Raw genomic sequence first — 121,896 nt, 5'->3', positions numbered from 1 at the left:
AACGTTGTCAGAGAGCCATTGTAGAATATTATAGTTAGACAACTTATACTCTATTTAGTTAACTTTAACCTCGATTATATATCCCGTGTAAAACTATTGTTTATATTTGCTGTAATTTAAGTTAATGGGTGCATTTACAAACGATCCAATCAACGCGAGGGGTACCTATAAGTACCCGCCTTTTGGGTCAAAATGTTACTTAACTATCTTGTTTTTATTACGACGATAGCGACATCTGTTGAAGAAAGAGCTACTTGACGTCGAGCTGACACTTGCTTTAAAGACCATACCTAAATCCGCCCAACAGCAAACTGAGAATAATTATAAAAAGACCAACTTAGTAGGGGGAAATTGAACTAAATTTAACGCGGTACTTCTTTGGCTCAATTTGACATACTTGTGCCTTGGTAGTAAATTTGCAACATATGATTTTAAAAACGTTTATTGAAGTAATACAATTACATAGAAAAGGGACATATAAGAAAGGAAATATTAAATTACAATTCAATATGTACAGTAAACGTTTCAACATTTAAATATATTTAAGAGAAAGTTAAAATGGAAGAAAGGAAATTTTTGGTAATATCTTTTAAACGTGGCCTATGTTTTCGGGGACTCCTCCGTCGAAACTGGAGAGTCGCCTCATGAGGCGTTTGATATCCACTTGTGACGTGTACAAATCGTCGCCCAATGGCATGCCACTTCTCCTCCTTCCGGTTAAAGGAATCGCCTCAAAAGGCTCCTCCCCCAATTTCGGCCCTGTGTACTTCGCATCCTCGTCAACCTGGTGTAAAATTATTTCAAATATAATTTTGAAATAATGTGTTGGTTATTTGAAATAGAGTCAATGTAGTACAATTGCCATACATTTCACGTGCCCCTGAATTGCATACTTTATATTATTTTTGCAAGAAATGTATAGGGATTTTTGTGTATACAACGCAAGCTGGTAGAGCATTTTACTATATGTATTTACGTCAATTGTAGTGTATTAACCGATTGCAGAGTATTACATTAACTACCGTATTTAATCTTATCAACTAGGGTGCTTCACCTTAGTCATAGTCTGAAAATATACAGGATGTCCACTACAAAACGATCCAGAGCGAATAATCGAAAAGCTATTTTCCCTAGGAATTCGATATTTTCAAATCGCATAGCACGCACAGAGGGTCAATAGATGATACGAAACTCAATAACCTTAAACCATGTCCTCAAGGTCATCCAAAATTAAATCGCGAACCATTGGACTTAAAGACTCGGTTCCAATTAGAAAGGTTTGCGCCATCACATTTTATGTCCAAATGACTCTGAACCGATGTTAATTGGACAATAGGAAGCTATCAAAAACAAGACGTTCATAAATAAAAATGTCCACGAGATCATGCTATCTTATTCTTAATAGTTTAGAAAGTACTTGTGCAACGGCATCGACATTTTCAGGACAAATTCGGGTACAATATCTTAGGCTATTAAGATTCGGTTGACCTTGAACCATGTTTACAAGCAGGGCCGGTCTTAGGGCGAGGCGACTGCCTAGGGCCCCGCGCTTTCCGGGGGCCCCACTTTCAATGTAAAACTATTTTTGGGCCCCTATTTCATATCTTGCTGCCTAGGGTCTGCTTACAAGGTCATTCAAATGTATCTCAAAAACCGTTAGGTTTGGAAGGTGGGTACAAATTCGAAAAGGGTGCGCCATCACTTTTTAGATCCCAATTGATTTCCACCGACCTAATTTGAGCTTAATTTAAATACATTTTTATGTCGATAATTAGTCTTTGAACATTTGTATTTATCACCTTCTTGTTTTTGGTGTTTACATTCTTGGCTTACTATTGGCCAATTTACATCGGCTTAGAGCCACTTTGACATAAAATGCGATGGTGTATATCTTTCTAATTGGAACCGACGATTCCCTAAGCCTAACGGTTCACGAGATAGATTATGAATGGCCTTGAAGATATGGTTCAATGTCATTGAGTTTTGTGCTAAACGATCCGAAAATATCAAATTCCTGGGAAAAATAGCATTTCAATTATTAGCTCTGGATCGTTTTTTTGTGGACACCCTGTATATGTATACACTTAGAATGTCTAAGGAACAATCTGTAGTATTCTTTCTGTTCATGGTTATCAACCTACAACAGGCAGGACTTTTCATTTTTAAGCCATGTCTTCCACGTTGACACATTGTTAGTACTGACCAGGAGACATCCCGAAGTGTAACCCACCGATTTTGTTCAAACTCGGGGGATTGGTAGATGTTCATATATCATGAAAAATCCTAAAGGGAATTTATTCAATGGGCAATGGTTTTGCCATGGCACCTAAAAATGTTTTTGACAATACAAAATATTAAATTTTCCCATTGAAAATAACATGGGATTTTGACCTCAAATTGATTAAAAGTTGATCAATTTTGATGTTTTTATTGTCAATTTTCATTATTTTTTTTATTTTTTTGGCATTTTCAAAATTTTGAAATTTGTTCAAATTTTCCTAGGAATCGGTCAGAATCCCATGTGATGTCTCCTTGTGAGTTCCTCTATAGATTTCTTAATTCATGCTATAATGAATCAAATATCTCCATCTATCGATCGAAAATGGAATAATCACAAGTAACAAATTAAAGGTCATGACTGGCAGACTCAGTTTTGTGTTCGATAAAAGCTTTTCTCCCTTTTGCTACTACGATTTTACTTGTAGTAGCATTTTAGCTAGATAAATGGGGTAGACCCCGACTCTGCCGATGTAGGCGCTGCCGACGCCGATCGTTAAAGCAGATTACTTCGTTGAGAAAGCAGAAAAAGGAAATTCTTTAAATAAGAAACCGAACTCAGCGTTTACTCGTGACAACGGGGAATCCGTTGGGCTTAACTGAACGCACACAAGGACGCACTAAATTTACCGGCTAATAGGCAGTACCATATGTAACATAATTACTCATAAGTATATGCTTCTAGCTCAATTTCTTCACTAACGGTTTGTTTCACAGATATTGCGTCATCCGTACCCTACGTAATATTAGACGTCATCGAATCTCAAATGCCGATTATATGCCGTCGCACAATTAGCTCTACGTCTGATAGACCGACGGCCATTATTTTAGTAAACAAACCGGCTTGAACAACCAAGGCTTAGGAGACTCACGTTCTAAAATAAATTTGCATTGTCAAATAAAAGAAGCAGGTTTATTGGAAAAAATAGTTCAAATTCAGGTTGAGCTTTTCTGGCGCATCTACAAGATTGGAGTCTTTGCAGATTCTTTTGAGCCTAGGCGTAACTCTTCTAGGCTTGATATGGGTTTTAATATCGCTCGTGGAATATCCGGGAATATCCCACTTCAACGACTTGTTCCATTTTCGGAAAGCGATCACTTATTGGTTATTTTCCCCAACCTTTTATTTTTCTAAATTACTCATTATTTAACTTTATCCGCACAAACCGAGCGAGTTAATGAATAAACATTAGGCTGACTAAAATTCCGACACAAAAAATTATTTCTCAATTTAGAGGTTTTCCATTGGCTTAAATACATATGTTAATAGCCAATAGTGTGACTCCCAAAATTTCTAGGATGAATAAAAAGGTTATAATCTAACGTAGTCCACTTTTTTACTGGTTCGTGATGAAACAAACCGTTAGTGAATATTTTTGAATGGAATAAAGGTACAGTGACATACTTATTAGCAAGAACCCATAGACGTACTTAGAACACGTAATCATAGCTTTAGCCCGTCGTGAAGCCTTCTAATCTATATTTTCAAAATAAGCCCCCCTTTTTATATTTTCCACCAGTAGTAACTTAAGTAACCCAAAAAATAAGCGGTCTAAGGACTACTTAAACTAACTAAAAACCTACTTAAAACCAATTCTAATTTCGCTTAATGGAGGACACTTAAAGCCAACTTGAAAGCAACTTAAAAATAAAATGTAATTTTCTGTATAAGAAAGGGTTCGCGCCTTCTTCTTAGAAGTAACAATAGTGGAAGAAGACTCAATAGCTCCGCCTCTTTAAAAAAAAACGATTAGGAGGCGATCCAGCAAAATTTACTTTCCTCTGTCCTTGGTACGTCTATGGGTTCTTGTTATTAGTAATTATGTTACATATGGCAGTACTCTAAATCGAGAAATAGTCTGCTAACACGCTCTTCCTGCTTGACTCTCTCCTCCATCAGAGGCCGTTCATGAGCTGCCTGCTGCAGCTGCTGGCAGAAATAAATCTTGGAAATTTAAACAGTTGTTTTGGCGGTGAGCCTCCATTCGATTCTATTCTATTTTGGCGTGCATTCAAATCATCGGTATTATTATTTTCATTCTTTTGGGAGGTGTGTCTCATTTAACTCGAAAGTGACGTTAAGGTCTTACCAGTTTGCCAAAAGCGAAGAGACACCGGGTGACCTTGGGCAGGTGTCTCATGAACAAAAGGTCATCGGGCTCGAACAGCAGTTTTTGGGGAACGCCGTACTCCTGGCACGCTTTCAGGAACACTAGGATGTTGTTCTTCTTGTGCTTCATGTCCGTCCCAGCGCTAATTTCTCCCGGAATCGTGCCAGGTTTCACGAAGTTCATCAACCTACATTTATCACACATATCGAATTACGCGTGGTTCGTATGAAATGTTAATAGGCCGATACACATTTGTCAAGATATAATATTCATTGACGAGGGTAACACCATTAGCATAGTGGTAAATACCGACATAAATGGCCACTTGTGCCCAATAGTTTTAAAAAGAAAATAAAAAAAATTACGATTTCAGATTTAGCCTATTTTAGGCAATCGAGTATCAATTTTTTTTCGGTGAGTATTCGAGTCGAGTAATATTGAATTCAAGTCGAGTAATCGAGTACTTGATTAAGGGGAAACTTTATCTTATTCGAGTCGAGTAACTAAAAAAGAAACCCCGAGTAATATTTTTAACGAGTCGGGTTCAGTGCCGTATTTCCTCCTAGGCCAACCTAGGCCGTAGCCTAATGGCCCTCCAGTGACCGTAATTACTGTATTCGAAGTCATAAATCTATAATATCAATCGTAATTTATATTGGATAAATTCTTAGGTAGAAGATTTTGTTTTAAAATTACCAAAATTTCTGCCTGGCAGTTTACGGACGCAGCCTTAAATCGCAATGTTACATAATTATCGCATATTTAGTCGACGATTGTTAAGAGCTTTTATTTAGTAATATAACGGTAGAGCTCAGACTTCTACCATGGACTAATTAACACAGGGACACCCCGTTCCCGAATATTTTTTCTTCGGGCGATTGTTAAATGTGCGCTCTGGCGGTATAGTTAAGAACTAACGGAAAACTAGGATGCCATGTTGTGGCGCGTACCGTTTCGTTTTTCGGATTTAAAATTTTAAATTAGCTTGAATTGCCCTTCTTAATTTGAACTAAATAGAACATGAATTTTACGATGTTCATTTATCCACCTAAAAAAAGGGACAAAAATAATTGGATGTCAATTTTATTTCTGGTTAGTGTTTACCAAGGCTTAATAAACAGCCTTTTTATCGCTATCAATTTCCGAATCTCTATTGTAATATTGGTTTTATTTTGTAGATGATGTTGATTTAGGGTTTAGGGAATGTTATTAAACATACTCCACTCATATGCTGTATCTTGAACCACGATTTACATACAGAGTTTTTCATTTTTCCCAATAAAAATATAATCTAATGCTAAAAAACTAGTTCCAGGGATAAGAGTAAATAATGAGTAAATGCAGCGCGTGAAAAGGGGGCCCAGACTCCTTATCTGCCTACGGGACCAGGATCTCTAAGTCCGGCCCTGGTCGGGTTATAGAGTACGTACTTGATAAGGAGCTGGTTTTTTTCAAGAAATTATGAAATTAAATTTGAAAGCAGTATAAAGTAACTTTCAATGCTGAAAAATATTCATTTAATTTAAATGAACCACAGTTTCCACAACTTTGTAGGTACCGTTTATTGGCCTTGAAAAAGTTGTAAAAACCCCTCTTTGAAGTTCGAAGCAACGAGGATAGAAAAACAAATACTCGACGAGTTTAGAGAGTAACTTATTCAGGTACCCGAATTTGCAACTTTTTGGTACTCGGTAATCGACGAGTATTCTCAAATTACTTATTCGAGGTCGAGTACTCGCACAGCCCGAACACTGCTGATTAGAGGCGATTTTTAAATACGCGAAATCTTACCAGATGGCGCCAACAATGTAAAACGTTGAAATTTTTAATTATCTAAAAACCGTTCAAAATATTAATTTTTCTTTATTCCTTTTTATGAAGAATTTTTTCCGAGTTAAAATTTTCCAATTTTTGAGTAGTTTTTACGTTAATGTTAGAAGTTTTTTTTTTTTAAATAAATAATTACTTTCCCGCTAAAACGTTTAAATATGCGCCATCTAGTATAACCAAAAATTTTAAAATCGAACCTCTAATGGCTTCTTTCTAATTGATGTTTCATTGTAAGTCATTTGTGGATCGGTGTATTACCTGCAAAGTACTGTGCCGTCCCGCAGAAAGTGTTCGTAGTCGACCGTGCTGACTTCCTCCAATGAGTTCCAAATCCATATCAGTATTTGGCTTTCTTTGGCCGGGTCTCTCTGTAGGTTAGAAACAGCCAACTTAATAGTTAATTAATCGTAATTTTATGTACACGGCAGCGGCGGCGATCGTCAAAAATTCCTATTTATCCAAAAATTCATATACTTAAAACTTAAGGCATTTTATAGATAAAGTATGTTAAAATATTTTTTTTATTTTATAAATTTTTTTTATAAAAATATTAAAACATAATTAAATTATAAAATTCCTTTCCACCCCTTGCATCGATTGCATTGTAACCCTGATGTTGGCCTAAATAAGTGAAAACTATAGTCGATGTTTTAACTGATTTTAATATTGTGCACAATAAATACTGTTGGTTTTTAATCTATTATCTCTAATAGTTTTAGAGAACCACTATTATCTCGAATTTCGTCCATAACTTTTCTTTAAGAATGTTTTTAAAACATCAGCAGAATATGGAGATGGAAACTTATTGAGGTTAATGGTAATAGTTAGTGTAGGTAGCTGTTGACTCGCGTCGCATGAAGGGCTTGCATTGTAACCCGGCCACATGAATTAATGACTTTAAAAGTCGCTTGATGACTTAGGCCTAAGGTGGTGCCTTGGGTATTAGCCTAGCTGATTATTAGTATTATTATTATTATTATAGTCTGCTAGAGGTAGATTTAAAGAGAAATCGGGCCAAAAGTGGACGTCATGCAAGATTTCAATAAAAACTTAGGCAAACACAATTTTGAACTATTACGATCACCTTTGACTCTGCTGATCACATTTATCATGTTCAAAAAAAGATTGTTTTATTGAGGTTTCTTATTCTGTGTTATTTATTTAAAGGTGTAAGTTTGGTTTGGTTAAGAACAATGTATTTATTACCGCGCAGGTAAACATTATTACTATACCAAACTTTCATGTGCACTTTAAATACAATAATACAGTTCTTACATTAAACATTGAAAAATATTTTGAAAAACTTCAACGTCAATAGTTTTAAATTATGAATTGACATTGGTTCTAACGCTTAACGGCTAAACAATATTAATGTTCTATATATTAAAGGTTATTTTATCACTAAAATTTCGAAACTACGTTTTTTAGTTTTTAAGAAATGATTTGATCAAATAAACAATTTTTACATGGTGGCTGGTTTTGATTAGTTTGCAAAACAATATTGGAAGCGGTTCTTTCAACAATGCGTGGTTAAGTGTATATTAATTAAGGTTTACCAAAAGTATTTTAGATTAATTAAACATTAATCTGATAAACTTACGTGATGAGGTTCTAATTCCGGTTCGAGTGGGGTTTGAGACATGCTGTAATGAAAACTTTGATAATAATGACGTTTTGCGCAACCTGGTAGTTCCGCTCTGCAGTCTGGAATAAAGACTTTTCTTGGTACTTGATGGATTTGGATTTAAGGTTGATCTTTTCCCTCTGAAGAAACTTTGTTGACGACGGAGCGTTTCTTGGGTTTGGGCGCTAAATTTGGCGCTCATAAATAACGATTCCTTGGGTTCCAGCCAAAAAACCCCAGTTCTTATTCATTTTTTTCGTCAAGTGCTCAACTTTCTCTCCTCCTGTTTTAGTCGATTCTCAAGTGTGATTGCACTCTGTCTTCTGAGCCCTTGCCAATGAAGTTTACATCATCAAAATTGATTCTTGATGCTCATATTTTGCATTTATTTTTTCTGAGTGTTTAAGCCTTGCTTATAAACTTACTAATATTATAAGTCGCATATTTACCTATAAGTACGTCAGGGGAAGGGTTTGACATTTGCTAATGTTGTATGCGGGAAATTCAATCTAAATATGATTTAGGAAATCCGAAAATCCGAAAATTATTATTACTCGGATTATTAGGTTTTAAAGCATAATTTTCGAGGTTTTTTTGTCGATTTTTGAGATGTTAGGGTCAAATTTTCTAGCAGATTTTTGAGATGATAGGGTCAAATTTTCTAGCAGATTTTTGAGATGTTAGTTTTAGATTTTCTAGCAGCTTTTTGAGATGTTAGTTTTAGATTTTCTAGCAGATTTTTGAGATGTTAGTTTCAAATTTTCTAGCAGCTTTTTGAGATGTTAGTTTTAGATTTTCTAGCAGATTTTTGAGATGTTAGTTTCAAATTTTCTAGCAGCTTTTTGAGATGTTAGTTTTAGATTTTCTAGCAGCTTTTTGAGATGTTAGTTTTAGATTTTCTAGCAGATTTTTGAGATGTTAGTTTCAAATTTTCTAGCAGCTTTTTGAGATGTTAGTTTTAGATTTTCTAGCAGATTTTTGAGATGTTAGTTTCAGATTTTATAGCAGATTTTTGAGATGCTATGGTCAGATTTTCTAGCAGATTTTTGAGATGTTATAGTCAGATTTTCTAGCAGATTTTTGAGATGTTATAGTCAGATTTTCTAGCAGATTTTTGAGATGTTATAGTCAGATTTTCTAGCAGATTTTTGAGATGTTATAGTCAGATTTTCTAGCAGATTTTTGAGATGTTATAGTCAGATTTTCTAGCAGATTTTTGAGATGTTATAGTCAGATTTTCTAGCAGATTTTTGAGATGTTATAGTCAGATTTTCTAGCAGATTTTTGAGATGTTATAGTCAGATTTTCTAGCAGATTTTTGAGATGTTATAGTCAGATTTTCTAGCAGATTTTTGAGATGTTATAGTCAGATTTTCTAGCAGATTTTTGAGATGTTAGAGTCAGATTTTCAAGCAGAGTTTTGAGATCTTAGGAGACCTAGGGTCAGATTTTATAGCAGATTTTTGAGATGTTATGGTCAGATTTTTGGCGATTTTCGACGTGATTTCAAGATTACAGAAATCATTTTCTATAAAGTCTACGGGAATTTGACAAATGTCCAACCCATCGATGGCACATTTATAGTTGGAATTGAAATCTGTAATCAACTTTAATATAAAACTAAATTGTTGGTAACTTTAGTAGAATAAAATTAACTACTGAACACCAACAAATATATATAAGAATTAGCAAACGATAACTTCGAAATTTACAAGTTTGAAATTTGAAAACTAAAGCTCAGATACGTAAACACAATGGAAAACTATGTTTATTTAAATTTTCAACATTGTGATTTTTTTTCTACGATGTGATGGTTGTAACTGCAGGAGTGGTCGAGGCTTTCTCCAAGACTTCCTGAAATTAAAGTTTTACTTTTACACAATACGCCCTTTGGTAAACCGATGACGTCACTTCCGTGCGTATTACTTACGTCATCGAATTGTTTCATTTTTTCTATGAGCTCCATTTGGAACAGCGGTTTTAATCGTCCGAATACGCATTGGCTACTTTCCTCATTCTGTAAATTAATTAATCGGTAATTATAGGTAATTTAACGTGACGTCATCATTTATATAATAAAAGCATATGTAACATAATTACTCATAAGCATGCCACTAGCTCTATTTCTTCACTAACTGTTTGTTTCACAGATATTGCGTCATCCGTACCCTACGTAATATTTGACGTCATCGAATCTCAAATACCGATAATGCCGTCGCACAATTAGCTCTACGTATGATAGACCGACGGCCATTATTTTAGAAAAAACAAACCTGTTTGAACAACCAAGGCTTAGGAGCTAAAATGAAGTTAATGAACTACAATATAGTGTCAATTGTTGTTAATGATGTTTTCGAAGACTCAGGTTCTAAAATAAATTTGCATTGTCAAATAAAAGAAGCAGGTTTATTGGAAAAAATAGTTCAAATTCAGGTTGAGCTTTTCTGGCGCAGATTCTTTTGAGCCTAGGCGTAACTCTTCTAGGCTTGATATGGGTTTTAATATGGCTGGTGGAATATCCCACTTCGACGACTTGTTCCATTTTCGGAAAGCGATCACTTATTGGTCATTTTCCCAACCTTTTCTTTTTCTAAACTACTCATTATTTAACTTCATCCGCACAAACCGAGCGATTTTATAAATATCAATAAAGCTACATTAGGCTGACTAAAATTCCGACACAAAAAAATCTTTCACAATTTAGAGGTTTTCCATTGGCTTAAATAAATATGACAGTAGCCAATAGTGTGACTCCCAAAATTACTAGGATAAATAAAAAGGTTAGAATCTAACGTAGTCCGTAGCGGGTTTAGTGTGTTCGAGGCCCTGGGCAAAATTGAAAGCGCGAGGCCCCTTTTCATTGTTTAAATTCAAGCAATTTAAGTTGCTGCGATGGACAGACAAGAAAAACTAGTTGCGTAAATAAGCATTTGCAGAATTTTATAGATTATATTTGGTTTGATTATAAAGCAGAGTACACGACGAGGGTATTCTTTTTTAAACTAAAACAGAAATGTTTGCGCACATTCTCGCGAACTGAATCTTTGCAAGGTCGATATAACTTTTAAGCGAGAAGCCCATAGAATGATAGCTGAGCGAGGCCCCTAGAGCCGCGAGGCCCTGTGCATTTGCACCGGTTGCACCTGCCTAGAACCGCCACTGATTACGTAGTCCAGCTTTTTACTGGTTCGTGGTGAAACAAACTGTTAGTGAATTTTTTTTAAATGGAATGAAGGTACAGTGGCATACTTTTGAGTAATTATGTTACATATGATAAAACGTATTGACATTCTGCCCTTTGATTCATGTTGTACAAATTGGTATCGTTACCTTGTTGGCTAGTTTGCAATAGTCAATCTTGGGAACACTTCCAGCACAAAAGTTGTACGCGTAGATTAGAGCCTAAAATTTATGTTCTATAATTTGTTTACGAATATCAAGAATGTATTTAATTTTAATTTCGGGAGAATGACTATGTGACGACACAGACAACCTACCCCAAGAAGGACTTGCATCAACCTCGAAAAAAGTTGTCTCCAAAATGATGCGGCCTTTTTTACAGCAAATTAGAAATTAGCACGTGAAAATTCTTTATTTTACGAAATTAAAACAAAAACGTCGTGCGCGAGCTAGCTTCTACAATACATTTTTTATTATTATCGCGCGTGCTCGTCTTTGTACGTTTAAAGCTGCCTCTACTTGCCGTGAGATGGCGCGCTCATAAAAAAGTCGCATCATATTCGAGACAAATAGGCGAAATTATAAAATCCAAGGGGGCTGAAAACATGGTAGTCACGTGACTTGGTGGAGAATTGCAGCGCCATCTATCTTAAGAAATACCGACTATTTTTAATTTTATTTTGCTAATGGCGGTTCATCTAAATGATCTAATTATTATTATTATTATTTAAAATATCTTGTAATAGAAAGGTGTAAGATTAATTAGCTGTCTGCAGTATCTGGAAGGAATAATTTTTTTATTTAACTATGAACACGAGTTACCGAATCGAAGTTGGCTGTGATACGGTAGTCACGTGATTTTGTTTTCCCATTTTAACAAGTTGGTTAAAACCAAATTTACTTTATCATGGTCTTGTTTTCTACTCGGCACGAGGGGGGAAGGGTGGATTTGTTTTAGTGAGAAGGAGGGGGATTGCTAACTAAAAATCGCCTCAACCTAGTCATTCTCCCAAAGTTTAAATAAATTCTTGGTTATGTATAATTTAGAAATGAAGATTTTTACCACATGATAAGTCGAAGTGGCGTGCTCCGATCGCAAAAAGTCATAGTTGTCGTGCTTATTTGAAGCTAAACAAGAACGTTTTTAGGATTATTGAGAACTTTCGAGGCAGCCCTTTTTCGGGATAAGAAGCAATTTATATTTTATTTTTTACCTCTCCGAGGGGACTTTGTACCCTAGGAGGGGTTATACAACCACCGTGTCTGTCTGTCTGTCTGTGGGTGGGTGGGTGGGTGGGTGGGTCTGTCTGTCTGTCAGGCCTGCGAACGCGTTCGCATTTTCGGGGCAAAGCGTAATCACTGCGTACGCAGTTTCTTAGAATCAGGGAAAAGGTTTTTTCCAAAATCGCCCTCTTTTTGTCATTGGTTATAGTATAATATTTTAATCGGCCGGGATTCGAACCCGAGCCCTCTTGAACGACAGGTGAGCGTTCTACCGCAGAAACACGGATACAGTTACGCTTCACTGAAAATTAAAAACTCTTCCGAGGAGAGCGAGAGGTATATTTTGGCTTGCCATCTTGTTTAAATTATAATTTAAATCGTTAAATTCCTAATTGAAATTCGTGCAATCTGAATTTGAAGTAAAATCCAACTTTTCCGTGTCTAAGTATGGAAATATATAAGAAACTGGTTCGTAAGATGGATACAAGATGGCGTTAAAAATATTTTGTAGGAGGATCTTTGTTAGGCGATCATGTGATAGATGGAGTTGAAAGTTTACAGCTAATGCGAAATGATTTCATATATTTGTGAGAGGAGCTTAGGTAGGGTATCATGGATTTCATTATTACTCGAATCCTGCGTTAGTATATTAAGGATAGTTAATTTAAAAAAATAATGTTCGTTTGTGGGAGGGGCTTAGGTAGGTGATCATGTTTCTAGCTTGATAGGTGGCGTCGAAAGTTCTAAGCTAACGCAAAACTATTTAATTACAAATTAGGTTCCACGTGCTTATATTAATGGTAGATGAATTAAGGTTATAGTCCTGGCTTCTGGGAGGAGCTTAGGTAGGGCATCATGTTACTGGTTAGAAGGTGGACTCGAAAGTTCACAGCTCGCACGAAATGATTCCTTTATTACTTTGAATCTGCGTCCGTATATTAACGATAGTGGAATTAAGGATACCGGTTTGTGGGAGGAGCTTAGGTAGGGCATCATGTTTCTTTTCTTAGAAGGTGGACTCGAAAGCTCTAAACTAACACGAATTAATTTCATTACTGCTTGCATAAATTAAAAGTAATTACACACCGATTTTGTTCAAACTCGGGGCATTGGTAGACCTTCATGTAACTTGAAAAATCCTAAAGGGATTTTATTCAATGGGCAACGGTTTTGCCATGGCAACGAAAAATGTTTTTGACAACTTAAAATGGAAATTTTCCCATTGAAAATAACATGGGATTTTGACCGATTCATAGGGTCCCCCTGTGAGACATTTTACAAAATTGAAAAATAATTAAAATACCAAAAAATTGGTAAAAATTGACGAAAAAAAATCAAAATTGGTCGCATTTTTATCAATTTTTTAAATTTTTTTCACAGGGAAATAGGTCAAAATCCCATGTTATTTTATGTTGTCAAAAACAATTTTCGTTGCCATGGCAAAACCGTTGCCCATTGAATAAAATCGCTTTAGGATTTGTCAAGTTACATGAAGGTCTACCAATCCCCCGAGTTTGAACCAAATCGGTGTGTAACACCTCGGGTAGTCTCCTTGTAAGTAGCTACATGTAGACCTACCTTCGCATTCTTTATCGAGTAGTTTCTTGAAATCGGCTAGGAATTTCAAATCATGGAATCCCTTTTGTGAGCCATCCTTCGTGGGAAACGCGTTTATTTGACTAAAAATGACGATGGCCAGACCAAATGTAGTTAAAATGAACTTATGCATTTTCACACGTCTGACGTGGAAGCAAAACGACTTTGATTCTATGGCGTAGGTAGAATTAATTTACGCACGTCGTTAGCTGTAGAGCAGCTGTTTTGTCGTGTTTTGGCAAGACGTCATAAACAGTACAATATATGGAGAAATATTGTGCAAGGCAGATGGAAATTTATAATAGTGTTCATTATTTGTCCGCTAATAATAAATACGTCGTCAATGCAATCAAAAGTAAATAGACATAAATATAAGTCTTGGATTCGAGTCGTTTCGTACCTTTTTTTTTATTCAAAGAAGAAAGGGCTGATTTGAGTCTGAGAAGACCGCGAGCCCGGCGAAGACACCATCTGATTAATCAGGGCGAGATATGTGTAACGGCCACGCCAACGGGGGGATACGTGGGGACAGGGGTGGGGACACCCGTGGCGGAAGTATGCCGACCACCCGTTGGGGGATTGGTGGTCGTCCTCAGACGGCCATCCACAAACTCTGCCTCCCGGACGCCTGGGATTACAGGAGTGAGCCACTACTCCCGGCCGTTTCGTACCTTCCCCAATGGATTCCATCTAATCTGAGATGCACACACCTAGTTTCCGCCACCCCAAAAGAGCCATCCATCAAAACGGTTAAAACATTTCGAAATTTTCGGCGGGAATTTGTGAAATTAGCCCCTCCGATACTAGCGCTCCTGGCGGGACAAAGTGTAACCTCTTCAGGTTGTCTGCTTTTTTTGTTCTATTTTGATTCTACGTAAGACTAGGATTCGCGATGCCGCGTAAAAAAACTGCAGCTCATCCGCTATTAATGCCTAAAAACCAAGCAAATCAGTGTAATTTTTACATTAAGGAATTGTTTACCGTCGGAGTACAAACCGAGTTTGTTAATAGTAATGAGAAACATAATGATATTATAAAACAAAGCGAACCTTTAGGCTTAGGCCTTGGCTTAGAGACGGTATCAAAGACGGTACTAGATTAATAAATCCAATTGTGATAGCATATCTTGAATATATTCCTCCATACTTCCATTGTCTTTCATGTATTGCATGGCCTCTTTTCTTTTTCCAAGTTGATCAAGTTGAACTTTCCATGTTGGCGCAAACTTTCTTTCTATCGCGGAAAACGACGTTTCTGAAACCGGCTTTCGCATGTACCTCGCGCAATGCCCAAATTTGTAGTGATACGCGAGGGGGGTCGGCACCGCCAAGAAGGGATAAAGTAGTTTCTCAGTTTAGATGGCGCTGGCCTCATGGCCGGACTTAGAGATCCTGGCTGGGCCCCCTTTTCACGCGCTGCATATACTCTTGTCCCTGGAACTAGGCTGTGCCTGAATTTCCCTGATTCAGCGTAGAAGTCTGAGCTCTACGGTTATATTACTAAATAAAAGCTCTTAACAATCATCGACTAAATATGCGATAATTATGCAACATTGCGATTTAAGGCTGCGTCCGTAAACTGCCAGGCAGAAATTTTGGTAATTTTAAAACAAAATCTTCTACCTAGGAAATTCTCCAATATAAATTACGATTGATATTATAGATTTATGACTTCGAATACAGTAATTACGGTCACTGGAGGGCCCCTTCCAAGGATGGGCCCCTAGGCCACGGCCTAGGTTGGCCTAGGCGGAAATACGGCACTAGCTGGCCTTGGTGAGAATCGAAGACTTTCTGTTTATGTCTATTTACTTTTGATGTAATGTTCAAGTTCAAGTTTGTTTATTTTTAATCATGTGCTTTTACATTGTTAAGGGTTGCAAGGGCCAAGTCAGCAGTGACTTATGTAGTTTCTGGGTCTTTTGGGCGAAGTGCTATCTTAACTGAATATATTTTATGTAAGTGTGTCCAGTTCCCCCTATCGTCTGCGTTTTAAATGTTTACGTTTCCAGAATTACCTCACATTTGGTCAAGAAAAAAATATTTAATAAGCAATTTCGTGGTTGCCAATAAATTAAATTATTCTACGCTATGGTATAATAATAATTATTAATACGGTGGTACCAGGTTAAATTATTCTACGCTATGGTATAATAATTATTATTACGGTGGTGCCATGTTAAATTATTCTACGCTATATGGTATAATAATTATTACGGTGGTACCATGTTAAATTATTCTACGCTATGGTATAATAATTATTAATACGGTGGTACCATGTTAAATTATTCTAAGCTATGGTAAAATTATTATTATTATGGTGATACCATGTTAAATTATTCTACGCTATGGAAATTATTATTATGGTGGTATCAGTTTAAATAATTCTACGCTATGCTATAATAATTATTATTACGGTGGTACCATGTTCAATTATTCTACGCTATTTTATAATAATTATTATGATGGTGGTACCATGTTAAATTATTCTACGCTATGGTAATTTTTATTATGGTGGTACCATGTTAAATTATTCTACGCTATGGTAATTTTTATTATGGTGGTACCATGTTAAATTATTCTACGATATGGTGTAATAATTATTATTATGTTGGTACCATGTTAAATTATTCTATGCTATGGTTATTATTATTATGGTGGTACCAGTTTAATGTTTTCTACCCTATGGTATAGTAATTATCATTACGGTGGTACCATATGTTAAATTATTCTATGCTATGGTGTAATAATAATTATTACGGTGGTCCCATGTTAAATTATTCTACCCTATGGTATAATAATTATTATTACGGTAGTACCATGTGAAATTATTCTACGCTATGGTATAATAATTATTATGGTGGTACCATGTTAAATTATTCTACCCTATGGTAACATAATTATTATTTTGGCGGTACCAGTAGGCTGAAATAGTTGACCATAATATTTCGTAAAAAACTTAAATACATTTGATTCTATTTGAAGTAAATTTATTTGAAATTTAGCTGGTTTATTTTTTAGTAGGTGCAGGCGGGGCTGAGGTTTATGCTGCCGGGCCTGAGGTTCCTACTTCCGGGCCTGAGGTTCCAACTGCTGGGGCTGAGGTTCCTACTGTCGGGGATGCCGGGGCTGACGTGGTTTGTTGTAAAACATTCTGCAATGAAATCTATTTTACTCCAGCACAATACGCACATAAAATAATGACGTCACGTGCGTACGTATAACTTACGTCATCAAACTTTTGAATCTTTTCCAGAAGCGCCATTTGGAAATGCGATTTTAATCGGTCGAAGATGCATTGGCTAGTTTCGTCCTGGAAATTTATTCATTTATGACGAAAATCGAGATTAAAAGCAGCTTTCTTTAGGTCACAAATCCTCTCGCAAAACAGTAATTTCCTAAGGGGGGGGGGGGTGGCGCGTGGAGGGCTTGCTACCACTCAGGAGCAACAAACACAAGGTGAACGCAGCTACCCTTTAAACACGCTAAGGCAGTTTTGTGTACAAATTTCATTGGACGAGCCTTTACGCTGAACGTTTGGCAAGACAATTTCCGAATTTTCCCATTCCGACGGCAGCAGGCGCTAAAGCGTCTAACCAATGAAAATTATACGCAAGAAAATGCACGACTTTTGACGGGTTGCGTTCTCCTTGTGTGGGGCTGTGGGCAGTGCTGTGTTTGTTGCTCCTTGCTACCACCTCACTACGCATTGTAAACGTGCCACTTGATTTAAGGCATTGAATATCGATAGCTGACTGGGGCTGATTATTATTTAAGCAAAATACCTTAGTATTTAGGTAGTGACGTAACCTAAACTTTAAATTAAAACAGCAAGAAAAACTAGGTCTAGCAATTGACCGATTTCAATATTTCTATTGTGCACGTGACACTAACTTTACAGGATTATATATCTACTTTTATAGATTGATTTGCAATTTTTAAGTCGCAAAGACAACTTTAAAGGGATAATATTCATCCGAGGTAACGTGGTGATGGCGTTATTTGTTAGTAGATGGCGCTTTGATAGTAGCATGACGTCATAATTTTGATTTTCAACGATTGGTTGAAAGTTTTCAGTTTTTAGTGGAGAATGGTTTTGTCGAGATTTAAAATACTAAATTATCTTCCCTGATTGCGTAGTTTAAAATCGTATTATAGTGCCATCTATGGCGGAGAGTGTTAACTTCTGTTAAAATTAATTGTTAATATAAAAAACAAAAATCATATATTTTTAATAAGAATTTAAAGTACTATAATTTAGTAATAAATTAATAACTTTTTAAAAAGTTTATTTTTCATAAACTTTATAGCGTCGCCATCTACCTTAAACATTATTAAATAGGAAGGTACCTCGGGTGTATTTCGCCCCTTTTTGCATATTTCCCTGTAGGCAATATGTGAATGCGTCTATACCCTAAGATGGCGGCGTATTTCCACCCGCTAAATATCAGAATTTCATAGACTCCGAAAAAGAAACCCGATGACGTAATCCCCAGCCAATGAAATTCGGGAACCGTTGCTACGATCAGTCGCTTCTAAACCTTTAAGTTGTGGCCGCCATCTTGGTGGTTTTAACGTGCCATAAAGACTTACCTTTCGGGCCAATTCGCAATAATCAATCTGTCCATCTCTTCCAGTATTTGCGCAAGCGGTGTAGGCGTAGATTAGAACCTACAGTAAACTACCTTGATTAGAAACTTATATCATAAGTATATAATATATCCCTCCTAAGATATAAGTATCCATATACCAATACCAAAAGTAAATGAACCGAAGTTATCAGACTGCTATACTCCCCATGTTGGAGGCGTTTTCCTTATGAAGTTACATTTTGACGTCGAATTGGAAATTTTGCGCGCTCCTAGGCCGAAAAAAAACGTGTTTGTTTTTATGAAACCATTTGTTATACTTAGAAATAGCTATACCCACAATTCCCAAGCGCCGCGTCAAAAGACGGGGATGGAAATTAGCTTTTATTTGACTCGATTTTCTCATCATTTTCATACGGAAAACGCCTTCCGATTCTGAGAGCTAGTTCGATAACTTCGGTTTATTTACTTAAGATATTCGATTATTCCTTCCGTTGATTTTCTAATATAAGTCTGATATCAGTGGCGTAGTAACGAGGCACAAAATTGTTCTAGAAAAGCCTGTTGACGAGGGGGCGCCAAATTTATCAACCATTTGGTACCGAGTACCAAAAACTTGCATATTCGGGTACCCGATGACTCGAATAAGCTGCGCTTTCAACGCGTCGAGTATTTGTTTTTTCTATCCTCGTTTCTTCAAAGTTCGAGAGGGGGTTTTTACAACTTTTTGGGGGCCAATAAACGTTACCTACAAAGTGGAAACTGTTTTTCATTTAAATTAAAGGAATATGTTTCAGCATTGAAAGTTACTTTTTACTCCTTTTAAATTTAATTTCGTAATTTCTTGAATAAAAACAGCTCTTAATCAAGTACTCGATAACCCGACTCGTTAAAAATATTACTCGAGGTTTTTTTTAGTTACTCGACTCGAATAAGAGAAAGTTTCCCCTTAATCAAGTACCCGATTACTCCACTCGACTTCAATATTACTCGACTCGAATACTCAATGAAAAAAATTGATACTCGATATCCGATTCGATTGCCTAAAACCAATACCCTACTATATATATATATATATATATATATATAACAATATTACCAGTTGATCGGTCGAAATTGCAGTTTTCAATCTCAAACTGTCGTAGTTGTCTTCGTGTTTTGACGCTATCGTGTAAAGTATTAATAAAAGTAAATGAACATAAGTGCTTTTTTCCTTCAATGTTGGTGTCGTTTCCCATCATGCTCTTCGTGACTGGGTTATTATATGTTACCTTCACATTCTTTCTGCAGCAGTTTCTTGAACGTTATTTGAAATTGCAGATCTTGGTAATCCATTTTAGAAAATTGATTGCCACAAAGCACGCTTATCGGGCTCCAAACCAGCACCAGGAAATTGAAAAGAATTAAACTACTCATTTTCGTGTTTAACGAGAAACTAAATCTGACGCGTCGACAATCGTTTAATTGTTCCAGATTGTCGCCTAGTTCGAAATAATTTATTCCGTCGGGAATTTGTAGCCATTGTATTATGTTTTGTTAGTCGTCGTAAACATTGAGTTTTTATACATATACAGGGTGTTTTGAAAAGGTTATGCAAAAGGTTTAAGGAGTTGTAGGGGGTGAGTTGATAAGTATGCCTGTTTTTTTTCCCATTTTCCTACGATGAGTTAAAAGATAGCCAGAGAGCTTCAAAGTGTGGCCTATTAGCCCCTGGAAGTAGGCTGCAACCAGCGCAAAAACAAGCAGCAGGGACTTTAAATACTGTTTAAAGGGAATATAACCTCTGGTATTTCTGTCGCCCTCCCAGGGTTCCAATATTGTCCGCTGCCTCCCATGGCTTGTCACACCTGCGGCGCTGATAATCGCTGATTGTGAAGGGAATAAAGGAAATTGATGGGGTCTTCCATAAAGAACGCGTTGGAGGTTCTATTCCCTTTAAGTTACTTTTTACGCTGGTTACCTCGATTTGTTTACAAATTACTTTTTTACCTATCACACCAACCCAAACCTGAATGTTCGCGTTTCCCTGCTGCTTGGTTTTGCCCTTGATGCAGGCCACACTTTGAAGTTCTCTGGCGCTCTTTTCACTCGCCGTAGGAAAATGGGGAAAAACAGGCATACTTTTCAACTCACCCCCTACAACTCCTTCAAATTTTTCCATAACCTTTTCAAAAACACCCTGTATACATTTAAGAATGAATTTAGCAAACAAGTATAAATACTTGTTTGCTAAAAACAAAGAACACGCTAAATTTGTTTAAGTGTTGAGAAATATTTGACAAGGTAGTTGAAAGTTATTTTTTGTCGTAAATCATATATTTGCCTGCTAATATCAAAGGTCGTGTTGAAGCCATTTTTTTCTAGTTTTTACGACAAAGACTTCATTGGTTTATTTTATGATCAAAGTGTAGTTTACGTTTAGCCTTATAAGCAGCTTGACTAAAATCGAAGTGTAGTTTCTATTATCCTAATAGGCCGTTTGATCTAGGTCAAAGTGTAGTGTAATTTACTCAGGGTATCCGCAAAATCTAAATGTAGCAACTTCTCCGTTATTTGGCTAAAATCAAAGCGTAGTACGCTACCTGAGAGCAAAAGTCAAGTAACTCGAGATACGTGACTATTGAAAGAAATAAGAATCCTTGGGTGTTTTAAATTAAGGTGATTCAGTACAAAATTTTCAATATATATTTTCACTCTATTTTTTATTAATTTTCATTATTAGATTATTATTGTTATTATGCTAGATTTCGAACCTAAAACTGTTTTTTCCTCAAACAGGGGTTTTCAGACTTGCTTGACTCTTGCTCTATGGTAGCGCGTATCCACCCGTACACTAACATAAATAAGTAAAGAACGTTTTAACATTAATCGAATATACATTTTATTTTATTAATCGGTTAATCGTTATTATATGTACATTCAGTTTCTTTTTTAAACCATCGAATCTACTTAAGTCTAACTTTAATTTTTAACGGTATAATACTCGCTGATGTAACATTAACGCGGAACTAAACTACCGAATGAAGTAAATTTTGGGAAAATACAAGATGGCTGCGAGCTAACTTGTTTTGTAATTATTTCTTGCGATAAAACATGGATTCCTCATCGGGCAAGTCCTGGTCGTCTTCGGGGAGTTCCATCCAGTCCAGGACCGGCGTCTGCGGTTCCTGGTGGACTTTGTTGTTCCTCCATTTCTTGGGGAAAGCTCCGGTGGAGGCCATCTGTTGGTTTTTGAGGTCGACCATCTTTTTGAGGACGCTCTTGTTCTGGCTGTCCAGGGTGCCGTCGAAGTACATGTGGTCGATGTAGTTTAGCAGGCGGTCCACTTTCTCCGGGAACTCGTCGATCTGTTCGCCGATGCTGGGTTTTTTTAGGTCGAAGGCGATGTCGGTGTTGCCTCCCATGCCGACCATTCCCTTCATTTTGTTCACCATGAAGTCCACCACCTCAAAGTCGTTGTTTTGAAGATCCACGTCGCCTGGCAAGTTAGGAATGGAATTGAGATTTATATTCGGGTCAAGTGAGAGGTAATTAAATAAAACTCTTTACTGCCCTCTCTATGTAGCCTAAGTGGAATGACTGAACCAAATATTTTCGGTTGGTCGATTACAAACTCAAGCCCAACAGGTAGGGCTGTGCCAGTACTCGGACTTTTTTGAGGTCAAGTACTCGAATAAGTAATTGGAGAATACTCGTCAATTGCCGATTACTAAAAAATAGCATATTCGGGTACCCGATTACTCGAATAAGCTGCTCTCTAAACTCGTCGAGTATTTGTTTTTTTCTATCCTCGTTGCTTCAAAGTTCAAAGAGGGGTTATTACAACTTTTTGGGTGGCAATAAACGGGCCCTACAAAGTTGTGGAAAATGTGGTTTATTTAAATTAAAGGCCTAGGTTTTCTTCTGCCTGCTTTTCTTCCCGCCGCGCAAATATCCTGGTGGTAGGCCAACCGCATAACACGTTGGCCTACCACCAGGATATTTGCGCGGCGGGAAGTAAACTTAAAGGAAAACAGGCAGAAGAAATCCTAGGCCTTTAAAGAAATATTTTTTAGCATTGAAAGTTACTTTATACTCCTTTTAAATTTAATTTCATAATTTCTTGAATAAAACCAGCTCCTAACCTAATCAAGTACTCGATAAACCCAACTCGTTAAAAATATTACTCGAGGTTTTATTTAGTTACTCGACTCGAATAAGATGAAGTTTCCTCTTAATCAAGTACTCGACTTCAATACTATTCGACTCGAATACTCGATGAAATTTTTTTTATCATACTCGATAACCGACTCGATTGCCTAAAACCTCTAATTGCACAGCCCTACAAACAGGGACAAGTTAACGCCGAGAACCCCGTAACTTCTCGAGGGTAATAGTTCAAACCGTAACATGGCACGATTACGTGTTAGGTCTTGAGGGGCTGCGAGTCAACTATAGGTTCGACATTCATTTTATAGACGTATTTAGTTTCCTTAAAACTCGGTTTTTTTTTCAAAGGGACAAAAATCTGCTTTAGGCCTAACAAATGTTTTTGCGTCGACGGTCGCAGTCGCGTGGTTTTTACTTTTTTGAAAACCAACTTTTATTTCTGGTACGCTTAAGCCCAAGCGGCAAGGACCATATAAAGAGTAGCTTGCAAGTCCAGGTTCGACAGGGGCGTGCCAACCACGTGGGCAGCTACTTTTTCCCAGGGCAGACTTTGGGCAGTGGTGTAGTTCACTCTGGATTCTTACTTTCCAACCTGACAGTCCGACTAAACACGCGACACCCTTTTGGTGAATTTTCTATCTCTCGTCACTTTTTTCGGACGCAGCCTATTTAACAAGGTATGTGCTTATAATATTATTTTTGCCATCGCTCTCGTGAAAACGTTGGCCCGCCCCCGATCCTGGTTCGATGTATTAATACTTTCTAGCGAATCGGTTTTATTGAAGGTAGGACATGGTTACCTTTTACGCTCTCAAAAGCGCTGATGATGAGGGTGATAAAGATATTAAGTAGGACGACGGTCATGATGAAGGCGAAGACGAAGAAGAGTAAGGGACCCAGGACGGGTGCAGCCATGATCAGCGCCTCGAAGTCGAACTTGCCCTGAGTCATCGAAAAGCAAGACTGCGTGGAACGGACAAACGAGGCGAAGTCCAAGAGACTGGTGTTGAATAGGACATAGAAGCACTGGACGAAGGCGAAGAAAACCAACCAGAAGACCACGAAGAACGACTTCAAATCCTACGGAAACACGAGAAAGACAATGACACGTTTTTAATTGCGTCAAATCAAGCGTTGCAGTTACCTGTGAGCATTTGGATAAGGTGCTGTACAAGACGCCCATTCGTTTGTTGAAACGTAACAGCTTGATGAACTTAAGAATGGCCAAGAAGATCAGGAACGAGACCAAATAGCCAAAGGCCTCGTCGACGGCAGCCACAAACTGGAGTTTGACGTATCCGTTGCCGTGCGTTTTATCGAATATCTTGAGTATCCGATTGGTGACGATCATGCGGTAGATGTAGACCACGATGGCGCCGTAGGACAGTCCCAGGACGGTCAGCTCGGCGTAGCTCCAGTAGCTCTCGAAGTACTCTCCACGGTCGCGACGCATCAAGCGCACTTCGCGGACCGTAAAGTAGATGGCGTAAATGACGTACACCAACTCGCATATCATGACAAAGAGGCCGAAGCCTTGGTGGTATCTCATCAAGCGTATGGCGTCGATGCGGTGGTAAGGAATGGCGCCACCGCCCGGAGGAAATTCCACCACCAGCGTGCAGATGCCGAAGAGGTTTACTTGCGCGTTGTAAACGGAAAACTCGATAAAGATGGCTCTGGTTCCTCCGTCGATCCAATCCGAGACTTCAACTCGGTGCAAATCTTCTATGATCTCCTCCCTTTTGCCTCTAATGGGTATGATATAGCCTCCTCCTCCATACACATCCAATTGGGCCCAGAAGGGAAGGCCATCCAGTTCTTTGGCCGTGTGGTACCGATACTCGTCGTGTATCGTGTCATCCGTCGAGATGTTCTTCCAACCCGGCTTGTAACTCTGCTTGTCCTCGTTAATGATGTTACCGAACGCTCGACATTCTTTTACCACTTTCTGCATATCTTTGGGTACCTTACAAGAATCTACGAGTAGCGATGTCTTAGTAAAATGTTCACTCTCTGGAATGGTATTATTAAAGACTACTCACTGGGTTTGACTCTAATTTGTCTCAGGACCGTGTATCCCATCAACCTGTTGTTTCTGTCGTCCAAGAAGCCCCTGAGACCGAAAGGTTGTTCCCCGTTGTACCATTTACCCACTTGGACGTTGGGGACCACTACGTGTCGAGTCCAGTTCCAGAAACTGGCTATTGTGTTGATCTAAAAGAGATCAAGAAAGTGACGGTGGGTTATTAAGAAATACGGTGTCCATTGTGAAAGACACTGACCTGGCTGAAGTCGTCGGTGGCCGCTCCTTTGTTGATGAAATGATTGGCCAGGTTATTTTGAAGGTAGTAGGCGGCGGGGTCCCTGTTTCCGTAGCTGAGGATGGTAAGGATCCAGAGGAAGAACATGTACGAGACTATCTCTTTGATGATGGCGTTCATTCTCATTTCTTTGTCTCGTTCTTCTTTGGCCCTTTGCATCGCCTCCACGTTGACAGGTTTCACCTTCATTCGACGTCTTTCGTATTTGCCGCCCGGTTCTGAAAAGCAAAGCCGAATATCATTGACCATTTTTACATAGATAGACCCACTTTAAATACCACAATTTCTCACCATTATGTAGCCATTCTTCATCATGGGCTAATTCGGGTTCTTCTTCGTCGTATTCGGAGTCGTCCTTATCATTGTCCACGGATTTGAACAAGCTTGAAAAGATCATGGCCATAAGGAAGACCTGATAACCATAAAGATAACCACAGTTAAAAACCAATTCACATACCACCAATACATTAACAAATAGTATAAAGTAAAATCTTGGAGATATTCAGTAACAGACAGGTGAAGAATTTGGTTATTGCGTGGCTACCATGAGGTTGGAGCCCAGCTCTCCAAGTGAGGTTCATTTTTGCCAAGCGCCATCTGCATTCATAAAATGACTATTCCCCTATTTGTTCTTAGTTCTCTTTCCCGTCAACAAATGTCACAAGGCCACAATGAACCCCACTTCGAAGCAACCGCATATTTAGCTAAAATCCACACCGTTCCACTACTCCTTTTTGCACGGTGAGTACCTTGAGCGGTTGGGTGACCAAAATGGAGGAGAAGAATGAAATTAAGAGGGAGGTGACCCATTTCTTGGTCTTCTCGTCTCCGAAGGTGACTCCGTAGGCCCAGAGGAAGAACACGGAGATGAGCATGGCGGCGATGCAGAGGAGCCAGCCGATGATCCTGCCCCACCAGGGGAACATGAACGGGGGCTTCTTCTTCTTCTTCTTCTTGCCGTTCTTCTTGGCGTGCGGGTCGTGTTGCACGATGGTCCTGGTCTGTCTACCGTCCATCTCGCAATCGTCGCCGAGCTCTCTCAGGGTAGCTGTCGAGCGGGTGGTGGATCTCGAGGCTGATCTGATGTCGTCGTAGCCATTGCTTCGGGCTTCTGAACCAAAGATAAATGAAGAGCTGTCACAATAGATTTACCATCTGCCTATCCTGCTAATGGTATTCGCTTGAAATGTGCTCCTTCGTAGGCTCTTTCTGATAAAACTAGTTGATAAAACTATTAAATCTGCGAAAAATTATTTTGTACATAAGAAAATATCCCTACAACTGGAATCCATACCTCTACTTGGAATGCTTATCCTGCCGTATCGTGTATGGTAAGATCACTCTGACGGCTTTGGCCCCGCCTACGAGAGAGAAAATCTCCTTTGCGCGCGCTCCCCTCTCACGTTGTTTTTGGTTAAGTTAACATAGTGACGTCAAAAAAATCGTCAGCCACCTCGAGACGGAAATCTGCCGCGATAAACATTCAAAGTAAAAGTATGAATTCCTGCTACGTGGTTCAAGCTTGACATTTCATATCGTTATGTGGAGTATTTGAGCGGTGATACGATGTACGCCTTACCGATTTAAAGGGAGATTGGTTCTCATTGAAAAGGGTTTTGAGTCTGTGAAGCTAAGTTACATTTTAATGTCCTAGACACTTTGCTCTTATATTTATGGTGGAAAATAATTATCAATCGGACTTTACTTTGTTTCCTGAGAGCTTCGGTGATTCGGTTGGGTCTCAATTTTCTCAGTCGTGATTTCCGGAAAAGGGTGATGATCAGAAAACTGGGCGGAAAAACGATCAAGTTGGCCATGACACCGACGCCAATTTGCTCTGGACTCAAAGACAGAGGGCCCAAGCTGATGGCCGATTCTCCCGGCTTGGGCGGAACAACGCCGTACCACATGGCGTTGACCAACATGGACAGATATAGCAGCGCCCAACAACAGGACACCCGTTGACAGCGGGTGAAGCGACTCTTAGGAGGACGCATGAAGATGGAGAACCACAAGTGACCGTCAGCCAGATTCTTTTGGGTAGTCAGGTTGAACAAATGACTGAATTCCGTGGCTTCACCCTTGCCCGCTACTGGGAGCAATCGGTCGATCTGCAATATATGTCGATCATTTTGAAATTGCACATATTAACTTGGTGCTGAATTGGGACTACACTTCGCTAAAACTTAATACAAGCTTGCGCAATCTAAGCACTTTGAACTATAGGTAACTGCTTTAAACTATAGGGAACTGCCTTTAACAATAGGGAATTTCTTGAGGGTATTGGCAAATATAATGAAGACCTCGTACCCTATAGATTCGAATTTAGGGAGCTTTCCGTTTGTAACTAAGGGATTACCCACTTCCGGAACTTGACCTATGAAAGGTCGGGCTCCACCAAATGCTGTAGTATCTATATTTGGTTACCATGGTAATTATGGAGATAATGTTTTCGGACTTTCAGCAGGAAGTGGGTAAGCGCTATCGAATTCGCGAGGCAGTAATTTCGAATCTATAGGGTACGAGATTATGTTATCGTTGACTTAGGCAACTTCTTGGGACTCAATGGAATTGCTTGGAACTATAATAGAGCAGCCTGTAGATCTATTGAACCGCTTGGAGCTTTAGATAACTACTTTGAACTGACCTGTCCATCGTCCTTTTCGACTGCCAACCATTTGTTGCAGATGAACTCAAACTTCTGGTTCGTCTGGATATCTCTGACAATGATAAAACTCAAGAACCACGATTTGAATTTGCCCTTGCCCGAATTGTCGTGCCAGATCCGGATGTACGTCATACGGCCTAGAGCTCTGCCCAACAAAATACCGTAGTATTAAAACTACTATCATGATAGTGGTTAAAATTCTATATTATCACATGTACGTACCGAGGTACTGCCATAACGAACGAATCCATTTCTCCTCGACGGAAGATCTTGCGTTTCGCGTCTTCGAAAGTTCTGACATCGGTTTCGTCATCTTCTCCCGATAGTATGAATTGTACCTGTTTGGTAAAATGTTAGTAGCAATTCTTCTATATCGCGAAAATATGGATTTTTAATTGCTGTAGCTTACCTTGGAATCAGTTCCTGCCCCTTCTTTACTTCCGGTGTATACCATGATCTCGTACAAGTACTTATCAGTGTTATCGTTGTCTGGTAGGGGAGTTGCTCCTAACTGTAGTAGTAAATAAATAATCAGATAACTTAAAGGTAAAATGTATGTTATTTTTCTTATCCAGACCATCGTATAGTAATTGTACTTAAGGTTATTGCTAATCGCAATTGGAACCATATATCACTTATCTCGTTTGATTTCAACCACATTTGAAGTAAAAAATTTCGGTGACGTCATCCACAGCGCCATTTTTTAAAAAGGCGCTGTTAACCCGAAACTGTATTTACCAATATCTCGGCCAATAATGCAGATGGTTGAATACTTCAAATTGCAAACATGCACTATTTTCGGAGCTCTATCCACTGGACACCTTACTTTTTCATGATCTTTCTTGTCTTGTCGACGGGCCCATATCATTATTATTATGTAGAGAGACATAGTCACTATTATAGTCATGTATATCGTTATGTTGTCCGCGAAACCGGCATTGGCGAAAACGTACGAGAAATCGATTGCGTTGGGCATCACGAAAAAGCCACCACCGAATGATGTCAGATGATTACATTTGCAAACTGTCACCGCCGCGTTGGAGTTTTCCACCTGAAAATAGTAGTTATCATACTGTACAAAGAGTTCCATCAGTTTAACATGGTCCCAAAATAAGTCCTTATAACAAGGGAGCATTTTAAGAATGTTATCTTGTATTTCGTCAATAGGCGAAACTATAAAGTTCAGGCTTGGAACAGGGAAGTATTCTGGAGTGGAAAATTCCATAGCGGTAATAAGAACGTCCTTTCCCGCCTATTGCTGTTAGAATTACCCAGACTACCCCGGTTAAACCGGTTTTTGGTCGGACGTCAGCTTTATCAGCCATCATTCTGGCTTGATGACGTCCGACCAAAAAGAGCATGCTGGGAATTTTACAAAGCCACAGGTGGCGCCCGACTTTTCCTCTCCAGAATACTTATCTCCTCCAAAGTTCAGGGGGGCTGAAATGATGGTAATCACGTGACTTTGTGGAGAACTGCAGCGCCATCTATCCTAAGAAATGCGAACTATTATTCATTTTATACTAAATTTACAAAATTATTGCACGACGGATACTTCATGGTTCAATATTTTATTAAAATTAAAGGTTTACGCTAGCTTTCGGGTCGAAACCCCTCTTCAGGCGTTCGACCCGAAAGCTAGCGTAAACCTTTAATTTTAATAAAATATTGAACCATGAAGTATCCGTCGTGCAATAATTTTGTAAATTTAGTATAGAACTTCCACCATGGTTATAAAATTAAATATTTATGATTATTCATTTTATTTTGCTAATGGTGGTTTAAATCTTGATCTATTTATTATTATTATTTAAAACATTTTGTAATAGAAAAGTGGAAGTTAATTAGCTGTCTGCAGTATCTGGAAGGAATATTTTTTTCTTTAACGTCGCACGGCCAACTATTTACACGAGTTACTGAATCGAAGTTGGCTGTGAAAAGGTAGTCACGTGATTTTGTTTTCCCATTTTAACAATTTGGTTAAGAACTTAAGACCAAATTTACTTTATAGTTTCTCCTATTATGATAATTTACAGGAATCCATACCTCTACTTGGAATGCTTATCCTGCCGTATCGCGTATGGTATGACCACACTGACGGCTTTGGCCCCGCCTACGAGAGAACAAATCCCCTCTGCGCCAGGGTTGGCAAGTTTTAAACAAAATGTTTAAAACAAGTGTTTAAAACACGTTTAAAACAAATATTGTAAACAAACACCAATTTGTTTTAAACGTTTTAAACTATCTGTTTCAAACATGTTTTTTATAAGGTAAATTAAATGTTCATTGTTTTTTTGTAAGATTTTGGTTATTCAATATGAGGGAAAAGGTAGAAAAAACCATTCCAAGGCTCAAAGAAAGGTAAATTGTATTGATAACCGGTAGTTTGATTTTAAGATTCTCTGAAAAGAGCGAATGAAAAGGCTCGATGTGATTTCATAAATTTCCTACCAGTGCAAAAATCCTACGAACGCATTGAATTTTGTCTTTTTGTTTAAATAGAATGTATATAGCTGCCAATATACATCTATTTGGGACACTACCTATGCACGAGATAAAAGTAGGTTTGCTGTTTAGTCGGGTTGTGCCGGGTTTTAAGTAACCAGAAACACGGACAGATCGGGTTAAAACCGACTATTCGGCACTCCTAGATAAAAATCTAGGGATTTCGGTTCCCTTTCTCGATTTTTTTGAAATTGTATGACGTGATGGAAGTTTTAAGATTATAGAGGTATCTAAGTACTTATTTTTTATACTTTTTTGTGATGATTTATGACTCCAGACGTGCACATTTCAATAAACCAAAACTAAAAACAATGTGCTATATTAAAAACCATACTACAGGTTAGGTAGTATTTGCATGGGGCATCGAAAACCCTAAGGCCGTCAATGGTTGGTCAACAACGCTTAGCGAAATTCTTGGCTCGTTTAAATAAGCGTGTACTCTTTGGTTCTTCGCCTTGTGAGTTTATTTATAATACCATAAGTGACATAATTCCCCTAAGTGTGCCAATAGGAGCCTTTCCCACAGAAAATCGACAATTTGAGCTTGTTCTAAACAGACCAAAGAAAAGTAGGACTCGCGAATTCCGTTCAAGTACCCTAATATTTTTAGTGCTCGCGCCGCAGCCGCCGCTTCGCAAACACATTACGTAAATTTCGTCACTGGAAAAAATGACGTCATTTACGTCACTTTCGTTAAACAAGGTATCATTGAAAAATTCATCTTATTGACACACTTAGGGTAATTATGCCACTTATGATAATACGTTTAATGATACGTAATATTTCTTTAAATGAGTTTACTCGTGAGTCTGATTCATAAGTATAATGAATGGTTTAAAACGTGATTTAAACATAGATTTTTATTGTTTATTATGTGTTTTTTATTGTTTGATTTAAAAACAGTTAAAAACAATGAATCTTGTTTAAAACAATAAAAAACATTGTTTTTGTTCTTTTTGAAAAAAACAAGGATTTTGCCAACCCTGCTCTGCGCGCGCTCCCCTCTCACGCGGTTGTTTGTTAAGTTAACATAGTGACGTCAAAAAAACCGTCAGCCACATCGAGACGAAAATCTGCCGCGATAAGCATTCCACGTAGAGGTATGGATTCCTGTAATTTATTAGTGTAATCGGAAGTTTACTCCGAGGGGTAAGAAACTCTGCGAACTCGGTGTACACTGCCGTACCTTTAACAGTGTGAATTCACGAACTCGGTGTACAGATTATATGAGACTGTCTTACCCCTCGGTTTACTCGAACAACTTTCTGCTTAACAATAAGTTGGTTTTATATCAGAAGTATCATAATAATATACATCCAAGGTGCCCTAAAAACTTACTTTCTGTAATTTTGGTAATTCATAAGACTAAAATGCGTTTTTATGCTTAGGGCCTAAACTACAATATCTGGAGCCCCAAGCAAAATAAAAGTAAAGGTCCCCTCCTCCCCCTTGCGGGCCCCCTTCGCAAACGCCTAGGAAAATTTCGGATTAAGGGGGGTACGGCTAAATTTGGCGCCCCCCTCATCGGCAGGCTTTTTGAGCCCCTTCTAAAACAATTTCGCGCCCTTTTCAAACCAATTTGGCACTCTTTCCAAATTTTAAGGGAGGTACATTGTACTATACAGGGTGTTTCAAAAGGTTATGAAAAAATGTTAAGGAGTTGTAGGGGGTGAGTTGAGAAGTATGCCTGTTTTTTCCCATTTCCCTACGATGAGTGAAAAGAACGCCAGAGAGCTTCGAAGTGTGGTCTACTAGCCCCTGGAAGTAGGCTGCAACAAGCGCCAAACCAAGCAGCAGGGACTTTAAATACTGTTAAAGTTTCCTTTTTTACGTTGGTTAATTACCTCGATTTGTTTACAAAGTCCTTTTTTGCCTATCACACGAACCCAAACCAATGTTCGCATTTCGCTGCTGCTTGGTTTTGCGCTTGTTGCAGCCTACTTCCAGGGGCTAGAAGACCCCACTTTTAAGCTCTCTGGCGCTCTTTTCACTCAAGGTAGGAAAATGGGGAAAAACAGGCATACTTCTCAACCCACCCCCTACAACTCCTTAAAATTTTTCCATAACCTTTTGATACACCCTGTATGGCCTAAACAAAATATAATTAACACACCTTTTATTTTCACCTGTTTCCCAAAAATTGCCCTTCAATAGTTCCCTAACATATCCCGAAACGTTTCCAGCAACTTACATTGCATCCATCCCCGGACCAAATCTTCCACTCGGGGTTGAAGAAGTAGCAGCCGGATGTGAAAATGCGCACCGAGTAATTAGTGGAGAACTGGCGGACGACTTCGCCGTCGGTCAAGTTGACTTCGTCGCCCCAGTTGAGGTCAGCGGTGTAGCTGTCGTTGAGTTCCACGACGCCCAGGTAGAAAAAGCCGGTACGGTTCTTCACCACTTCACTGGAGAGGAAAATGTCGAAGGTCTTGGAAGTGCCGTTGGCCTTCCTGACGTCCTGCAAAGGGATCAGCAACTCGTACTCGTTGAGCTGGGGCTTCTCCCGGTAGTTGAAGTAGATCATAAACTTCGCGTCTTCGTACTCGGGCGTGATCTCCATATTGATGACCGAGTCTGCCTTGTCCACGATAAACTGATGGTAGATCATCTCTTCGTTCCATCTGATTTGTGGGTACACGTACGTTGGATCCGGCAGGGGCTACAATATTTTGAAACTTTAGTGGAACTGCACTGAACTGTTGTACGGGGATTCTTATTATATTTTTTCAATGTTTTTGGAACTGGACTGAACTGGTGTATGGGGATTATTATTCGAATATTTAAATATTTTTGGAACTGGACTGAATTGGTGTACGGGGATTACGATTTGATTATTTAAATATTTTTGGAACTGGACTGAATTGGTGTATGGGGATTATTATTCGATTTAAACATTTTGTGGAACTGGACTGAATTGGTGTATGGGGTTTATTATTTGATTATTTAAATATTTGTGGAACTGGACTGAATTGGTGTATGGGGATTATTATTCGATTTAAACATTTTGTGGAACTGGACTGAATTGGTGTATGGGGTTTATTATTTGATTATTTAAATATTTTTGGAACTGAACTGAATTGGTGTATGGGGATTATTATTCGATTTAAACAATTTGTGGAACTGGACTGAATTGGTGTATTGGGTTTATTATTTGATTATTTAAATATTTTTGGAACTGGACTGAATTGGTGTATGGGGCATTCTTAAGCTATTTTTTAAACTGAACTTAATGAATCTAAACTATATCGAAAGAATTATATAAAAAAATGGGTGAAATCTTGTGATAGCAGAATGATATTCAGGCATATTTCCAGCCCTATTTTCGAGCTAGCGCGGGGAAATAGTTAAATTCAAACTTTAATGTTTACCGTTACTTTGGTTTGGCGTTTATAGTCACGATTTCGAACAACTTAACTTTCCAATTTCTAACGAATTTAAGCAGTTTATGATTTTATAATTGCTAGCCTTAAGGTATCTCTAACCATTTGAAATAGCCAAAATATTATCGTAGGTATTACAAGGTATTATTTAAATGTCTTACCTGGGCACCTTTGGACGCCCTTGGGACTGTGATGCCGAATGTATCCGTACAATTACTGATGTCCAGTATGTTCATGTCCTTGTCGAGAAGAAGTAATTGCAAAGTGGCCGTGTCGTTGGACAGTACGTCCACGCTGTCACCGTACGATTGTAAAATTGACGGCCATGATACTGCCTGTGTGTTTTAAAGATGTTTAATAATTTTAAGGGGTGAGAGTTTGGTGATGGTTTGAAATGGGTGGTGTACCATGATGCCAATGGTTTCATTTCCCGAGCAGCCTTGATTGGCTAAGATGTCGCATACATCGGGGAAGTGGTACTTGGCGTCGCCGTGTTGAATTGTCCTGTTACTTAAGGTTCCGTCTTTGTACCTATTGAAATTTGTTATATCGAAATTAACTTTCAAAATTTGGAATGTTAATGAGCTGTTTGGATAGGATTAGTTAAGATTTTGCATTATAGCAGAATGTTTGTCTGTCTAAGGACGGCGTTAAATACATCTCAATTTCGAAATAATCTTTATCTACGGACATAGGTTTCTGGGAAGCTGTCTACGGAATACATATAAACGTTTTGAGTTTTAGGTGTTTATCTACTGGCAATTGTATTTTCATTTTAGGGGATTGTTTGATGATTAACGTATGTACGACATAGGGATGCATACCGATGGACACTGACAAATTATTCGGTTGTCTAAGGACAAATGTGTTTGTGTTTTAGGGGGTTGTCTAAGGACACACGTATCTGCGTTTTAGTGGATTGTCTAAGTACATATGAGTTTGTCTTTTAGGGGGTTGTCTAAGGACAAATGTGTTTGTGTTTTAGGGGGTTGTCTAAGGACAAACGTCTTCGTACACTTGGGTTTTCCTAAGGATAAACGCATTTGCGTTTTAGACGACGGTCTAAAGACAAAAGTATCTGAGTTATAAGGGGTTGTCTGAAGGCAATAGTGGTTGCGTATAGAAGAACACATGCAGATTTAGAGTTGTGTACGGTCTACGGTCTTTGCTTCATCGGTGTTAGTATTTCGGATACCAGATAGAATAAGCTTTGTATGCTTACATAGAGATAGTTAGTCCAAGTCCACTGGGAGCCATGAACTCCATAGGACTTTCACCCACAATAATATTCCTCAGAATGGTCAAAACGAGTTTAATAGTCAAGTCCACCATCTCTTTGATTTGCCCTTCAGCCTGCGTCGCGTCAAACCAGCATTTTACAATAACATAACTTCTACCAATTGCATTTTAAACTTACGGCTTCTCGTTCCTTCATAAGTACCGCCTTGGTCAGGGCCACCTCCACCGGTATGGTACCATCGAACAAGTACTCTGAGAGAAAAAACACAATTAAACCACGGTGACATCCAAGCGAGCATGCGTCACATTACCTGGTTCTTCTTCACCGTACATGGGAACCTCCACGTTGTATTCGATGTCCATTCCTTTGGCCCTGTCCGTTGGCATCACCACACCATCGACCAATTGTTGGCTCATTCTCTGCAACCAGAAATTAGTTAATTTCTTACTACAAATACCATAAGTCTATAACTATGTTCAGGAATCCATACCTCTACTTGGAATGCTTATCGCGGCAGATTTTCTTGTCGATGTGGCTGACGGTTTTTTTGACGACACTATGTTAACTTAACAAACAACAACGTGAGAAGGGAGCGCGCTCAAATATGATTTTTTCTCTCGTAGGCGGGGCCAAAGCCGTCAGAGTGATCTTACCATACGCGATACGCCAGGATCGATAAGCATTCCAAGTAGAGGGATGGATTCCTGCTATGTTCCATAATTGAGTTAGCTTTCAATAATTATGTGTGGAATGACGTAGAAGTAACGTCATACCCTAAAAGCTAAGCACATCTAGCGACCAAAATTAGAAACTTAAAAACAAATGATCACGAGCTGGTTCAAGCTTTCTGCACGCTATGTCCTTGGAGAAGAGAAGGGGTTTCTGCAGGGGTAAAACTAGTGCTGCCATCATTTAGAGGAATTTGAAACTAGCAATGTTATTTTTATCTTATTTAACCTTGAACACTAGATGTCTTTAAGATCGTACGTCGGACTAATACGACTACTCCCCCAGGAGCTTTGCACTCTCACTTATACACTCCTCAGAGGCGTACCGACCCGGGTTAAGGGGATTAATATTTAACCGGGCGCCAAGCTGGCTATCATGTAGGGGGTGCCAAAACACTCCTATCTTTGATGTCCAATTGTTCCTTCAACCAGTGATAATTCTGATTCCTCGTTCAATAAAACTTTAATTTTACAGTTTTTCAGATTTATATCTAAAACAATTACTAGTTTTTCCAGAATTTATCACAATATCTCATATTTATGATATATACAGAATGAAACCGAACTTAAGAAGGACGGACTAACGTTGTGGCTGGTAAATTAATCGGTAAATTAAGGTAGACCGTACCAACGACAATACCAAAATAACGGTGAATGGTAGTAAGTCTAGACTAACATCACGGTCTTTAATAAAAAAAATACAAAGCGTTTTTAATTTTTTTGGTAAATAAGGGGCCCTATTTTGAAACTTTTAACCGGGCACCATATACCATCGGTACGCGTGAAAGGCTGGTCTCACTAGGGCAAAAAACGCCACGTCAACGAGCATTGACGCAAAAATTCCCAGTTAGGCCTAATACATAGAGATAGAAAAAAAATAGAGGCACTATTGTATCTGGTGAAGTTGACCGCGAGTGCCGACCCCCTTTTCGCCGATGTAGGAAGCCATGAGATGGGCAGATTACGTGGCGCCATCGATGCGCGGTGAAATGAAATACATTATTCCTTTTGGAAAATCAACTGTCTCTTGTTGTAAACAATGGAAGGATAGATGGCGTTGCAAATTCTGCCCATCTCCGCTTTCATACATGCGCGGGGTGCCTTAACGCGGTAATCTTCCCTCTATTTCTTTTCTATCTCTATGGCCTAATACAATTTATTTGCCTCGTTGCGTCGTTTTTTCTCAAGTGAAAGCCCGCCTTAAAAGGTAATTATAAAGCTCTGCCAATACTTCAAAGTGGTCAAATGTAAAATGGCAGTACTTACAGCGACAACTCCGCCCATAGTACCCACTGAGTACATACAGAAGTCCACCAGTTGTTGAGGCGCTTCCACTTTGATCTCTGAGGCTAATTTGACCGTTTTCCGAAGTAGCAATATGATGGAATTTTTGCCGTCGTTGTCCAGCCCGCCACCTTTGCCGGCTATCGTCGTGAGGGCGCTGCCCAGCTGCTCCAGGTCACTCAGGGTGTCCGTGTTCATGACATTTCCCACTGACTCGATCATTTTGACTCTTGTCTATTTACGGATTTGTATTAGAAATGTTTGCGTTAAAGCGGTCATTAATCTTTTGTCACTAACCAGGGCTTGTTCTTCCATCATTTTATCGTAAGCGTTGGTAGCTAATGGGATGTTAAGATAGTTAGTCCATTGTAGTTAATAAAGGATTCTCTTTTCGATAGAGACCTGCAGCGGCATTTTTCTCCAATAAGTATGACAATTTGATAAGTTATTGCGCAGCCCCCTAGTATCTAAATATGCAACAAGGCGAAATAGACTACTGCCAAGGACGATAACATACAACTTAGTTTGGTTGCAAGTCCGAGTCGGAGCGGAGTGAGAGCGTCAGTGTCGAAATAAGGTTTGGTCAGAAAATGAGTGTCAAAGCAAGTGGGGGCTCCTATCTAGTAGCTTTCGCTCGCACTAGATGTCGTTAGTGTAATAATAAAAACCAGTTGAGTAAGCATCAAAATCTAGCCTAAAAAGTGTGGCAAATTGGGAGCTTCTCGCGTTGATTGGATTTTCGTAATCACGTGATTATTAACTTATTTAACATGTGCTGCTTTCGGAAAGCCAATAGATGGCAGACAACTCGCCTTTCATTTTAAGTCTCGGAAGGTGCTGCCACCTACAAGCGTTTTTAGAAGCATTTTTGTAAAGTTTTTTAAACTTTTTTTTTGATAGAGCCGCCCCTTGCTGTAAAGCAACTGTCGGCTCTATCATTGCCACCTGTATTATGAAAAGGCCCCTATTATTATTGAGGAGGCCACGAATCTATCCGACTCTAGTGGAGAGCGTGGTGCCATCTATTTATGGCAAGGGAAGATAAAATTGAAAGTAGCGAAATTATAATGTCGTCAGAAAACCATTGTAGAGTATACTCTATTTAGTGGACTTTAACCTAAAATATATATCCCATGTAAAAATATTGTTATTGACCAATTTACAAACGAGCCAATCAACGCAAGGGGTACCTATATGTACCCGCCTTTTGGGTCCAAATGTTGCTTGGCTATCTAGTTTTGATATCGACGATAGTGACATCTGTTGAAAAAAGAGCTACTTCCCGTCAAGCCGACATTTGCTTTAAAAGTCATTCTTCCAAAGATGAAATAAATTAATTCTTGATTTCCAGAAGAATCTCTAAGCAGCCGACATTTACTAGCCAATCGCCTTAGAGAGAAACAGCCACTGGAGGTCTTTGTCTCGTTGAGAAATGTCAATTGTTGGTTATTAGCAAAGTTACCGTTGGTTTCTTCTTCTTCTTCAAAATCATAGTCGTAGACGGTGGTATTGTCATTTACTAGTTCGATGCCCATCAGAGAACTGAGGGCTTGGGACACTTGGTTCATGCGACCCGTGTCGCCAGACGCGTTGGCGTTTTCCAGCTTCTTGTCCTTCATGAACATTTTGTATTCTTGTCTGGTCGGGGCTTCCGTCTAGTTTCATAAATAAACTTGTTCAAATCAATTCTAAGTCTGGGAGCCCTTGTAGTGTATTGAAAATTTGATCTATAAAACTATAAGCCTATCATAAGTTCCCCATAAGTAAACGTCTACCATAGGGGCCCATGGTAACGGCGTTGTCCCATAGAGAAGAAAATTAACGTACGACGATAGGGCAGTAGCGACATCTTCTTTTTTCAAAATTTCTACATCTAAAATATTATCTTACTTGGTAGAGGCTTAGAGCAGCCACACTCGGGTTTATAAGTTTAAGAACGTTCGCGCACGGCTTGTGCGCATTCATAATGCATTACGTAGCCACTAGGCGGTGCCGATTTTGAATTCCTACCGTCAAAAATTTCACCTAGTCCTTATGAAAGGTTAATGATATAACATATGTACATATGGTTTTCTCTAGCCATCATCTACCGTATTTTAGCGAATAAAACCCGCACCATTTTGTATGAAATTTCCGATTTTAGTGAGGGTTATAAGAAAAAAAAATACAGAAAACCGGAATAAGGTCCGGAATGCTTAAGACATATATTATGTATATTCAACATATGTTGCTCTCCGTTGTTTTCCAGCCGGTTTGAATGTGTGTCTACCATTTGCCATCCATTTTTCTCATTCCGCACGAATATATGTTTTGAAAGGATGGTTAACTGCTATGTCTAGTTGATGTTAAACATGTACCGTTAATGCCTACTTAATAGACGTACGAAGTTTAATTTAATGGTAATCAGGTAACCCGCGGGGTATATACTGTTGCGGGTTATCAAAGATTATATTCGCTAAAATACGGTAAATTTACTTATAAGAAAAGTCAACCACTCTAAAATGTTTGTGGATATTTGTAGATGAATAACCGGGCATACATACTATCATAAGTCTATAATATTATTCCATAAGTTTGTCATTTTAGATAATATTTTACTAAGAGCTAGTAATGAAGTAACGTCATCACAAGAAGAAAATCTTCCCCTAGCGAGGCGCTGTCAAAGGCTACGTGTGACGGTGTGACGCGAAAGCAAGCGGACGCAAAACGGCGATAAGGCCCATAATGCAGTCTGTCTTGTGAATAGCTCTCTGTAAAATTTTTGCATGTGAAGAATAGGAAGTGTCACACTTACGTTACCAATAATACTACCACTTCTCGGTCCAAGTAAAATATAAGTAAAGGCCCACATGGGGGTCCGCTTCGGGGCCCCTTTTGGCAGGGCCGAAGCCTTGCTTGAGTTGGTGGTTCCTAGTTATGGCCCTGATTCAGGTACCTAAGTATGTATACTGCACCCTAATATTAGCTTCTAGTACCACCCTCACACATTTCTTAGCAAAAATTCGTCTGCTCTTCAATTGCAAAACGTGAACATAGATGGCGATCGTCTATACGAAAGAGTGCCTTGAAAAATCGAAATCAGACGAATTTTCTCTACAAAGTACGCGAGGGTTGGGCTTAGAATATCTGCTGTGCAGTTCAATTTTCTTTGGTATCTAATACTATCGTGAATACATGACATGTATTTGCAGTCTTTTTATACTTTGTTCCATTTTTAAAAGGTCTATAAATCGTAGCTAGCTTTGAAAGTCTGAATTTCAACATGAAGTTCCGAATAGCAGCTTTAAAACTTGGTTATAGTTCCTACTACTTACCGTAATAATGGTGATGTTAGTTCTGGTTAGGGATCCTTCTTTGTCCTTGATGTCTACACCCAGCTGGAAAGTCCCGTATGGCAAGACTATCCTAGTTTTGGCGTCGGGTCCCACACTCAAGAAGAGCATGACTCCCGTGTCCACGTTCATGGCTACAAACGTAACACTCATTACCATACATGAAGAATTGTATCAAACTTCGAAGACATCGTGGCGAAACTCACTCCAGAATCCGTAGTGTTCGATGGCTCCCCCCTCGGGATCCACCCATTCCTTGCAATGTATGGTAAAGAGGTCCAAGAGGGCCTTGCCGTCATCCGGGGTGATGGTGCAGTTGCCGTCGACTGGCGGTTGGTTGATATGCAGGAAGATGTCCGATGCGCCCTTGTAACCTTCTTCGTTAGTGACTGCCAGCTTAGCGATGAAATCCCCGTACAAGGGGTAATATTGCTTGAAGAAGTCTTCGGCCAAGGCCATGACCATTTCGTTGGCACCTAAGAAGCCGAGAGGGATTAGTGTGTCATTTTGGATTTTTATTTTTCCCAAGTTTTAGCAAGGGCTTTTCATTAAGAGGTCAGCGCATGCGAGGTTTTTATCTGCAACTCGTTCGTCAGTTTAACTCTAGGAAAAATCCGAGCGGAAAAATCTCACTGTTGATTTTCGCCATCTATTCTGGTAGCCCAATTTAAACTACATATAACGAAAAGTATAGCAATTTATTCATTTTGTCTTGTCAATATTATTTGGTCTTTTTAAAGAGAATATAACCTGCAAAGCAATCTTTATGTAAGACCCCTTTAATTTTTTTTCAAATCACCCTGTACAGTGGCGCCAAACATTTCTAAAGCCAAAGGCAAGAGGGGCCAGAGCTGCAAACGTTGGTGTTCCACACCAAATACCTAATAAAATCCAAATATTTAAACAGCTGTTCTATAATATATTGAAATGTTGAGAAAATGTTAAACATTCAATAGATGTCGCATCCTAGAGTACAGACTGATACCTAGGAGCAACAAACACAGCACCCCACACAAGGAGAACGCAACCCGTCAAAAGTCGTGGATTTTCTTGCGTACGTTTTTCATTGGCTAGACGCTTTAGCACCTGCTGCCGTCGGAAGGGGAAAATTCGGAAATTGTCTTCCCCCCCGCCCGTAAAACGTTCAGCGTAAAGGCTCGTGACGCTCGTCCAATGAAATTCGTACACAACCCTTCGTTAGCGTGTTTAAAGGCTAGCTGCGTTCTCCTTGTGTTTGTTGCTCCTAGCTGATACAATCTATTAATCGTTAAAATAATATTAGTTCCACTAGCGGTCGTTAGACTGCACGCCGAGACACTGCCATATTTTCCCCTCTACTTACTCCCTTTCCCGCCACCAGGATCAGACTGGTTGCAAATTCTTATAAGCTAAATAGAGCCGTGCGCTGACCTCTCCATAGTAAGATCCTGGTTTTGAGGTAGTGGCTCGTATCTTACCGACAACATACTCCGTCGCTTCTGGTAGTAACTCTTCGGTTTCGTTGATGACCCCGTACAAAGTCCATTCGTAGGTCAACTCGCCTTCGCAATCTTCGCTGCACAAACCGATCAGGCCGACCCGGACCGGGTTGATCTTCTGGCCGATGGGGTCGTGTGGGTAACACAGTATTTCCGTCTGACATCTATGGTTAATCAAAACGTTGTAGTTTCCCGGCAAATACGCGCCCACAAAATTTATTTCAAGGGACATTCAACCTCGTTTAGTTGAGTCATGAGTTTTATTTTAGCTTCTGAATTAGGATTAAATTATATATATCGGCTTAACTTACTCGATATAAATACTCTCAGAAGCGAAATATAATAGTCAATTTAATGTTCAATTATTTGTCATTAATAGGTGGTTTCTTTTCGCCTGTTCTCGGACAAAAAGTGTGCTCTTTTTACCCTAAAACGTTTTATTCACCTATTCCGGCGATAAGAATTACTCCGGCCCATAAACTATTCGCTTGTTCCGGAGTATTAGGGCTACTCTTTTTACTACTTCTGAAAAGGAGGTGTAAAGGAGTAAATCGGATTTGGTCGTCTGTTAGCCAGAATGTATCTGCTGTAAAGGCCACAGGCAGCTATTTGGAAAAACCTTTTTACTCCGACTCAAACTATTCGCCACCGCAGAATCGGAGTAAAATGTCGTCATAGCGTTACCCTTCTTACCCTACTCCGAAATCCAGGAACAAGAAAAAAGAAACCACTTATTATAAATTTTCATTTTGTGTAAGCCTTTACTGAAACTTAAATAAGTGATCGAAGGAGATTGATTAGGTTTTTAAACCTTAGTATGGTCATATAGAAAATATAGAAGAGGAATAGACACTCTAGATTTGACAAGGCTTTTAAATGAAGTAAGAAATTTCAGGTAATAGGGCTAATCTACCCCACGACGATATATCGATCGAGTTAGTTACTATTCTTCTTTTATATTTTCTATGGGCAATTTCTCACTAGAACGAAAACGACGCAAAAAAATTCATTTGGCCTAAAATCTTTTTTTCACTAGAGTAAAAACGTTTACGCAAAAATTTGTATTAAGCCTAACGGGATTTTTTTGCTTCGGCATCACCATTATGACGTCATAGAATTTTGCCTACGTGAAAACGAGCCTTAAACGTACTTGACCGTAATGGCGGGAGGTGAGTAATCGAGTAGCACAACCCGAATGGCGCCCCAAGATGGCGCCCGGTCACTCAGTTCCAACTTGGAGGCGATTTCGTAGGTCTCGTTGGGTTTTCGGAACGACGTCGTGTTCCAGACGACGGAGCCGCCCTCTATCGCCAATTTCCCCGGTCCTTTCCCGAAGCATCCTCCCATGTCTTCTTCGGTGTCAACTTCGTTGCGGTCCGTGATGGGAGCGCTGATGTTGTGTTGAGAGTCTTCCAATTCGCGGTCCAATAACTCGTAGGGTACTCGTCGGCAGTACCAGTTCACCTTGAAGGCTTTGTTGTTAACGTTGTCCGGATCGATGGAGAATTCTTTGGGATTCAGTCTGAGCGTTTGTCCCCAGCCTCGAATGATTCTGGACTGGGCGCCGTCTCCCATTTGTACGATGATTGGCGACGGAAGGATCTTGACGTATGTTGAAATGGAGTTGATTAATGGACGTGGTGGATACATTTCGGGAGCTGGAAAACACAAATTTCGTTTGATCGATTTAGAACGCTTTGAGTTTTGGGAAGGTATTGTTGCCACCAGAATGGAATAAACAGATTTGTAAAATGAGCGTAATATACGATAGTGGTTTTGTCTCACTCTCTGGGAACGCTGTTGATTAGATTTTAAGGCTGGTTTGCATCAGGCCAAAAACGCTACGATGGTGAGCATTGTAACTCGGCCACCTGAATTAATGGCTTTAAAAGTCGCTCGGTGACTTAGGCCTAAGGTGGTGCCAAGGGTATTAACCTAGCTGATTATTATTATTACAAAAAATATCCGCTAGGCATAATAAAATATTTCGACGCTCGCCATCGCAGCGTTTTGGATCAAGTTAAAACCAGCCTTTAGGGTGAAAGTCTGTTGGGGACTCTATTCCTACTGCAATATGCAAAATTTGGATGCTCGCAACCAGTGCCGTATTTCCGCCTAGGCCTGCCTAGACCAACCTAGGCCGTGGCCTAGGGGCCCATCCTTGGAAGGGGCCCTCCAGTGACCGTAATTACTGTATTCGAAGGCATAAATCTATATTATCAATCGTAATTGATATTGGAGAAATCCCTAGGTAGAAGATTTTGTTTTAAAATACTAAAATTTCTCCCTGGCAGTTTACGGACGCAGCCTGAAATCGCAATGTTGCATATTTATCGCATATTTAGTCGACGATTGTTAAGAGCTTTTATTTAGTAATATAACCGTAGAGCTCAGACTTCTACACTGAATCAGGGAAATTCAGCACAGCCTAACTCCAGGGATAAGAGTAAATACTGCGTGTGAAAAGGGGGCCCAGACTCCTTATCTACCTATGGGCCCAGGATCTCTAAGTCCGGCCCTGCTCGCAACTTTTTTCACTGGCGTTTTTGGCCTGGTGCAAACCAGAATTTAAACAAAAACTTCACGACGGTGCGCGTCGACTTTAGTTTCCCCTAGCACGGATAATGACGTGTCACTTTGGATTTTATGCGTATAAAAAATAGCATTATAACGTGCTCTAGTGGAAATTAAACTTAAAGGAAATTTTTGCGTCGACGTTCACAGTCGTGTTATTTTTGTGCTTGTAATAGTAAATTGAATTTTGTTAAGTTCTTTTTGAAAAAGCTTGAAATTGTAGAGCACGAAGTAAATCAGTTAATTTTTGTTAAATCTACCATCAAAGTGTTATATAATTTAAGCACCAACCTGAGAGGTTAACTGTCAGCCTGAACTTATAAATGCCCGGATAGAGGAAAAACGGTGGTACGTAGAGATTAGACTTTCTGGAGGAGTCCAAACTGGACATGTCAAGTTTGTCGGTGGTTTTCCCCGTGATGTTGTCCACTTTGTAGCCGTCCCACCGTCGGATGACGCTGTTGGTGTAGTTGCAGACCACGATGGTTCCCGAGTACAGCAAGACGGGTCCGGCCCGTATGAACTCGGGGGCGCCGTCCATATTGGCCATACGATTCCTTATCCACGGAATTGGGGTTTTGCAATTCAAATCGGACACGTTGAAACTGTAACTGGCTTGGACTTCGGACACGTCGTTGAAGGCGATCATCCAAACGGTCATGTCTCCGGACTTGCGGTACTGGTATCGCAGGTGGAAAGGGTTGGACAGATCGCGGACGTACAGCAGTTTCTCCTTCTCTTTGTCCTTCTTGTTCTTCTTCTCTCGGTTGTTGTAGGGGCTGGACATGCAGGTGATCTCTTCCCCGTAGGCTCTTAGAGGCGTCTCATCACCGAAGTCCACCACCATGCAGGTGTCAGTGCCCAACGTCTCGTAGGCTATTTCGAACCTTTTATCCGAGTCGTCATCCGTGATGTTAAGGTTGTCCTCGATGTCAATTCCGGACACTTTCTCCATGATGTACAGGTTGATTGAGACAGGGGTCGATTTGGTTTGGATGTGGTTGTAGGCGTAACTCGTCATGTTGTACGAACCAGGCTGTTGACGGAGATAAAGTTTAGATTATCATTTTAATGAGATTCCTCATTGGCTTTTGAAATTTATGAGACAGCACCAGGCTGTTGACGGAGATATCAGTTTAGATTATCATTTTAATGAGATTCCTCATTGGCTTTTGAAATTTATGATACAGCACCAGGCTGTTGACGTTGATAAAGTTTACTAAGATTCCTCATTGGCTTTTGAAATTTATGAGACAGCTTGTTGAAACTAACTTCTGATTCTCATAATACCAGAAGTTTAAAATAAAACTTTTCGACAGAAGTACGCGTCTGTCGATACTGTTAAATTTATTGAAACTTGTATCTTCGCAGGTTGCCGCTTATTTTTTCATATTTTAACTTTCTAAGACTATGGTTTATATATAAGTAAATATCTACAGGGAATTTTATTTTAACATTTTACATAGCGAGATGGAGTATGTAGTTAGCAAGTATAAAGTGCTAAAGCAATAAAATTAACAAATAGGAAGTTAAAATTGCAATAAAATTAACCAATAGCAAGTTAAAATTGCAAAAAAAATTAGCAAATTGGATGTTAAAATTCCAATAAAATTCGCTAATAGGAAGTTAAAATTGCAATAAAATTAACCAATAGGAAATTGCAATTGCAATAAAATTAACCAATAGGAAATTGCAATTGCCATAAAATTGACAAATAGGATGTTAAAATTGCAATAAAATTAACAAATAGAAAGTTAAAATTGCAATAAAATTAAAAAATAGGAAGTTGAAATTGCAAACTACTGAAACATTTCACATAGCAAATAATAAGTGCAAATTACATTAAAAGTATTCATTTTCCATTTTTGAAATCTAAATTGTCAACTGCCCCAAAACACTAACTTTAAAACTAGCTCTAGACACATACTTTAGAATGCAAAGATATGCCCTACCTCATTCAACGTGAGCTCGGTGATATTCGTGGTCTTATTGGACAGCACCGTCCCGTTATCTAACTCCACAATGTAATACTCGACGTCACCTGTTGTCGCCAAAAAGAAGCGAAACGTGACATTAATACGCAAGTACTGGGGGATCATGTCACTGAAACCCAACACTAGCACCGACCTGTATGTATGTCCATCAAGAACGTGATCGGACTTTTGGTGGGGAATTTGTTCTTGGCCTTTCCGTATCCGGGCATGTACTCTTTGGCCTTTTCTGGTTTGTGGACGGTGGCCGTGGTGAAGTTGGTGATTCTGCGCAAAGCCTCGACCTCCATCGACATTTCCTTTTGCGAGACTGCGTTGGTCATCTTGACCACGAGTTTGTAAAAGCCCGGGTTTTGGTATTCGTGGTGGAAGCTCTTGGTGGCCCACGGTCCCTTGTTGGGTACTGACCAGTGGTCGAACTGTTCGTCTCCGAAGTTAATGTCCACTGTGGCGTTAGTGGGGAGTGGCTCCTTCTCGTTGTATTTCAACAGCATTGTCATGGTGCCTGCATTCGGAATTGTTAGTATTAATTTCTACTTCGGGACAATCAGTATTTTGAGATGATCAGCGCGGGTATCACGTTCTAATTTAAAGGAAAAACGTCACCAGCGAGGGGGAAATAACTTGAGTAATCTGGTGTACACTCGTTAGGTAATCCCTCGGGTAATCCCAGGTAATTTGTGTAATCTCAAGTAATATCCGTACTTCCCAAATAATCTCAAGTAATTTCAAAGTAATATCTAAAAAACGCACCCTAGCTACCTTCGCCTAGCCGACACTTTATTTCAATTTGTTGCAGTAGAAACTACTGTAGTCTGATCCAACATTTAGATATGCTTATGAGTTCTACTTTACCTCATTTAATTCGTTTCACTCGCGGTTTCACTATCGCGTGAAATATTTTCATGAAACAAAAGACAACGAACCTAACCACAGCCAATAGAGGAAGATTTGCCCGATAAAAATGTAAGAAAAACTGGGAATTAAACTATTTCACGAGCTATTTTCTTATTATAATGAGAAGTTCCGCCGACATTTTAATCGTAATATCAGTAATCTTGCGTAATATCTAGTAATATTTAGTAATCTCATAATAATCTCTAATAATATTATTTGGATTACTCGAAATAAGTAATCCCGCGTAATTTTTGGTAATCTGTTATAAGTAATCTCTGGAAATATGTAATCAGGGGCGCGTCAAAATTCTAAGAAGGAATTCTTCTCTTGAGAACAGTTCTTCGCGCGCAGAGCCGTACCTAGTCCAAATGGCGCCCTGAGCCAAAAACCAAAATGGCGCCCCCAGAACCTTAAGTAGAAATTTTAAATATCTAATTTCAATGAAAATCATCGATTTAGCGCCCCTAAAATCTTGGCGCCCTGGGCCCCTGCGCGTGTGTTTTTCTCCCCGTGAGAACTCCCTAAAAAGCGTCAGAAGTAAAAAGATTCTTCTAAAGATGGCGGCTTACGAGAATGCCACGAATGTTGTGAACCAAGCCGTTGACCATAAATATTATTTTTTTCACGATAAAATATCAAGGATCCTATATGTTAGAAGGATATGAGGCGAGGGACGAAAAATAGCAGCGCCGTCGGTGAGTCATGCGCGATAGAGAATCCGTCTTTAGATTCCGTCAAGGACAAAACATGGAGGAAGTACCGCCAAAATTTGTCCTTGAGGGAATAGAAACAAGACGTCCCACGTTTAGAGGCTCTCTTGGTATCGACGGCACTGCCGGCGTTTTGAAAACACGGGCTGGCCAGAGGGCTACCTATCCTTCTAACATATAGGATCCTTGAACATATGAAGAAAGAATACATTTATTTATAATTTAAAAATAAATATTTCATTATAAATTAACTTATCAAAAGTCAAAATTTTAGCCAGAGATTCCAAAAGGGTGAAACCGGTCTTACTGTTGGAATCGCTGGCTAAAATTTTGACTTTTGATATAATTATCTTAACGTTGGAATTCAACGGAAACCCGAGCTTAAAAGATGTCTGCTGAATACTGCCATGCAATAATTGGTAAAGAATTTCATTATAAATTGCAATGGACTGCTCACATATAGGGCACTCTGAATGTTTATAAATTAACTTAACATTAACTTTTCTATCGCGATTTAATCATTTTATAAAACATTAATTCGGTAAATTAGTTGAATATAATAATATTAAATAATAAATACTATCTAAGTAGTGTAAAACGTACCTGGTAATAACAGTTTGTCAGCGGGTAAATCGACGTTCCAGGTGTCGGTGATGGGGAACTGCACGGTGACAATTTCAACAGCCTGTCTTCGGCCCAGCAAATTGGAAGCCACCACTTTAACTTTGTAAACTCCTGGTTCGAAGTAAGTGTAGGGTCTAGCCAGGGTGGTCCCTTTGCCATTGGCGCCTGGAAAGGAACATTCAGTCTTTAGCTATGCCACCCCCAGTTCCAAAATGGCATGACGCGTTACCTGGTATCAGTTCCGTTTTACGCTTGCCGTCGCCAAAGTCCCAAACGACCTTAACGTCACTACCTCCCTCTAGTGTCGTATCGATGCTGATTTCGTGGTCTACGATGGCGTTTTGCGGTTCGATCTTCAATCGTACGGCTTTCAAGTAGTATTGGACGTTCAAGTCCAACGCCTTCGAGATCGGGCTGGCCGTATTATCGCTATTTAGAGCCATGGACATACGATACTTGCCGTCCTTGATGTAGGTGTGCTATTGGTTGGTAAAGGTCAATTTAGTCCAAGAGCCCATGACAAAATAAGCATGTGATAAGGTACACGGTGGGTCAATATATTTTTAAATTAGGTTAGAGATTTGTAACAAAGAACTGTTTGTCTTACGGGTCAAAGTGGGGGCTTTCCGGAAATACGAACCACGTGACGTCACTTCCGGTGACCTTGAAAATTGATATGACCCGATATTGGTATCATTCGATTGGTCTCAACGTGCTCTTACCAAATATCGCTAAATTAACCTTCAAATCTGAACCAAGAGGCGTATAAGATTAAAAAACTAATTTCGAGCCCCTCCAAAATTTACGTGAATAAGACCAAAATTACTTTTTTAGTCTTATACGCCGTTTGGTTCAGATTTGAAGGTTAATTTAGCGATATTTGGTAAGAGCACGTTGAGACCAATCGAATGATACCAATATCGGGTCATATCAATTTGTTGCAAATCACTAACCTAATTAAAAAATACCTTGACCCATCGTGTACCTTATTACTAATTTAACTAAATTATGACTAATGTAGTTAATCGTGATAGATATGTTATATTCTTTTAGTCATAAGAATGCTATACCTACCTCAAAATTGAGCATCATTGGAATTTCCACGGCAATGCTGACGTAGAACCTTCTGTGGGTCGGTACCAATTCCTTGGCGGGCAAATAGCCTCTCTCGACGAAGATAGATGGAGCTGACAGGTCTGAGAGTTCGTGAGGTTCGACTAATCGGGAAGCCACGTTGGCCGATACTGGTACGAATACTAGCACGTCACCCACCGCCATTTCCAACGGTTTGGGTGGTACGACGGAGTTGAAGCCCTGCTCCACCCTGATGTTGAGTTCCATGACGGTTTGGTAGTCCTTCTTCCTGGTGGCGGGGCAATTGGTTGGAGTGCCCAGGCTCATGCAGTCCTCCACGTTGGAGCAGAACTGTTCCCCTTTCAAGCACTTCATGATTCCCGGTGAGCACATGTTGTCTATGCATTTGAGTCGCATTACCTGGACGGTTCAAAGATTGCAGTTTGAAATAAAATCCTCTATCCATTTAAAGGAAACGAGTCATGTTTTCCCAAATATGGCCAAATTTACGTATTATAGGTTGACCAAGACTAATTAATAGGCAGGTTAAGCCACCGCCCGAAAACATGTACGGGGAACTTGTAGGATTGTAAGCGTACCTTTGTGTGTACAGCCTGCACCTTCTACAAGTTCTCTCTACACGTTTTCTTGACAGTTTCTGGTGCTGTCTTAACCTCTCTATTATTATAAACACTTACATTTAACACATCTATAATAGAACAACTTACTAACTGATTACATGTAAACAAACATTTAGAGCGAAGCGATTAGGCATTCGATTTTAATTATTTTATTTATACTAGATGGCGACCAGTTAAAAGTTTTTTTGTCGTGAAGGAAATAAATCCTTACTCAGTCATAACAGAAAAATTTTAAGATAACAAAAGTTTAACTCTGTAAAAATTCGTCATAAAAAAACGTTAATAAACAGTAATCCGGTGGTTCTTAATTAATTAAAATACTATCCATTTCAGATTGCTGGCGCCATCTGCTAAGACTTCGGGTATTTAATAATCAGTCTTAATTTTTCAATCATTAATTAGATTAATTAGAGCAATTAGTAGGACAGTCAAATCTGAGACCCACACTCGCAAATGTTCCGAAGGGAAATTTATGGATGAGCCCTTTAGTCGTACTGACGTGGACCAAATAAAACAACGAATCTAAACTTTAGATTCGTTGGATCTAGATTCTAAACGCACCCCATTGTCTCATGTAAGCCCGTCCAGACAGTGGGGGAAACAGTACAAATTTTCGGGGCCCTGGTTTGAACCATTCTCCCAATTTTCTACCAGAAAACGTCTAGTTGTCTCTAGTAATAACTTCTTTCCTGGGGTCCGGGTTAATGGTTTTACCGGAACTAGGGGTTAATGGTTTTACCAGAACTAGGGGTTAATGGTTTTACCGGAACTAGGGGTTAATGGTTTTACCGGAACTAGGGGTTAATGGTTTTACCGGAACTAGGGGTTAATGGTTTTACCGGAACTAGGAACCGAAACCATGGTTCAATAAGCTTACGCCGATTTTGAGGTCCCCTTCTTTGGTGGCGAAGACGTTAATCTTTTTGACGTGGCTGGTCCTGAGAGCCTCTGTCTCCGGAATGAGTATCATGTTGCGCTCTCCGGCTTTGATCGCTTTCATTTCGATGGTCCTGTGTTGAGGGATGGCCATTCCCAGAAGCGACGCGCTGGCATCGGGCAGGACGATCGTTTCCATGTTACCGTCGCCGTAGTCCACTTCCGCCGAGACACCCTCGCCTCCCTGGTACACTAGGTCACATAGAAATTCCTCGTTGGGCTCGATGACGGGCGTGCAGTTCAGTTGGACTGTCTCTTCCTCGATACCCGTGACCACGGTCATCACCGTGCTGGTCACGAGTCTGTAGGACTGCAAAATGACGCGATAATGAGGTTTCACAACGTTCATTGGTTAATAGTGTAGTTTGACACCCGTTCAAACTTCAAAGTGTAGTTTCTAAGGTAGATTACATAGTGCTTGACGTATCGTTTCTAGTGGATTTTAAACACCATGTGAGGTGTCGGTTCTAATTTAGGTTAGAAATTATTTGAGGTATCGTATCGAGTGCTTAAGGTATCGTCTCTAGTGCCTGAGGTCCCTTCTCTAGTGCCTGAGGTACCGTTTTTAGTGGTTGTGGAGCGGTTTCTAGCGCATTCTAAAGAGCGGTTGAAAAGTGCTTGAAGTATCATTTCAAAATTCAAATGTAGTTTATTAAGTAATTGAAGTACCATTTTCTCGTGCATTAAGAGTTATTGAGTTTACCGATTTTAATACATTTTAAGGAATGCATGAGGTTTCGTTTCTAGTGCATATCACAGAGTGCTCGAGTTACCGTTTGTAGTACATATCAAAGAGTACTTGAGGTACCGTTTGTAGTGCATATCAAAGAGTGCTAGAGTTACCGTTTGTAGTACATATCAAAGAGTGCTAGAGTTACCGTTTGTAGTACATATCAAAGAGTGCTCGAGTTACCGTTTGTAGTACATATCAAAGAGTACTTGAGGTACCGTTTGTAGTGCATATCAAAGAGTGCTAGAGTTACCGTTTGTAGTACATATCAAAGAGTGCTAGAGTTACCGTTTGTAGTACATATCAAAGAGTGCTAGAGTTACCGTTTGTAGTGCATATCAAAGAGTGCTAGAGTTACCGTTTGTAGTACATATCAAAGAGTGCTAGAGTTACCGTTTGTAGTACATATCAAAGAGTGCTAGAGTTACCGTTTGTAGTACATATCAAAGAGTGCTAGAGTTACCGTTTGTAGTGCATATCAAAGAGTGCTAGAGTTACCGTTTGTAGTACATATCAAAGAGTGCTAGAGTTACCGTTTGTAGTACATATCAAAGAGTGCTAGAGTTACCGTTTGTAGTACATATCAAAGAGTGCTAGAGTTACCGTTTGTAGTGCATATCAAAGAGTGCTAGAGTTACCGTTTGTAGTACATATCAAAGAGTGCTAGAGTTACCGTTTGTAGTACATATCAAAGAGTGCTAGAGTTACCGTTTGTAGTGCATATCAAAGAGTGCTAGAGTTACCGTTTGTAGTACATATCAAAGAGTGCTAGAGTTACCGTTTGTAGTACATATCAAAGAGTGCTAGAGTTACCGTTTGTAGTACATATCAAAGAGTGCTAGAGTTACCGTTTGTAGTACATATCAAAGAGTGCTAGAGTTACCGTTTGTAGTACATATCAAAGAGTGCTAGAGTTACCGTTTGTAGTACATATCAAAGAGTGCTAGAGTTACCGTTTGTAGTACATATCAAAGAGTACTAGAGTTACCGTTTGTAGTACATATCAAAGAGTACTTGAGGTACCGTTTGTAGTGCATATCAAAGAGTGCTAGAGTTACCGTTTGTAGTACATATCAAAGAGTACCTGAGTTACCGTTTGTAGTACATATCAAAGAGTGCTAGAGTTACCGTTTGTAGTGCATATCAAAGAGTGCTAGAGTTACCGTTTGTAGTACATATCAAAGAGTGCTAGAGTTACCGTTTGTAGTACATATCAAAGAGTGCTAGAGTTACCGTTTGTAGTACATATCAAAGAGTGCTAGAGTTACCGTTTGTAGTACATATCAAAGAGTGCTAGAGTTACCGTTTGTAGTACATATCAAAGAGTACACAGAAAAAACAACGTTAAGCTTTTCAACATTTGAATTGCAATTTAACGCGTTATAAATGTAAATGGCTACTTTTGCCGTTGATTCACTAAACACCAAAAATGGCAAAACAACTAAACACGAGGAGCAAGCGAAAATCTATAAAAACGCGTAAAAAACCTAGGCGTTTAACAAAATCAACATAAACCTAAACATCTGTGTTTTAAAGTGCTCAAAACGGATCCACTCAGAAAAAACAACGTTTAGCTTTTAAACACTTGAATTGCAATGTAACGCGTTATAGATGTAAACGGACCAAATGGCTAAACAACTAAACACGAGAAGGAATCGAAAATCTATAGAAACACATTTGAAACCTAGACGATTAACAAAATTAGCATAAACCTAAACACCTGTGTTTTAAAGTTTTCAAAATGGTTCCTCTGGCATATAGATTTGAAACGGCTTCTGTTATAAAAGCCAAAGTTTCCGCTAATAACGCGTTAGATCCGAGTGCGCCAATGTAACCGTTTATTTTGCTTCTTTCAAATTCTAATGTTCCTCACAGATTTAGTTATAATTCGTAAACGAGTTATCCTACGGATTTGTGGTCGGTGAAATTCGGCACTAAACAATACGTAACATACGAAAGTATGGTTGGTCTTGTCCAATATTTAGTGAAATTTACAGAAAATCACGTTTTTGATTGTACTTTTGGTCATAACTCGGAAAATATTAGTACTAGCGACCCGCGTTAACACATACTACAGAACGATACCCAACTCGACCAGAGTTCTAAATTTAAAAGGTTTTTTCATATCAGAGAAAAACGACCACGTAATTCAGTACAAATTACTCGGAAACAGGTCATCGTACAGACCTGTGGTTGCTCTCATTCGACTCAGCGTTAAAATTATCATCGGGCACAACACCAAACGCGGTCCAATTCGTTGAACGCAAATTTCGGGGCCAACTATTGCCTCCTTTCCCCCCCCCCCCCCCCCAAAACTATGTTCTCCACCCCGCATCGCTGCGGACTCATCATCCTTAAAGTAGGCCAAATTGCAAGTTGGGGCGAATTTTGCCGTTGAGCTATAGGGACGGTTTGCAGCCGTATATTTTATTATACCTCTCCTGAAAAACGTTCGTTTACAAGCCACCCCCGCGTCCCCCGGCTTGAAATTTGGTGATTTAATTCGGAAACTACTTAGTTCTTAACGCCATCTATCGTTCGGGTTTTAAACCAATATACGGAATTTTACCCGCCAAAATAGTCAAGTCGTCTGCTAAGTTTATATATGTTTTATAAATGATTTGTAATTTCTGACAATAGAGTAATGGCCGGCACTCCGTAGTTTTGACCATGGTCGCCATTTTGGTCGCGATTTTTTATCTATAGGAAAAAGCATGGGTGACGTGCCGTGACGTCACACACTCACACTGCCATTACTGTATACATTACTTTCCTGTATATCATTCCAATGACTTAAATTAGTATATATCACTAGATTATCATCGCTGTCATGTATTTTAAATAGTTTAATTAACTTCAATATTCCAATGGCCAAGGTCTTAGGCCAAGGAATAAAAATCAACCTATCTGAAAAACTAATTCCTTCATCATCACAAGGTGCTCTTTTTTAATATTCCCTACATTTACAAAATATAATTAATGGGTGCGGCTCTGATGTCTGCATGGCTCCAGATTATTATAGTTGCTAGCCAATGGCCCTTAAATAAATCAGGGGCCCCTTAAAATAAATCAATTGAACGGGGGTAGCGGGCCACCAGGGTCCTCATATTAAATTAAAAAATATTTTTAAGCTGTTTCTGAAACGCTGTTTTCCTACCCTAGATGAGAGCGAAATCTAGCGTTACTGATAGTCTGCTGATGTGTTACAAATTTTACTACTTAAGCCCAGTTCACACTATACAATTAATTGGTCCACTTAATTGTATGCAACTAATTGTAAGCAAGAACATTGTACAGTGTGAACAGAAAAAGTGGTGACATATAGTGTAAACAGAAAAAGTGGAACAATTCTTACAATTATTCGGCTCACACTATACAATTTTCTTGCTTACAATTAGTTGGATACAATTAAGTGGCCAATTAACTGTATAGTGTGAACTGGGCTTTAGTTACGTTTAATATGTTTTGAACATCTGGCAACGCTGTTCCTTGGAAATATTCGCATAGTCGCGTTATTTGTGCTTGACTTCCATTTCAAGACGATTCCGAGCTGCTCACGTTTTTCTTTGAAAGTAAGTCTACGTGAGAGATGATTTTATTTCTGATTAACAATTACTTGCAAAATAGAAGAGTTGCTTCTTCTTGTATATTAATGTAATTCCAAATACCTGCGTAACGAAAATTTAGGCCTAAGTTAAGCTTGGATGTAGTATTGTACTATTATCATGAATACCAGTGCTAGTCTGCCTAATGAAATCTATAGCCAAACGATTATTAAATAAAAACTTCAACATTTTAGTTCAAAGCTAATTATTAATTCGATCAAAAAATTAATATTAAATTCAACAATGTTATTACAATTTAGGGAAGACATTAATTATAAATGCTGGAGGTAAAGTTAAACTAGCGAAGAGGTTAAAAGTAGGAAGGGGTTAGTCTAGAAATTAAGCTTAGAATATAATTATTGGCAAATTGATATTATTGAAGTGAAGTAGAACTCATGAATTCCATGCAATGTGGTTTAGACAAGAAGCGATCTCCACTACGATAAAACTCTTATTAACTTGACCCCCTGACTCCTATTTTCGAAAAACATGGTGGTAATAAATAAAGTCAGTACCATTGTGGAGGAGTGGTTCGATCTGGGCTGCATTTGTAACGTGAGGCAATTTCATTTTGGGTTGGTACAATACCGTTCTTAGAGCGCTCGTGGCCCCGGGCGAAATGCATGGGTGAAACTGAGTGTAGAGGCCCTCCGGTATATACATCCCTATGGTAAAATTTTAGAGGCCCTGGGCGACCGTCCTGCTCGCCCCCCCCCCCCCCCTTAAGAACGGCCCTGTATGTTGGTATTATAACTGCCGGCCAAATTAAATGTTAGCCCAGGGCGCCAAAACCTCTATTTACGTCACAGAACTAAATCGTATACTTGGCGCTACGAATATATAGTGTTATATGTAAACACGCAAATTTATCGTATAAATGATTCTTGGGCATCTTTCGTTGTAGACACACAACTTACTAAATATTGTCCACGCAGCTCAAAAGCTTCTTTATGAGCTCTACGTCACTTCACTTCAGTTTGGTTGGGTCAAATAATAAAGAAAAACCAAAAATTCAGTTTTAGGAAAGAACATAGCGGAACGGGCTCGTCTCACAACAAGAGCCCGAGCTCGATTTGAAGCTAAGCTCAGCCTTTTTATGAGAATGATACGAGCCCGAGATGAGACCTTTATATTATAGCGTATTTTTGTGTGCTCGAACTGAAACTATTTTAATACAGCGTATATTTGTGAGCTCGAGATGAGACCATTAAAATATAGTAAATTGCAGTAATAGCGGAGTCCAATATAATGTACTACTACGAGTCCGAGCTGAGACCATATTTTTATAATGAGGCCGATATGAGACCTTTTTATTTTTAAGAGAAACGTTCTGTCCGTTTTTGCACGATTATATTTCCCCTTGGCCACTGGGGAGCGCTGCGGAGCAGAGCAAGAGTACGTACTTAATAATCGGTCCCCAAAATCGTCATTTGTTAAAACCACCAAATATTTAAAATTTGTGGAAGAACATCATATTGATATAAAATGTTTGATAATCAATAAAATATTTTTTGCAAATAAAATTTTTCTTTAGAATCAATTTTTTCTTCGAATAATCCGAAACGTCTCAAGAACTCGATACGTTTGGAATTCTAATGTTGCGGGAACTTGCCGCGTTTGAATCTTAAACGTTTCAAGAACTCAACGCGTTTGAATCTTAAACGTTTCAAGAACTCGACGCGTTTGAATCTTAAACGTTTCAAGAACTCGACGCGTTTGAATTTTAAACGTTTCAAGAACTCGACGCCTTTGAATCTTAAACGATTCGACAACTCGACGCGTTTGAAACTTAAACGCTTCCAGATTTCGACGCGTTTGAAACTTAAACGATTGGAGAACTCGACGCGTTTGAATCTTACACGTTTCAAGAACTCGACGCGTTTGAAAATTAAACGTTTCGGCAAATAGACGAGTTTACATTTTAAGCACTTCAAGACCTCAACACGTACAAAACAATCATTTCTAGAACTTAACATGCTTTAACCGAAAACGTTTTGTAATTCGACGCGCAAAAAGACTTAACGTTTCTTCTACTCAACGCGTGTTGGTATAGTATATGTCTGTGAGAGCGTTGCATTTTCCTGTTTAGAAAAACGTCTAGAATTTAAACATTGTTTTTTCTGTGTACTTGTGGCACCGTTTGTAGTGCATATCAAAGAGTACTTGAGGCACCGTTTGTAGTGCATATCAAAGAGTACTTGAGGTACCGTTTGTAGTACATTTCAAAGAGTGCTTCAGGTATTATTTTTTGTGCAAATTAACAGTGTGCATTGTGTCATTTCTACTGGCATCGTTTGAGGTATTGACAATTTAAGGTGTAGTTTCTAGAGTAGTTTTGCCTGGAATTTGTGCCTTATTAATAGTGTAACTTACGGGAGGTCCACCAGTTGGCCACACTATCACTGTAATCCTGAATGTTCCGGTTTGGAAGTAGATGTGTTCGGCTGGTACGTTCAAATTGGCGTGTACTACGCCGCTGTTGTCGCCGTAGTCGATTTGGTACTCGACGCTGCCCTTTTGACCTTCCACTTTGATCTCGAACTGAACCTTCTGGCCGTAGGTCACTTGGGACTCGGTCGTGGTCAGGGACACGCCATTGAGGGGCAACACCGGGTTCGCCTTGAAGAATTGGGTGTAGCCATTTTCGGAGGGACAAAATTCTTGCTCGACCGGCGTTAGGCTTTCGACTAAGAGATGACGTCATTAGTGCAAACTGTGGAGGAGGGAAGAGTGTCTAAATTAAAGAGGGTTGGGTACCTCCTTTTTCGTTGGAGCAGAGACAAAATCTGCCTTGGACTCCGGCGTAGGGATACTTGATGTCGGCGCATCTGGACTTGCAAACTTTGGAGTCCATGCTGTGGGTTGGATTGTAACCACCCGGGGAGATTGTAAAGTATTGCAGGGAGTCCATGCCCAAGCAGTCGCCATCTTTCAGAGCTGAAGGGAATTAAATTAATGTTTGTAGATTGTTTTATAGTTCCGGTTTTAAGTTTCCATGAGCCTGACGCAAGTCGTCGGCGTTTAAGAAATAAACGGTTTGTTTAATAAGCGAGTTTCAATAATCCTACCGCCATCTATCGGCTTTAAAAATAACTATTAGGATGGTTCTTTTCACAATAAAGGGAAGCCTGAATTGACGATAGGTCACCGAGGTCACGCTGACATATGACGTCATAGTACCATCCTCGTCTGGTTTTCGTCTAATTGCGCATGTTTCAGATATTATTGAAACTCTCTTATTAGCTTTTTTTAATTTTAAAGTATAGATTTATTAGTGTTGCATTATGAATTTTAATACACCAATACGAATATAAGAAGTGAGAGGACCATTTTACAGGGGTACCACCATTGTGTATAAATTATTAATAATCTACTTGTTACTAGAGGGCGCCATCAGTTCACAATCAGAAATATCAAAGATGATAAAACCCGCGAAATTCTAATTTAAATTGTGGTTATTTAAAAGCTGAAATTTTGAATAACTACATTTTCTAAAATATTTTATGTAAAGTTTCAGCTTGAAATAGCACTTAAATTAAAATATAATAATTTAATTTTTTCCAAATTTTGCGCCAAAATATCCACGCTGGCGTCCTCTAGTGTAGAAATACGAAATTAAAATTTTATACTCCATGGTGGTTTCTAAATGTTTGTTTCCCTGTATGTAATATGCGAATTCTTAAGGGAATCTTAAAGGGAATATAACCTCCAACGCGTTCATTATGGAAGACCACAACAAATTGAAGGATTACATAAGAAATAAAATCACTAATGGCTTGACCGAAATACTAGAGGTTATATTAAATTTAAATTTAAGATTTTCATTTGATTGAAGTTTGGTGTCTAAGGTCTTTGGCCGACACCATAAGTTTGCTCTAAAAAAAATTGATTGAAATATTAAAATTGACATCGTTACCTGCGTTCGTGGTCACCAAATTAAAAATAGCCTGGAAAGAAAACCAAATTGTATAAATATTAGTATTAATATTTCAATATTAATCAATCAAATTGCATAAATATTTGATTGGTCTAAGTGGGTTTTCTAAAAATAAGGTTCGGGCACTGGTTGCCTTGGAAACATTGTTTGTTGAAATCCGATTGGTTAGCCAAGCGTGAGATGGTCTCGATGATGAGCGCTGATTGGTCAAGCTTGGCTGACCTTCCTAAAGGTCACGTTTTAATTAATTTGATTGAGCACGTAATGTCAAATAGCGTAGCCAGTCACAAATGCGCTGATTTGCAGCCCGAAATAGTCTTTCCGGTGGTCAACAGAGTGAAACTGCACCACACCCTCTCAAAGACAATAATTAGGCTAATTGAACTCGCGGAAATAGACATTTTTAGAAACGTATCATTTTGAAAAAATCTTTGGCGTTCTGGGTGGTCATAAATTATTATTTCTCAGTTAAGAAACAATTTCCTCGCTTGAAATAGGAATGAAGGACAATAAAATGCTTCAATTTTCTGTAAGGTATTTTTTAATGCCTCAGAATTTGAAAAGTGGAAACAGATTTCTAAATTTTTAAACGGAGTTTGGGATTTTTGAGTAAGATTTTTCACTGTGGATTTTACATTTTTAAAAACCTTTTTTTCCGGAGATTTTTCAGTCCATATTTTTAGATTTTATAAACTTGATCAGTATTAACATAAGTCTATAACATTGTTCCATAAGTTTGCCATTTTGAGGAATATTTTACTGAGAGCTAGTAACGGAGTGACGTCATCACAAGAATAAAATATCCCCCTAGCGAGGCGCTGTCAAAGGCTACGTGTGACGCGTTCGCGAGAGGACGCAAAACTGCGACGAAGCCCGTAATGCAGTCTGTCTTGTAAACCTTTGCATGTGAGGAACAGGAAGTGACACACTTATGTAACAATATTATACACTTATGGTATTAATGAAACGATTTTATAACTCTCTCTCTTTGGAAATATGCGTATGGTTTGAAAAAGAACATTAAATATCAACCGATTAAAATGAAAATTTTAGCAAATCAAGTTGAACCAAGCTCGAATTTTTAAAATCTAAATAAGACCTGAGAAGATTTTATCAGCCCTGTAATGCGTATCTTAGAAATATTCTACGGGCGTCGTTACATCAATTTGAAATTAAATCATCGAGCAATTTTACTGTTAGCTAAAGAAACTTAGAATCACTAGATAATTTTTGGTAGTGTTGTTAATTTTCCGGAAAAATAAAATGCGGAAACATTTCCAGAAAATAAAAAATTGAAACAAATTACTTTTTAAGGGTTTTTAATTTTTTGAAACTTTTATCGATAAAAAATGTCTAATAACAGTAATCATACTACAAAACATTAATAGTGTTATATTGTTAATCAGTTTATGGCCTCTGAAATCTACCCTGGACCTGCTTAAATCTAGGATAAAAATTAGTTAATACATGTAGTTACCTTTAGTTCTTTACAATCAAAACAATCAGCTAAGCTAATACCCGAGGCACCACCTTAGGCCTAAGTCATCAAGCGACTTTTGAAGCCATTAATTCAGGTGGCCGGGTTAAATAGCGTAGGAGGGTGTTTGCAAGCTCTTCACGCCACGCGAGCCAACAGCTTTCTACTCAATTTTTTAACTACCCAAAATGATTTCCCGAAACTTTTGGTTGGATCTAAATTTTAGAACTACTCAAATATGGCAGAACTGCCCACTAGTTAGTTCTGATCATTACGAAACAAACCAGAAGATCTAGAGTTGTTAATTTTCCGGAAAAATGAAATGCGCAAAAAAAACTTTCCGGAAAATTTTGCGAATTGCGGAAATTGAAATTACGAAGTAGAAATCAATTAATTCTTGGACTGACGACGTTAAATATGACATAGACGCTTCAATAAAAAATCTTCCAGGAAAGTGCCAAGAAGTTATATTTCCGAGAGCCAGGACCTGCAAGTCACTGTTTATATAGCGCTTGTTGAAATAATGGAAAATTTTCACTTGTGCGGTATGCCAAAAGTGTTTCCTTTTAACCAGGTAGCTTTTTTGACGTATTAAGGTTTTGCAAAAACACAACGTTCTATTTGCGGGTGAAAAGTTACTACTTTTTCAACAAGCGCTATCTAAACAGTGACTTGCAAGTCCTGGCTCTCGGAAATATTATTTCTTGCGAATTTCCTTGAAGATGTTTTATTGAAGCGCCTATTACACTTGTTTACTTTGCTTATTTATAAACTATATTTTTACAATCTAATATACTAACGATAAAGCTAATTAAATTATTGAAACGCTTGTGTCGTTCTTTTATAGTAAATGGCGATTTCGACCTTCAAAATGGCGATTTCGACCTTCAAAATTATTTATTTCGAAAATATACAACCTTCATAATCTATCAAATTGTAAATTTTGAAACTAAATTATTTCATAACTTGCAACCGTTATTTTGGGAACTTAATATAACAGATTTACAATTGACCCGCTCAAAGTTTTTGCGTCGTTAGGTGACGCTAGTACTGTATCGGTAGTTTCACTGTACCAAAGATTTCTTTAAATACATTTTATTTTTTGTTAGGTACATTTTTATAATCTTAACGCGTTTTTGTCCATTAAGGGTAATTACCCTGCGCCTGCCAAAACCGGAAAGGGTGTGTGACCGACTTCCGTTTAACTCTAAATCCCCTGTACCTCAGGTACCTGCTTCTATCATTCGTTCACTTTCTTGGCTGTCACGACATTTCATTTATGAGGGTTAGAAACCTCGACACATTCTGAGGTCATAAAACTTGTAAAGGTTTGTTAAAGCAATAGTTAAGGATTCTAATAGTTAACTGTAGCAGCACTAACTATTCTCCTGTATCGCCGTGAAAAATATGGTTGTAATGCAGGTTTGAAAATTGAATATTTATTTTTATTAATTTCGAACATTTTCTAATTTAATTAATGTTTAGTTAAATTTAGTTTACGGTTTTGCACGCAGTCTAACTTTTGAATTGCTAAATAGTCTGAAAATTCGTTTAGTTTAGTTTTTTAGTTTACTTTAGTTTCATTCAAAATAACTTTATTTAATAAATATTAGTTTCCTGTTCAAAATGATTTACATTTACTTATAAAATATCTCAAAGTTGTTGCCAAATAGTCTGAAAATTTAATTTGTTTAGTAGTTTAGTTTATGAAAATAATTTTAATTGATAAATATTGTTCAAAAATGGATTGGAATTTTCTTAAAATTGTTTGAATTGCCAAATAGTTCGAAAATTCATTTAGTTTAGTAGTTTGGTTTATTTTAGTTTATGAAAATATAATTTTCTTGTTCAAAATGGATTGGAATTTTCTTAAAACTGTTTGAATTGCCAATAGTTCAAAAATTCATTTAGTTTAGTAGTTTGGTTTATTTTAGTTTATTAATAATCATTTCGAATTTTTTATCAATGGATAAAGTTTAGTTTAATGTTAAAAATGAGCCAAATAGTTTAAAATTAAATTTGTTTCTGAAAGCATTAATTTTTGGCAAAAAAAACTGAATGACAGTAATTGCTATAACATTATATTTAACTAAACATTAATATAAAACACATCAGAGTTCGAAATTTATCAGATTAAATAACAAAATTGTCTAATTTAATTATACTTATAAATATCGTAGCTCATTTACTTGTGACAAGGTTTTTAGTTTTTGCCAAAAATTCTGGAGTCTTTAAAGATAGAGTAAAATTTAACTGATATTTTGTATTTTTTACTCTAAAAATCAAGTTTAAAAGTACTTACCCACAAGAAGGCTATTAGTATCATGATGGTTGTCCAACGGACAAACACTTCACAATGGTCAGTTTGTCTGGACACTACTTTTTATACCCCTTAGTTACGTCATAATTGATTTTTCCATTCATATTCTTCTAAGAGCGCCATCTATAAAATTCCACCAATATTATCTATAATTAATTCATTCGCATAATTTTGTAATAAAGTAATATGTATACGTAAAACTAATGGTAAAATTATTATTTCGTAAAATTTACTAAAAATAAAAATTTTCCGTCGAGCCGGATTTGAACCAGCGACCTATGGATTTCAATGAAGTAACTCTACAGTCCACCGCTCTACCAACTGAGCTATCGACGGTTGAAAACATGTGGCTTAGTTTTTGTTTAGTAAAACAAAACAACCTATTTAGCGTATAAAGATAAAATAATTTTAAAATTAAGTCATTTCTTTATATTATAATCATATATCAAGCGAAAATCATTTATAAAGCCGTTAAAATAATTTTATTTACAATTTTCTTTCGTTATTTAAATTCAGTTTTGAAACGTAGTTTGTGATCCAAGCATAGATGGCGCCACCTACGCATGAAACGCTAAAATTTCCCGCTAAATTCAAAGAGTCATTTGCTCTAGTCATTAGTCGGTAAAATGCAAATTTTGCAACAGCCACATATGGGACTTATTCGCGACCGTAACGATTCTAGGTGGCGTAATATAATGCAAAAATTATATTCAAATGCAAGTATCAATATTTATTAAGTCAAATTTACGAATAACGATGAGGAAAAACTAATAGCGTCTGCTTTAGCCGCTACCTATCTAGGTTTCAATGGCGAACCGAAGGGGGCTATAGTTTTCGGTCGCGAATTGAATGTCAATAACATGTAATTATGATTCGGAATTATTAAAATATTTAATTGCGTATAATTTCAATGATGCATTTAATTGCGAGCGGTAATAAATAAGTTCAATGTGTTTCTCGCGTGATTTTTTTTCTACGGCGAATTCGGTGTAGCGTTGCAAATCACTTTATATTGAAAATCATCAGACATTAACCTCAGCTTTCCAGATAGTCGCCCGACTCGAAATTGTGTAATTTTAACTTCAAAATATTAACCATGTATGGCCAGATTTTGACAGATAAGTTTTTCTAACAAAGATACCTCGCGGTGCAAACGCAATGGTAGGCCTAACTTAAAATTGATTTGAAAGACCCAACCACTCCTCTATGGGAGGAAAAGAGGTAGACAAATTATACACTAGTGGTCCCGGACTAGCTATTACAATGAGGGCTGAACATAAACAACGGTTGTTTCCTGCAAAAATATTAATAAAAAAATAGGGTTGGGGAGTAGAAAACCTTTTGTAGCTCTCCAAGTAATTGCTATAATATTTTTCACGCAATGCTTGTCATTTCTTACAGAAATTTTTTGCGTCATTTCGCCCGGCATTGTTTTCAATGGATACCGACATGGCGTCGTCTGCTCTTTCGGCAACACTAACAGTCCATGACCTACCGCCATCTGCGGGGCGGAGTCGAAGACAATCATCAGTGAGGTACGACCAAAAACAAGCCTTTTTATGTAAAAAATATGGAAAGTTTTAAACGATTCGCGAATTGGGGAGGGGTTTTTTCTGCATTAGTGTCACGCGAGTTGCTGGCTATTTTTAGATCATTAATAGAGTTATTAACGGTAGGAGATAACAGTGGCTTATGTCTTTTTTGATTTATTGTTTGGTCGCTGTCTTTTTGAAGTTGGACTTGGGGTAACTGAGGACGAAATAGCTTAGATTTTATGGACCGATAATTATGATTATTTTTACTTAAGGTGAATTCTAATGTATGAGAAAGTTTTCGAGGTTTACGGTAGTACCGTCTAATTTACATAGCGGTTTTTCTGAAATTGTTTATCTAGTCGGCCGTCGAAAACTTGAAGGGTTAAGTTAGAGCAGACGATATTAGTAGTAACATATCATAAGCAAAGGTCTATGCCAAATTTTTTACGACGACATACCCGTTATTAAGAGGTAGGTATTCAAAATCTGCACCTCCTAGTGGCTACGTCCTCAACTATGCATTTCTGAAATAAATTTCGCGAAATGCATTATGAATGTGCACAAGCCGTGCGCGAACGTTTGTAAACTTAGAACCACGCGAGCCCTTAGCACCGTAGCCAAGGCTTATTCACCATTTTATCGCTTAAAAAAAAAACTTAAAATTAACACTTATCTTTGCAAAAGTGATTCATCAGAACCTAAAACTGGCTATTAGAAATAAGATTTTTCGAATTTGAGATTTAGACGCGTTTTGTGTAGCATTTATAAACCCGAGCGTGGCTGCTCTACCAAGTAAGATAATATTTTAGATGTAGAAATTTTGAAAAAGAAGATGTCGCTACTGCCCTATCGTGGTACGTTAATTTTCTTCTCTCCAGGACAACGCCGTTACCATGGGCCCCTATGATAGACCTTTACTTATGGGGGACCTTATTATAGGCTTATGACGAAACGTAAACCTAGATGACGATTGTCTGAGCGATTGTCTGTGTGAAAGTGTCAAGTAAGCAGACGAACTTTCGCTACGAAGTATGCTGGGATGAGTTTGCCGCCAACCAGCTAAGGATAATAACAACACTAGTTTTAATAAATGAAAACTATTTCAGTACCTAACTAACAATTTTCTCTTTATTGTAAGAAATTACACCAAGTTGAACACAAAAACCCCAAAAAAAAACTGTTGACATATTATCTTTAAATTTGGATCACAGATCCTTTCGTGTAAGTCTAGCATAGACCATGAAAAGGCGCCCATGATATATTCCCATTTACAGATTCATGCATCCAGAAAATTTAAAAATTACAATGCCATGCAATAAAATAATTTTGGCCATTGAACTTGTTGTTTTGTGGAAAATAGTTGGCGTGCATATTTTAAGTTTGATCAAAAAAGTTATTCATTTGTTTTGCAAAGTCAGGCTTCACAAAATAGCCATAGATAAGAATCTGGAAATTAAGGGCCAAGCCATCAGGCATAAATATTCCAAACTGACATTATTCCAAGGCCAATAAATACTCGAAATTGTTTGTCCAACGGTTTCATATAGAGAAAGGATCTGCAAGATACGGTTTGTTGAAATAATGGAAACTTTTCACCTGTAAACAGAACGTCGTGTTTTTGCTAAAATAAAAAAAAAGCTACCTGGTTAAAACGAAACCCTTGTTACATACCGTACATGTGAAAAGTTTACGTATGGTCTGTAAAATATTAATCTATTAAAATGTTTTGTAAAATTTCAAGAAATTCAAACTTATAAATAGCTTTATAATTTAATGGTAGTTTAAAAATTGTATGGAGAACGTTCGTAAATATTTTTGCCTCTTGATGAGGAGCGTTCGAAAGTATCTTTTCATCTTTATGACGATCGTTCGAAGTTTAGCCTCTTTATGACGATCGTTCGAAAGTATCTTTAGCCTCTTTATGACGATCGTTCGAAAGTATCTTTAGCCTCTTTATGAGGAGCGTTCGAAAGTATCTTTAGCCTCTTTATGACGATCGTTCGAAAGTATCTTTAGCCTCTTTATGAGGAGCGTTCGAAAGTATCTTTAGCCTCTTTATGACGATCGTTCGAAAGTATCTTTAGCCTCTTTATGACGATCGTTCGAAAGTATCTTTAGCCTCTTTATGAGGAGCGTTCGAAAGTATCTTTAGCCTCTTTATGACGATCGTTCGAAAGTATCTTTAGCCTCTTTATGACGATCGTTCGAAAGTATCTTTAGCCTCTTTATGAGGAGCGTTCGAAAGTATCTTTAGCCTCTTTATGAGGAGCGTTCGAAAGTATCTTTAGCCTCTTTATGAGGAGCGTTCGAAAGTATCTTTAGCCTCTTTATGACGATCGTTCGAAAGTATCTTTAGCCTCTTTATGACGATCGTTCGAAAGTATCTTTAGCCTCTTTATGAGGAGCGTTCGAAAGTATCTTTAGCCTCTTTATGAGGAGCGTTCGAAAGTATCTTTAGCCTCTTTATGACGATCGTTCGAAAGTATCTTTAGCCTCTTTATGACGATCGTTCGAAAGTATCTTTAGCCTCTTTATGAGGAGCGTTCGAAAGTATCTTTAGCCTCTTTATGACGATCGTTCGAAAGTATCTTTAGCCTCTTTATGACGATCGTTCGAAAGTATCTTTAGCCTCTTTATGAGGAGCGTTCGAAAGTATCTTTAGCCTCTTTATGACGATCGTTCGAAAGTATCTTTAGCCTCTTTATGAGGAGCGTTCGAAAGTATCTTTAGCCTCTTTATGACGATCGTTCGAAAGTATCTTTAGCCTCTTTATGACGATCGTTCGAAAGTATCTTTAGCCTCTTTATGAGGAGCGTTCGAAAGTATCTTTAGCCTCTTTATGATGATCGTTCGAAAGTATCTTTAGCCTCTTTATGACGATCGTTCGAAAGTATCTTTAGCCTCTTTATGAGGAGCGTTCGAAAGTATCTTTAGCCTCTTTATGACGATCGTTCGAAAGTATCTTTAGCCTCTTTATGAGGAGCGTTCGAAAGTATCTTTAGCCTCTTTATGACGATCGTTCGAAAGTATCTTTAGCCTCTTTATGACGATCGTTCGAAAGTATCTTTAGCCTCTTTATGAGGAGCGTTCGAAAGTATCTTTAGCCTCTTTATGACGATCGTTCGAAAGTATCTTTAGCCTCTTTATGAGGAGCGTTCGAAAGTATCTTTAGCCTCTTTATGACGATCGTTCGAAAGTGTCTTTAGCCTCTTTATGACGAGCGTTCGAAAGTATCTTTAGCCTCTTTATGAGGAGCGTTCGAAAGTATCTTTAGCCTCTTTATGACGATCGTTCGAAAGTGTCTTTAGCCTCTTTATGATGATCGTTCGAAAGTATCTTTAGCCTCTTTATGACGATCGTTCGAAAGTATCTTTAGCCTCTTTATGAGGAGCGTTCGAAAGTATCTTTAGCCTCTTTATGACGATCGTTCGAAAGTGTCTTTAGCCTCTTTATGATGATCGTTCGAAAGTATCTTTAGCCTCTTTATGAGGAGCGTTCGAAAGTATCTTTAGCCTCTTTATGATGATCGTTCGAAAGTATCTTTAGCCTCTTTATGACGATCGTTCGAAAGTGTCTTTAGCCTCTTTATGATGATCGTTCGAAAGTATCTTTAGCCTCTTTATGACGATCGTTCGAAAGTGTCTTTAGCCTCTTTATGATGATCGTTCGAAAGTATCTTTAGCCTCTTTATGACGATCGTTCGAAAGTATCTTTAGCCTCTTTATGAGGAGCGTTCGAAAGTATCTTTAGCCTCTTTATGATGATCGTTCGAAAGTATCTTTAGCCTCTTTATGACGATCGTTCGAAAGTATCTTTAGCCTCTTTATGAGGAGCGTTCGAAAGTATCTTTAGCCTCTTTATGACGATCGTTCGAAAGTATCTTTAGCCTCTTTATGACGATCGTTCGAAAGTATCTTTAGCCTCTTTATGAGGAGCGTTCGAAAGTATCTTTAGCCTCTTTATGACGATCGTTCGAAAGTATCTTTAGCCTCTTTATGAGGAGCGTTCGAAAGTATCTTTAGCCTCTTTATGACGATCGTTCGAAAGTGTCTTTAGCCTCTTTATGACGAGCGTTCGAAAGTATCTTTAGCCTCTTTATGAGGAGCGTTCGAAAGTATCTTTAGCCTCTTTATGACGATCGTTCGAAAGTGTCTTTAGCCTCTTTATGATGATCGTTCGAAAGTATCTTTAGCCTCTTTATGACGATCGTTCGAAAGTATCTTTAGCCTCTTTATGAGGAGCGTTCGAAAGTATCTTTAGCCTCTTTATGACGATCGTTCGAAAGTGTCTTTAGCCTCTTTATGATGATCGTTCGAAAGTATCTTTAGCCTCTTTATGAGGAGCGTTCGAAAGTATCTTTAGCCTCTTTATGATGATCGTTCGAAAGTATCTTTAGCCTCTTTATGACGATCGTTCGAAAGTGTCTTTAGCCTCTTTATGATGATCGTTCGAAAGTATCTTTAGCCTCTTTATGACGATCGTTCGAAAGTGTCTTTAGCCTCTTTATGATGATCGTTCGAAAGTATCTTTAGCCTCTTTATGACGATCGTTCGAAAGTATCTTTAGCCTCTTTATGAGGAGCGTTCGAAAGTATCTTTAGCCTCTTTATGATGATCGTTCGAAAGTATCTTTAGCCTCTTTATGACGATCGTTCGAAAGTGTCTTTAGCCTCTTTATGATGATCGTTCGAAAGTATCTTTAGCCTCTTTATGACGATCGTTCGAAAGTGTCTTTAGCCTCTTTATGAGGAGCGTTCGAAAGTATCTTTAGCCTCTTTATGATGATCGTTCGAAAGTATCTTTAGCCTCTTTATGACGATCGTTCGAAAGTATCTTTAGCCTCTTTATGAGGAGCGTTCGAAAGTATCTTTAGCCTCTTTATGACGATCGTTCGAAAGTGTCTTTAGCCTCTTTATGACGAGCGTTCGAAAGTATCTTTAGCCTCTTTATGAGGAGCGTTCGAAAGTATCTTTAGCCTCTTTATGACGATCGTTCGAAAGTGTCTTTAGCCTCTTTATGATGATCGTTCGAAAGTATCTTTAGCCTCTTTATGACGATCGTTCGAAAGTATCTTTAGCCTCTTTATGAGGAGCGTTCGAAAGTATCTTTAGCCTCTTTATGATGATCGTTCGAAAGTATCTTTAGCCTCTTTATGACGATCGTTCGAAAGTGTCTTTAGCCTCTTTATGATGATCGTTCGAAAGTATCTTTAGCCTCTTTATGACGATCGTTCGAAAGTGTCTTTAGCCTCTTTATGAGGAGCGTTCGAAAGTATCTTTAGCCTCTTTATGATGATCGTTCGAAAGTATCTTTAGCCTCTTTATGACGATCGTTCGAAAGTATCTTTAGCCTCTTTATGAGGAGCGTTCGAAAGTATCTTTAGCCTCTTTATGACGATCGTTCGAAAGTGTCTTTAGCCTCTTTATGACGAGCGTTCGAAAGTATCTTTAGCCTCTTTATGACGATCGTTCGAAAGTATCTTTAGCCTCTTTATGACGATCGTTCGAAAGTATCTTTAGCCTCTTTATGACGAGCGTTCGAAAGTATCTTTAGCCTCTTTATGACGATCGTTCGAAAGTATCTTTAGCCTCTTTATGAGGAGCGTTCGAAAGTATCTTTAGCCTCTTTATGACGATCGTTCGAAAGTGTCTTTAGCCTCTTTATGATGATCGTTCGAAAGTATCTTTAGCCTCTTTATGACGATCGTTCGAAAGTATCTTTAGCCTCTTTATGAGGAGCGTTCGAAAGTATCTTTAGCCTCTTTATGATGATCGTTCGAAAGTATCTTTAGCCTCTTTATGACGATCGTTCGAAAGTGTCTTTAGCCTCTTTATGATGATCGTTCGAAAGTATCTTTAGCCTCTTTATGACGATCGTTCGAAAGTGTCTTTAGCCTCTTTATGAGGAGCGTTCGAAAGTATCTTTAGCCTCTTTATGATGATCGTTCGAAAGTATCTTTAGCCTCTTTATGACGATCGTTCGAAAGTATCTTTAGCCTCTTTATGAGGAGCGTTCGAAAGTATCTTTAGCCTCTTTATGACGATCGTTCGAAAGTGTCTTTAGCCTCTTTATGACGAGCGTTCGAAAGTATCTTTAGCCTCTTTATGACGATCGTTCGAAAGTATCTTTAGCCTCTTTATGAGGAGCGTTCGAAAGTATCTTTAGCCTCTTTATGATGATCGTTCGAAAGTATCTTTAGCCTCTTTATGACGATCGTTCGAAAGTGTCTTTAGCCTCTTTATGATGATCGTTCGAAAGTATCTTTAGCCTCTTTATGACGATCGTTCGAAAGTGTCTTTAGCCTCTTTATGAGGAGCGTTCGAAAGTATCTTTAGCCTCTTTATGATGATCGTTCGAAAGTATCTTTAGCCTCTTTATGACGATCGTTCGAAAGTATCTTTAGCCTCTTTATGAGGAGCGTTCGAAAGTATCTTTAGCCTCTTTATGACGATCGTTCGAAAGTGTCTTTAGCCTCTTTATGACGAGCGTTCGAAAGTATCTTTAGCCTCTTTATGACGATCGTTCGAAAGTATCTTTAGCCTCTTTATGAGGAGCGTTCGAAAGTATCTTTAGCCTCTTTATGACGATCGTTCGAAAGTGTCTTTAGCCTCTTTATGATGATCGTTCGAAAGTATCTTTAGCCTCTTTATGACGATCGTTCGAAAGTATCTTTAGCCTCTTTATGAGGAGCGTTCGAAAGTATCTTTAGCCTCTTTATGATGATCGTTCGAAAGTATCTTTAGCCTCTTTATGACGATCGTTCGAAAGTGTCTTTAGCCTCTTTATGACGAGCGTTCGAAAGTATCTTTAGCCTCTTTATGAGGAGCGTTCGAAAGTATCTTTAGCCTCTTTATGACGATCGTTCGAAAGTGTCTTTAGCCTCTTTATGATGATCGTTCGAAAGTATCTTTAGCCTCTTTATGACGATCGTTCGAAAGTATCTTTAGCCTCTTTATGAGGAGCGTTCGAAAGTATCTTTAGCCTCTTTATGACGATCGTTCGAAAGTGTCTTTAGCCTCTTTATGATGATCGTTCGAAAGTATCTTTAGCCTCTTTATGAGGAGCGTTCGAAAGTATCTTTAGCCTCTTTATGATGATCGTTCGAAAGTATCTTTAGCCTCTTTATGACGATCGTTCGAAAGTGTCTTTAGCCTCTTTATGATGATCGTTCGAAAGTATCTTTAGCCTCTTTATGACGATCGTTCGAAAGTGTCTTTAGCCTCTTTATGATGATCGTTCGAAAGTATCTTTAGCCTCTTTATGACGATCGTTCGAAAGTATCTTTAGCCTCTTTATGAGGAGCGTTCGAAAGTATCTTTAGCCTCTTTATGATGATCGTTCGAAAGTATCTTTAGCCTCTTTATGACGATCGTTCGAAAGTGTCTTTAGCCTCTTTATGATGATCGTTCGAAAGTATCTTTAGCCTCTTTATGACGATCGTTCGAAAGTGTCTTTAGCCTCTTTATGAGGAGCGTTCGAAAGTATCTTTAGCCTCTTTATGATGATCGTTCGAAAGTATCTTTAGCCTCTTTATGACGATCGTTCGAAAGTATCTTTAGCCTCTTTATGAGGAGCGTTCGAAAGTATCTTTAGCCTCTTTATGACGATCGTTCGAAAGTGTCTTTAGCCTCTTTATGACGAGCGTTCGAAAGTATCTTTAGCCTCTTTATGAGGAGCGTTCGAAAGTATCTTTAGCCTCTTTATGACGATCGTTCGAAAGTGTCTTTAGCCTCTTTATGATGATCGTTCGAAAGTATCTTTAGCCTCTTTATGACGATCGTTCGAAAGTATCTTTAGCCTCTTTATGAGGAGCGTTCGAAAGTATCTTTAGCCTCTTTATGATGATCGTTCGAAAGTATCTTTAGCCTCTTTATGACGATCGTTCGAAAGTGTCTTTAGCCTCTTTATGATGATCGTTCGAAAGTATCTTTAGCCTCTTTATGACGATCGTTCGAAAGTGTCTTTAGCCTCTTTATGAGGAGCGTTCGAAAGTATCTTTAGCCTCTTTATGATGATCGTTCGAAAGTATCTTTAGCCTCTTTATGACGATCGTTCGAAAGTATCTTTAGCCTCTTTATGAGGAGCGTTCGAAAGTATCTTTAGCCTCTTTATGACGATCGTTCGAAAGTGTCTTTAGCCTCTTTATGACGAGCGTTCGAAAGTATCTTTAGCCTCTTTATGACGATCGTTCGAAAGTATCTTTAGCCTCTTTATGACGATCGTTCGAAAGTATCTTTAGCCTCTTTATGACGAGCGTTCGAAAGTATCTTTAGCCTCTTTATGACGATCGTTCGAAAGTATCTTTAGCCTCTTTATGAGGAGCGTTCGAAAGTATCTTTAGCCTCTTTATGACGATCGTTCGAAAGTGTCTTTAGCCTCTTTATGATGATCGTTCGAAAGTATCTTTAGCCTCTTTATGACGATCGTTCGAAAGTATCTTTAGCCTCTTTATGAGGAGCGTTCGAAAGTATCTTTAGCCTCTTTATGATGATCGTTCGAAAGTATCTTTAGCCTCTTTATGACGATCGTTCGAAAGTGTCTTTAGCCTCTTTATGATGATCGTTCGAAAGTATCTTTAGCCTCTTTATGACGATCGTTCGAAAGTGTCTTTAGCCTCTTTATGAGGAGCGTTCGAAAGTATCTTTAGCCTCTTTATGATGATCGTTCGAAAGTATCTTTAGCCTCTTTATGACGATCGTTCGAAAGTATCTTTAGCCTCTTTATGAGGAGCGTTCGAAAGTATCTTTAGCCTCTTTATGACGATCGTTCGAAAGTGTCTTTAGCCTCTTTATGACGAGCGTTCGAAAGTATCTTTAGCCTCTTTATGACGATCGTTCGAAAGTATCTTTAGCCTCTTTATGAGGAGCGTTCGAAAGTATCTTTAGCCTCTTTATGATGATCGTTCGAAAGTATCTTTAGCCTCTTTATGACGATCGTTCGAAAGTGTCTTTAGCCTCTTTATGATGATCGTTCGAAAGTATCTTTAGCCTCTTTATGACGATCGTTCGAAAGTGTCTTTAGCCTCTTTATGAGGAGCGTTCGAAAGTATCTTTAGCCTCTTTATGATGATCGTTCGAAAGTATCTTTAGCCTCTTTATGACGATCGTTCGAAAGTATCTTTAGCCTCTTTATGAGGAGCGTTCGAAAGTATCTTTAGCCTCTTTATGACGATCGTTCGAAAGTGTCTTTAGCCTCTTTATGACGAGCGTTCGAAAGTATCTTTAGCCTCTTTATGACGATCGTTCGAAAGTATCTTTAGCCTCTTTATGAGGAGCGTTCGAAAGTATCTTTAGCCTCTTTATGACGATCGTTCGAAAGTGTCTTTAGCCTCTTTATGATGATCGTTCGAAAGTATCTTTAGCCTCTTTATGACGATCGTTCGAAAGTATCTTTAGCCTCTTTATGAGGAGCGTTCGAAAGTATCTTTAGCCTCTTTATGATGATCGTTCGAAAGTATCTTTAGCCTCTTTATGACGATCGTTCGAAAGTGTCTTTAGCCTCTTTATGATGATCGTTCGAAAGTATCTTTAGCCTCTTTATGACGATCGTTCGAAAGTGTCTTTAGCCTCTTTATGAGGAGCGTTCGAAAGTATCTTTAGCCTCTTTATGATGATCGTTCGAAAGTATCTTTAGCCTCTTTATGACGATCGTTCGAAAGTATCTTTAGCCTCTTTATGAGGAGCGTTCGAAAGTATCTTTAGCCTCTTTATGACGATCGTTCGAAAGTGTCTTTAGCCTCTTTATGACGAGCGTTCGAAAGTATCTTTAGCCTCTTTATGACGATCGTTCGAAAGTATCTTTAGCCTCTTTATGACGATCGTTCGAAAGTGTCTTTAGCCTCTTTATGACGAGCGTTCGAAAGTATCTTTAGCCTCTTTATGACGATCGTTCGAAAGTGTCTTTAGCCTCTTTATGACGAGCGTTCGAAAGTATCTTTAGCCTCTTTATGACGATCGTTCGAAAGTATCTTTAGCCTCTTTATGAGGAGCGTTCGAAAGTATCTTTAGCCTCTTTATGATGATCGTTCGAAAGTATCTTTAGCCTCTTTATGACGATCGTTCGAAAGTATCTTTAGCCTCTTTATGAGGAGCGTTCGAAAGTATCTTTAGCCTCTTTATGACGATCGTTCGAAAGTGTCTTTAGCCTCTTTATGACGAGCGTTCGAAAGTATCTTTAGCCTCTTTATGAGGAGCGTTCGAAAGTATCTTTAGCCTCTTTATGACGATCGTTCGAAAGTGTCTTTAGCCTCTTTATGATGATCGTTCGAAAGTATCTTTAGCCTCTTTATGACGATCGTTCGAAAGTATCTTTAGCCTCTTTATGAGGAGCGTTCGAAAGTATCTTTAGCCTCTTTATGACGATCGTTCGAAAGTATCTTTAGCCTCTTTATGAGGAGCGTTCGAAAGTATCTTTAGCCTCTTTATGAGGAGCTTTCGAAAGTATCTTTAGCCTCTTTATGATGATCGTTCGAAAGTATCTTTAGCCTCTTTATGACGATCGTTCGAAAGTATCTTTAGCCTCTTTATGAGGAGCGTTCGAAAGTATCTTTAGCCTCTTTATGACGATCGTTCGAAAGTGTCTTTAGCCTCTTTATGACGAGCGTTCGAAAGTATCTTTAGCCTCTTTATGAGGAGCGTTCGAAAGTATCTTTAGCCTCTTTATGACGATCGTTCGAAAGTGTCTTTAGCCTCTTTATGATGATCGTTCGAAAGTATCTTTAGCCTCTTTATGACGATCGTTCGAAAGTATCTTTAGCCTCTTTATGAGGAGCGTTCGAAAGTATCTTTAGCCTCTTTATGAGGAGCGTTCGAAAGTATCTTTAGCCTCTTTATGACGATCGTTCGAAAGTATCTTTAGCCTCTTTATGACGATCGTTCGAAAGTATCTTTAGCCTCTTTATGAGGAGCGTTCGAAAGTATCTTTAGCCTCTTTATGACGATCGTTCGAAAGTATCTTTAGCCTCTTTATGAGGAGCGTTCGAAAGTGTCTTTAGCCTCTTTATGATGATCGTTCGAAAGTATCTTTAGCCTCTTTATGACGATCGTTCGAAAGTATCTTTAGCCTCTTTATGAGGAGCGTTCGAAAGTATCTTTAGCCTCTTTATGACGATCGTTCGAAAGTATCTTTAGCCTCTTTATGACGATCGTTCGAAAGTGTCTTTAGCCTCTTTATGATGATCGTTCGAAAGTATCTTTAGCCTCTTTATGACGATCGTTCGAAAGTATCTTTAGCCTCTTTATGAGGAGCGTTCGAAAGTATCTTTAGCCTCTTTATGACGATCGTTCGAAAGTATCTTTAGCCTCTTTATGAGGAGCGTTCGAAAGTATCTTTAGCCTCTTTATGAGCAGCGTTCGAAAGTATCTTTAGCGTCTTTATGATGATCGTTCGAAAGTATCTTTAGCCTCTTTATGAGGAGCGTTCGAAAGTATCTTTAGCCTCTTTATGACGATCGTTCGAAAGTATCTTTAGCCTCTTTATGAGGAGCGTTCGAAAGTGTCTTTAGCCTCTTTATGATGATCGTTCGAAAGTATCTTTAGCCTCTTTATGACGATCGTTCGAAAGTATCTTTAGCCTCTTTATGAGGAGCGTTCGAAAGTATCTTTAGCCTCTTTATGACGATCGTTCGAAAGTATCTTTAGCCTCTTTATGACGATCGTTCGAAAGTGTCTTTAGCCTCTTTATGATGATCGTTCGAAAGTATCTTTAGCCTCTTTATGACGATCGTTCGAAAGTATCTTTAGCCTCTTTATGAGGAGCGTTCGAAAGTATCTTTAGCCTCTTTATGACGATCGTTCGAAAGTATCTTTAGCCTCTTTATGAGGAGCGTTCGAAAGTATCTTTAGCCTCTTTATGAGGAGCGTTCGAAAGTATATTTAGCCTCTTTATGACGATCGTTCGAAAGTATCTTTAGCCTCTTTATGACGATCGTTCGAAAGTGTCTTTAGCCTCTTTATGATGATCGTTCGAAAGTATCTTTAGCCTCTTTATGACGATCGTTCGAAAGTATCTTTAGCCTCTTTATGAGGAGCGTTCGAAAGTATCTTTAGCCTCTTTATGACGATCGTTCGAAAGTATCTTTAGCCTCTTTATGAGGAGCGTTCGAAAGTATCTTTAGCCTCTTTATGAGGAGCGTTCGAAAGTATCTTTAGCCTCTTTATGATGATCGTTCGAAAGTATCTTTAGCCTCTTTATGACGATCGTTCGAAAGTATCTTTAGCCTCTTTATGAGGAGCGTTCGAAAGTATCTTTAGCCTCTTTATGACGATCGTTCGAAAGTATCTTTAGCCTCTTTATGATGATCGTTCGAAAGTATCTTTAGCCTCTTTATGACGATCGTTCGAAAGTATCTTTAGCCTCTTTATGACGATCGTTCGAAAGTATCTTTAGCCTCTTTATGAGGAGCGTTCGAAAGTGTCTTTAGCCTCTTTATGACGAGCGTTCGAAAGTATCTTTAGCCTCTTTATGAGGAGCGTTCGAAAGTATCTTTAGCCTCTTTATGACGATTGTTCGAAAGTGTCTTTAGCCTCTTTATGATGATCGTTCGAAAGTATCTTTAGCCTCTTTATGACGATCGTTCGAAAGTATCTTTAGCCTCTTTATGAGGAGCGTTCGAAAGTATCTTTAGCCTCTTTATGAGGAGCGTTCGAAAGTATCTTTAGCCTCTTTATGACGATCGTTCTAAAGTATCTTTAGCCTCTTTATGACGATCGTTCGAAAGTATCTTTAGCCTCTTTATGAGGAGCGTTCGAAAGTATCTTTAGCCTCTTTATGACGATCGTTCGAAAGTGTCTTTAGCCTCTTTATGACGAGCGTTCGAAAGTATCTTTAGCCTCTTTATGAGGAGCGTTCGAAAGTATCTTTAGCCTCTTTATGACGATCGTTCGAAAGTGTCTTTAGCCTCTTTATGATGATCGTTCGAAAGTATCTTTAGCCTCTTTATGACGATCGTTCGAAAGTGTCTTTAGCCTCTTTATGACGAGCGTTCGAAAGTATCTTTAGCCTCTTTATGAGGAGCGTTCGAAAGTATCTTTAGCCTCTTTATGACGATCGTTCGAAAGTGTCTTTAGCCTCTTTATGATGATCGTTCGAAAGTATCTTTAGCCTCTTTATGAGGAGCGTTCGAAAGTATCTTTAGCCTCTTTATGACGATCGTTTGAAAGTGTCTTTAGCCTCTTTATGACGAGCGTTCGAAAGTATCTTTAGCCTCTTTATGAGGAGCGTTCGAAAGTATCTTTAGCCTCTTTATAACGATCGTTCGAAAGTGTCTTTAGCCTCTTTATGATGATCGTTCGAAAGTATCTTTAGCCTCTTTATGACGATCGTTCGAAAGTATCTTTAGCCTCTTTATGAGGAGCGTTCGAAAGTATCTTTAGCCTCTTTATGACGATCGTTCGAAAGTATCTTTAGCCTCTTTATGACGATCGTTCGAAAGTATCTTTAGCCTCTTTATGAGGAGCGTTCGAAAGTATCTTTAGCCTCTTTATGACGATCGTTCGAAAGTATCTTTAGCCTCTTTATGACGATCGTTTGAAAGTATCTTTAGCCTCTTTATGAGGAGCGTTCGAAAGTATCTTTAGCCTCTTTATGACGATCGTTCGAAAGTGTCTTTAGCCTCTTTATGACGAGCGTTCGAAAGTATCTTTAGCCTCTTTATGAGGAGCGTTCGAAAGTATCTTTAGCCTCTTTATGACGATCGTTCGAAAGTGTCTTTAGCCTCTTTATGATGATCGTTCGAAAGTATCTTTAGCCTCTTTATGACGATCGTTCGAAAGTATCTTTAGCCTCTTTATGAGGAGCGTTCGAAAGTATCTTTAGCCTCTTTATGACGATCGTTCGAAAGTATCTTTAGCCTCTTTATGAGGAGCGTTCGAAAGTATCTTTAGCCTCTTTATGATGATCGTTCGAAAGTATCTTTAGCCTCTTTATGATGATCGTTCGAAAGTATCTTTAGCCTCTTTATGACGATCGTTCGAAAGTATCTTTAGCCTCTTTATGATGATCGTTCGAAAGTATCTTTAGCCTCTTTATGAGGAGCGTTCGAAAGTATCTTTAGCCTCTTTATGACGATCGTTCGAAAGTATCTTTAGCCTCTTTATGACGATCGTTCGAAAGTGTCTTTAGCCTCTTTATGATGATCGTTCGAAAGTATCTTTAGCCTCTTTATGACGATCGTTCGAAAGTATCTTTAGCCTCTTTATGAGGAGCGTTCGAAAGTATCTTTAGCCTCTTTATGACGATCGTTCGAAAGTATCTTTAGCCTCTTTATGAGGAGCGTTCGAAAGTATCTTTAGCCTCTTTATGAGGAGCGTTCGAAAGTATATTTAGCCTCTTTATGACGATCGTTCGAAAGTATCTTTAGCCTCTTTATGACGATCGTTCGAAAGTGTCTTTAGCCTCTTTATGATGATCGTTCGAAAGTATCTTTAGCCTCTTTATGACGATCGTTCGAAAGTATCTTTAGCCTCTTTATGAGGAGCGTTCGAAAGTATCTTTAGCCTCTTTATGACGATCGTTCGAAAGTATCTTTAGCCTCTTTATGAGGAGCGTTCGAAAGTATCTTTAGCCTCTTTATGAGGAGCGTTCGAAAGTATCTTTAGCCTCTTTATGATGATCGTTCGAAAGTATCTTTAGCCTCTTTATGACGATCGTTCGAAAGTATCTTTAGCCTCTTTATGAGGAGCGTTCGAAAGTATCTTTAGCCTCTTTATGACGATCGTTCGAAAGTATCTTTAGCCTCTTTATGATGATCGTTCGAAAGTATCTTTAGCCTCTTTATGACGATCGTTCGAAAGTATCTTTAGCCTCTTTATGACGAGCGTTCGAAAGTATCTTTAGCCTCTTTATGACGATCGTTCGAAAGTGTCTTTAGCCTCTTTATGATGATCGTTCGAAAGTATCTTTAGCCTCTTTATGACGATCGTTCGAAAGTGTCTTTAGCCTCTTTATGACGAGCGTTCGAAAGTATCTTTAGCCTCTTTATGAGGAGCGTTCGAAAGTATCTTTAGCCTCTTTATGACGATCGTTCGAAAGTGTCTTTAGCCTCTTTATGATGATCGTTCGAAAGTATCTTTAGCCTCTTTATGAGGAGCGTTCGAAAGTATCTTTAGCCTCTTTATGACGATCGTTTGAAAGTGTCTTTAGCCTCTTTATGACGAGCGTTCGAAAGTATCTTTAGCCTCTTTATGAGGAGCGTTCGAAAGTATCTTTAGCCTCTTTATAACGATCGTTCGAAAGTGTCTTTAGCCTCTTTATGATGATCGTTCGAAAGTATCTTTAGCCTCTTTATGACGATCGTTCGAAAGTATCTTTAGCCTCTTTATGAGGAGCGTTCGAAAGTATCTTTAGCCTCTTTATGACGATCGTTCGAAAGTATCTTTAGCCTCTTTATGACGATCGTTCGAAAGTATCTTTAGCCTCTTTATGAGGAGCGTTCGAAAGTATCTTTAGCCTCTTTATGACGATCGTTCGAAAGTATCTTTAGCCTCTTTATGACGATCGTTTGAAAGTATCTTTAGCCTCTTTATGAGGAGCGTTCGAAAGTATCTTTAGCCTCTTTATGACGATCGTTCGAAAGTGTCTTTAGCCTCTTTATGACGAGCGTTCGAAAGTATCTTTAGCCTCTTTATGAGGAGCGTTCGAAAGTATCTTTAGCCTCTTTATGACGATCGTTCGAAAGTGTCTTTAGCCTCTTTATGATGATCGTTCGAAAGTATCTTTAGCCTCTTTATGACGATCGTTCGAAAGTATCTTTAGCCTCTTTATGAGGAGCGTTCGAAAGTATCTTTAGCCTCTTTATGACGATCGTTCGAAAGTATCTTTAGCCTCTTTATGAGGAGCGTTCGAAAGTATCTTTAGCCTCTTTATGATGATCGTTCGAAAGTATCTTTAGCCTCTTTATGATGATCGTTCGAAAGTATCTTTAGCCTCTTTATGACGATCGTTCGAAAGTATCTTTAGCCTCTTTATGATGATCGTTCGAAAGTATCTTTAGCCTCTTTATGAGGAGCGTTCGAAAGTATCTTTAGCCTCTTTATGACGAGCGTTCGAAAGTATCTTTAGCCTCTTTATGACGATCGTTCGAAAGTATCTTTAGCCTCTTTATGAGGAGCGTTCGAAAGTATCTTTAGCCTCTTTATGATGATCGTTCGAAAGTATCTTTAGCCTCTTTATGACGATCGTTCGAAAGTATCTTTAGCCTCTTTATGATGATCGTTCGAAAGTATCTTTAGCCTCTTTATGATGATCGTTCGAAAGTATCTTTAGCCTCTTTATGACGATCGTTCGAAAGTATCTTTAGCCTCTTTATGATGATCGTTCGAAAGTATCTTTAGCCTCTTTATGAGGAGCGTTCGAAAGTATCTTTAGCCTCTTTATGACGAGCGTTCGAAAGTATCTTTAGCCTCTTTATGACGATCGTTCGAAAGTATCTTTAGCCTCTTCATGAGGAGCGTTCGAAAGTATCTTTAGCCTCTTTATGATGATCGTTCGAAAGTATCTTTAGCCTCTTTATGATGATCGTTCGAAAGTATCTTTAGCCTCTTTATGACGATCGTTCGAAAGTATCTTTAGCCTCTTTATGATGATCGTTCGAAAGTATCTTTAGCCTCTTTATGAGGAGCGTTCGAAAGTATCTTTAGCCTCTTTATGACGATCGTTCGAAAGTATCTTTAGCCTCTTTATGATGATCGTTCGAAAGTATCTTTAGCCTCTTTATGACGATCGTTCGAAAGTATCTTTAGACTCTTTATGAGGAGCGTTCGAAAGTATCTTTAGCCTCTTTATGACGATCGTTCGAAAGTGTCTTTAGCCTCTTTATGATGATCGTTCGAAAGTATCTTTAGCCTCTTTATGAGGAGCGTTCGAAAGTATCTTTAGCCTCTTTATGACGATCGTTCGAAAGTATCTTTAGCCTCTTTATGATGATCGTTCGAAAGTATCTTTAGCCTCTTTATGACGATCGTTCGAAAGTATCTTTAGCCTCTTTATGAGGAGCGTTCGAAAGTATTTTTAGCCTCTTTATGACGATCGTTCGAAAGTATCTTTAGCCTCTTTATGACGATCGTTCGAAAGTATCTTTAGCCTCTTTATGACGATCGTTCGAAAGTATCTTTAGCCTCTTTATGACGATCGTTCGAAAGTATCTTTAGCCTCTTTATGATGATCGTTCGAAAGTATCTTTAGCCTCTTTATGACGATCGTTCGAAAGTATCTTTAGCCTCTTTATGAGGAGCGTTCGAAAGTATCTTTAGCCTCTTTATGACGATCGTTCGAAAGTGTCTTTAGCCTCTTTATGACGATCGTTCGAAAGTATCTTTAGCCTCTTTATGACGATCGTTCGAAAGTATCTTTAGCCTATTTATGAGGAGCGTTCGAAAGTATCTTTAGCCTCTTTATGATGATCGTTCGAAAGTATCTTTAGCCTCTTTATGAGGAGCGCTCGAATGTATCTTTAGTCTCTTTATGAGGAGCATTTGAAAGCCTTTTTAGGATGAGAATCGAATTATATATTTACCATATGGTGAAGCGCGTTCGAAAGTATCTTGGCGTCTTTATGGGGAGCGTTCTAAAGTATTACTGCCACTTTATGAGTACCATTAGATAGTTTTGTAACTCTTTACTCCAAGCCTTTATGGGGAAAGTTTCAAAGTTACCTTTGCTTATAAGACAAGCGTTGAAAAGCGTTTCTATTTTCAAAAAGGTAAAAAGGCCTCTAGCAATAACGAACCCAGAGTTAGCAGTCGAAATATTTCGCTTATTAATAAGAAATGAAGCTTAGTTCCAATTCCCCGCACCAGATGCCAGCAGCGATACGTTTTACGTAACAATATTACGGAATCTCTTCCTCCTCTCTCGGTGCATATTTGAGTCGGGTATTGAGGGGATTTCCCAGCGAGTGAGTGTTGGTGTAGGCTCCGCGCTGGGGAATGCTGGGCTCATTTTTTTCGCCATCGACCGTGACTCTCAAAGAATCCAAACGTTTGTTGCAGAGAGAGAGAACTCGCAGTTTGTTGGCTGTAAACGTTTTTACCTCATTTTTGAGTGGCGGCGGAATCTTTATGGCGCCAACCTTGATTTTCGCCGGCGAGCTGCTGCTGTACGGATTACGCCCAATGCCGTAATATTGGCAAAGGCTTATGTTAGACGCGAAAAAAGGACAACCACTTTAACGTTAGTCTTAAGGCCTCGATCGCACCACGACACAGCGAATACAAAAAAACCGTTGGACAAGTTACCCGAATTTGCATTTTCATCATGATGTAATTCTATTGTATAAACGCAAACAAAATTTCAAAAATATTTCCTCATTTTTCAAGTAATAGGGGAATTATAGAATTTTGTTTCTGAATATGATATGTTTATTGCAGGATCTAAATTTTTTGGAAATTTAACCTCCAGAATATAACGTGTAGTAAATTAATTATTTTATTACGTTTGAATTAGGGTAAATAGGACTTGAAAATTTACATAATTTGATTGGTCAGGTAGGGGAGGAGTTAGCTGAATTTAGGGCGGAATTTTCAATTGATTCTGTAGCCCTTTAAGGTTACACGAAATAAGTTTAGGACTTTTTCCCTTTAAATATTATGTAATGTGAATAGGCCTTGGTCTGGCAAAAAAATCTCTATCACGTAGACCTATTTTATCATCAAAAAATACAAAAATATATTTTGATAAATTTTCGTCTAATAAAAAACCACGCCCCTCTTGTTTTTGTTATAGACCAGGGGCGTAGGAACCGGGAGGGGCAACTAATGTTATTGCCCCCTCCAACCTTTGGTCAGTTGAAATCTTCAAAAGGCTCAAATTATCATTTTAAAAGCATATACAGATAATAGAACCTCAACTGTGTTTAAATTTCAGTCTTTTCCCGCCAATTTACATAGTAGTAAACAGTACACACGCATTCGGAGAAGCTACACTCCATTAAAAATTAAAAACCATTCTCCAGACCCCTTTTCGTTTATCTTTGCCCCCTCCAACTTCTAGAACGTTCCTACGCCCCTGTTATAGACCAATAAGCGCTTTGCGTCTGGAATACTTTACGAAAAATAATTCTTTTAAAAATAGTTAATATAAAATTTTAAATTTACCTGAAGCTCCTCCCAGGATTCTAACGATTATTTTGGTGTCGAATACAGGACCCCCCCTGTTGGCCTTTGAAATAGATATTGTAAAATTCTTGACATTTTTTCACTTAGCCTTGATTAAAATGATCTTTGGAATTTTTTCATCGTTTGATATTTGATAGTTAGAATTAAGTGGTGTCTACGCCAAATGCGTTTAGCGTCGGAATATTAAGCCTATAGCTCAGGCTTTTCTTAAGCCTAACCGTTTTATCTGAAGTAGGTTCGGTCATAAGTAACGTAGGAAGTATAAAGTATGACACTTTCAAATTCTTCATACGCTAATTTTTTTAATGATAATTATAATAATAATCAGCTACTCTAATAGCCAAGTGAGTGACCAACTTAGCCCCAAGTAAACTAGCGACTTTAAATGCCAAGAACCATATTAATCACTACTTGGCTAAGACTGATAAATAGGCGTTTCAATAAAAGCCGCTCTCTTTTTCTTCCCTTCCCTACGCGCATGCGCGAGTCACTGAATAAAATAGTCACGTGTTTAAGTGAGTTTTATTTGTAAGTCTAAGGCTCTAAGCTTGATAGCGCGTACAATTTTTTTGCTTTCAGGAGGCGCGTGCCCTTCTATATTGAAATATTAAGCAAAGTGAGCTTTAATTTAAATTTACAAGTATGTCCTGGCTCTCTGTATTACCACTTCTAGGCAAATCGCTGAAGCGGTTTCAGTGGCGACTTAAGAGGGCTGGGTCCCCGGGGCGGCGGCAGTGTTTTGTGACACCCCCCGGGACCGTGCAGAAGTTTTCACGTCCGTCTTCTTCAAGTTTAATCGTTCTGATTTTCACCCCCCCCCCCCTCTCGAGCTTCTCCGATGGCACCCCCGGGGCAGACCGCCGCCCCCCCCCCCGCCCTTACGCCGCCACTGAGCGGTTTTATTTAAGCGTCTAATTGCCTGGCAAATCGTCTCCATCAGCATTATTAAGCGAAGAGCCAAGGCCTATTCAAAAAATAAATGATTTCAAGAGTGAAAATAACATTTACTCTGGCAAAATAATGTAGAATTAATAAATTTGGAACATAATCGTGAATTTCGTTTATATAGGTAGTTATTTTCGAAATTCAGAGTAGCCGAACAGAAAATATATTTATGTTTGGAAACTTCCGATTACGCAATCGCTATGTGATTAACATAAATAGTTCACAATCATACTTACATTTATTATGTTACTTATGACTTTGGGCAAATGCCTTGAACGTATTCTGAAAGATTTTTTTAATTTTTTTAATTTAGTTTTAAAAACTTAATTTTCTTAAATGGTTTCAATCCATCGGTGTAGCTTTTTGTTTTTAACCCCGAAAAGTTAATTAGGAATTTATTATTTTTGGTAGAATATGCAAATTAGGTATTTAAAAAAGCGGTTAAATATTTTCGGGGTTTTGTATATTCTTGAAAGTTATGAATCATGTTTCGGTGGTTAATTTAAATTTGTTTATAATTTCCTAATTCTTTTTTGTTTTACTAACTCAAATGAATAATTGTTAAACATAGAAACTGTTATGGTATTTTAGAAATAAATTTCAATTAAATTAGAAATTAAGCAGCCCAAAGGCAAGGACATTAAAGAGGAAAACAAAGAATATGTTGGAATAAAAGTTAATTTAAAAAATAAAAATCGATTTACTTGATTTAAAAATAAAAATTGATTTACTTGATTTAAAAAATAAAAATTGATTTACTTGATTTAAAAAATAAAAATTGATTTACTTGATTTAAAAAATAAAAATCGATTTACTTGATTTAAAAAAAAACAATTAATTTTATTTAAAAAATAAAAATTGATTTCTTTGATTTTCAAATCGATGCATTTGATTTTTTTAATCGTTTTATTTGATTTTTTAAATTTTATTTATTTCATTTTATAACAAATAAAATAATAATATTTTTTTTAATTTATGGCTTTTTATGCATAGTATGCCTTATTCCCCCTAAGCAATTGGGCATCGGAAACATAAACTTAAATTTAAATTAATCTTAATTAAATTAAAAATATAGTAATTAGGTTTGCTTTGAATTAGCATTTCTACCAAAACTAACTTGTACATTTTCATATTTAACCTTTTCGGTTGTTGAGCCACGTAGCGGCCAACGCGAGAGACTCATGAAATGCGGAATTTTCGTCCGCTAATCATTTCAACGGAAGGCTCGCAATAGACGCTTCCAGCAAAGTCACGAGAGCTTTCAGGGTTTCAGAATTATAGTCCACTAATGATCACAGATTCTAAACACTAGACTTTAGCTTTATAGATAATGAAATCCACCGATATAATATTTCCGTGTGTTGTACGCTAAGATGATAAAAATTCTTGCAATAATAGTAAGTGGTTTTTTTGGTCCTCAAAAACTGAAATAATAAAAAAAAACTTCCGGAGAGATTTGCCAGGATGGTTTCAACAATCAATATTTATATCTAAATAGTGGATGTTTCGTATGTATTCGCTTAATATTTGAGTAAATTTAGCTTTTCTTTTATCAAATAAAGTCGTTTTGCATTGTGGACTTTGCATGTTATATACCCCTTTCCGGCTAAGCTAATACCCAGGGAAGGGAAATGCTCTTGGGGACTTTGCAAGGAACCACACGGTACATTCCCATTCGACCGAAATCCCATTCGACCGAAATCCCATTCGACCGAAATCCCATTCGACCGAAATCCCATTCGACCGAAATCCCATTCGACCGAAATCCCATTCGACCGAAATCCCATTCGACCGAAATCCCATTCGACCGAATTCAATATGTTTCCGAAATATAGCCCAAAAGGCGGATTCGGTTCATTGGGGCCTTTTGTTTTGTTTTTTACTTCTGCCCCGAGATATAGTAGGGTACGCAAAAAACGTTATACCTAAACAAAATTGCTACAGGTGTACTAACGGTAAGGTTAGGTTAGGTTAGTCTCTCACTTCCCTAGGGTGGCGCGCTTTTATAAATATATTTATGCTTTGTACTTTTTATTTATATCAAGAATACAATAATAACTAGATTTATTTACCGTTTTGTTTAAGCGAAACACATAATCATCTTAATGCACGAAAACCCTCCTTTGTGAGCTATTTTCTCCATTTTAGCTAACTGGCTCCAATAAGACTATCAACACTTATTTATATAAGAAGTAAACCTATTTAAAAAACGTCTCATAAAAACGAAATTTGATGTCCTATAAAAAATAATATAAACGTGCAAAATTGGGCTGTAAACCGCACAATTGGGGTATTTTCGATCGATTGGGACTCAATGTTAAATCGTTTTCGAACGAATGGGATTTCGGTCGAATGGGACCAAAGCGAACCACACAGGCCTAAATCAACTAGTGACTTGTGAAGCCAATTACCGGTGGCTGGGGGAACATCAACAAGCATTTATGGAAAGGGGAAACCGAAGAGCTTTGGAAAAAACCCTTTAATCAGTGGGGAGAGAGCTTGGGAGTGGTTCAGAGTTTTCACCCGGTGCCTCAAGCAGCGATCGAACTCGGCTCCTACTCCTCTTGCTGAGAGGCGAGAGTGTTATACAGTTGACCACCACACAATTTCACAATGTTTAGCGTTACATATTATCATGAGTCTATAATTAAGTTCCATAAGCATGACATCGGAGATCCTGCGCTTATAGAGATATGCAACTCTCAATGCCCGCAGCGAACCTCGAATTTTTGCCGACGGTGGCGCCCCTCGACGTCTGGGAGAAAGCTATTGCGATGCCATAAGCGAAAAATGGGTTTTCTCCCGGCCGAATGGCGGCGCTGATGCTTGAATTTTTCTTGACGCGTTTTCGTGAGAGTTCCATATCTCTATAAGCGCAGCGATTAGCAGAATCTCTGATGACACCTGCTATTCTGCACGTGCGAAACTTTTATATCATCGCGTCTCGCAGACGTCACTCTCTGTAATATTTTTCCCAAAACTGACGCAATTATGTACCCATCTCTAACCCATTTTCATTTCCGGGTAGGAATTTCCCAATAGATGTCTCTGGAGTCGATGGAAACACCTCTAACGGAATTTATTCAAATAAGTGAAATACGTAGATGTATCGGCTGCTAAAAATAATCTTTCAAATAGACCTATCTATAAAATTAGCTACGTTTGCTAAACTGGTTTTATGTAGCTCATTCGTCACGAAATACGAAGAAGTTCAGTTCAGTTTATGCTTAAAAACCGGGTCCCTCGTCGAATTTACTCTTATGTCCAGGGCTTTTCGTGACGCAGCAGCAACATCAAAACAATTAGGCCAATGTTACTTTATAAAAAGATCTATTAACTAATTTCTCAAAACAATATTAAAATTTAAAATGATAAAAAATAGTATAATATAGTATTCCATTTTATTATTAATCATTTCAAATTGTAATATTTCAATTTTTAATAAATTAATTTGAGTAGTCTTAAGCAGCCGATACAAATAGAACTTTTAAGAGCAACCGTCAGCAATGGCCACTATTAAACAGGGTTGCCAACTCGAACGATAATATAACCCGCTTAATAGCCTGTTAATGCAAATTCGTGCAGGAAAAATACAAATTAATACAGAATATATAGGGAAAGGGGAGCGGTGAGCGGAGACCCGTGACGAGAAAGGGGACATTACAATATGTCAGGCCACGGGTCCGACAAATTAATTCAATCAACGGACGATGTGGGGGGAGAAACAAATTAGGAGATGTTTTCGAAATGCGCCAAGCGTGGAGGAAGACGTCACCGGTGACGTCGATGCCGCGCGGGGGTTTTCCAAAAGTCGTTGGATATTTTTTGCGTCTCGCGTGCGAGCGACTTTAGGAAGGAAATACTTTGAGTGCGATTATTTGCGAACACAAAACGCGTTTAGCGTCGGTGATTTTTGGCTATTTTTAGCACCTGCTTACGCGCGTCGTCACGTGTTTAGGTTTTGTGAGACGCGTTTGTTATCGCGCTAATTTTTGATTTAATTTTGAAAGGTTGGCCAGTGTAATACTATAATACTATGTCAGACACCTAAAAAGAATTGTCATAGTCGATACTACGCCCAAAAATATTAATTTTCTACCGGGAAAATTAAAGTGGACCATTTTCGTTGTATTTCAAATTTTAAAATAAAATAAACTGAATCTGACCCATAGATATAAGAAATGTATATAAAGGTCTAGATAAATTTCGGGGCGTCTAAGCCTAACATAAAATACGGAATTGACACCTAGCAGACACCGAGGAAGGCACGTGACCAAAAGCGCGAGCTCTCTTAGCATTTTAGTACGAAGTGCTTGACCTTTCCGCAGGCCGTAGTCTTTAGATACCATCTGTTGGTGACTTTTAGTATAATTTTTAAGCATTAGACAATGGCTCTCGCGACGATAGCACGAGCTTTCTTACCGATAGATAGCGCCTTATAAGGATAGCCTGCAGATATTACGCGTTTCTGCTAGCTGTCACCTCCGTATTCACTCCCTTTGAAATATTTTATTTAGACCTTTATATACGTTTCCTATATCTATGATCTGACCACACTGCTATCTTGAATTGTTTTGCCTGGCAGCACTGATTTACCCACACCGAAAATGGCGAACGTTTGAGCCGCTTGAGACTGTTAATTTGAATAGGCATGTCTATAAAATAAGCTGCTCTTTCTGAACTTGTTTTAATGTTGCTCATTCGTCCCAAAATACGTAGAAGTTCAGTTCAGTTTATGCTTAAAAACAGGGTGCCTCGTCGAATTTACCCTTATGTCCATGGCTTTTCGTAATATAACGTCACCGATAAGTCACCCGTTACGCAACAATTCGTCCTATCATAAGTGTATAATATTATAACATAAGTGTGACACTTCTTATTCTTCATATGCAAAAGTTTTACTGAGAGCTATTCCCAAGACAGACTGCATTACGGGCTTCGACAGCGCCTCGCTAGGGGGAGATTTTATTCTGGCGATGACGGCACTCCGTTACTAGCTCTCGGTAAAATATTCCCCAAAGTGACAAACCTATGGAAAATTTTATAGACTTATGGTCCTATTTATCATCTCGGTACATTAGCCCTATTAACTTCAGGTAATATTTTGACTTAAGCAACGTCTATACATAGTTTGCACCGAAGGGAGGGGCCTATGGTCTCCATGGAAACCGGGAGGCGATATCAAAAATTGAAACCATTTCGCCGATAGCTACTAAATAGGTCTCCATTTGGTTGGTAATCTCACTGAAGCGACAAAACTGAAGAAAATTAGATTTATATGCTTTAACATTTTTTAAATTAACATCGTTACTAGGTGGTTTTTTTTTCGCCTGTTCTGGGTTTTTTGAGCAAGTTAAAAAGTGTAGCCCTATGACGACATTTTATTCCAATTCTATCTTGACGAAAAAAACGAGTTGGAGTAAGAAGGGGGTAATTAAGGGTTAAAGGTTATTTATTTGTTTAGTTTTTAAGATGGCGACCGGTGGTGAGGTCATCAATATATGACTCATTTTTCTTAGTTATTTAATAATAATAATTATTATTAATAGTCAGCTAAGCTAATACCCAAGGAACCACCTTAGGCCTAAGTCATCAAGCTACTTTTAAAGTCATTAACTAGCCTTTAACAATTAGATTTCCGTTATTAAAAGCTTGCCACATGTGAAGATGTTCAAAACCCGTCATGTTTTCGTGAAACGAAATTTAAGAAGACGAATTTTCTATATAAGCGGACGACAAAGCTAAATTACTCCCCCTACACCTCCTTTCGAGGAGGAGTAAAAAGTGTAACATTTGAGCTCTGGAACAAGCGAACAAAATTCGTGACAAGGTAAATCTTACCCCGAGAACAGGCGAATAAAACGTTTTAGGGTAAAAAGTTTACACTTTTTGTCCTAGGACAGGCGAATAAAAACCGGCTATAGTCCCTAAAAAAACCAGATAAGATTTTAAACTCGGGTTATTTAAATAAAATATCAAACGACGGCAGGAATATCTACGAAAAGAAGTTGGCAAAGTTGATCAAAGTTAGGCCTTTGCGATGATCCCTTTTACAATTACCTTCGCTATCGAATAAAATAAACAATTTTCGCTCTCCGTTTCTAATTGAACTACTCGAACAATTTTTAACCAGGCAGATAATTTTTAACGCGAAACTAATTTCTTAATCATTTGAAAATAGTTATGACAGTTACCGTTTTTTATCAATAGGCAAATTACAATGGTGACGTCGCAGGGTTTCAGACGACAACACTCTATAGCTCTTTATATAAAATACGAGAGGTCACGTGATTACGTTAGATTCATCGTGCAGTTAAAGTTAGAGAGCGCGCGCCTATTTTTGTTTTGGTTGAGCTCGCGCGAAAACACAGGAGACCCTCGACGCGGAAATATTAGGAAGCGCGCGCTCCAAAAAATAACACTTTTTATACATTGTACGCGTGTATATTATTTTATAGAAAGAGCTATCAAGAATGTATTTCTTTATACTCAGGGAGAATGAATATGTCGAGACTATCGACGGACACGTTGAGGCCCTAACCACGTCACGCTAAGGGGGGGGGGGGAGGAGGAGGTCTTATTTTTTGCGTCCTCGCAGCAGCGTTAATGGCGTCGAAAAACGTAATTTTTAAGAACCAATGAGATTGCGGTATTATTTGATTTTATTAAAGCGGAGGAGCATACCGGGGGCCCCAACGGCTGGAATTGGAGAAACGCTAAAAATAATCTCAACATATTCATTCTCCCTGAGTATAAATAAATACATTCTTGGAGCTATTATGTCTTTGATATTAGGGCTGCGTTCAACCATAAGTTAATGATACCTCTAAGTAGACAAATGGCTATGCTGCCTATGGCGGATATGCTTGTCCAAATCCTATGTCTCTCCGTACTGCGTATCAAAGTAGCCTTAACATACACTTGGAACTGCCGAAGCTGACGTTTCTTTAATCCAGTTTGGTGCAAGGCTAGCTTGAACTTCCCCAAAAGAGATAAATTTCGGTATTCCCTTCGAAAATTCGTTCCCCCCACAGAGGCAAAAGAACGTTTTTTTGCTTTTGGTTTATTTCTCTCAGCCCAATATAGTTTCATTCTCGACCGTACAGCGGCACTGGGTCCGAGATATTTTTCAAGTCTTTCATTTTCGCGGGAATCGGAGAGACAAGATTTGACATCACATTTTCTGGACAAAGATTCCACCTTGAAAGGGCTTATTTGTATACTTAGAGGTATCATTAACTTATGGTTCAACAACTATCAACGGAGAAAAACCGTTGAGTTATCGTTGAGTTCTTTTAATCAACGCTACGTCACAAAAATCTAAAAGTTGTTGTACGATTTATACTTCGCTGACTAAAACGAACAAAATATCGTCTGCTACCCCTCCTTTAACTTTGTCAAATGACGTCACGACACCGATGAGCAACGGAAAAACCTGCTCCTCCGACCACTGACTTCGTTGAGCAACATGACGTAGAAACCGGAAGTTAAAAAAAGCGTACAGTAAGCTCAACGCTCAGCGCTGAGGTCAGCGCTGAGTCCGCTGAGTCTCCGATGATCAACGTGACGTCAAAAAACCCGTTCAGCAAAAAACCGCTGACCGTTGAGCTCAGCGCTGACTCCTCTTAGTCCCGCTGAACGTAGCCCAAAACGTACAAAGAAATATTAGAAATCAATATTATAAACCTATTTATAAACCAAACTTCCCTTAAAAACCGTGGATTTCCACTTTATAAGTACTTGAACCCTATACTTTCTTGTAATTTTAAGGGAATTTATATTATAGTTATGCAAAATTGACGGATTTTGAAATTACGTTTTAGCGCGCGACACTGCATATCTTGGGCACACAGCCTTCTTTGCGTGCTTTTTTGACCATAACATGTAGAGGTATTTTCACGTGCAAAATGAATTTTAAAAGCCGTCAATTATCTTATAAAATCCTAGAAATCGACTACACATTTCCTGTTTTTCCTATAACTTTATTTGGTTTAAAAAAAACCAACTCGTTCTTTATGAGAGAACTCAACAATTTTATGAATTAGCTTCTTAACAAACCTCTAAGTAGCGCTAAATAATTCTTCATTTTATTTAAATTATTTCATTTTATTTTTTATTGATTGGTTTCTTAATGTTTTAAAACTTTTTCTCTTAATTTAGCTTAATTTTTCTTTTATATTGTTATTTATTTAATATATGTTTTTAAAAATTTCCTGGCTTTGCATCTGCAAAATGTGGGCGAAATAAATATTATTATTATTAAATGCCACAGAAATTGCTAGACGACCGAAAACTATCGCTACGCCCCCTTTGGTTCGCCATTGAAACCTAGATAGGTTGCGGCTATAGCAGACGCTATTAGTTTTTCCTCATCGTTATTCGTAAAGTTGACTTTATAAATAATGATACTTGCATTTTAATGTAATTTCTGCATCGTTTGCTTATCTTTTGATAAGTTTATTTAAGAAAAAACGTTGTTATGACTTTTTTAATTTGTCCGTAGCAGACGCTAGATCAAAGGCGCTACCTCGGAGAAGCTAGCGCCGTTACGCCACCTAAACTCGTTTCGTTAGCGAGTAGATTTAATTCTAGGCAAACATATTAAATTAATATATATTAAGTTTAATGTCACATTGGCAGGACGTGATTCCAAAAAAGAGACTGATATTAGTCCATCATGACCAAATTTCCCCCCAGCACGAGAAGGGGGGGGAGGAAAAACGTCACAGGCGCGTTCTTCAATGGCGTCGGGAGACGTAAGGTTTAGAGCAGCGGTTCCCAAAAGGTGTTCCGCGGAACCCTGGGGTTCCGTGGAAGGGTCACAGGGGTTCCGAGAATTCGCAGCGCGGTCATCTTTGGTCGTGGCAACAGTCTTCTAAGATAAGTAAAAAAAATGAGTTGGGGTTCCGCCAGTATTAGCTGCATAATTTAGGGTTCCATAGCAAAAATAAATTGGGAACCGCTGGTTTAGAGAACCAATGAGATATCCGGTTGATTTGATTGGCATTTAAGGGGAAGGAACTTAACCGTTATAGCATCTAGGAGCAACAAATGCAAGGAGAACGCAGCTAGCCTTTCAACACGCTAACGCAGTGCTGTGTACTAATTTCATTGGACGAGCCTTTTCAATGAACGTTTTACGGAAAGGGGGGAAGAAAATTTCCGAATTCCCCCTTCCGAGGCAGCAGGCGGTAAAGCATCTAACCAATGAAAAATGTACGCAAGAAAATGCATGACTTTTGACGGGTTGCGTTCTCCTAGTGTGGGGTGCTGTGTTTGTTGCTCCTAGATAGCATGAGACGCTAAAAATCATCCCAATTAGAGCCTAGCGCCGCCGATCCAACGCCGCCGTGCCGATATTTTATCTTGCGCCAAAACGGCGCGGAGTCATTTACTTTTCGGCGCGCCGCCGCCGATAAATTTTGATCTCGACGCCGAACGTTTTTTAAATTTTCTACGTAACTGTATTGTTTTTCCTTCAAAAACCTTTTAGAATTTTCTTTTTTAGAATTTGAAAAGGGGGGATAAAATTTTGCCTCTTCGTGCCGAAAAAAATTAACGCCGTGGAGGATTTGGCGCCGGGTGTTCTTCCAATCGGAGCTACGCTCTAATCCAGTGGCGTAGAAACGGAGTGGAAAGGGCGCTAAAAGCCGGTTGAATAGCCAAATTCAAAAACCAAGCTGTACGAAAACGTACCTAATCTCAATAAAACATGGCTTAAAACTTTAAAAAATGATAACAAAACCCATAAACTTAAATACCATTAAATCTTGGAAGCAATTTTTCAAAATCTTCGATAACAACCGTTTCTTTCGAAATAAAAAAATAAATTATTATCTAATCCAAATAAAAGCGATGTTTTCCAAAACAAGGCTGGCCACGTGCGGTGGGGGATGGACACGTTATTTTGACGCTGGAGACCTCACGCGATATCGTTTCGCAAAATCTGCACCCATGCACTTCTGCCGGGGCTAAAATTTAAAACCTTCTTAAGCTCATAAAACCGCCCGAACATAAATAAAACTACTCCCCCTTTTTTTATCAGAATACGGTTTCATTTTTTCTTCGCTCGGGGATTTTTCACGATTTATTTCTTATTTTATTTTTACTAGTTTCGTGGTAAAACGGCATTCTTCGTGATGTTTAGATATTCTTTTTGAGTTTATAGTTAGTTCATATTTCTCATTAAAATATTTTTTTGACAAATATCAATTGCTTATAAAATAAAATCTAATTTGATTTTTTTTTAATTATACCGAATTTAAACCGGATATACGCTCTCAAATATGGCGTTACTTCCGGTTTTTATTCTTCATTTTTATCTTTAAATATTTTTTCAACCAATATAAATATTGTTTTTTTAATTTTGAAATTAAACCGGATATAGATCTTCAAATATGGCGTTACTTCCGTTTTGTTCATATTTATCATTAAAATGTTTTTACACAAATATTAATTGCTTATAAAATAAAATATAATATTATTTAATTTAATTTTTAAATTATATGCGTATTTAACCGGATATACGATCTCCAATATGGCGTTCCTTCCGTTTTGTTTCTTGATATTTATCATTAAAATATTTTTCGACAAATATCTATTGCTTATAAAATATATCTTCTTTAATTTTTAAATTATGCGTAAATTAAACCGGATATAGATCTTCAAATCTAGCGTTACTTCCGTTTTGTTCATATTTATCATGAAAATGTCTTTACACAAATATCAATTGTTTATAATATAAAATCTAATTTTCAATGTTATTAAACTATACGCGTATTAAACCGGATACTCGATCTCCAATATGGCGTTACTTCCGTTTTGTTCAAAACTATCATTAAATTATTTTTTGACTAATATCAATTGTTTATAAAATAAAATATAATTTGAATTTTTTTTAATTATACGCGAATTTAAACCGGATATACTCTCACAAATATGGCGTCACTTCCGTTTTTGTTCATCTAAACTTTTGAAAAATCATAACTGGTAACACTGCTACCATTGTTGTTTTCTAGTAAACACTATCTTTTCTTTGTGCAGCAAGAAAAATACAATTTTTTCGATAAACCTCCAAAAACTTGGTATTTAATTTTGCATATAAATAATACCCAAAATCAACCGGTTGTTGTTCATATTTATTGTTATAATATTACTTTATATAAATATCAATTGCTTATTTAACAAAGTCGATATACTTATTTAAAATAATCTTTTTTCAAATGAAAGATTTAAGTATTTCCCAAATTAAACCGGATGTTATAACTCCAACATGGCGGAACTTCCGTTTTGTTCATATTTATTATTAAAGTATTAGTTTATATAAATATCAATTGTTTATTAAACGAAATGAATATATTTGGTTAAAATTACATTTTATAAATTAAAGATTTAAGTATTTCCAAAACTAAACCGGATGTTATATCTTCAACATGGCGTAACTTCCGTTTTTAAACTTGCAAGGGTACTCGCACGGAAACTCGTGGTACTTCTTTGTCAGAACCACATATTTGAAGTAGTTTCTTGAACTTTTTCTATTAGTTTTCAGTGTATTTCTCGTGAATTTCGTGTGTTTGGGAAAGGATAATTTATGGAGATTCTGGGGCGTTTTTGACTGATATCACGCTGGTCTCGGCGCGGTGATAGCGGGCCCGTGGGTGGCTGCCACTGCCCAACAAATGTCTTTTCAAAATAGTTTTATAACCTTTTGTACAGTTTTGTTTTGACTTTACGAGTCCGGATTTTGACAGTTTTGGGGCGTTTTTTCGTCATGGCCCTAATATTAGACGCGATTCATTTCGAAAGTAATAATACACTATTGAATTGCAATTCTTCAGTTGCGCATCAAAATAATTTAAAATTCCCATTTTGTTAAAATTTCTTAATTTTGATTTTTGTAAAAATTTCTTAATTTTGATTTTTGTAAAAAATTCTTAATTTTGATTTTTGTAAAAATTTCTTAATTTTGATTTTTGTAAAAATTTCTTAATTTTTGTATTTGTGAAAATTTCTTAATTTTTGTATTTGTGAAAATTTCTTAATTTTGATTTTGGTCAGAATTTTGAAATGTTGATTTTGATTAAACTTTTGAAATTTCGTTTTTTTTTTAAAGTTTAAAATGTTGATTTTTGTAAAAATTTTGAAATTTTAATTTTTTTAAAAATTTTGAAATTTTGATTTTTGATAAAATTTTGGTTTTTGTAAAACAAAATTCAAATTTCGATCTGGTAAATTTTTTGAACCTTCAATCTGGTTAAAAGTTTTAAATTTAAATAGTTTTATTTAAATTATAAAAATTTAAAAAATTTAAATTTTAGTTGAAATTTTAAATATTTTTAAGTGTTATTTTGTAAATATTTAAAAAAATTAAAAATTTAGATTTTATTAAAAATTAATAGTTTAGATTTTTTTTTAAATTAAAATTTAGATTTTTATTTTATTAATTGAAGTATTATTATTTAATTTTTTGAAGAGTTATTATTCAATTATTTTGAAGTGATATTGTTTTATTATTTTGAAGTACTTTTATTTTATTATATAAAAGTATTATTTTATTATATTTAAGTACTTCATTTTTTCAAAGTATTATTGTTTAATTATTTTGAAGTGTTATTATTTAATTATTTTGAAGTGTTATTATTTAATTATTTTTAATTATTATTATTTCATTATTTTGAAATATTATTATATTAATTGGAGTATTTTTATTTTTTAATTGAAGTATTTTTTATTTTATTAATTGAAGTATTTTTTATTTTATTAATTGAAGTATTATTATTTAATTTTTTTAAGAGTTATTATTATTTTGAAGTAACATTGTTTTATTATTTTGAAGTAATATTGTTTATTATTTTGAAGTATTATTATTTTATTATTTTGAAGTATTATTATCTTATTATTTTGAATTATTATTTTTTTATTATTTTGAATTATTATTATTTTATTACAATGAAGTATTATTATTTCATTATTTTGTAAAATTATTATTTCATTATTTTGTAAAATTATTATTTCATTATTTTGTAAAATTATTATTTCATTATTTTGTAAAATTATTATTTCATTATTTTGTAAAATTATTATTTCATTATTTTGTAAAATTATTATTTCATTATTTTGTAAAATTATTATTTCATTATTTTGTAAAATTATTATTTCATTATTTTGTAAAATTATTATTTTATTATTTGAAGTATTATTATTTCATTATTTAGAAATATTATTATTTTCTTATTAATCAGGCGTTTACAATTTATTTCTAGAATTTTTGCAGGATTGCCATTAGAAATTCTACATCCTAAAAATTTAAATTTATTGCACAGAAATCGTTTAATTTCTCTTATGGAATTTAAAAACAAAATCTGAAACAAGAACTAAGTCTTTTTTCGTAGTTCTTGTGAGACTTTGACCCTTTAAATATTGTTTAATTTCTTTTCTGGAAACTTCCCAAAAACCCGCCAAAAATGTAAACCTTTCCATTTTATCAAATTTCCAAAAAAAACCCCTAAAAATAAAAATATAAAAAACTATAATCGTCTGATAAATGTTTTGTTCTTGAAGTGGAAGACGGTAGTCCATGGGGGAAAACCACCAAAGTGAAATGCTTTTCTGGCTCCGTACCTGAGTTTTACGTTATAGCTGAACCAGCGAGGTAAAATGAATTTGAACGCCTACGAGCCAAGACGCTATGGCGCCGCCCGAAAGACACCCGTATTTCTTATCCCCCCCCTCTCTCTCTTTCACTCTTCTAGCTGCAGCGTGTCACCAGAAGTCTATAAGATATCAATCCTTGGGTTAGCACTTTCGCCTCGCAGCGAGAGGAGCCGGGTTCGATCCCAGCTTGTGGCACTGGGTGAAAACTCGGAACCACTCCTTCCGCATTGAGTTTGCAAGTTCTCTCCACACTGGTTAAAAGGGTTTTCTCACGAATTCTTCGGTTTCCCCTTTCCAGTGGCGGATACAGAAAAACTAAAGGGGGGAGGGGGTGCTAAAAGACATCTTGAGCTATGGGTGTAATAACAAATCATCAAGTCATATACTTGGTGCTGGGCCGCTCACTGCCCCTTTCCATAAAAACGTGTGGAGGTTAACCTTAATAGTGAGTGTAGGGAGCTCTTGGCTCGCGTGGCATGAAGGTTTTGCCATCACCCTCATACGCTTTGTAACCCGACCACCTGTTAAAAGGCAATAAATTCGATAGTTAATTCAATATAAAGCGCAAAACTAGGCTTGAGTTACGAATTTATATCACATTAATCTAATCAACTAAACATCAACAAATGTATTTTAAACGCAAAATTTGTTGGACACATTATTTTCGCTCATAATCAATAAGCTTTGTTTTGGACAATGGTATAAAATTTTAAATATACCATTGCCCAAAACTAGACTTAATTAACATTTTATTATGACCAAAATTAACCTAGAGGTATTTGAAAATTAATACCGTTGAACCAAGGATCCCATATGTTGACCCCTTTTAAATTATAATTATAAATCACGTTATAATTATAATTAATTATCATGTTAAAATTATAATTATAAATCACGTTAAAATTATTATTATTAAACACGATAAATTATAATTATTAAACACGATAAATTATAATTATTAAACACGATAAATTATAATTATTAAACACGATAAATTATAATTATTAAACACGATAAATTATAATTATTAAACACGATAAATTATAATTATTAAACACGATAAATTATAATTATTAAACATGATAAATTATAATTATTAAACACGATAAATTATAATTATTAAACACGATACATTATGATTATTAAACACGATAAATTATAATTATTAAACAATTAAAAATTATAATTATTAATCACGTTGAAATTATAATTATTAATCACGTTGAAATTATAATTATTAATCACGTTGAAATTATAATTATTAATCACGTTGAAATTATAATTATTAATCACGTTGAAATTATAATTATTAATCACGTTGAAATTATAATTATTAATCACGTTGAAATTATAATTATTCAAACACTTTATTATATCATAATTATATCATAATCAAAAATTAATTAATGGTTTTGCTTAATTTATACATACTACAAAACCAAATGTTAAACAAATAGTTGATTTTATAAAATGTCTTTACGCTTGCCCAACTTATTGAAATGTTGCCCTGGAATAGTTCAGCCAATGCCTAAGAATGAGTTCATAAGCTCTTTAGTGGGAGAGAAAACGGATCCACAGCTGAAGCGGGGAGGCAACATTTCAACAAGATGGCCAAGGTTATTTTATAAAAAGAACTATTTACCAGCAGCTCTTACATAAATATCAAAGGTCAATATTAGATGGGCGATTCTTAGTTACCTGACATCACTATCAAAGGCCTAAACTATCGTAACTCTATGCCGTAACAATAATCTCTAAGTTCACTTATCATACAATGCTTATAAAATTTGCGTTTATTTAACTAAAGTTTGTTTTCCATACACATTACAGTATAAAAAATTAACTTTCAAAATTATTATTAGGTTTTAAAAATTTATAAATAAAATTTCGCCTACTGAATTTATCATATTCCCAATTAATTTCCGCTCGGATTGGTAGCACCCACAAAGGCCGTAAAGCGAGCTAAACAGATGCCATATATTTAACATTAACCCTACCTTAACCAACACTATCAACTAAGGGTTAATAACAAAAACTGAGGGCCTCATTGGGTGTATCCACGAAAAGCTACTTTAAATACGACCGTCACTTGGTAGTAAACCCGCGTTATAACCCCAGTAAAGTCACCTTTGATAGTATTACCAGGTAAGGTAACATCCAAATTTAAAAACAAGCGGCTAGAAAAGGCTTTACTGGGAGTCAAACCCGCGTTAAAATCCTCATACATCAGCCTTTGACAGTTCTATCGGGTAAGGTTAAGGCGAGAACTGAAAAACCAACGACCTTCTCAAGGTTAGTATAAGGCCGGAACACGCGCTTAGGGCGCCACCACCCAATAGCGGACAGCGGGGGAACTATCATTCATACCGCACACAATACCCACACACAAAAAAATAGTATTAGATAATAGCCGTTTTAAAAATTTACACTTCCAAAAACACCTAAGCCGTACCACTCAAGTTGGGGTCTTTCGTTAGCGCTTAATTTCCCGTCGTAAAAGGGGGGAATTTAAGCGAACGCTCCCGGCAACACTTTTAAGACTTTCTGGAAGATTAGCGCCAAAATAGCTTTGTTCTTTTTCGAGATAGATTTGAAAGATTTTTTTGATGCGTTTGAACTTCGCTTATCTCTCAAACTATAGTTCTTATCTGCACGTTAAAGTTAAGCTTTGGTTACTTTGTAACGTTTTTCCTTGATTTAGATCTGGTTTTCTTTATATTTTGAAGAGTTGAATTGTGGTTTTAAAATTTTAAAGGAAAACGGTTTATACGTAAATTTTTAAACAATATAATACGTTTTTAACAGATGTTACGATTGATATAGAATTTTTTACTGTCATAAGTGTTATATCAGAAGTATATAGTATGAGGCTCGTACTTGTTTTCATCTACATGCTACTTGTAACAAGAAATTATGCTAGTATACTTTATGTTGTGTATAATTTATGCTAATATACTTTATGTTGTGTATAATTAATGCTAATATTCGTTATGTGGTGTATAATTTATGCTAGTATACTTTATGTTGTGTATAATTTATGCTAGTATACTTTACATTGTGTATAATTTATGCTAATATTCTTTATGTGGTGTATAATTTATGCTAGTATACTTTATGTTGTGTATAATTTATGCTAATATTCTTTATGTGGTGTATAATTTATGCTAGTATACTTTATGTTGTGTATAATTTATGTTAGTATACTTTATGTTGTGTATACTTTATGCTAATATATTTTATGTTGTATATAATTTGTGCTAATATACTTTATGTTGTGTATAATTTATGTTAGTATACTTAATGTTGTGTATAATTTATGGTAGTATATTTTATGTTGTATATAATTTATGCTAATATACTTTATGTTGTGTATAATTTATGGTAGTATATTTTATGTTGTATATAATTTATACTAGTATACTTTATGTTGTGTATAATTTATTCTTGTATACTTTATGTTGTGTATAATTTATGTTAGTATACTTTATGTTGTATATAATTTATGCTAATATACTTTATGTTATGTATAACTTATGTTAGTATAGTTAATGTTGTATATAATTTATGCTAATATATTTTATGTTGTGTATAATTTATGCTAGTAAACTTTATGTTGTGTATATTTTATGCTAGTTTACTTTATGTTGGGTATGCTATCTCGGTTTGGTGGAAAATTAACATCTATTGGAATCGGCCTCAAACCTTCGAAAGTTCATGTTTCATTTTAATTTGTTAGATGGATACTACTCTATTAAGAGATACATATACTTCTGATAATGCATACCATTCCCATCCATTCCCGTAGAAATTATAATTCCATTTCCGTGTTAATATTTATCTTATAACAATTACCATTTAATTTGATATAAAATTTTTCATTCCCGTACTATTCCCATTCCCTAATTCCAGATGAAAAATCCATTCCCGAAATTCCCATTCCCGATTTCCAGATGGAAAATCCATTCCCGCCAATTCCCTACCATTCCCTAAATTCCCATTCCCGATTTCCAGATGGAAAATCCATTCCCGCCAATTCCCTACCATTCCCTAAATTCCCATTCCCGATTTCCAGATGGAAAATCCATTCCCGCCAATTCCCTACCATTCCCGAAATTCCCATTCCCGATTTCCAGATGGAAAATCCATTCCCGCCAATTCCCTACCATTCCCTAAATTCCCATTCCCGATTTCCAAATGGAAAATCCATTCCCGCCAATTCCCTACCATTCCCTAAATTCCCATTCCCGATTTCCAGATGGAAAATCCATTCCCGCCAATTCCCTACCATTCCCGAAATTCCCATTCCCGATTTCCAGATGGAAAATCCATTCCCGCCAATTCCCTACCATTCCCTAAATTCCCATTCCCGATTTCCAAATGGAAAATCCATTCCCGCCAATTCCCTACCATTCCCTAAATTCCCATTCCCGATTTCCAAATGGAAAATCCATTCCCGCCAATTCCCTACCATTCCCGAAATTCCCATTCCCGATTTCCAGATGGAAAATCCATTCCCGCCAATTCCCTACCATTCCCGAAATTCCCATTCCCGATTTCCAAATGGAAAATCCATTCCCGCCAATTCCCTACCATTCCCGAAATTCCCATTCCCGATTTCCAGATGGAAAATCCATTTCCGCCAATTCCCTACCATTCCCTAAATTCCCATTCCCGATTTCCAGATGGAAAATCCATTCCCGCCAATTCCCTACCATTCCCGAAATTCCCATTCCCGATTTCCAAATGGAAAATCCATTCCCGCCAATTCCCTACCATTCCCGAAATTCCCATTCCCGATTTCCAGATGGAAAATCCATTCCCGCCAATTCCCTACCATTCCCGAAATTCCCATTCCCGATTTCCAAATGGAAAATCCATTCCCGCCAATTCCCTACCATTCCCGAAATTCCCATTCCCGATTTCCAAATGGAAAATCCATTCCCGCCAATTCCCTACCATTCCCTAAATTCCCATTCCCGATTTCCAGATGGAAAATCCATTCCCGCCAATTCCCTACCATTCCCTAAATTCCCATTCCCGATTTCCAGATGGAAAATCCATTTCCGCCAATTCCCTACCATTCCCTAAATTCCCATTCCCGATTTCCAGATGGAAAATCCATTCCCGCCAATTCCCTACCATTCCCGAAATTCCCATTCCCGATTTCCAAATGGAAAATCCATTCCCGCCAATTCCCTACCATTCCCGAAATTCCCATTCCCGATTTCCAGATGGAAAATCCATTCCCGCCAATTCCCTACCATTCCCGAAATTCCCATTCCCGATTTCCAAATGGAAAATCCATTCCCGCCAATTCCCTACCATTCCCGAAATTCCCATTCCCGATTTCCAAATGGAAAATCCATTCCCGCCAATTCCCTACCATTCCCTAAATTCCCATTCCCGATTTCCAGATGGAAAATCCATTCCCGCCAATTCCCTACCATTCCCGAAATTCCCATTCCCGATTTCCAAATGGAAAATCCATTCCCGCCAATTCCCTACCATTCCCGAAATTCCCATTCCCGATTTCCAGATGGAAAATCCATTCTCTCATGATGCCCTTCAATGTTGATGGTATTGCGAGCAGAGAGAAAATCCATTCCTGACCATACCCGAACTTAAAATTACCTTTTCCATCCATTCCCTATCCGGAAATAATAAATCAATCGATTACCGTAGTAAATGAATAAAAAACAAATAACGAAGCTCTCTACTCTAAAGGTTTGCTTCTCTGCAAGCATTTTGCGAATCGGTCTATTCATGGCAAAATGGTCCTTTTTAAAGTCGATAGATGGCCCTGGCTTATTGTATAATTTCCCCAATCTTTCGCGCACCAGCTACAGTAGAATCACGGTTAACTTGATAGCGTTGATGACGGCAGGGATAACATTATAGCTGCGTCATAGACTTATGGTGGCTATTACCTTTATTAGCGCTACCAGGTAATCCGCGATTGAACTGAACAAATATAAATGACGTTTGCATTTAATTATGACTGTAGAACTTTGCTTTTTTTATTCCGCGAAGAGAAAATAATGGGTGTTAAATAACTTTAATGATTTACAAAGTGTGCGCTAAACAAATAATTTACTAAAACAAATCTCGGTATTTGAGTGTTAATAAGACTTAATGATTATTTAACTGTGTTATGGAAACTTCATGAATATTTTACACATTTTCGTAACAATATATAATTTTGGGGCTAAGTTGAGAAACGGAAAATTAAGTGCGGAGCAAACTCCAAAAAGTCCCAGGCAGCGTTTAAAATTACAGACTTCATTTATTTTAAGGAGAAAATTAGTCATACAGACAAGGATACATTTATGTCGCGTTACAAAGACGTTCACTTTGAAACGAGAGCTTCTTAAGGACGTTTTGAAAGTTTTTGAAATTTGTTTTTGATTTTCGTACTTAAGGCAAATAATTTTTCTTATGATATTATGAAATATATAAATTAAATAATTTACAGTATGAGCTTTTAGAAGGATGTATTGAAGCATTTTGAAAATTGGTTTGGAAATTTGTATACTTTTAAGAAATATGTTTCTTGTGTAAATTTTTCATACTTAAGGCAAATTATGTTACTTATGATATTAATAAATATATAAATTAAATAATTTACAATGAGAGCTTTTAGAATGACGTATTGAAACATTTTGAAAAATTTTATACTTTTAGAGAAATATGTTTCTTTTGATAAGATTTGCGTACTTAAGGGAAATAATGTTACTTATGATATTAATAAATATATAAATTAAATAATTTACACTACGAGATTTTAGAAGGATGTATTGAAAATTTGGAAAATTGGTAAGAAATTTTGTACATGTTTTAAGAAATATGTTTCTTGTGATATAATTTTCATACTTAAGGAAAATAATGTTACTTATGATATTAATAAATATATAAATTAAATAATTTACAATGTGAGCTTTCGAATGACGTATTATATGATTTTTAAAATTGGTTTTAATTTTTTGAAACTTCTTAGGAAATATCTTAGGTAATTATTTTTATAAGTAATTATACTAACTTGTAAGTAACTAGTAACGCTAGCTTTAAAATGGCGTATTGAAAGTTTTTCAAAATTAGTTGGAAAATTTTTCATGTTTAAGTTAAATTAATCGAGCTTAAATCGATTAACGTATTAATCATTTTTAAAAATTTGCCTGAACCGTTTTATACATATTGGAAATTAAGTTACTTATGACGTACAAGTTAATGTTACTAGGATTTCAAAATTAGTTTTCATACTTATGGAAAATTAATGGAAATTATCATGCTTATGATATTAGTAATTATATTAGAAAAATAATTTACAATAAGAGCTTTGCAATGGCGTATTGAAAGTTTTTTCAAAATTGTTTTAAAAATATGTTACTTGTGATATCATTATTTATATTAAATAAATAATTTACAATGATATCTTTGGAATGGCGTACATAGAAAGTGTTTTTCAATATTGTTTTAAAAATATGTTACTTATGATATCAGTAATTATATAAAGTAATTAATTTACAATGGGATCTTTGTAATGGCGTATTCAAAGTGCTTTTGTTTTACAAAATAAGTTCTAAATGTTGCAATATTCGTGGTACGTGAGTTACCGCACCAAAGGGGTCTTCGGTATCTTGGGCGTTAGATATTTGCAGGTATTTTGATTTGGCGAAGTTAAACCGATTAAAGGGCTGATAAAATTGGAATTCGGTGCCTACGCGAGTGGGAAAGAAGGTTTTACCCGTGCAATGGTGATAAATTTCTGGTTGGATTAGGACGGGATCCGATTGGATAAGCGCACGAAGCCACGCCTACCCCGTTGATAGACTTATGACCTTACCTGAAAATTATTTCTTTAAACGAGAATTCTCCGTTCTTGTTGACTTGACAGTCGTCTTAAACGCCTAGGTTTTCTTCTGCCGGTCCCCCTTTAAATTAGGCCAACATGTTCAGCGGTTGGCCTACCACCAGGGTATTTGTGCTCGACTAACAAGGAGACATCCCGAAGTGTAACCCACCGATTTTGTTCAAACTCGGGGTATTGGTAGACTTTCATGTATCATGAAAAATCCTAAAGGGAATTTATTCAATGGGCAACCGTTTTGCCATGGCAACAAAAATGTTTTTGACAACACAAAATATTAAATTTTCCCATTGAAAATAACAAAACGGTTGCTCATTGAATATATTCTCTTTAGGCTTTTTCAAGTTAACTGAAAGTCTACCAATCCCCCGAGTTTGAACAAAATCGGTGGGTTACACTTCGGGATGTCTCCTTGTAAGTTAATTTAAAGGGGGACAGGCAGTAAAAACCTAGGCCTTTAAAAGTGGAAATGATAATTTTATACTCATATCAGAACTGTCATTTCATTTACTGTTTTTAAAATAATTTTGATATTAGATTCGCCTGTTCTGGGGATAGGAATTACTCCAGGTGGGGTGGCGGAGTGGTTAGCACTTTCGCCTCGCATCAAGAGGAACCGGGTTCGATCCCAACTTGTGGCACTGGGTGAAACTCGGAACAACTCCTTCTGCGTTGAGTTTGCAAGTTCTCTCCCCACTGGTTTAAGGGGTTTTCCCCCGAGATCTTCGGTTTCCCCTTCCATAAAAACTTGATGGGGTTAACGGTAATAGTTAGTGTAGGGAGCTGTTGGCTCGTACGCGTGGCATGCAGGGCTTGCCACCACCCTCCTACGCATTGTAACCCGGCCACCTGAATTAAAGGCTTTAAAAGTCGCTTGATGACTTAGGCCTAGGGTGGTGCCTTGGGTATTAGCCTAGCTGATTATTATTATTATTATTATTAACTATTCGCTTGTTCCGGAGTATTAGGGCTACTCTTTTTACTCCTTCTGGAAAGGAGGTGTAAAGGAGTAAATCGGATTTTGTCGTTTGCTAGCCAGAATGTATCTGCTAAAAAGGCCTAATACTCCGGAACAAGCGAATAGTTTACGGGCCGGAGTAATTCTTACCCCCAGAATAAAACATTTTTGGATAAAAAGAGTATACACTTTTAGTCCGAGAACATGCGAAATGAAACTTCAAAAATTTTTGAAAAACGTTTTTACTCCTACTCTCGAACTATTCGCCAGCACAGAATGGGGAGTAAAATGACGTCATAGCGTAACTTCTTACCCTACTCCCTATTCCCGGAACAAGCGAAAATAAACCACAGAAACAGAGCATCCTAGAAAGTTCTTGAATGCATCCCTACTATCGGATATGTTGAGATGTTGAGACGAACTTGTATGAAACTACCCAACTTGTTTAAATGTTGCTCTTACGTCACAAGACACAGCTTTATTAGTATATTCTTCGCGCGAGCAATTGGCACGCGCGCTAGAAAAACCTATACTCCTCCGGCGAGTGTAGCGCGCGCTCGTAGACTTGTAATAGTAAGAGATTGTGACGTAAGACCAACATTTAAACAAGAAGGCCACGTTACTTTTTTAAAGGAACTTAATTTTGTTATTATTGTTAGCTTAAGTAACATAATAACAATAAGTATGACAATTAACGAGATATACAACCAAACTGATTTTTATAGTTATTGCGTAATCAAGATGTTTTCTCAGCGCAGAGCCCTCTAGTGTCTAAAATACGCGAGACTTCCGCTAAGCCGAAATATCTGGTTTCCGATAGATAGGCGGAATATTAGGCTAAAATGATAAAAATTAAAAAAGTTTTTCTCGGCGCCACGAGCTCATGTTTTTTTTATTCGCATGCGGGCTCCAAAAAAAAGCCAAAGCCCCTCGCGACTCCAGAACGTGCTCTCCGATATTAGGTTTAAAGTTTTATCAAAACGTAGTCATCCAAAACGGTAAGTCGCCAGTCCAAGTCACAGCTTGAAGAGAGTATCAGTGCCGAAAAAAGGTTCGGTTAGAAAATTAGCATTAAAGCAATAGGAAGTGTCATACCTATTGTTATTATGTTGTTAGTAATCTAAAAGTTCCTGACATGATAATTGCCGTTATTTTTAGCTGATTTGTCTGAAAATGTCTATGTTGATTGGTCACATTAAAGGAATCCCTCACTCACAACAGGGGAAGGCATAGGGGTCACCAAAAACTGGTTTTGAAGCACACTGCGAGTCTGGATTTTATGTTACCCCTATGCCTCCCCCTATTGTGAGGGATGGATCCCTTTAAGCAGATGATACCTTTCGGTTTCCGTTGAAATTCGACGCCATATTGCAAAATGGTGGAATAAAAGCTCTAATCGTTGCTAACGTGATAACTGATATAATGTTTATCCAATTTTACTAATTTTATGTGTAGGTTTTAATTAATTGGATTTAAATGAGTTATTTAAATGTCAATTTAAATAAAATTATTTATTGGTTTAAATCATAGGATATATTTCTACGTATTTATGAAAATAAACAAAAAAGTGTACTTTTGAAAATAAAATTAAGAACAAAATAGTTGCAAATATCTATTATAAATTATAGTTGCAATTACCAACCATGCAAATTATCAAGTAAATTTCCAATGTAAAAAACCTAAAATGTTTAAAAATCCAGTATAATAAAATTTCACATAAATTTAAAAATAAAGTAAAATAAGAAATCGATTTAAATTAAATCGATGTTTCCATTTTGCTTTAAATCAGAATAATAAAGAACCATTAATTTAAAATATTTTTAATGCGAAACCATGTTGTTATTCATGTTCACATTTAAAATAATAAGTACCATCAACTGAAAACAGCCCAAGAATCATTTCATAACTCAATCCTCAGTTGAGGAGAACTATCATTTCAGTTTCAGCTGTAATAAACCAAATCTCCTGTAGCCAAAAATTGTGTATTGGACGTTGAGCCCCGATAGATACGTAGTTAATATTTTCTACCATAAACGGTAGACGTATTCCTCTTAACGCGAATAGTTATCCATATCCTATTGACTTTTAAGTAGGAGGTATGCCTATCAACGATTTGCAACCATTTGGCTTTTGGTGAAGATCCGTTTGTAGAAGAACCTAAAAGGATGTTCATGGGCTTTGATTGTTTTTGATTCGACTAATGGTCACCTCACGCTGTTGAAGCTACTTTTCACTCTCGCAAAAAGATCATTCGAAAACGTTTAAAACCATTTAATTTTATTTTTCTAGGAAAAAAACCTTATTCGTTTACCGGGTCGTCGGAATCTTCATGAAGAAATATTTCATCTTGTAATATAAATGCTTTAAGACTCACGGTATAATCAATAATTAAAATATTTTATAAAGAGAGATTGAAGATACTATATGACTTAATCGTGGCTTGCGATCCAAAAGTTCGTCGTTGTAAACAATTTTATATGTTTCAATTTTAACTACATTTCGGTCTTGTTTATTTCTTTATAAAATATTTTAGTGTTGTAAGTCGGAAACTTTTCCGGAAAATTTTCCGTATTTTCCCGAAAAAAATAAAAAAAAGTTTTCATTCCATGATTAGTCTAATATTGTTTCCAAATTTAAATAAAGCGGCATTTTCGCCTCAATTTTTCGAATCTAAAAGTAAAACTAAACCTCTAGACTAGTTTAAACTGATTAGCAATGTAGCACTATTAATGTTTTCTGATATTAGACATTTTATATCGATAAAAATTTAAACACATTAAAAACCCATAAGAAGTAATTAATGTTTAAATTTTTATTTTTTCGATTTGCGGAAAATTTTCTGGAAATCTTTCCGCGTTAAATTTTTCCGGAAATTAACAACACTAAAATATTTTAATTAGAAATATTACATTTTTTATTACCTCTTCGTTAGTTTCTTTTAGTCGACTTCAAGTATATTAAAGGGACCATCAGCAAAATGTATAACCTTGTTTATCTAATGGTAGGTGTTTAATTAGAAATTGTTTTAAAGTTAATTTACAATTTCGACCAAAACTTATTGTTTTGTAGGTTTCGTAATATATCTTAAAAAGGGAATGAACAACTTGAGTAACTTATTTTTACCTAGTTGTAGGTGAAACAAGTTATTCTTTAAATTAACTTACAATTTGGTCCAAATATTATTGTTTTGGAGGTTTGTTAAGTATCTTAAAGCGATAATGAACATGGTGATTAATTTTATAACCTATTTGTAGATGAAAAGAAAATTAATTAACTTACAATAGCATGTTTTGGAGGTTTAACTGCTAAAAATCTTACAGGAATAATGAACAACTTGAATACATTTTTTAGTCTATTTGTAGATTAATTGGTTTTTAATTAATTTACAATTTCGTCCAAATTTATTTATTTTTCTCTGTATAAGAAAAAAAAGCTATTTTTTAAAAAAATTTCAATTTCGTCTAAAACGTTTTGTAAAGTATCTTAAAGGGACAATAAACAGCTTAAATAACTTATTTCTTCTATATTTGTAAATGAAAAATAAGATTTAAAGATCCTAATTAATTTGCAATTTTGTTCCGAACGTTCAAAACGTCAAACATCTTAAAGGGACAATGAACAGTCTAAAAGTCTTATTTTTTATCTATTGGTACCGCTAGAGGGGCTTAGGAGTAGCATAATTTTATGGCCCATTGTGTTACGAAATGCAACTGCCTCGAGTGAGCAAAATAGGACTCCTAAAATTAAGGGACATAATTAAAATATCATTTTACACATTTTATAGTACCAAATGATATGTTTATTATTTAAATGTTATTAAAATCAAAATTTGAACCCAAAGCTAAATTGGAAGAATCCACAGATGGGAAGACATCTTATCCCTGATTGGTTGGAATCTAAAATTTGTGAAATTTTTGAAATACTTTGAATCGGGAATGGGATTTTCAGGAATGGTCGGGAATGGACTTTGACTCTGGTAGTAATACTTTGAATCGGGAATGGGATTTTCAGGAATGGTCGGGAATGGACTTTGACTCTGGTAGTAATACTTTGAATCGGGAATGGGATTTTCAGGAATGGTCGGGAATGGACTTTGCCTCTGGTATTAATACTTTGAATCGGGAATGGGATTTTCAGGAATGGTCGGGAATGGACTTTGCCTCTGGTAGTAATACTTTGAATCGGGAATGGGATTTTCAGGAATGGTCGGGAATGGACTTTGCCTCTGGTATTAATACTTTGAATCGGGAATGGGATTTTCAGGAATGGTCGGGAATGGACTTTGCCTCTGGTAGTAATACTTTGAATCGGGAATGGGATTTTCAGGAATGGTCGGGAATGGACTTTGCCTCTGGTATTAATACTTTGAATCGGGAATGGGATTTTCAGGAATGGTCGGGAATGGACTTTGCCTCTGGTAGTAATACTTTGAATCGGGAATGGGATTTTCAGGAATGGTCGGGAATGGACTTTGCCTCTGGTATTAATACTTTGAATCGGGAATGGGATTTTCAGGAATGGTCGGGAATGGACTTTGCCTCTGGTAGTAATACTTTGAATCGGGAATGGGATTTTCAGGAATGGTCGGGAATGGACTTTGCCTCTGGTATTAATACTTTGAATCGGGAATGGGATTTTCAGGAATGGTCGGGAATGGACTTTGCCTCTGGTAGTAATACTTTGAATCGGGAATGGGATTTTCAGGAATGGTCGGGAATGGACTTTGCCTCTGGTATTAATACTTTGAATCGGGAATGGGATTTTCAGGAATGGTCGGGAATGGACTTTGCCTCTGGTAGTAATACTTTGAATCGGGAATGGGATTTTCAGGAATGGTCGGGAATTGACTTTGCCTCTGGTATTAATACTTTGAATCGGGAATGGGATTTTCAGGAATGGTCGGGAATGGACTTTGCCTCTGGTAGTAATACTTTGAATCGGGAATGGGATTTTCAGGAATGGTCGGGAATGATAACTTTGGTTGTATACTATTGGACCGAATGCCGTTTGACCGAATCCCATTGAACCGAAAAGTATTTTCGTTTATAGCCCAACATGGCGGGATTCAGTTGAATGGGAAATTTAAATCTGGTTCGTTTTCATTTCGGGTAGGTTAGTTCAGGTTTGGTTAGGTTAGGTTGGGTTGGGTTGGGTTAGGTTAGGTTAGGTTAGTTCAGGTTGGGTTGGGTTGGGTTAGGTTAGGTTAGGTTAGATATGGTAGGCAACTATTTCACGTCGGGTCTTATCAAGGTTATTTTCCAAAATTAAACCCGGAAAATATCAAATTTCAAGGGAAAAAGGTCTAAAAATACACGTCGGTACGAAATAATAAATATTTAAGACATAGTTTAGTCCAAATGAGATATACTATCGTCACGTAACCTACGATATATAAATATGTATCACTAATGGTATATTGAATGAAAAACGCGCAAAACGCGGTTTTCGGTCGATTGGAATTCGGTTGAATGGTACATTCGGACGAATGGGATTTCGGTCCAATGGTCTACAATCGATAACTTTACTTCAAATGAAAGACAAATATTTAAACGAAAATGAAATGGGAATGGATATTGATTCAACAGGAATAGGCCTATATGGTAACTTTTCCTCTTTCAAATGCAGCTCTTTACCTCTGATTGTGTTTGAATAAGAATGGATTTATTTGAACTTCGAGTGAATGACTATGTTGAGACGATTTTAGCGGTTAAATCCCACCAGCTTGATATCATATTGGTTCCCTCAAACCAGAAGACCACCAACCCCAAGAAGGGACTCGCATCAACCTAGAAAAAAAGGTGTCTCAAAAGTGATGCGGCTTTTTTTACAGCCAGCCGAAAATAGCGAGTGAAAATTCTTTATTTTACGAAATTAAAATAAAAAAGTCGTGCTCGAGCCAGCTTCTTTGTACCTTCAAATCTGTCTCTATTGGCCGAGAGATGGCGCACTCTTAAAAAGTGATGTTCCAAGCGATTTCTGGAACGTACTTTCCACAGTAGTTGATTTTATAAAATGTCTTTACGCTTGCCCAACTTGTTGAAATGTTGCCCTGGAATAGTTCAGCCAATGCCTAAGAATGAGTTCATAAACTCTTTAGTGGAAGAGAAAACGGATCCACAGCTGAAGCGGGGAGGCAACATTTCAACAAGATGGCCAAGGTTATTTTATCGAAAGAAATATTCGCAAACGTACTTTTTAAGAATTTTGAGGGAAACGTACTTCCTCCTATTTGGCGCTTAGTTCGCCATCTATGGTAGTATTTTTCGACGTTTTTATTAATTGAAAATTCAATTTCAATAAGAAGTTGGAACTATGACGTATAGATAAAAATAGTATACCAGCATAACTAAAGCTACGAAATACCATTAACAGGAATCCATACCTCTACTAGGAATGCTTATCGCGGCAGATTTTCGTTTCGATGTGGTTTTTTTTTGACGTCACTATGTTAACTGAACAAACAACAACGTGAGAGGGGAGCGCGCGCAGAGGGGATTTTTTTTATCTCGTAGGCGGGGCCAAAGCCGTCAGAGTGATCGTACCATACGCGATACGCCAGGATGAGCATTCCTAGTAAAGGTATGGATTCCTGTTAATGGTATTTCGTAGCTTTAGTTATGCTGGTATACTATTTTTATCTATACGTCATAGTTCCAACTTCTTATTGAATTACCAAAACGTATTAAATATGTCTAAAATTCTCAAAATGTATTTTAAAATTTAAAATTTTGAAAACGTACTAAATATGTATAAAAAATATCAAAACGTATTTTCAAATTTAAAATTTTGAAAACGTACTAAATACGTATAAGAGATATCAAAACGTAAAAATCATATCAAAATGTATTTTAAAATTTAAATTTTTAAAACGTACTAAATACGTATAAAAATATCAAAACGTATTTTCAAATTTAAAATCTTGAAAACGTACTAAATACGTATAAGAAATATAAAACGTAAAAACTATATCAAAATGTATTTTAAAATTTAAAATTTTGAAAACGTACTAAATATGTATAAAAAATATCAAAACGTATTTTCAAATTTAAAATCTTGAAAACGTACTAAATACGTATAAGAAATATAAAACGTAAAAACTATATCAAAATGTATTTTAAAATTTAAAATTTTGAAAACGTACTAAATATGTATAAAAAATATCAAAACGTATTTTCAAATTTAAAATTTTGAAAACGTACTAAATACGTATAAGAAATATAAAACGTAAAAACTATATCAAAATGTATTTTAAAATTTAAAATTTTGAAAACGTACTAAATATGTATAAAAAATATCAAAACGTATTTTCAAATTTAAAATCTTGAAAACGTACTAAATACGTATAAGAAATATAAAACGTAAAAACTATTTCAAAATGTATTTTAAAATTTAAAATTTTGAAAACGTACTAAATATGTATAAAAAATATCAAAACGTATTTTCAAATTTAAAATCTTGAAAACGTACTAAATATGTATAAAAAATATCAAAACGTATTTTAAAATTTAAAATTTTGAAAACGTACTAAATACGTATAAGAAATATCAAAACGTAAAAACAATATCAAAACGTATTTTAAAATTTAAAATTTTGAGACCAAAAATATTTAAATTGGTACCAGCGATACGTGTCCCTCTTGGGGTAGATGGTCTGTGTTTCCGACCATGACACCCGCAAATCGTCTAAAATTGGCCATTCTTCTTTTAGGAGCATGTTGGAATGAAAACACCGTGTTTAACTTTAAAATAAGCTAAAATTTATTCTCAATACGATTTTGTTTTAAGGCACCGGTATAGTTACAAGTTTCGCATTCAACCGCGCTATTTTGTTTTCTTAATATATATCATTATACAAATAAAAATAGATTTTAGAAAATATAGGCCTACTTTGTCGTCTGTCGTCCAGACAAGAATAATCATCACCATTTCTTTGTCTCTCTCCATATTTTAAATAATCACTTTGTTGAAAATTTTCACAACAAAAGTTCTGGTTTGGTTAAAGGAACGACGCGTGAATTGCGAAGCGCCATCTAGTTTTCGAATTAGAAAATTTAATTTCTTAAGTAGAAGCGTTTCTCATTACGGCTTTAAAGGGAATATGAAATTCCATTTCACTTTTCTGCCACCAGGTTCAGCAGAAGCTCGGGGTGATTGGCGCTAGTTACGTTAATAACCAGTCGTAGCGTGTGTTAGCGGATAATGTTACAAATTTAGTTTCTGCTCCCTTTAGTTGATTAAGGAAGGGAATTATATGGCGCCATCTACGGTAGTTTGCCGAAAGTAGATACTATACATGTTATTGTAGAAAAAATACTGGAAGACAATTGAGAGCTTAGTTTACTGTTGGTAACTTTTTTTACTGTGGCACTCGGTTTATTTACTTTGGATCAGATGTGCCCAAGTTTTCAATTCTGAATATCACCATTTTCAAGGTTTATATAAGTTAATTTGTATTATAGGATATTAGTAAGTTTTCGTGATAAACATTTTGAAGGTCAAGATGACAATTTTCAAGGTTGACACTGAATATACATAGTTTGCACCGAAGGGAGGGGCCTATGGTCTCCAAGGAAACTGGGAGGGCGATCAAAAATTCAAACCATTTCGCGCGTAGCTCCTAAATAGGTAGCCATTTTGTTGGTAATCTCGTCAAAGCTACAAAACGTATTAGATTTATGCTTTAAAATTTTAAATGGGCCCTAAACAAAGCCAGATAAGATTCTAAGGCCGGGTTATTTAAATAAAATATCAAATTACGACAGAAATATCTACGAAAAGAAGTTGACAAAGCTTATCAAAGTTAGGCCTTTGCGGTCATCCTTTTTACAATTACCTTCGCTATCGAATAAAATAAACAATTTTCGCTCTTCCTTGGTAATTGAACTACTCGAACAATTTTTAACCAGGCAGATAACCATTTTTAACGTGAAAATAATTTCTTAATCATGTGAAAATAATTAAAATCCGCAAACAGACGATTGAAACTGTTAACCCTCCCGTTTTACTAAGAAATCTACACCAGAAAAATGGCGGCAAAGAACCGTTCATTCTTGCTCAAATTAAATATTTATTCTTGGTTCTTATATCTATACTTGGAACTGCGTCATTGATGACGTAGGGATGCAAACTATGTATAAAAAATCGTATAGCGGTTTACTGTGATGAATTGTACATTTGTGGTTTATAATATAATATGAAACATCTTGAATTTACTACAGTTTACCTCGATTCAATTACTTTTGATAATTGTTACAAGTAATGACAACTTCGGTACTTTTGTCACATTTAATCGACCGATTTGTACTTTTAAGATTTACGATGGAGCCCATAATTTTATAAAGCAACGGATTTTTCGATTTAAAGTATATTACCTTTAAGGAATTAATATATATTTTACCGCCAATCAGCATTGTCAGTTACTGAAGGTCAAATTATCGTTCCAAGGTCAGAAAATTATCGATTTTCAGAAAAGCATTATCATATACCTGAATGATAATTGGTGGTAAATTTCCAGTTAAAATATATTTTATACTTTTTATTCGAATTTTATCGTAAAAACTTTAATATCGTCCAGATGAAATTCGGCATATTAAAAAAACCTTTACTAAAACCAAAAGTAAATGAACCGAAGTTATCAGACTGCTATACTCCCCATGTTGAAGGCGTTTTCCTGATGAAGTTACATTTTGACTTTGAATTTGAAATTTTGCACGCTCCTAGACCGAAAAGAAAACGGTTTGGTTTTTATGAAACCATTTTTTATACATAGAAATAGCTAATAGAATAACGAACTCCAAAAACTAGTGTAATTAATAATAAACTGACAAAATTCAACGATTACCAGTACACTATAGAGGTTTAGCCGAAATATGTAACGTGGTTTTAAATTGTTTTTAATAAAAACCTCTAAAGTGTACTGGTAATCGTTGAAATTTGTCAGTTTATTAGAAATAGCTATACCCACAATTCCCAAGTGCAATTTATCGCGTCCAAAGACGGGGATGGAAATTAGCTTTATTTGACTCGATTTTCTCATAATTTTCATAAGGAAAACACCTTCCGATTCTGAGCGCTATTTCGATAACTACGGTTCATTTACTTCTGCTAAAACTAAATAATAAGTTATAATTTAAACCGTTTTTCTGCCAAGATCGATCTTACATTGAAAATATCGTACCACACAAAATTTTGATTTAATTTATCGACAATAATTATCGTACGACTGGCAACACAGCCACCACTAGATGATTAAAACCGATTTATTGGCGAAACGTCGTTCCGTTAACCAAACCTGAGATTCTTGGAAATAATATTTGTAGACACAGTGAATCTAATCATCCTTGGTTCTAAAGTGGGCGGTCCGTTCGGAATTATCACTAGAAGAGGTGTCGTCCTCCACCGATCCGGGAGATGGCGGCACGAGCGTGGCCAGGTAGGACCTGAGCGTCCAGGAGGCGAGCGGGAGAGGCGCGTAGCAGGGGGCGGCGGCGGTGGCGCCCTCGGGTGGCGGTTGCACGCGCAACAGAGACAGCCTCTGTTGAATTTCTTCCATTTCCTCTTTTTCGAGCCTGAGGTGAAAGTCGGTGTGGGCGTCACTGAGTTCTCTGAGATCAGGCAACTTCAGCAGAAGTTTCGGGTAGACGGTGGCGGCCACGTCGCGCCCGCAGCGCCACGTCATGTAGCGGCGAAGCAGGACGTAGTAGCGCTCCTGCTCTTGGCTCACGACGTCGCCGCGCTCCAGCTCCGGACGGTCCGGCGACAGCAGCACGATCGCGATTAGTAACATGATTGTCGGTTCGTCCAGTTCCATGTCCTTCATTGACGCTACGAACCTAAGGGACAAAGACACATTTGTACCTTGGACGAAGTAATTACTGGACCCGAAACCCAATGGAGCGATTTGGGTATGTTTGATCGAATTTCAAATGATCGAACCCGTTCTCACGAGATCGAACGGAAAATGAACGAAAATACTGTTAGGATGAAACTACTAAACCTGCCATTTTAATCTAGAAGGTGAAGAGGTATTATTTAAATGATTAGACAGTTTACGTGTGTAACACAGTAAAAACGCTTCGGTCAACCACAAACTAATCGGAATAGATCAGATTTAACCTAACCTAACCTATTTCGACGAAAAAGGAAAATTTGGGCCGCCGACTTCTTAGTTTCGTCTGAACGCACATAGCGTTCTTCGCGAGTTCCACTACACCTCCCACTTCCTTCAAAAAGTGCTTAAACCACTATTCGATCAAATCAAGGACTGTAGATACAGGGACGAGAAAGTGTATTAGCGCCCTCTGTTAGAATATATCACCTAAAACGACCTAAACGCGAGGAGAGTTAGTTGTAAACAAAAAAAATGGCGGTCACCTAATTTTAGCGGTTCTTGACGAGGCTTAAGTGTTCAAAACAAATGGCCATTTTTTATTTACGCTCGTAGTTTTATTTTTAATTTAACATCAAAATGGTAAAAACTAACTACAATAATACTGTCCATGGTGAACCACGTCTTAACAATGGCCGCGGTTTGTTTACATCTAACTCCCCGTGAATATGAAGACGTTTTAAATCAAATTTTTTTCCCCTGCTTTCTTGTCCCTGTATCTACTGTCCTTGATCAAATGAACCTTCGATAAAAAGAACCTTCGATCAAAGAGCATTCGATCAAACCAAGATTTTTTGATCAAACATACCTAAACCAAATGGCGCGCTTGGTGCTTTTACGGCAGCGCCGCTTGTAGCGCCGTAGTGTCAAGATTTCTATCCAAATACTAAACAAGTGCCCAATATTAGCAGACGACGTTAGGCCTAGCGTTCTTAGCTCGTCACTGTCGTCAAAGCTTACACCTTTTTTTCATTTTGACTTGGCATTTTTATATTTATTATCTATTTAAACTTTCACACAAACTATACAGGATGTTTCAAAAGGTTATGGAAAAATTGAAGGAGTTGTAGGGGATGAGTTGAGAAGTATGCCTGTTTTTTCCCCCATTTTCCTACGATGAGTTAAAAGAGCGCCAGAGAGCTTCAAAGGGTGGCCTACTAGCCCCTGGAAGTAGGCTGCATAACCAAGCATCAGACTTTAAATACTGTTTAAGTTTACTTTCTTACGCTGGTTACCTCGATTTGTTTACAAATTTCTTTTTTACCGATCACACGAACCCAAACCTGAATGTTCGCGTTTCCCTGCTGCTTGGTTTCGCGCTGGTCACAGCCTACTTCCAGGGGCTAGTACGCCACACTTTGAAGCTCTTTGGCACTCTTTTAACTCACCCCCTACAACTCCTTCAAATTTTTGCATCTCCTTTTGAAACACCCTGTATATGCAAAAACATAAAAGTGAACTTCCTATTTAAATTAATTAAATCATTTTTATTCCAATACAATTATTACTGAATAATCTAAAGTCTATTAAAATTCCAAAACCCTCACTTCTATTAAAACCAGCAGAGCAGACGACGGAATGCGGGTCATCTGACATTTTTACGCCCGTGTTTTGTATTTGGATGGAAATATTTCGCGATTATCTCGGTAGGAGCGCTGACGGGCGATGCAAATTGTGGAACAGGGGATTTTTCTTAGGTTTCGAGTCCAGTAATTATTCGTCCAAGTTTGTACATTCACTATACACCTGTTAGGGCTTACTTTTGAACTGTACATTTTTGGGGAACGGGTGTAATTTTTGAGCCATGTATTAAAGCTACATTAGCTACGTTCACACGGATGCGGTAGAAAACGTTGTGAATCGGTTTACAACGGTTTACCCTCGTCAGGAATCCACACCTCTACCAGGAATGCTTATCGCGGCAGATTTTCGTCTCGATGTGGCTGACGTTTTTTTGACGTCACTATGTTAACTTAACAAACCACAACGTGAGAGGGTAGCGCGTGCAGAGGGAATTTTTTCTCTCGTAGGCGGGGCCAAAGCCGTCAGAGTGATCTTACCATACGCGATACGCCAGGATAAGCATTCCAAGTAGAGGTATGGATTCCTGCCTTGAAACGGTTTGAATCTATTTTAAGGCATCGCGTTATCGTAGCTATAGTAGGTGGTTTCTTTTCGCTTGTTCCGGGATTTCGGAGTAGGGTAAGAAGAGTAAGGCTATGACGTCATTTTCCCCCATTCTGTGGTGGCAGAAGTAAATGAACCGACGTTATCGAAATAGCGCTCTGAATCGGAGGGCATTTTCCTTATGAAAATCGAGTCAAATAATAGCTAATTTCCATCCACTGTCTTTTGACGCGATAAATTGCACTTGAGAATTGTGGGTATAGCTATTTCTACGTATAAAAAATGGTTTCATAAAAACAAAAACGTGTTTTTTTTTCGGCCTACGATCGCGCAAAATTTCAAATTCTAGGTAAAAATGTAACTTCATAAGGAAAACGCCTCCAACATGGGGAGTATAGCAGTCTGATAACTTCGGTTCATTTACTTCTGGTGGTGGCGAATAATTTGAGTCGGAGTAAAAACGTTTTCCAAAATGGTTGCTTGTGGCCTTTACAGCAGATACATTCTGGCTAACAGACGACCAAATCCGATTTACACCCTTTACACCTCCTTTTCAGAAGGAGTAAAAGCAGTACCCCTAATACTCCGGAACAGGAGAATAGTTTATGGGGTGGAGTAATTCTCATCCCCGGAACGGGCGAATAAAACGTTTTGGGGTAAAAAGAGTGCACTTTTAGTCCGAGAACCGCAGAAAACAAGCCACTTATTGTCGGGTCCGAAATGGGCGGGTTTTTAAAGTTGCTTTTAGGGTGGGCTCGGGTTCGGGCGGGTTTATTAGTCGTTTAAAGTAAAGAGATAGTGTCAGCTAAGGAAATAATTTAATTTTTTAATTTAGTGTTCTTCATAAGATAGCGTTTTAGGTCCTGATTATGAAAATATATATGTTATAGTACTTTAAAAAATTATTTAAGTATGAAAATTCAATTTAAAATTTTGGGTTATGTTCGCTTCCTTGAAACTCTAGATACCCAGTCTCTACGTCATACTTTCACGAGAAGTCAAGCCGGCTAACGCGTCCTACTCGCGCGCGAGCTGAGAAAAAAGATTTCAAAACTCATTTGTGACGTCAGAGAAAGCCTACCCATCCATTTATGAACTGAAATATAATAGTGAATGCGTAATATTTAATTAAAATCATTATTTCCACAATTATTATCAACGTATATTCATATATTTTATGTAAAAATTAAATATGGGCAAAAAATTCTGTCACTATCTCTTTAAGGCAGATTTTCACTTGGCTTTCGCGGCCCGGTATAATTTTAAAGCCAGGTGCGCTTATTTCTTGGTTACGTTTTGCTTGTAAACAGCCAATTGACCAAAGTAAAATTTAATTTTAATATCATGACGTGATGGAAAATCCGAACCGGGTTTTTCGGGCCTGAACCGGGTACCTGGTTAATCGGGCGGGTTTTTGAAAGTTCATTTCGGGTGGGCCCGGGCTCATGTAGGCTTTGAAATTTTAGAGCCTGAAGTGGGCGGGCTTATTTAATGAATTTCGGGCTTGGGCATGGGTCGGGTGGGGGCTAGGCCCGACTCACCTCTACTTTCAATTATGAGGAAGAAAGGGTTCCTTTTGAGCAACGTATTATGGGAAAACAGAGGGTTCCTTTTGAGCAACGTATTATGGGAAAACCGAGGGTTCCTTTTGAGCAACGTATTCTGGGAAAACCGAGGGTTCCTTTTGAGCAACGTATTCTGGGAAAACAGAGGGTTCCTTTTGAGCAACGTATTCTGGGAAAACAGAGGGTTCCTTTTGAGCAACGTATTATGGGAAAACAGAGG

General features: G+C 37.4%; 5 protein-coding genes and 1 non-coding gene across 6 annotated transcripts in view; all 6 read right to left on the bottom strand.

Moving 5' to 3' along the window:
- Positions 1 to 426: 426 nt before the first annotated feature.
- On the bottom strand, positions 427 to 8,269 carry LOC149962141 (myophilin-like). The gene is made up of 4 exons (XM_090164501.1): positions 7,819 to 8,269; positions 6,477 to 6,586; positions 4,368 to 4,575; positions 427 to 784 (listed from the first exon to the last, which is right to left on the bottom strand). The coding sequence occupies exons 1-4, from the start codon at positions 7,858 to 7,860 to the stop codon at positions 590 to 592; spliced, it is 555 nt and encodes a 184-aa protein (XP_090020627.1). The 5' UTR covers positions 7,861 to 8,269; the 3' UTR covers positions 427 to 589.
- Positions 8,270 to 9,584: 1,315 nt separating this feature from the next.
- On the bottom strand, positions 9,585 to 14,024 carry LOC149962140 (uncharacterized). Its single transcript, XM_090164494.1, has 5 exons — positions 13,825 to 14,024; positions 12,086 to 12,150; positions 11,173 to 11,244; positions 9,773 to 9,859; positions 9,585 to 9,696 (listed from the first exon to the last, which is right to left on the bottom strand). Exons 1-5 carry the CDS (start codon positions 13,973 to 13,975, stop codon positions 9,643 to 9,645), a joined length of 429 nt encoding a protein of 142 aa, XP_090020620.1. The 5' UTR covers positions 13,976 to 14,024; the 3' UTR covers positions 9,585 to 9,642.
- A 2,785-nt stretch (positions 14,025 to 16,809) lies between these two features.
- On the bottom strand, positions 16,810 to 19,878 carry LOC149962139 (uncharacterized). The gene is made up of 5 exons (XM_090178777.1): positions 19,702 to 19,878; positions 19,530 to 19,594; positions 18,435 to 18,512; positions 17,071 to 17,154; positions 16,810 to 16,995 (listed from the first exon to the last, which is right to left on the bottom strand). Exons 1-5 carry the CDS (start codon positions 19,844 to 19,846, stop codon positions 16,885 to 16,887), a joined length of 483 nt encoding a protein of 160 aa, XP_090034903.1. The 5' UTR covers positions 19,847 to 19,878; the 3' UTR covers positions 16,810 to 16,884.
- A 1,515-nt stretch (positions 19,879 to 21,393) lies between these two features.
- LOC149962138 (uncharacterized) lies at positions 21,394 to 61,988 on the bottom strand. The gene is made up of 35 exons (XM_090164402.1): positions 61,943 to 61,988; positions 58,055 to 58,234; positions 57,671 to 57,984; positions 50,904 to 51,272; positions 49,386 to 49,805; positions 48,541 to 48,790; positions 48,291 to 48,476; positions 46,217 to 46,585; positions 46,042 to 46,130; positions 44,381 to 45,125; positions 42,666 to 43,173; positions 41,495 to 41,679; positions 40,244 to 40,513; positions 40,020 to 40,171; positions 38,168 to 38,360; positions 37,003 to 37,043; positions 36,688 to 36,939; positions 35,004 to 35,112; positions 34,871 to 34,944; positions 34,676 to 34,806; positions 33,861 to 33,984; positions 33,615 to 33,788; positions 32,265 to 32,732; positions 28,395 to 28,619; positions 27,978 to 28,079; positions 27,791 to 27,906; positions 27,548 to 27,713; positions 26,606 to 27,011; positions 25,650 to 26,011; positions 25,192 to 25,312; positions 24,862 to 25,118; positions 24,622 to 24,793; positions 23,724 to 24,556; positions 23,380 to 23,659; positions 21,394 to 21,908 (listed from the first exon to the last, which is right to left on the bottom strand). Exons 1-35 carry the CDS (start codon positions 61,986 to 61,988, stop codon positions 21,505 to 21,507), a joined length of 9,093 nt encoding a protein of 3,030 aa, XP_090020528.1. The 3' UTR covers positions 21,394 to 21,504.
- A 1,291-nt stretch (positions 61,989 to 63,279) lies between these two features.
- Positions 63,280 to 63,367, bottom strand: TRNAY-GUA (transfer RNA tyrosine (anticodon GUA)). The gene is given in 2 exon segments: positions 63,280 to 63,315; positions 63,331 to 63,367. It is a non-coding gene; the product is annotated as a tRNA-Tyr (tRNA).
- A 53,614-nt stretch (positions 63,368 to 116,981) lies between these two features.
- LOC149962136 (vitamin D3 receptor B-like) overlaps positions 116,982 to 121,896 on the bottom strand; it is a 9,818-nt gene continuing 4,903 nt past the window's right edge. The window contains exon 4 of the mRNA XM_090164492.1: positions 116,982 to 117,928. Coding sequence (XP_090020618.1) covers positions 117,427 to 117,928 — 502 coding nt within the window. The 3' untranslated portion in view covers positions 116,982 to 117,426. The remainder of the gene's footprint in view (positions 117,929 to 121,896) is intronic.

Source organism: Leiobunum rupestre, chromosome 1 (assembly GCF_980474605.1).
Source record: "Leiobunum rupestre chromosome 1, qqLeiRupe1.1.hap1, whole genome shotgun sequence".
Taxonomy (NCBI): Eukaryota; Metazoa; Arthropoda; class Arachnida; order Opiliones; family Sclerosomatidae; genus Leiobunum; species Leiobunum rupestre.
This window is presented reverse-complemented; position numbering and strand designations above follow the sequence as displayed.

Coding starts and splice junctions, on each gene's coding strand:
- LOC149962138 (XM_090164402.1), bottom strand. CDS start 61,988: ATGAAATGTCGTGACAGCCAAGAAAGTGAACGAATGATAGAAGCAG. Junction 48,791..49,385: donor CAATGATGCTCAATTTTGAG/GTAGGTATAGCA, acceptor ACCAACCAATAG/CACACCTACATCAAGGACGG. Junction 46,586..48,290: donor TGACAAACTGTTATTACCAG/GTACGTTTTACA, acceptor TTCCGAATGCAG/GCACCATGACAATGCTGTTG.
- LOC149962139 (XM_090178777.1), bottom strand. CDS start 19,846: ATGAGTAGTTTAATTCTTTTCAATTTCCTGGTGCTGGTTTGGAGCCCG. Junction 18,513..19,529: donor CAATTTCGACCGATCAACTG/GTAATATTGTTA, acceptor AGTTTACTGTAG/GTTCTAATCTACGCCTACAC. Junction 16,996..17,070: donor AGATTCAAAAGTTTGATGAC/GTAAGTTATACG, acceptor ATTTCATTGCAG/AATGTTTTACAACAAACCAC.
- LOC149962141 (XM_090164501.1), bottom strand. CDS start 7,860: ATGTCTCAAACCCCACTCGAACCGGAATTAGAACCTCATCAC. Junction 6,587..7,818: donor CGGAATTAGAACCTCATCAC/GTAAGTTTATCA, acceptor TCTAACCTACAG/AGAGACCCGGCCAAAGAAAG. Junction 4,576..6,476: donor GACGGCACAGTACTTTGCAG/GTAATACACCGA, acceptor TGATAAATGTAG/GTTGATGAACTTCGTGAAAC.
- LOC149962140 (XM_090164494.1), bottom strand. CDS start 13,975: ATGCATAAGTTCATTTTAACTACATTTGGTCTGGCCATCGTCATTTTT. Junction 12,151..13,824: donor ACTCGATAAAGAATGCGAAG/GTAGGTCTACAT, acceptor GTTCTTGTTTAG/CTTCAAATAAGCACGACAAC. Junction 9,860..11,172: donor ATTGCAAACTAGCCAACAAG/GTAACGATACCA, acceptor ATTAATTTACAG/AATGAGGAAAGTAGCCAATG.